At 41.3% G+C, this 121896-nt stretch overlaps 3 protein-coding genes across 5 annotated transcripts; 2 read left to right on the top strand and 1 right to left on the bottom strand.

Annotated features, from left to right (window-relative positions):
• Positions 1–2720: 2720 nt before the first annotated feature.
• On the bottom strand, positions 2721–69941 carry DMGDH (dimethylglycine dehydrogenase). Of its 2 annotated transcripts, none has more exons than XM_032404128.1 (16): positions 69760–69941; positions 68679–68853; positions 61146–61244; positions 59053–59217; positions 55554–55758; positions 47849–48097; positions 45833–46031; positions 38564–38733; positions 37685–37838; positions 35815–35980; positions 35216–35346; positions 33751–33968; positions 31653–31810; positions 29035–29094; positions 13640–13774; positions 2721–3540 (listed from the first exon to the last, which is right to left on the bottom strand). In XM_032404128.1, the coding sequence occupies exons 1-16, from the start codon at positions 69858–69860 to the stop codon at positions 3502–3504; spliced, it is 2424 nt and encodes an 807-aa protein (XP_032260019.1). In that variant the 5' UTR covers positions 69861–69941; the 3' UTR covers positions 2721–3501. The 2 variants fall into 2 exon arrangements, with proteins under 2 accessions (XP_032260019.1, XP_032260018.1); XM_032404127.1 differs by lacking the exon at positions 2721–3540 and adding an exon at positions 5542–6946.
• A 46-nt stretch (positions 69942–69987) lies between these two features.
• On the top strand, positions 69988–83995 carry BHMT2 (betaine--homocysteine S-methyltransferase 2). 2 transcript variants are annotated; one of them, XM_032404131.1, is made up of 8 exons: positions 69988–70066; positions 74424–74556; positions 76560–76651; positions 77800–77991; positions 79787–79934; positions 80162–80344; positions 80591–80819; positions 82784–83995. In XM_032404131.1, the coding sequence occupies exons 1-8, from the start codon at positions 70034–70036 to the stop codon at positions 82863–82865; spliced, it is 1092 nt and encodes a 363-aa protein (XP_032260022.1). In that variant the 5' UTR covers positions 69988–70033; the 3' UTR covers positions 82866–83995. The 2 variants fall into 2 exon arrangements, with proteins under 2 accessions (XP_032260022.1, XP_032260023.1); XM_032404132.1 differs by lacking the exon at positions 82784–83995 and adding an exon at positions 81966–82051.
• Positions 83996–103516: 19521 nt separating this feature from the next.
• Positions 103517–120573, top strand: BHMT (betaine--homocysteine S-methyltransferase). Its single transcript, XM_032404129.1, has 8 exons — positions 103517–104142; positions 105063–105195; positions 110244–110362; positions 111725–111916; positions 112286–112433; positions 115425–115607; positions 117155–117383; positions 119496–120573. Exons 1-8 carry the CDS (start codon positions 104110–104112, stop codon positions 119680–119682), a joined length of 1224 nt encoding a protein of 407 aa, XP_032260020.1. The 5' UTR covers positions 103517–104109; the 3' UTR covers positions 119683–120573.
• Positions 120574–121896: the final 1323 nt, after the last annotated feature.

The following is a 121896-nucleotide window of genomic DNA, read 5'->3' as shown; positions in this document are numbered from 1 at the left end:
GACCCCCCTTCTTGCCCATTGCTTATCACCTCCTTCCTCCTCAAAACTGACTAGAGAGAGTAGAGAGTGGAAAACAGCACCATTAGTTAAAAAAAAAAAAATTTTGGTATAGCATTTTTTGTGCATAAGACAATGCTCTAGGGGTGCTTGGCTGGTTTAGTCGGTAGAGCCTAAAACTCTTAATCTCGGGGTTGTAAGTTCAAGCCCCATATTGGGTGTAGAGATTACTTAAAAAAATTTTTTTTAATCTTTAAAAAAAATAAGATAGTCTACTAAAGTATATATAGGTCAATTAATTCTCACAAAGTGAACACACCCATGTAACCACCACCCAGATCAAGAAACAGGATGTTGGTATTGCATTTTATCTCATTTCTTCTTTCCTTTCCTTTACCTTTCACACACCCCGAGCCTTAGTCTTCACACAATATTTACTATATACAACAACTGAATTGCATTCACTTTTTCTGTACTAAATGTTTTACATTGTACACCAATTTCTTAAGCAGTTCTAGACCAATACTTTCCAACCATGCTTAAATATCTCAAACCAATGTGAACGCTTCAAAAAATAAAAATAGTCATACTATGTGACAAAAAAATAAGAACCTACTCTTACTAGATAAGAAAGTGCAATTAATGTATATCTATATTAAATTTTTAAAAAGTGAAACACATACATAGTTTTTAAAAAGTTAAGGGGCACCTGGGTGGCTCAGTCATTAAGCGTCTGCCTTTGGCTCAGGTCATGATCCCAGGGTCCTGGGATCGAGCCCCACATTGGGCTCCCTGCTCAGCGGGAAGCCTGCTTCTCCCTCTCCCACTCCCCCTGCTTGTGTTCCCTCTCTCACTGTGTCTCTCTCTGTCAAATAAATAAATAAAATCTTAAAAAAAAAAAAAAGTTAAAAGGGTGTACCGTGAAAAGTGAGTTTCAACCCTTCTCCAGGAATACTAGTGTTACCCTTCCCGAGATAGTCTAAACATAAGTACAATTTAAATATTAAAGTTTTTCCTATTAGAACCTAAATGATTGCATATTGCATATTACAATATGCCATGCCTTTTAAAACTAATAATGTAGGGGCACCTGAGTGGCTCAGTTGGTTGAGCAGCTACCTTCAGCCCAGGTCATGATCCCAGGGTCCTGGGATCGAGCCCCGCATCGGGCTCCCTGCTCAGCAGAGAGCCTGCTTCTCCCTTTCCCTCTGCCTTCCGCTCTGCCTACTTGTGCTCTCTCTCTGTCAAATAAATAAAAAATATCTTAAAAAAAATAATAATGTAAATAGCCCCTTATTTTTTAACATTTTTTAAAATAGCCCTTTTAAATGTGTTAGTCCACCCCACAACCTCCCCCCATCCTGGTAGCCATGTTTGTACCTGTTGACCTGACCCCTTTGGCCAGGCCTGCACGGACTATGTTGGTGTTGTATGCAAGTCATTGTCTATTGCTATGCGATCCATTTCATGATCTTCCCCTGCTCTGTTCTGTATACAAGCTACGTGTCCCAGGCTCCTTCACCTACTTGCTCCCACGTAGGTTCAGCCAATGGGAGGCACTGGTGGGAGATTGGAATGTGGGAGGAAGAGAGAAGCCAGGGTGTTTTTTCCCTTCTTTTGGATTTGGGTAGCATCTTCAACAGCATGGTTGAGTCTCCTCTGTGGTTCCTGCTCCTGCTGGCCGCCCCTTCCCAAATGGTCCTAGTGTTGGCTTGGCAGCCCCCATCAGGGCATTCCTTACTAGTTCTCCAGGTTAGGAGAGCACTCAAATACTGCTCTGTTGATTTCTTCCAGCACTGTAAGACCAGCACCTTTTGTTGTTTCTCCTGGCATTCTTTGAGGTTGGATTGTTTATTCTGAGTAAGTGACCATTTGCTGAGATTTGGTTATTGCATGATCAATAACCTTCTCCACAGGTTCTGTGTATTGCTCCTTTGATTAGAGTCTGATATAATATTTTATGTAAATAATTTATCCGGTAACTAATAAGATACTGAAAAATCACAACTTAGGTAACTCTAAAATTATGCCACTGATGATTATATTTTAATTATTTTTTTAGTTTTAACAACCATTTAAAAAGAGGAAATATGAATTTTAGAGATATTGTTCAAAACCAGTAAGATATTTCATGTATGAACTAAAATCTGCTCTTACTGAACACAATGTTATATCTCACAATTTGCCCTCTGTTTCATAACCAACGTCAATAGAAACTCTGAGTGATCACATAGAATGACAGAATTGAACTCAACTTCTGCTTCTTTGTATTTACAATCACTCTACTGTTTCAATGTGGGATAACTAGCTCCACAGGGACTGAAGACTCAAATTATGCTTGAAGGAAGCTTGAATGATTCCAGCAGTAAAGAATTTACCCTTGAATGCATATAGCTGAGCCTGTTAGTGGTAAGGGCCTGTGGTATAACCAGAGCTTCTCTAAATTTTTCTTAAAGATTTTTATTTATCTATTTGAAAGAGAAAGAGAGAGAGAGAGAGAGAACCAGTTGGGGGAGGGGCAGAGGGAGAAGCGGACCTCTGCAGAGCAGGGAGCCCCACGTGGGACTTGATCCCAGGACCCTGGACCCAGGACCAAGGCAGACACTTAACCGACTGAGCCACCCAGGTGCCCATCTCTAAATTAATTTCCATGTGGAACCCAATATTTAATAAGGTAAGCAATAAATGTGCTAATTTGAACTACATAGATGATCAAAACATCCACAATCGCAACAACAAATGACTTTGACTAAAAAAGTGTTTTACAGGGAGGAGGATTTGACAAAATGAAATAAAGAGAACAGAGATATTTAATGGCGTCATTGAACCTACCTCCAGACTTACTTTGTGATTTAATAAAATAAACTGCTTCAGCTGCTGTTAATAGGATATTTTCTTACTTGCAGCTGAAAGCTTCCTAACTGGTACCCTCTCTACCTGAGTAGGAAGCTGCTCCTGGATAGTGAGAGTCTGTTCCCCGCCTCCAACTCCTTACCTCCTAGTCCTTTTTCAATGTGGTCTACCTCCCGCCCTCACCGGCCCCCCAGAAAGAGCTCATGCCAATGGTGCCAATGAGACTGTGGTCTAACCTCAGAGGCACTTCTCAGCCCTTAATCTTACCTGACATCTCTTATCTTTGGACACAGTTTGCCATCCTCTCGTCAAAATGTTCTCTTCCCTTGGCTTTCATGACACCTCAGTTTGTACCGAAATATACACCTGCTTTTTTTTTTTTTGTTAAATGCTTGACCTGGTCTATAAATGCCACAAAGGCAGGGACCATGTCTGTTCATTGCTTTTCTAGTGCCTGGCCTGTCGGAAGTACTCAAAGAACACTTGTAGACTAACAAATACTTCAGTGAGGAAAGCAATTACTCAGAGAACTTTAAATACAGGAAAGGCTTGAGTAGATGATCACGTAGTCTGTTCTTGGCTGGCAGCAGGGCTGGGAAAAGCAGGTCTTCCGGCTTTCTGTCCAGTAACTGTTTTACCACCCTGTCCCTCCTATGCTTCATGGCATGCTGATACTTCCAAAGTGTACACCTGGAGAAAATATAATTAAGTAATGTGTTAGCCTTTTATAATTCATAAAGTAGCTTCTATAAACTACTGAACTATTCTGGAGACTCATTAATGGCAGACAGATAAGCAAAGGCAGGATCAGTTTGACTTATATATGATGGTTCATCAGGAGAAGAGTTTGATTTGATTTGGGGCTCTTGGCTTTTATGAGGCTTTGGCTAAAGGATGCTATTTGTACAGCTGAAACTTTCTTCCTCTCACAGATGCTTTGTTTCCTTATGTCAATCTTTCTGTGCAGTTCAAACATGCACAAAGTCCTCTCAGTAATATTCCAGAATCTGTTTGCTATTTAATGGGCCATAAAGCATACTTAAAAGTGGGTTTATCTGTCGCCTTTCCCATCAGAAAAGGAGTAAAACATAGATTAGAGGTGAACACCAGCAACCTAACAACATCCATCAATGTTTTGTTGACTAGAAAGTGTTTTTGCAGTTCTAAGAAGCTTTCCTAGCTCAAGGGAAGAAAGCACCCATCAGCCACTATCACATTCTTGAGAACACTCGTTCCTAAACCATAGACATGGGCTTCTGCACATCAGTAAAGAGTACTTTCAAGCATGCTGGTTCTTTGCTCTTCATGGCTGACCCTAATCCTGGCCCCATTCCTGTGAGGCCTCTCTCAGTGCCTGGCCCACTCTCCAGCAGCTGGAGGTTTTAGGGAGGCTCTTTTGAGTCAAGGTGTTCACCTAACAACCGGCTGATAGGCCATTGGGAACTGAAAGCTTCAGAAACTGGTCTTTCTCTCAGGGCCTCTCCCCTTGTCAGGGGTTCTTGCTACCCCAAGACTTCTCTTACATCTTTTCTTCATCTTTTCAGCTTCAGCTTTCAGGGATCATCGGCTTATGCTCCGATGTTTCACAGTTCAAATTCCCATGGGATGAAGTCTGGCTAAGTGGTCTCGTAGGTCACTGGTCAGCCTGTGCATTGGCTGATGCGAAACCTCGCACCTAGGCCAGGTCCACCGGCTGGGTGGGCACGGGATGCCAGGGTGACTTAATAGCACCCAACAAACCACAAAAGATGGAATGAGCACAACTTCTTAGGGAAATTAGGAAGCACATGTCTTTTACACTATGGGTAGTACTTTTTTAATATTCATCTAAATTCTCTAGGATTTTTATTGATCTGTTCTAGTTATATTAATTGGAGGACATGAATTCAATGTTGTACTTTCATTATTGATTACTGTACCAAAAAACCTGGAATTGTCTATGTTGCAGAAAAGGAATCCAGAGATGGTAAATAAGTATCTTAATGGTTGTAGGACTACAGAGAGGCAGAGAGTAAGAAATGGGATCTCCCAGGCAAAGGCTTTAACCAGCACCTAATAAGAGATAGTGGATATGGAGGGTTTTTTTTTAATTGAGGTATAATTGATTTATAACATTGTATTAGTAAAGATTCAATATTTATACACTGTGAAATGATCCCACCAGTCTAGTTACCAACCATCACCATATAAAGTTATATTTTTTTCTTGTGATGAGAACTCTTAAGATTTACTCTCTTAACTTTGAAATATTCTGTGCTATATTAGCTATATTCACCATGATACATATATCCCCAAGGCATATTTGTACCTGGAAGTTTGTACCTTTTTGACCCCCTTCATCCATTCTGCCCACCCACCAACGACCCTCCACTCTGGCAACCACCAATTTGTTCTCTGTATCTGAGTTTTGTAATGTTTGTTCATTTTGTTTCTTAGATTCTGCGTGTAAGTGAAATCATATGGTATTTTTCTTTCTCTAATTTCACCTAGTAGAATGCCCTCTAGTTCCACCCACATTGTCACAAATGGCAAGATTTGTGAATTCATGTTAAATACGCAGAAATGGAGTTGCTGGATCAGACAACAGTTCTATTTTTACTTTTTTGAGGAACCTCCATACTGTTTTCCATAGTGGCTGTACCAAGATAATATTCTTGACAATTAGGAAATTATCAAGATTATCAAATTTTGTTACCAAGATTTCCCTCTTTTCTCAAACAAAAAGCTATACTAAAGAGAAATGAATGGCCTATTGGAGTTCTAATATATGATTGCTTTAATCAAACATTTTAAATGTATACTTGGCACCTTTGTAAAACTTACAAGTTAAGAAATTATTTTACAATTCTGTAATTACATTTTATGTTTCACATTCAACTTTAATACTTAGGAAAGACTCAATAAATGTTCAACAAACGTGTATATAACAAATTGTAAGTGATAAGCCACCTTTTATAAAAAGATCTGATTTGTTCAGTCAACTAAATTCAATTTTGAAAAATTTAGCAGGAATTATTTCTAAATACATCTTTTTTTCTTGCTGTACACAGTGCTAAGGGCAATCCTGTCAGCTCTTAAGCTCTTGTTTGAGCTGCTTTGTCAAATGCTCTGTGAAAGGATATTCAGAGCGGCACATGTGATGTCAACTTGCATTAATTCTTTCCCAAAGAGAGGTGTTCAGTATTCAAACTGTGTTTTTACTGGCACAATCTATGTTTCAGCTTCATTTCAGAAAGCTCTATAAGCGCTGCTTCCTTTGGAAGACTATTCTTTTTTGCAATTACTCTTCTAAAACAACCTTTGAAAGGCCAATAATGATGCCCCATAATACCGCTTGCAGGGAATTCATTAAGAAAATAAGTATTTCAGAGAATTGAATAAAAATTCATGTATCAATATTAAATTTTACTATTTTCATTGTAGATATATTATAAAAAATTAAAATTATCCCTTATTCAACTACTGTTTCCCAATGAAACAAATCCATCAATAGTACTACTTTAGTTTTTATGTAAAACAATTTGTTTTCAGGTACAAGAACCATAAGCATATATTCCTAAAATTATACAATGTCCTCTAATTCAGTTATAGTAGTGATTGTATATTAGTGAACACCTAAATGTTTTGAGTTTTACAAACAATATAGGTTAATAAAAACATTCATTTCAAATGTCTTCGTTTGAAAGAACAACGTAAATCACTAATCCATTATTCTCTCTTGCTGAGGAAAGAATTGAGAAAGGTTTTATTAAGATCATAAATCTAGATTTTGAGGATTTTGAACTGAATTCTTGGTTTCTTGTATTCTCCCAAAGATCAGTTATGGTGTTTGGCAGAGTCACAGAGCTAACATAATTCAGTTGCCTGCTGAAGGTCTTTTTCAAATGTTATCCTTTCCACTTTTCTTCCGAAGCCGGTTTCTGGTTGGTTCCGTCAACACCAAGGGTTCCTGTATGACGCTTGCTGTGTAATTTTTGCCCAACAGCTCAACTTCCACCTGCTGTCCTACTTTACTTAGCTCTACAGGGACATAGGCAAATGCCAGACTCTTCTGGATGCTATAACTGTAGCTTCCAGACGTTGTGTTGCCAACCACCTGAAAAACAAGAGCCAGCAATCCTCAGCATCTTGGCCACAGTTTTGTGCTGCTTCTCTCCAGATTCAAGTAGGTTCAACTTACAACCTGAAAGTCTTAGGGATTACCGTCTGTGGGGCTAACACTAGGAAGAAAACTTTACTTTTGAGAAGAGTAGGCTTGCAAATTATGAAAAATAATTCTCAAAATACCTATCAACAGCCTCGAACCTCTCAGTTTTAAATCACACTTTTTTTTTTTTTTAAGATTTTTATTTATTTAACAGAGAGAGAGAGCACAAGTAGGCAGAGCGGCAAACAGAGGGAGAGGGAGAAGCAGGCTCTCCGCCGAGCAGGGAGCCCGATGCGGGGCTCGATCCCAGTACCCTGGGATCATGACCTGAGCCGAAGGCAGCCGCTTAACCGACTGAGCCACCCAGGCGCCCCACACCTAGTTTTTTTTAATAGCTGGCACTATTTGGCTCAGTTTCATGCCAAGAGATCTGATAGGAGGAAGACTCAAATGTTTTCATTTTAAACTTTAGAAAAGAATTCTCTGCCATCATCCAACTAGCATGGCAATAATAGATACAAGGGGAAAAAATTCTAAAAATCCAAATGTAAATGTAGTCAACTGTTCCTGTTGGGATTGAGGACATGGCTGGCCAAAAGAGTGCTGAATTAAACTACTGATACATCAATAGTCAATGTGAAGCAAACATTCTATGAATACACAGCATTTAGCAATTCCTGGCAATTGGTAGGCACTTAATGTTAACCTCACCCTCTCTAGATCTACCATGTACAAAACATTTTGCTGGACATTCTAGAGCATGAATGAGGTTTGGTTCCTACCCTCAGGAGCGTCCAGCCTGCAAGTTGAGGAATTAATAGAGATACAAGAAAACAGAACCGAGAAGCCAAGGAAGTAACCATCATCAAGCAGGATTTGTTCTCCATTTGGAAGGGGGGTGGAATTAGGTAGGTGGAAAAGGAGGATGAAACTTTCCACGATGAGCGGAGACATGGAGTCAGGCATGAGCAATCAACATCAGCGAGGATAAAATGGAATCACATGGGATGGCAAACCACAGAAAAGTACTGAGCAAAGAAACAAAACCCAGGAGATGAAAACAAAGGCTTTACGCTGCAAAAATAAATAAATAAATAAATAATCTAATCAGGCTTCTTACAAAGATAAGAGGATGAGTCAAAACCAGATCTAAAGGAAAAGATGAAAGAGAAACAGTAAAATGGAAAAAAAAAAGTGATAGAAAGTGTCAGGTTAAAACACCATATTTAAAAATTGTAAAAGGAAGAGGCGCCTGGGTGGCTCAGTCGTTGAGCGTCTGCCTTTGGCTCAGGTCATGATCCCAGGGTTCTGGGATCAAGCCCCCATCGGGCTCCCTGCTCGGCAGGAAGCATGCTTCTCCCTCTCCCACTCCCCCTGCTTGTGTTCCCTCTCTCGCTGTCTTTCTCTGTCAAATAAATAAATAAAATCTTTAAAAATAAAATAAAATAAAAATAAAAATTGTAAAAGGAAGACAACAAAAGCAAAATATGATCTATAGCCCTACTCAGAATGGCTTCTCCTGGCCACACAACATTGCACTAGTCCTTACAGCCTTACCGTTTCATACAGCAAACCACTTGTAGCTGGTGCTCAAACACATTCATGGCCGGGAATCAGCCTGCTGGTCTTTCAGTCGCCTCAGCAAAGAGCCCACTACAGTCAACAGTCTTATTACAGCATTTTTCATCTTTAAGATGCTGACACATTTATGACATTAAATACAGACTCGTGGCTCTATAACCCCAGTTTGTAATTATCTCGTGGAAACCCCAAATCAGAAGCTCTCCATATCATTTCTGAACTTATTATGGGGAGAACTGGTTGATTAAAAGAATAAAAAACATGAATGTATTCATTAGTAAAAGCTTCTTTGGCAGATTATTAACTGCCAAGGTGTTGCTGAGAGAACGCATATGCTTTAAAATGGTTTTTCCTTCTTTTTTCTTTTTTTTAAGATTTTATTTATTTGAGAGAGAGAGAGAGCACAAGCAGGGCGAGCAGAGGGAGAGAGAGAGAGAAGCAGGTTCCCCGCTGAGCAGGGAGTCCGACACTGGGCTGAGTCCGGGGATTCTGGGATCATGACCTGAACTGAACGAAGGCAGATGCTTAACCAACTGAGCCACTCCGGTGCCCCTAAAATGGTTTTTTTCCTTTAGATCATTGTTAAGTAATATAAGGCAGGGATTTAGTTCAGGAAGGTTGGAGTTTTAATCACAGCTTTTGGAAGACTTTCTTGGTAACCTTGGTTTCACTCCCTAGTCTGTAAACCTGAGGTCTGGAGAGGTAACCTGATTTGCTTGGGCAAGCATCTTAAGAAAACAAGAGGCCACAGCAAGGCTCTAGGCTAAATCCCCTAACTCACTGGGTCAAAAACCTACCATCCCTCTTGAGAGATTGTGTGAACCATTTCCCCAGGCCTTCCCATCTCTTAAAATCCCAGCAGTGATTCATCTTGCAGTTACTGCTGCATGAGTAATGTAAAGAAATAGCAAATTTACTGTCCGAGTGCTATTTTTAGTGTATTTATTGAATGTGTTGCTTTCTGCTAGATTACTTTCGTTTCTCCTTTAATTTCTCTCTAATCCAATGCTGAGTAGCCCAGAGTATTTTTAGAAGTCCAGACTTTCCTTGGTATCTTACTACTAAATTTCTAAGGAAAGGTTTTCCCTAGCAACAATTTTATATCATTCTACCTTAAAATCTTCCAGATTCAATTAAATCCATTCCTTCTTTTTTTCTGTGAATCATAAAAACAACCTGTGCCCACCCTCTGCCTAGCAGCTTTTCATATTCTTCGTTAAACACTGACTTTCCTTTTACCAATATAAGCAATCCTCGTTTATGTTTAGCCTTTTCTTGTTCCTCTCTGTGAAAATTCAAGACCCCTCTGACTTAGGGGCGCTAACAGGGTAGATGGCCTTTGAAGGAGAGGATGTAATTTAAGTTGGATGATACATTGTATTTCTTTGGCTGTCCCTCTGTGCCTTTGTTTTTAAATAATAAAAAAAGACTGCTTTCTCAACTCTCCAAACTTCATTTCTACAAAACATCTTTTTTTTTGTAATTATAAAATATTTTTAATCAAGCTTGATGAATAAAATACACATGGCCATAATCAAGATTCTGGTCAAAATTAACCTATGACTGGGGCACCTGACTGGCTCAGTGGGTAGAGCATGCAACTCTTGATCTCGGGGTTTTAAGTTCAAGCCCCATGCTGGGTATAGAGATTACGTAAAAATAAAATCTTTAAAAAAAAATTTTTTTAATTAAAAAATAACATATGACTAAGATAAGTGACAAGACTAATTCTTTTGGATGCCTTACAAATGGACTCTTCCAGCCATTTTCAGAAAAATATTTAGCAATGGCAACATAATTGGGAAGAAAAAAAACAGGATTACCTAACTTGGAAGGACAACATTCATCCTAATGCATAAAGAATCTCATTACTATACAAGTCTGCAGTTGCTGAAGAGACAATTGCTTTAACTAGTTGCTAAGATTAGTGAAACTACTTACATTAGTTGCCTACATCCTTTATACAAAACACCTTCTTTAAAACTTCCCAACAGGGGCACCTGGATGGTACAGTCGGTTAAGCATCCGACGTTTGGTTTCAGCTCAGGTCATGATCTCAGGGTCATAGGGTCAAGCTCCCCGTCAAGCTCCACGCTCAGCATGGAGTCTGCTTAAGATTCTCTCTCTCCCTCTCCCTCTGCCCCTCCTGTTCATGCTGTCTCTCTGTCTCTCTAATAAATAAATAAAATCTTTTTAAAGAAAATAAAAAAATAAAACTTCCCAACAAAGCTGCTTTTATAACAGAGCCCTTTTCATACCCACCCTTATGCCTTGATTTTAAAAAATTAAGCCTTATTTAAAATCATAATCCCTCCTGGCTTCACTGCCCATCTCTCAATCGGACTTTTCTTTTCCTCAGGGCACTCAGCACCCTCAGATGTGCCATTTAGTGAGTATGTTCACTGGCTAGCTCTCTCTCCCCTGGAATGTCAGATCCATGGAGGCAGAGAAGCTCATCTGTTTTGTTCACTGCCACGTCCCCAGTGCCAAGCGTATCTCTACCACATAGTAGACAGATTTGTTGAATAACAAATTTGTACCTTATAAATTCGTACCTTATCCCTGGCAGTGAGAATATTTGCAAGAATAGAATACCAAATACCAAAGGCAGTACAAGTCCCAACGAAGTCAGGAAATAGGAGCAAAAACTATTTCCTATCATTCCAGAGTATAAAGAGGATCCAGAAGATTCATTTGCATGGTGAGAAGATGACCCTACTGAGCATCAAAGAGCAGACAAGCAGGTATCAGGAAATTCAAGGGTTATTTTTAAAGCCAGCTACAACTGGATTAACAGCTCTGTAAGCAGATGGCATCTGGGAGGAAAGATGAAAAATATAGCAGGTAAACTCAGCGCACTGATACAGAAAAGGAAATAAAATTCAAAAATGGAACTCGAGTTTTCAGCTCAACCCTCCCAGCTTTGAGATATAGTTGACATGTAATGTTGTGTAAGTTTAAGATACAAGTTTCCAGGATTTTAAACTTGCATTTGGGTGTCAGGTTTATACTGTGTTAATCAGGGTTGGTGTGGGTTTGCATAGAGAACACGATAACATAGGGGAGCCTGGGTGGCTCAGCTGGTTAAGCGTTGGACTCTTGATTTCAACTCAGGTTGTGACTCGGGGTCTTGAGATTGAGCCCTGTGTCAGGCTCCACACTCAGCGGAAGTCTGTTTGGGGATTCTCTCTCTCCCTCTGGCCCTGCCCACTCCTTTCCCCCTGCCTCGCACACTCTCATTCTCTGTCTCTCAAAAAAAAAAAAAAAAAAAAAAAAAAACACAACAGCATCATCGGTCATTCCATGGCCAAAACAGAAAGCCAGTGCAGGGGCTGGTGTGGACCATATTAGAAAGCTGGCTGAGAACGAGTGAAAAAATGAGAAACAGAAGAAAGAGGAGGTGGGGGAAATTTGATGACTAGGGGAAAAATTAATTAGAGGTGCAAAGAACCTAAGACATGATCTCATCATTTTGTAGATGAGAAAATGGAGGCCCAGAGAGGCTAAGATCAGGTCAAGCGAAGCAGCTAGTTAATGGCAGAGGTGATTATCACTGGCAATTGTGGGCAAATATGAAGTGTGAGGAAAAACCTATTAAGAAAAGAGGTCTGAACCAGACATTTAGAACAGAAAGGAGGAGGAGACAGTGAGGTAAGAGGCTCAAAGAGAATGAACTCAGCACAATTAAGGGTAAAGTGTTTAAGAAAGAGCTCGAAATCTGAGAAGAGTCTCTTAGCTTCATACGGTCTAATAACATCCACCTGCTTCTGGGATGTAGGACAACTGTGGGTCTTTAAGTGAAGAGAATACAGTGGGACATGAGCAGAGACAGAGAGGACAGTGAACTGGAGTATTCAGCGTGGCTTAGAAGGCAGGGTAAGCAATGCCAAGTCCAACTATACCCGGGTCAGAAACTGGTTCTGTCCATCACTAGCCGAGCAACCTCAAGCAAGTTACTTCACTTCTCTGAACCCCCAAGCCTCATCTCTAAAATGGGATGACCATACCTATCTGGGAGGGGTGTTATAAAATTAAATGAGTGCATAAGAAATATCCAGCACATAGTAGAAACTGTGTAGATGTTAGTTGTACATCAAATGGATCCATGCCTCAGCGCACATGGCCATTTCTTTAGTAATCCAAAGACTGAGATTTGATGCCACTGACTTTCTCCCCCTCCGGTATTCTTTTTGTCACTGAAGAGAAGAGGGAAATGAAAACAAGGATCAAGGAGGCATGAGAAAAAACCCATGGAACCAAATCTCTGAGTCTTTGGGTATTGGCCAAGCAGACCTTGTTCAACAGGGAACAGCTGTTGCAATGAGCCTCGATGGCCATGTGCTCACCCCCTAATCTACGGGGAGAGTACCCCATCTGCCTGCTAGCCCCAGCCAAAACACAGCAAAATCATAAACCAAACTTGGTCTTACGAAGAGTTGTAAAAAGTCAAAGACATGAAGTTCTACTGGTAAGTTATCTGGTTTTACTGAATGCCGACAGACAGAATAAAACAACATTCCCAGATGGGAAGAAGGCACATTTACCCTTTCTGAAGAACTAAATGGTTTCTACCTTTCACTTTACTTTCTAAGGCTCTACCCTCTGTTGTCATGGAGATTTTCACTTGGAATTTTTTCCTGCAGGTGTGCTAAGGTTAGAATTACTTCCTTCTCCAAGATCCCTTAGAAGCTAAACTAGAATGCCAGAATTTTTTTTTATTAAAATCCATCTCTTGCATTCAAAGATCATTTGAGCCCCTAAATTATACCTTCCTCATTGTCCATTGTATTTTAAGTCCTTTATTTTCTTTAATCAAAGCATAGAGAAGTTGATGTTTTTAAAAATGAGCATTTCATTTTCCTTTCAGTTAACTGATTTCTGTTTCTTGAATGTCAGCTCAGAAATCAAAGTGTGTCACCCAACCAATAGATAAATAAATAGCAAAAACCAAACCAAAACAAAACCCTAAAAAACACAACTCTAAAAGGAAACAGACACAAGGAGGGTTTCTGGTGCAGAAAAGCTGCAGTGGCCCCTGGCCATGAGGTCCTCAGCACTCACCTTGCCATCATACCAGATGCTTTCATTTCCCTCCGGATCAACATTGTCCGTTGCCAAGGTGAGGCAGACCAGTCTCCGTTTCAGCCCCTTGGCTTTAATCTGTTTCAGTGCTTGCTTTCCTATGAAGTCTGCTGGCTGCAGGAATCCAAGATAATGATGATGAATGAATGCTCAGACACTGTGACAAGGTTAGAGATGCAAGCATTTAAATTTGTCTTTGCGATTTTCTCGCCAATTACACATCAAATAAAAATACAGATTGGATCAAACATCTAGACAAATATTTCTTAGTCCTCAAATGACAGTATCAGCCACCTTTTCCTTCAGAATAGGTTAGACTTAAGGGTAATAACTTGTGATAACAATTATACCAGAACCACCTAGGCAGAAAAACAGAAGGCATGATATTGCGATGGTGGATTATGAAAGCGACCCTCGGATCTAATGATTCTGGACAGCATTACTGGATGGTAGTAACCAAAGTACTACGCAATTTCTACCTATAGTAAGCCTCTTTCAAGAAGGAAATTCATGGTTTTGAAATGTGATGTCAAAACACCCCTGAAATATTGCACCTTTTTTTTCCTTCTTTAGAATAGTGATCCAAGAAATGTGTCAACTGTTGGATTGTACTCAGTTCATTCAGGAATGTTATTGACTGCCCTATGTGTGAGACATCATGCTAGGCCCTGTGTGGGTTACAAAGTTAGATGTACATTTTGATCAAAGAGCTTATTCTCTAACACTACGCTTTTCAACCTTGTTTTTCCTCCTTCTATCCAACACATGATGGATGACGTTCCTCTTCCTAATATGTTCCCCTGGGCACACTCAGGGTTATTCCCAATGTAACACAAGTGAGAGTGACATTGCTCTAGGGATAACCTTGAGTCCATGCTTATGTGTTTAAAAAAAAAAAAAAGTAGGAATCATGCAAACTTCAGGACTTCTATATTTATTAGTCTTCACCTACAACAAACAGGTGAGTGAGGACTCTTCAGGGGAGACACTTAGCTAATAAAGGAGGCAGAGTTCTACCTAACCAGCATGCCAAGGACACGGGGTAAGTGTGAGAAACTAGTCAGAGGCCAAGGGCAGTCAGAGTGGAAGGAGAGAAGGCTGACCCTGGAGGGGCGTGGGCTAAGGCTTCTACATAAGGGAGCCAAACAAGCATCTCTGATCTTACCGGGAAATAGGGGATCTTTGTTATACAAATCACATCTCTACAAAGGAGACTTAATTAGAGGTTACAGTGTGAGGGGGGAAATTCTCAAAAGAGTTCTCCTGAAAGAAGAAAGGCAACAACTTTAATTTCCTCATTGGCCAAAGAAGAAAGGAAACAGTATCTCATGCCAAAAATGTCCTCTGCCACCAACATTTAGGATTTATACAGCTCCTTCTGCACACAAACCATTTAGGGTTGGGTGCAGTAAGTCCCCTTAACCTCTCAGTGAAACAGTGGGAAGGGTCCTCACATACCCTCTGCCTGACACCTCCCAGTTCACTCTTCTATGGTTCAGACCTTCCATGTGAAGTATGATTTCTATAGATATTGCAACTTGAAATTGCTGACCTTCACATGAAACTGAAAGTTTTCCACTGGCCAACATTAAAATAATTGTAAAATGAAAGTCCGATTACCTTCCCCAGTGTAATCCAGATGGTGAGAACCAACTATAAAGCTTTATTATGAAGCCAAATAAAAATTCAAAGACAGCTGGATCCGATGTTATTTAAGACAGGACTGCTGGGGAAAAAACAAAACAACCAACCCACAGAAAAAGCCTGATTCATTTGAATTCCTATGTAGGATAAATTCATGATAATAGAAGTCTTAACAAACTGTCACAGCATTCCAGTGGGTCTCAAGGGTTAACTGGCTTCAAGCTTATGCACTCCTTGCTTGCCAACTTAAGTCCCTTAGTCTGTAGCCTTACGAACTACTTTTCTTGAGATCTGCAGACCACCGGCCTTGAGGAGGGAAGAGCCAGACTTTCCCAGAAGATAAGACCTGACCACATTCGTAAACAGCCACCACTGATGCCAGCAAGTCTGTTCGGGGTCATGTCAATGTACAACTAACCACCTGGGCACCCGCTTCCCTTGTCCCCACCCAGGTCCCTCACCTTGCCCTTTAAACCCTCTGCCTTTGCCAACACAGGAAGATGGGCTTTGGGATGTTAGTCCTGAATAAAGCAGGCACCTTCATTTCCCACCACCTCTCCTCTCTCTGGTATTGACTTTCCAGTGGCAAGCAGCCCAACCTGAGTTCGGAACCAGTTCTGTCTAATAACAAAACCAAAGTTCGTTATAGTTAAAACATTTCTAAATACATAAAGAACTTTAAGAATAACAAATTTTTTTTTTAAAGATTTTATTTATCCATTCATGAGAGAGACAGAGATGCAGAGGCAGAGGGAAAAGCAGGCTCCCCGCGGAGCAGGGAGCCCAATGCGGGACTCAATCCCAGGACCCTGGGATCATGACCTGAGCTGAAGGCAGACGCTTAACATACTGAGCCACCCAGGCACCCCTTTTGCTATCTTTTTAAAAGACAACGTGATATCATGGATAAATGGTGACAAGGGGTGCTCTTTAGAGTTCTTGTCTATATAGAAATCAATGTAAAATGAAAAAAAAAAATTCTGACACTTTGTGTGGAAAAGCATCTTACAACAATACTGAGCAGCCAGTGGGCTAGTTTGTGTGATTTGTGCAGTGCCAGGAGATCCTAAGTAGTTTCCTTATCTCCTGTAATGGAATCTGATCTTCCCCGTTAGAGAGTCATTTAGATCTTGAAGGTTTTGGGTCTTCCTGAGTCCCTATTAGAGAATTTTCTTTCAATTATTTACTCAATGGTTGTTATGCCCCTGCTGTGTTCAGAAACTGTGTTTGGCAGGAGGCATTCAGAGACAGAGTATGTTCTTGTGGCTTCTCGGAGGCCCCTGATGTGACTCCTTCCCTGCACATCACAACATGCCCAGTCCTGAACCACTTAGGCCAACGTCTGGTACACCTGTGACAAAAGCTGGCCACAGCCAAAGCTTTCAGAAATGGGTCCCTTCCTAGGGTGCCTGGGTGGCACAGCTGGCTGAGCGTCCAACTCTTGATTTCGGCTCGGGTCATGATCTCGGGGTCCTGAGATCGAGCCCCGTGTCGGGCTCCATCCATGCTCTTCTCAGAGTTGGCTTGGGATTCCCTTTCTCTCTCCCTCGCTCTCTGCCCCTCCCCCCACCTCTCACTTACACTCGCTTGCTTGTTCTAATAAATACATCTTAAAATTTAAAAAAAAAAAAGAAATGGATCCCTCCAGAAGAAACAAGCTTGACCATGATGCCATCATCAAGTTCCCCCTGCCCACGAGTCAGCCATGAAGAAAATAGAAGACAACACACTTGTGTTCACTGTAGATGTCTAGGACCATAAGCACCAGATCAAACAGGCTGTGAAGAAGCTCTAGGACACTGATGTGACCAAGGTCAGTGCCCTGGTCAGGCCTGATAGAAGAAGGCATATGTTCAACTGGCTCCTGACTATGATGCTTTGGATGTTGCCAACAAAACTGGGATCATCTAAACTGAGTCCAGCTGGCTAAATCTAAGTTTTTTCACCCATTAAAAAAAAAAGAAGAAAGAAAGAAAGAACTGGGTCCCTTTGGGATGCTAGACAAGAGCTACCTGAGCATGTGGGGGGGAGTGAGAGGAACCAGATGTGCTAGAGGGGGGGCCGGGGGGGGGGTGGATAACTCCACCTTTGCCAAAACCACAATTTAACCCAAGTCTAAGCAGGAGCATAAGATGTCAGCAAATCACAAGGAATAGGAAAAGTGGGGGAGGACCTCAGAAAACTTCCTTTAGAAGAGAAAAATTAATAAATTCAGGGAAAATAAATATGAAGTACTATTTACAACCTATGAGGCACTTGCTATGTGCTCGACACTCTGCTGAGGGATAAACGTTCATGACCTCCTTTAATCCTCATGACATTGCTAGAAGAGAAGTAATTCTATGCCCACTTCACGGAAGAGAAAGGCCCAACCAAGTTAAGGGTCTTTCCCGGGGCTTATGTAACCATGGAGACCAAGTCACCACCTTTAGATTTTATCTATACATTTTTTAAAGTGACTATACCTAGAGCCTATCATTGGAAGGCACAGCTTATGTAAATACAGAATGGTTCTTTTCAATTATTTCTGGGTACTCTGAGCCTGTTTTGAATGTTCACTGCACAGTATTTCTGTACTACGAAAGAGGATTTGAAAACACTCTGAAGGTTACTATTAATGAAACCTGACATCTGTATCTGCATATCCCTGAATTAGGAAGTGATCTGGCTAGCAATATTGCCCTCAGACATGAATGAAAATACACTAACAACAACAAAAACCTAATTAAAAGTTAGGAACACATACTTAAAACACCATTAAAAGGTAACAGCCGCCCCTGGAGACCATTCTCCCTTCCCAAGCTAACCTTGCGCCTGACATGGAAAGACTTAAAGTGGGGCAATGTCATTTCATTCTCCTTTACTTGGTTTTTCTTCCAAGATTGTAGATTTTACTCTGTTACATAGCTTTTAATTATGAACAAGAGAAGAAAAATATGTCTGAAGTTAAGTGCTGTGATTAAAATTGGTGCTATCGGGATGACCTGTGAACGGAAATATATTTAATGAGTCACTGTCAAATTAACTGTATAAATAGCTGTTAATATATTTGAGAAACATACATTTCTGGGGCACTGAGACTATAGCTCAAAATTAGTCTTGGCTTATGTTCTTTAATGTATTAATTTTAAAAAGCAGTAAGAGTCATTAAAATAGCCATCTGTAATATATTCTAAATATAACATCCACAAAGATGATAAATTAAGATTTTACGTGAAATATAATTACTCATCTTATTAGTTCTATTAAAAACACCTGGGTGGCTCAGTCGGTTGAGTCTCCGACTCTTGGCTTCAGCTCAGGTCGTGATCTCGGGGTCATGGGATCAAGCCCCATGTTGGGCTCCCCACTTGGTGGGGGGTCCTGCTTGGGATTCTCCCTCTCCCTTTCCCCTTACTCTTTCTCTCCCTCTCTCTAAACAAACAAATCTTGGCGGGGGGGAAGGTACTCTATTACCCCAAAGCACATGGAAATGAAATAAATTAAACCGGTATATTTTTGGTTGTGGTTGTTAGGTCCATGGAGAGTTTGCAGATGTGTAGCTAAAGCTGAATTTAACAGAAGTAGTGGTAAGAAGGTTCTGATATGGAGAGTCAGGGCAGTGGGTTCTCACAGACCAGGAGGGACATTACAAATACCTAGTTTGGGACCTTTTCTATACCATTTATTTGGAATCAAAACCTATCAGAAAATTCAAGGAAATCATCAGTTTCATTTAATTGTCCAAAATCCTTTTAACCTAATTATCAAAAGTTTCCAAAGACATAAATAAGACAATCAGTGTAACATCCTGGATCCCAGGAAAGTCCCCTTAGAAACCAGGTACAGCACCAGTGGGAGAATCGTGTTCCTGTGCTGACAGGTGTGGGGAGAGCTGGAGAGACCAGCTAGATGCCTATCACTGTAAGTGGCAGAGTGGAGATGGAAATCCAGGTGACACACTTCTGCCACTTGTCCCCCCAGTACTTTACTGAAACATTTCTTATCTTTCCTTTTTTTAAAAGATTTTAGAGAGAGAGAGAGCGCGTGCAGTGGGAGGCAGAGGAAGAGTGGAGATAGAGTCTCAAGCAGACTCCCCGCTGAGTGCAGAGCCCAACGCAGGGCTCGATCTCACAACCCTTAGGATCATGACCTGAGCCCAAATCAAGAGTCGGATGTTTAACCAATGGAGCCACCCAGGCGCCCCAAATCGTTTATTTTAAATGGGGCCCAGAGGGGCACCTGGGTGGCTCAGTCATTAAGCATCTGCCTTCTGCTCAGGTCATGATCCCAGGGTCCTGGGATCGAGCCCCACATTGGGCTCCCTGCTCGGCAGGAAGCCTGCTTCTCCTGCTCCCACTCCCCCTGCTTGTGTTCCCTCTCTCGCTGTGTCTCTCTCTTTGTCAAATAAATAAATAAAATATTTAAAAAAAAAAAAATAAATAAAATAAAATAAATGGGGCTCAGATATCATAATTTCCAAACAGGCCTGATAGGAATGCCCCTGTCAAGCATGTGGCCATTACTAAGCTGCAGGCTGTGTAAATCTTAACTTTCTTCGGTCAGTTGATGAATGTCAGGTACGTCCATGTTTGTCTCACACTCAAACTGATAAAGCCATACAGGGGTTCATTCATCTAGGGGGTGAATCAAGTGACCCACCACCCCATCCAGGCAGAGTGGACCATCATTCATTTCAACTTCACATCATTAGGATCACAGCTTTTAAGCAGGCAGGAAGCTTAAGGACCTCGCCTGGGGTGTTGAAGTGAGTTTAGCACCAAACTTTGAACCCAGGCTTCTCAACTCTCCCTTCCTTTTCCACTAACATTCCCCATATGTTTATAATGACTACAATTTCAATATCTCTTTATTAGCAAGATGTTAAATTATTAGTGTAGCAACTTAAGTCTGTTATTATTGGCTGGAAACCAATACTCCCACCTACACGGTTTTCATTCTCTGCTCTCGGCAATGCCGAGTTGTCGACAATTCACCTAACATTTTCTAACCAAAATCACTCAACAGTTAAGTATTCTTTCTCAAAAAAGTCTTTAATAAAACTAGAAAAGCGACCCTCTTAACTAAAAGAAAGCGGGGGATGAACAGAAACCTGGAGAAAATATTTAAAATATTCTTTCTAAGCCAGGCCAAGAATTAGGTTAGTTAGCATTCAAACCAGACTAGATTTTTCAAAACTAAAATAGCCTCCATTACATGTATGTTAGGACTTTTACTAGATTCAATTTTAATGAGAATATTTACTTTTCATCTTTTGAGTCTAATAATCCAAAGGAAAACCATGGACTGGAATGGACCTGTGGTTTTGGTAGATGTACTTTATGTTTAAATGCATTACCAATAATTGTGATACAGACTTTTCATAATAGTTCTCACTTCTAGACTAGAGTGAAGAACAATTGCCCATTTGGTGTTTTAAGTATAGCACTCAAGCCTAAATGCAAAGTAAATAATTATTAAAGGAGGCAGGAAAACCATAAATAAATGAGGCTTCAGGGGGTGCCTGGGTGGCTCAGTCGGTTGAGCATCCAACTCTTGGTTTCGGCTCAGGTTGTGATCTCATGGGTCATAGGATCTAGACCTGCATCAGGCTCTGCACTTGGCATGGAGTCTGCTTGGGATTCTCTCTTCCTCTCCCTCTGCCCCTCCCACTTGTGCTCATTTTCTAATAAATAAATAAATCTTTAAAAAAAAAAAAAAGAAAGAAAGAAAGAAATGAGGCTTCAGCAGGGGATCCAAGATCTTTCTTGCTGGGTTCTTCAAAAAATTCAAAGGATTTTTTTCTATTGCTGTTTTCCCTAGATACTTTTAGATTCAATTCAGTAAGATGGAAGAAACTAACATGTATTGAGGTACCAAATGTTCTGTTTCTCCTCTAATAAACTTATGAGGCAGATATTTTCATTTTACAGATGAGAATACTGAAGTGTTGATAGTTAAGCAACTTGTTTACTTCTAAACCAAGTGGCAGAGCCGTAACTCACAGCCTTCAACAAATACTTACGGAGGTCCTACTAATTACCAGACATAGTGCTAGCCCTAAGGACTCTCCACCTGTCCTCAAGGAGCTCACAGTCTACCTGAGGCAGCTAGTATTACGGGATGTGCCAAGGACCAGGACAGATCTAAGTATAAGGTGCTAGAAAAGAGGGGTTCCCAACACTCCCCTGGCTTTAATTACCACCTATATACTAATGACCCAAATCCATGCTTTCAGAGCAGAGGTCCTCAAACCTATGTGCTCAGCTGTCACTTGGCTGTCCCACAGCCCCTTAACCCCACAAGTCCTTCCAATCTCCCATTTGCACCTTTATGTTTCCCTGTTCGTTATCAGTATCCTGGATCCTCCTCTCCACTCCCTTCACATACACTCCCTCATGCGGTCTCCATCCTATCCTCCTCCTATCACTCACACCTCTTTATTCTCCATCCAATGGCCACAGGAATGGTGTACAGGAACATAAAAAGATTTTCAAAATCAAGTCATTGAGGAAATCAAATCCATGAGACCCATCTACTTAGCTCATCGAGTACCCGAAGTTAAGAAGACTGACCATGACAAGTGTTTGGTGAGGATATGGTGGAGGAACTGAAACTCTAATGGACTGCTGGTGGGAATATTAAATATAAAATGGTACACCACTTTGTGCAACAGTTCCTTAAAATGTTGACATACATCTGCCACTTTATTCAGCCATTATACTCCTAGATAATTACCCAAGAGAAAACTGCTAAGCTGTAAACAACCCCAAAGTTCATCGAGTATATAAACAAATTGTGCTAATACACACAATGGAAACCTACTTAGTATTAAAAGGAAGGAATTATTGGGGCGCCTGGGTGGCTCAGTCGTTGAGCGTCTGCCTTCGGCTTGGGTCATGGTCCCAGGGTCCTGGGATCGAGCCCCACATCGGGCTCCCTGCTCTGCGGGAAGCCTGCTTCTCCCTCTCCCACTCCCCCTGCTTGTGTTCCCTCTCTCGCTGTGTCTCTGTCGAATAAATAAATAAAATCTTTAAAAAAAAAAAAAAAAAGGAAGGAATTATTGATACATATAATACAGATGAGTCTCAAACTAATTGTGCCAGAGTGAAAGAACGAAGACCAAAACCAAAGTATGTATTGTAGGATTCCATTCATATAAGACTCTAGAAAATGCAAAATGGTGTACCGTGACAAAAAGTTCCTTGGGGAGTAGGTGGGGTGTAGGGAGGGTTGGGAGGTAGGGACTGCAAAGAGGCCTGAACCAACTTCTGGGGATGAGGGATGGGTTCACCATCCTCAATGTGGTCAGGGTTTCACACACGTATACTTGCATTAAAACTTAGCAAATGGCACACTTTCATTATGTCCATTTATTGCATGTTTAGTTAAGCTGTTAAAAAGTAATTAAAATATAATAAAAGCAATCTAAAGAATTACTTCAATTTATTCCTAGATGAGGGTTCCATAGACTTGCAAATTTTAAAGCAGGCAGCTGAACAGCACATTTAAGCTTTTAGGGTGGAAACAGAGTATTGTTTCCTATCAGAAATTGGATGTATATGAGGATACTGATTCAATGGCTGTTAGCTTGATGTACTCTTGGCAAATGTTTCATGAATGATAAACTCTCTCTCAGCCTAGTTTTTACTTCTTTTTTTCTTTCCTTTGGTTTTTCCTTTATCATTTAGCAATGGAAATGGGTAGGAGAATAAGGATGGCTTAATTAAATGTCACAATTCATATGGATACCATACCAGGGTCTTCAATACTTGGCTAGCTGGTACTTCATAGGTTTTTAGACTTATAAGGGAGCCCTCATTTTATAGACTAGCAGTCTCAGGAGCAAGATGAAATTAAATGGCTTTCCCAAGGCCACGCAGCTAGAATTTGGTGACCTTTTAAAAAAATTCATTTACTGCTCAATTAAAGAAAAAAAACAAAAAACAAAAAAATGCACGTGCACAAGAAAGAGAGCTACATAGATTTGGGGCAGAATATATTAACTGCACCCTAGCCAGAGGAGGGCACAGATTTACTTACTTCCAATTCACTACAGATTCTATAGCACCTTCCTCTGACCAATCCACCTGTCTTGCCATTCTCCTGTTTACTGACCAGAGCACAGGAGTACAGCTAAAGAACTAAGAGAGTGGTTGTCAATCTTCACTGTATAATAAAACCAAGAATACCCAGACCCTACCCCCAGAGTTCATCCAAATGGTTTGGGGTAGGTCAGTGTTCTCAAACTTGAGCGAGCATCAGAACCACCTGGAGGGCTTCTTAAAACAGGTTATTGGGCCCCATCGCCAGAGTTTCTGATTTGGGGATGGTACTCAATGACCTGCATTTCTAACCAATCCCTAGGTAACACGGGTGCTGCTAGTCTGTGAACCACACTTGAGAACCACTGGAGGTAGGGCAATTTTTAAGAAGTTCTCCATGATGGTAATATACAGCCGCTGGAAAGCACTGGTCTAACACAGTCACCCTCAACCTCCTTTAGAATTACCTAGGGAATTAAAAACAACAAAACACTGATGCCTGAATCGCTACCTCGAGAGATTTTTAAATTGATCTGTGTTGCAGCATGAACCTCAGATTTCTTAAGCATTATATGATTTAAAAGACATACTCCTGATGATTCTAACGTACAGCCAAGACTGAGAGTCACTGAAAACTTTCTGCCTCAATCCCTATTACCATAATACCTAAAATTTCCCCAGAGTTGGATACTTAACACCATGCATTAGAAATTCCTTTCTAACTTGTTTGTGAACAGTGATTTATTTCCACTTTGATGTTTTAATAATGTTAACACTTATTGAATTGTAAGAATGTAGTAAGCCTGGTGATGCTTTGCCTCTTTTTGTTGTGTTTTGCTTACCAGTTATGCTTTAAATAATTTTTCCTCAAAGAGAAACGCTGTATTTTCTATGCACACTGACTTCTACCTTGTGGTTATTGATGTAAGAAAAGATGTTAGGGTTCAAAGCCGACGGCCAGGAAAGAATTCTTGAGACGTGTTTGGTGCAAAAAGGTGGTTTTATTAAAGCACAGGGACAGAACCCGTGGTCAGAAAGAGCTGTACTGGGGTCATGAGGAGTGGCCCATTATATACTTTCAAGTTGGGAGGGGGTTAGGGATAGCATAAGTCTCTAAGGAATTTTGGAAGCAAGGTTTCCAGGCCCTTGAGGGGGCTAGCTATTGTTGAGAAAAGGTCATTTATTATGTTTAGTAAAAACTCAGTCATGAGGGGTGCCTGGGTGGCTCAGTCGGTTAGGCGTCTGCCTTCGGCTTGGGTCATGATCCCGGGGTCCTGGGATTGAGCCCCGCATCAGGCTCCTTGCTTGGTGGGGAGCCTGCTTCTCCCTCTCACTGCCGCTAACCCTGCTTGTGCTGTCAAATGGATAAATAAAATCTTAAAAAAAAAAACCTCAGTCATGAGACCCTTCAGATGTATATCAGTGGGTCATTTGCTTGGGGGATGATTGCCAACATGTATCTTGGGGGGGTAGAGATAAAGGAAGTTTCCAAAGGAATTTTTATATGTTAAAGTAGACATACAGGGTCCTGGAGGTTGGGCTAAGATTGCCTTTTGCCCTTAGCAAAGAATTAACATCGAGGCAGCTGAGTCCCTAGAGGAAGGTCACTCTGCCTATTTCAAGGACTGGTCAATGGGTTGTAGATAGTACGGAAATTCAATAATTTTTCTTTTGCCTTTGTTTCCCACATCAGTTATCACTTTATTCTGTTTCTACTGGTTAGAAGCCTATGATACATTAAGTGAGGGAAAAAAAGAAATTGGGGATGGAGGATATCTTTTAAAAATTCTCCTGATCTTCTTAAACATGTTATATTTGTACTTCAGTCTCTGAATCTTGGCTGGGTTCTCTCTAAATGAACAAAGATTCAGTATTTCCAAGAGGAAAATTCCAATACTACGTATGATTCCATCCTAAGGCAGCTGACTTTTGCTCGTGGTTAATGCACTTTATTTCTAACTAAAAAAAAAAAAAACAAAAAAACAGAACCACTAATTTTTCCGAAGAAGTAGCTTCTTTTGGAATTACAATACCCTTAATAGCGATGATATAAGTTGTTTCAGGTAAAGGGATTTTAGTCGAGGAGATTTCAAAGTATCTATTCAATTCTTTTTGCCTGTATCACAGCTCTGGTTAATGGTTCTTTTCCAGGTGCTATGCTGACTCTCCACAAGATGGCACTGTTGTGTATGGCTACACGACCCTGCTGGCGCTCACTGATCCTTCAGAATATTAACAATGTGTCCTACAGTTTTAGTTCCTGAAATACCATTCTTTTCAAGCCTCCTGAGATTGGAGAGCCATCAGGAGTTAGGTCTTCAACTGTTAGACCTGCGGCCTCGCCAGGTGTTTAATAAATAGTACTTCCTCAATGCTGACCAAGAAAGAGAATGCTCCTAGCTCACGCCACGGAAAGGCTGTAGCTCAAACAACTCTCAGAAGTGAGGCCGGCAAGTACCATGCACTGTCTTCCTTGGCCATCTAAGATTTCTCAGTACTCCTTTTTTTTTTTTTTCTTACTCTCCTACCGGTTTTGACAAGAACACAGTTCTCTCTAAAGAGGCCTAATGGCCCATCTCCTCAGCCACCCATTTTCCTTCTGAGTATGACTAAAGGGGCTACTCTGATCCTACCATAAAATACGAAATCAATTACAACAAAAACATGACTGTGGGAGGCATTAATCAATAAAATGTAATGCACGCATATTTTAGGATTATGTTGCCAGAAAAACATGGCTGGGCAATTATTCATTCAAGGCTGATCAGCCTAGACTGGGAAAGGACCTTCTTGGGGAAAGTGGTGGGTGAGAAAGCTCTATGGTGAGGTCAGAGGGCACTTCACCTCTCTGTGCTTCTGTTTCCGCTCCCTCAAACCAGGTGGTACTGAGCCGTCTCTGGGGGCCCTCCTTGCTCCCACAGAGCCTGTGTCCTATAGTAATTTTCTTCCTATTAGGGCTTATAAACACTTAAGGGCCAAGCAGGGAATTCTATACATTTGCTTCAAAGGGAATGAAAGAAAAGGATTTTAAACAATTGTAAAATGCTAGGATTTTCTTAAATTTTGTTTTTATTGGTATATTTATGGAATATCAACATTTCTCTGTCTTAGCTACTGCTTCAGTTTTCATAGACCATTAACTTTCCAAAGCAATTTGAACTCCCCTTATATATTCTTTATAATGTAGTATGAAGCCAGATTGGTAACATTTTTGTTTTTAGGCACAGAATGGAATTATTAAGTTACACAGGTTAGCTTACAATGTTAGTTTTTCAGAAGCCTGTTTCATATTATAGACTGCTACAAAACAAAGGTGAAGTTGTTGTGAAACCACCGTATTGGATCTGGACAACGTAGATTCGACCTAGTCGCCAGTCCTGGAAATTGTCTAGTGTCACTAGGATAGCCACTAACCACCCGAGTCCACATAATTGAAAGAGACTAGCTCAGTTAGGTCCATGTCCTTGGGCTACATGGACCCTCACCCAATGACAGCATGCGAAATGAACTCTGTGACACCAAGATGAGAACCAACAATTCAGAAATCATAAAAAGCATACCATAAACCAAAATCATTATCTGTTAAACAGCTTAGTTCCGAGCTGGGCTTTGGTTATTGAAATAATTTAAAGGAACTAATAAATACACAATCCACACCTGCTTATAATCATAAAGGGAGTTTCAAAAACCCAATTTCAACACAAAGAGCTCATTTATCTATGCCTTCTCCCCAAACAATACCCAAACACTGTGAAGCAAGAAAGTCAGTTATCTATTTACCTATTGGTGACCAACAACAGAACTTTAGTGCTTTCAAGAGTCAGGCCAGTTTTATCCTTATTTTAAACGGCTAAACCAAGACTTCTGTGATCAGAAGGAACAATCTGCTGCAAGGGTCTGCCCAAATTCCAAGCACCTGCTTTCTCTGGTCTGGAGGCAGATGGTACATCATAAAAATAAAAGTCATAGGGAAAACGTACAGAAAGATATTCCCTTTAAAACCCTTAAGGAGGTTCTCTTTCCTAAAACCTAATACTATAAATATACATGATTATGTTAATAGCTTAGCTTAGAATTTGGGAACTTGAGGCAGGAGCATTAAAAAGTTTCCTTCGCCTGGTTCATATGCATGTGGTCACACAGTTCCACAGAATGGGAAAACGGCCTTTACTTTCGCTTACTGGCACCTCAACAGGACAGTTTATTTCTGGAATTCTAACAAGTATCCCCCACAGCAGCAGCTGTTGTCCTCTCCAATACTTCCACTAACTGCATCGCTGTTAAGTTCTTTTCCAGTAACTAAGACACTACTCGGTGGGTGTTTGAGTCAGCTCAGGCTGCTGTAACGAAATATCACAAACTAGGCGGCTTTAACCCCGGGAAATTATTTCTCACGGTTCTGGAGGCTGGGAAGTCAAAGACCGAGGCGCTGGCCAATTCAGCTCCCCCGTGAGCGTTCTCTTTCTGGTTCGCAGCTACTTTATCGCCGTGGCCTCACCATGCGGACAGAAAGCGAGCTCCGCGTCTTCCCGCGCTTGTGAGAACACTAATTCCATCGTGGAGACCCCACCCTCATGATTTCACCTAAACCTGATTACCTCCCAAAGGCCCCACCTCCAACTAGCATCACATGGGGATTAGGACTTCAACAGAGGAATTTTCGAGGGACACAATCATTCAGTCCATAACAATAGGATCACTTCATTTAGAACTTTAGGACTTGTACAGATGACCTAGGTGGTGATAAATGTGCTTTCCCACAATAATTATGTAGGATGGTGCTTCTCAAACTAAGTGCATCAGAATCCCCTGCAGCTAATTAAAACACAGGTTTCTTGGCCTGAGTCCCAGAGATTCTGACTTAGCAGGTCTGGGGTGAGATCTGAGAATTTGCATTTCTTTTTTTTTTTTTAAGATTTTATTTATTTATTTGACAGAGAGAGACACAGCGAGAGAGGGAACACAAGCAGGGGGAGTGGGAGAGGGAGAAGCAGGCTTCCCGCCGAGCAGGGAGCCCGATGTGGGGCTAGATCCCAGGACCCTGGGATCATGACCTGAGCCGAAGGCAGATGCTTAACGACTGAGCCACCCAGGTGCTCCAGAATTTGCATTTCTCACAAGCTCCCAGGTGATGCTGATGCTCTGTCTGAGGCCCACACTTTGGGAACTACTAATGTAGGGATTCCCTTTGGACTGTTAATATCAGTTATCATATTTGCATTGGCTTCTCAGTAAATACCCATTTTCTGCTGAACACATTTGAAATGTTGCACTTACATATAAAAGTGCCTAATAAGCAGATGGATAGATCTGCTGAGGGGAGGCTGCTTTATGCTGTGAGCACCCAGGGAGAGAAAATTAATGCTGTATGTTTGATGAGCTAACGTGTGACTTCACAAATCACCAGGATTGATAAGAATGTCTACTGACATCTTCTCCTTAGTAATTTTTATCCCAGAATTTAGATTTAGTCTTTAAAGTTGCTGGATTCTGCTATCCTACATCTACAAGCACACTGCAATAGTTTGAACTGATACCTAATTTTGACAAAAGCTCAATACAAAGCACCTGAGCAATGCTTAGTATTTATGTTCAACTCATTTGTCCTATAATCACACTTGGTTAAATTTTAAAGCATGGCTCTGTCACAAAACAGCCTCATAATTTTAAGAATTACTTCAAGAACACTTTGGAATATAAACATACCTTGTTGAGCTTTATAAAATATTCCAGTCCGGCTTCCAAAGGATTTGTATCACAGTTCATCTAAAAGGGAAGCACACATTTTTTAAAAAGACTTTATTTTCAAGTAATCTCTACACCCAACATGGGGCAAGAACTCACAACCCCAAGATCCAGAGTCACGTGTTCTACTAACTGAGCCAGCCAGATGCCCCTGGACACATTTTAAATCTTAGATGAGTGAAAATCATTTCAGTAACATCACCTTCATATGTTCTTTTTTTTAGGGAAGAGAAACACTTTTGGATTTTGAACATAGATTCTGAAAGGAAAGTTCTAGACTGGTCTTTAAAGTAATTTTTAAATCTAAAATTGAAATGTAGCCCGTCAGGAAGTATTATCATTGGAACAGCATATTAGACCCTAAAATTCAGTTTGTTCCCATGGCTCTTTTACTAATAAATATCTGAGGGATACCATGACATGCTGATCCTCCCCAAAATAAGACTCTAATACGTTCTTATATAATAGTGTTACATAGTTAGGTCTTGAAAAGTTATTAGGTAATTTACTTATCTTACAATTAGCCAGGAATCAGGACAAGTGGAGGAGAAAGCAGATGGTAGGAAAATGGCTTCGACAGAGTTCAAGAAAGAGAAAAGGAAACAGAGATTGAATCTCGGCCTTTTCATATATGGTTGAGTAATTACAATATACTTTAAGTTGAAGCTAAAGCCACTCTTTGGGACTAGATCTGAAGTTACTGGATTTTGTTTGTTTTATTACTGTTCCCTTTTGCACCAAGAGAACTGGTTGAAACTCCATAAAAAGTAGCCAAACTTTTTTTAAAAAGACAACATAGCACTCATATAAACCAGATAAGTAGTATAAACTTGTTTTATATGATACAAAATTTGGTCTCTCATACTTCCTAATCAATTTGAGCAACTCTAAACTTATTTTTTTATCTGCTCAAAGTTTCAGAATTTCTCTAGGAAAAAAATGAGAACAAAGCACAGAAGATTGTTGTGACACCACTAGAGGGCGTGCCGGCACTGCTGGGAAATCAGAGGGACGTGGGAGGAAGAAGCGCTTTTCGGAGTCAGGCTTGGGGAGAGCAAGGAGGAGAAAATGGAAGGCAGGAGGGTGGAGAAATGGCTAACTCCCAAAGGCTGCATCTGCTGCTTCCTTCCTTGAGGAGTGTAAGGATAGAGCTGTCCTCTGTTTCTCTCCCTGCGGCAGCCCCATCGAAGGCCCTCGCTGTAGGCTGAGAATCCCCTAATAGAGCGCCTCTCCTACAAAAAAAATGGCAACTTGCGCCAAAGCCCTGGTTCTTTCAGGGGCTCCTGGAAGCTCCCTCTGCACCTAGAAGCCCACTTGCTTCTGCCCACAGTCTGGATGTCCCAAGGGCCTTGTCTATGCTTTCAAACCCACCTTGCCCTCCAATTAAATTCATTACATGCTAGGAATTTTATCTAATATCTCTGATAACTTTGTAGGAGAAAGAGAATCTTCATTTTAGGAGCGTCTGGGTGGCGAAGTCGGTTAAGCATCTGCCTTCGGCTCATGTCATGATCTCAGGGTCCTGGGATCATGTCCAGCATCAGGCTCCCTGCTCAGTGAGGAATCTGCTTCTCCCTCTCCCTCAGCCCCTCCTCACCCCCCACTTGTGTTCTCTTTTTCTCTCTCAAATAAAGAAATAAAATCTTTAAAAAAAAAAAAAAAGATAATCTTCATTTTATAGAAAAGTAAACAGAGGCTCTGGAGGGTTAAGTCCATGTAGCTAATATATGATGGAGGATAAATTCAAACCCAAGAGACCCCACTCTGAAGTATATCCTTTACTACTATCCTTTATGTCACTTGTCAGGCCTCAAACTCAAAGAAACAACTTCTAAGGAAATATGAAAAAATGACGGGGTCCAGAGATAGCCTGCCAATGGAGATAAAACAGAGCAGAGTTTGAACCAGAGTTTGGCCACTTCTGTGTAATCTGGACCAAGTTTACTGTTTCTCAATGCGATTGTGTATAGAACAGGGATAATTTAGATAACCCCAACTCCAAACCCCTCGCCTAAGAAGCACCAATAATAACTTCTTCAGGGAGAGCTGAAAGTAAAATAAATCATGCCTATGAAAATGGTGTGAAACTCTCCACACAGAAACCCTTAGTTCCCATTTTCAGTGGTGGAAGCAAGCTGGACCAACATATCCTAGATCACCAACTCTCTTCCTCAGAAAGACACCTTTCGGTGTGATTTCCCCGAAAGGTACATAAGAAGAAAGTGAGGGTGGGCAAGGCGACAGAGGAAGAAGAAGAATTTGAAAAGCGCCCCTCCTGTGTTGTGGGGTAAGCAGGCCCCCAGGGCCGCAGCTCCACACACAGTCAGAGATGGATGTCCAGGGCTCTCTGCCAAGCAGGAGGAATTAAAGCAGAATAAACAGTGTATCATAATTCCACCGAACTTTCAACTGGGAGGAAATGAAGGAGAAAAACATCTTCCCTTAATTAAATAAAGTTATCTAATAACACATCATTTCTGACATAACAGTCAGCCGATGTTAATGCAGTTAAAACTCGCCCTTACACAAAAGTCGGACACAATAAACAAAATTGTAATGAAGATGCTGGCATTTCAAACCTCTGACCCCCAGGCTCTGAAAGCTTTCTCCAGTCTTAATGCATTCATGGCGTATGTTCCGAAATTATCGATTCCCTCCTCCTGGCCTGCATTCATGATAATGTCATAAAGAGCTGCAGAATCTTCTCGTCTGTGGTACAGCTCCCAACCCAGCTCACCTGAAACAAACCCACAAGTACCACACTAGAGTAAGAGCAATGGTCACTTGGGCTAACGCGCATTAGCTAAAACACATAAATAAATGCAGAGAGTCCACTTATATAATATAGACATGGTTGAGTTTTAAAAGTTCACAAAAAAGTTGCAAAGGAGCTTGCCATACCACAGATGCATTCATGCCCCATCCTGTCTCCCACACACACAGCGATATCTAGGACACATCTTCTCATGACACAGAAAGATGTTAATATAGGAATTAATCTGGACCCTTGACCTCAGCTTCATGATATTAAGTGAGTAATTAGCATGGCATAGTTTATCATGATAAGGAATTTGAGGTTTAGAAACCTCAACCCCTGGGGCGCCTGAGTGGCTCAGTCGGTTAAGCGGCCAACTCTTAGTTTCAGCTCAGGTCATGATCTCCAGGTCCTGGGATTGAGCCCCGGGTCAGCGGGGAGTGGGGAGTCTGCTTGTGGATTCTCTCTCCCTCTCCCTCTGCCCCTCCCCCTGCTCCTGCTCTCTCGCTTTCTCTCTCAAATGAACAAATAAATCTTTATTTAAATTAAGAAAGAAAGAAAGAAACCTCAACCCCCAACTCCTTGCCCCAAAATCACAAGGCTTAAAAATATAGGCACTGACAATTATTCAAATGGTCTTCACTGTGGGACAGCCATTAACTCTAATGCCCCCCACACCCCTTTTCTTCCCCACTCGGTCCTTTTAGTCACCATGAGAGCTGTGGGCAAAAACCAAAGGAAATGAAACCCAACCCAAATAGTCTTGTTTATTTTTTATTCTGCTTATGTTTTATGCTAGTCACCATTTTGCGAAGGTCAGGTGAAAGAAGGATGGGAAAAGTGGACAGTGGAAGCCCAGAGAAGAACTATAGCCTTCATACTTTATGTATGTTCTCCTTGTTCGCCAATGTTGAGGGCTGATGGTGATGTGTTTTTCCAGGACACCACCAGAACATGAGTAACATGTAATTGAATGAATGCCTGGGCACCAAGTACTCTTTTTTTTTTTTTAAGATTTTATTTATTTGACAGAGAGAGACACAGCAAGAGAGGGAACACAAGCAGGGGGAGTGAGAGAGGGAGAAGCAGGCTTCCCGCCGAGCAGGGAGCCCGATGCAGGGCTCGACCCCAGGACCCTGGGATCATGACCTGAGCTAAAGGCAGACACTTAACGACTGAGCCACCCAGGCGCCCCCACCAAGTACTCTAGAATGAAAGAACACGGAGGGCTAGAGGAAGTTGGAAGTGAGCCCACAGCACCAATGGGGAACTGAAGAGCATTCATTCATTTCCATTTCAAACACATACTATGCACAAAGTTAGGTGCTATAAGAAGACTTCCCTAAAAGAGCCTTAATGGTAATACTTGAAGAGAGGTGCCTGATACATTTAAGAAGGTCTCTATGAGAGATTCTATCTATGGAAGACCATCTTTTTTTTTTTTTAAGATTTTAAAAATTTACTTATTTGACAGAGAGAGAGAGAGAGAGAGCACAAGCAGACGCTTAACCTACTGAGCCCCCCAGGCACCTCTATGGGAGACCATCTTGAATGTTCCTAGAAAGAGTCAGCTGATCTGAACATGCTGTCCTCCCTTCCAACTATTCTAACAGCTATCCTCTTCCAACTTTTTTATCTACCCTTCCAAATAATAAGAAGCCATGGGATTGGAACAACAATTGGAAATCTGGGAAATGACTCTCCCAGACTAGGAGTGAATAGACAGAATTATTGTAAGAGTTGGACAGGAGAAATCTTCCTCCATAGTTAGACTGACGAAAGTCAGTGTATTCGTGTGTATGTGTGTGTGTGTGCGTGCACACACAGGTGTACATGCATGTGCTCATGTTCATTTGGGCTAGCTTCTTTTAAATTTTAGAGACCTTCTCTTAAATTTTAGAAAATTGTTTTCCAATTCTTACCAGTATAAGATATCCTAATAGCAGTGACAGGAATGTTTGAAACCTTTAAAGACTTGGTTTGAAGAAACTTGAAAGCTTCATCACTAAGATCTTCAGTGGTCAGTTTCTGAAGAACCTTTCTTGCATGGGGCCCTGCAATACCAAGGACTCCAAGTTCATCGGTTATGTTTTTAATTTCAACATCATATCCACCGTTGACTGCCTCTTCTTCAATCCATCTGCATTGGAGTCATAAACATTGTGTTAAATCTTCCTTGAATAATGCATGTTGGTGACATATTAATTCTCTGAAGACATGCTCTGTGTCTAGAATTACCAGGAAGTCCCCAGAGTGTCATTTCGTATAATAACCTAATTTTTTAAGTTGAGGAAACTGAGTCCCAGAGATGTTAAGTGATTCTCTTTAAACCACCCACTTATAAATTTGGGGATAATTTTTCACAGTAGAGAAGGATCCTTCAATTTAAATCTGCCACATAATTCTTTTACATAGTGACAGCCCTATTGCATTTAAACTAATGATTCAATCTTTGAAAATTAATTTAAACCCAAATTTTCTCTAATACCTATACGTGGGAGGCACGTTTGTGCTGCTAAAGGTTAATAATGTGCCTGCCACCAGACACATAATTGCTTTGATGATCAAAAGGAAACAATAAAAACTCTAAAGACTAGTTTCAATTTCTAAGTCTTGATGAGTTATTGGAACCTAGTTTTAGGGTTTGTTTATAATTTATTGAGAGTCCCTGGAGCTACATAAAATGATCATCTGAGTTTACACAAAGCTAAGCTACTAAGATACATCTTGGATTGGAGGGTATAATTTGCATCATTTTACAATCATAGTGAGAATCTCAGAGTAAGACATTTATTAAACAACAGGATTCGAAATATTTTTGGAATATTAAAGACTACAGATTTGATAGTAGACTAAATCATAGACCAAAGACTCATGTGAAGGATTGACCTGGCAAGTCAACTATTTAAATCTAGCTTTGGGCCAGAGAGCACAAAGCATGAAGAAGGAGGAAGATAACCCAGGGAGGCAGCTTACTGAAGTGGACTGAACATGGGCATCAGAAACAAAAGGAGTGGCTTATGCAAGTTACTCTAACTCAAACTTCAGTTTTCTCACATGAAAATGGGAATAATATAGACCTTGCAGATATATCTATTAAGAGAATTAATTGAGATAATGTCTAAAAAGAGTTCGGACACATTGATGATGTCTAATCATTGGGAGTTAATATTTTTAGAACCAGCAAACCCTATGGATGGATTACCTTTGAGGGATGTGGGGACAGGGTCCCTCACTTCAAATAATTTCCTATAAAAGACATGAAATTTATTTGAAACAATAAGGTTTAAGATTAAAGTTGTACTTTAATTGGTAAAAGAAAAGCGCACTGCAAGATTGAGTCAGTATATAATCCATATAAAATTTTCTTATTAGGTGCATACTTACCTAAGATCGTGAAGTTCGGATCCAGAACCAGTTATTAGTAAAAACTCCCCAGGAGTTTGGTGAGAAACAGTCAACTCAGCATACACTCGACCTTTTGGTGTCAACATGTGACTTATATTTGTAAAACCCACCTACACAAAAGAATTAAAAATTACCTCAGGATGCAATTAAAATCTTATGTATCCTTTTAACACAACATGGAAATAAAAATGCAAGTGTCAACAATGAAAAACGTTTGAATCTTACCATTTATATCAGTTGTGTGAACTATCTTTAAACCTAGACCCAAGATTAATTTTGAAGTTCTTAGTTTCAATGATAATTATAACTATTTGTCATAAAAATTACACTTGAGTCAACTCTGCAGTTCCCTATTGACACAATTTAGCAAAGTCATAAGGTCCTTGGATGATAATTTGTTCAACAAAATTTAAATTAGAAAATTAGCTAGAATATTCATGGTCGGTTGAAGAGCTCCGGCATTCATAGAGAAATCATTAGGTGGACTAAAATAACATACCAATTAAAAAAAAATATGAGAGGACAGAGAATTAAGCAGACCAGAATCCTGAACCTTGTACCCATATAAGGTTATTTACCTTTGGAATGACATTTGCAAAGAGATGGTCCAACAGTCGAACAGAGTCTTGGCCTTTGATGTTAAACTTGCCAAATGGTGACAGGTCAATAACCCCTACTTTTTGCATAACCTGTTTATACTCAGATCCTACAGGCTCAAACCAGTTTGTGCGGCAAAAACTGGGCCTGAAACACAACGTTTGTCATAAAACAGCTGTCATTCATTTTCAAAAAAATTACAGAATATTTATTAAACACTGTTAATCTAGAAAATCCCATTTGGGAAAAAAAGTACAACCCAAAGTTCTGTTCTGTAAATCATACACATATGGTAGAAACTGATTCTTTAAAGGTACTCTTCTATTCCTTTGACCCATTTTGTAGTGAACGACATAGTATTAATTAACTAGAAATTAAGTTAGGACATGTGGGCTCTCAGATCTGGAAGAAAGCATAGAAGTCTACCAGTCCTGAGTTTTTTGATCTTGGTTGCATATTAGAATCACCTGGAGAGCATGTAAAAAATATCACATTTTTTTTGGACCTAATTAAATCAGAATATAATGGGGTAGAGCGATCTTGTCCAGTGCTTCTCAAACACTGATGCAATTACAAATCACTTGCACTTGTTAAAATGCAGATTCTAATGCAGCAGGTCTGGGATGAGGCCCTACACTCTGCATTCTAACAGGTGATGCTCATGCTGTTGGTCCATACCCAGAATAAGCAAGGACTTGGTCCAACATCTTCATTTTTCAGAGAAAAGGCATAAGGTGTTTTCCAAGGCTTTTGTCTTAGTAAATGACGGAGCTTGGCCAGGAACAAAAGTTTACTGACTCATTCAGGGACCTTTCTACTTGATAAAGTTGACTTCTAATGTGGTATTTTAACCACAGAACACACAACTGTCTGCTAAATGAGTTTTCAGTTGTTTAATTATTAAAATAATAGAAGAAACAGGTCAGATCCAAAGAGCAAAGGTGAAGAACAGATCGGGCATTTACCTGAGTCATTTAGGAAAAACCGAACCAGTATTTTGCCCCCAGATATTCTAGACTAACTGTCTACTGAGCCCAAATTCATTAATCAACAACTGGGCCTCTACTATCCTTTATACCATTTAGATCTGGTCTTAAAGTAGACATCAAAACCTGCTTAAATATGCAAAATGACAAGTCCAAAAAAGAGAGAGTGAGAGATAACAATTTCTACATTTGCTATTTGTTTTCTCTTGGTTTATGGATTCTTATGAGAAAAAATATATAATCACTATTAATCCCAAATGACAACAATGATGTGTAATCCAAGCACAACGATGGCAACAGCTTTAGAGGAATTCAGAGAATTGTTTAGTGGGATGCTTTATGCTTTAGCTTGATGTCAAATGCTAAGTAAATGATGTTTCCTCTTAATTTATCAATGGTACATATAATTTACATGACTCACTGCACACACACTAGAAAGCTGTCGCTATGAGCTCTTCCTTGATCAACAGAAAATCCATATTGCCATACTATTTCCATTAGATGGGATTTGACCAGGCATCCTAAACCAGGACACATCTTTAGGGGCCAACTGAAGCCAGGTGGGGATGTAGAGGGGATGGGGAAGGTTCCTCTGAGCTCCTGGAAAATGCCAAGTGGAGGCATCACCTGAGCTGGCTGTAGAACTCTGGAGGCCACAGGGGTCCTAGATGTGAGCCAATGTCACATGGGATAGACTAATGCCTCCACCACCAGAAAATAAGTTTTGTAGGAAAAGGCTCAATGCTCTTTGGAATGGGGTGAAGTGACTTGGGGCGGGGACAGCATTTCTCTTATGCCCCTCCATTCCATCTCCAAAATTTCATTCTACATTCGGAGCCACAGGCAGGTTATGTCATTCACTTACCTGTACTGAGTGTCCTGGCCCGGTTTGTAGAACCAGTGTGGCTGCTCCCAGCCTGCATGGAACCCCATGGAACACTTAGACTCCAGGGTTTTATAAAGCCCACTGACTCGCTGAGTCGGCCTCCCGGCGAATCGTTCTTCTTTAGGATAACCAACTGAAAAAGGAAAACTAGTACCTAAATAGCACATAACCAAAACTATAAACAATTTTGAAGGCACTCAAAAAATAGAAAACACAGTTCTTAACATCCCGAAGCATATATGTGTATGAAACTTATGTAAAAGATGGTAACTACACTTCTTGTGGTGACCATTTCACAATGTATACAAATGTCAAATCGCTATGTTGTATGCCTGAAACTAACATAATATCGTAGGTCAACTACACTGCAATTTAAAAAATAATGTAAAAGGGCACCTGGGTGGCTCAGTCAGCCAAGCAACTGACTCTTGGTTTTGGCTCAGGTCATGATCTCAGGGTCCTGAGATGGAGCCCCAAGTCAAACTCTGGGCTTTGCGCAGAGTCTGCTTGGGACTCTCTCTCCCTCTCCCTTTCCCCCTCCCCCTGGCTTGCTCGCTCGCTCTCTCAAATAAATAAATAAATCTTTTTAAAAATTTATGTAAAAAAAACCAAATTGTCATTTATATAACAATCCAAGGATAAAGTAAAAGTAGATTTAGAACTTAAAATCGCTGATGCACTCTACACATTAAATATACACGTTCATATAGATTCCTTGTTGTGTCTTAAAGGCATAGTGCTTATTAGAATCCCTAAGTACTCCTACCACAATGCACAGAATAGCAAGCAACTAGAATCAGAGGCACTGCAAGTCAATTCTGTACACACTTTGTAGACAATAGTAAATTTGCACTTTACCAATATTGTTGAATCCATATGACTCTCTTGCTTTGGCCTCAGTGTACTGAGTTGTTGTCCATTTGCCATAGCGATTGGGATCCAATTCTATCAGATCAAATGGAGGTTCTCCGCGCAGGATCCAGTCACTGAGATATTTCCCTACCCCGCCAGCATGGATTATGCCGTATCTTTCAAAATACAGAGATAAATACACTGTTACTAACATACGTAGTTTTCAAATAATGAAACACGTCCAACTATTTTACAGGTCCTCCAAGTTGGAGTGTTCTGTGCTATTTAGAACATTCGACAACATGATGTAGTTTTTTTCCTCAAAAAAGAAAAAATACATGTTTAGGCATCCAGATTAAAGGGACCTGACTTGATAGCTAGTTTGTTTCCATAGTTTCAAGAGATGCACACCTGCAAAATAGCCTACAGCTCTTAGCTAGGAAAGAGGCTCACTTTAGGAAAATGGAGGAAAGGAAACAAAGAGGAAGGCTTCGTTGTTATCTTCTCAGACCCCTGGAGCTAGGATTATCTTGAGTGATAGGAGGCTTGCAGGAGAAACTGTACACTGCCCAGGGGCACATGCATCTCTTCTCAGACTCAATTTAGTTCAGGCCCCCTTAGGCGATGACCTCTGTGCAGGGACCTGGACCCTTGATCTCAGAAGCATTCAGAGCAAGAGGCACTTGTGGGGAGGAGAGGGAAAGGACCACTCTCCCTTGTATTTTGCAACGAATGGGTCACTTGGTGGCAAGGGTAGGCTTGTTTTCTATTTCTATATGATGATGCTTTAAAACTAAGAACATGACTGTGGCAGATAATTGGATCTGAGATGAAGGAATCACAGTTTTACACTGGCTGCATGCAGTTCTACCCACTCACTCTAGTAATGAAGGACTTTCCTGTAGGTTTATCTGTGGTTTAGGTCAAGAGAAGCATCTGAGTAATTGGATGAGCAGAAAGTCATGGGCGGATGACCAAGAAAAGGAGCTACATGAGCAGACCTCAAAATACCAGAAATTCCAGTATCCCAAATGGATTCTAACAGCCAGAATCACTCTGAGAGCTTGGGAGAACCTTAGCAAAGACTATAAATGTTAACTAACTTTCCCCACAAGATACCAGTTTGGCTATTTTATAAAAATGAATGACTGGAGCGCCTGGGTGGCTCAGACGGTTAAGTGTCTGCCTTTGGCTCAGGTCATGATCCCGGGGTCCTGGGATCCAGCCCCACACTGGGCTCCTTACTTGATGGGCAGCCTGCTTCTCCCTCTCCACCACTTGTGCTCTCTCATGCTTTCTCTCTCTCAAATAAATAAAATCTTAAAAAAAAAAAAAAGAATGACTAAAGTTGTTATGAGGATATTTCTCAAGTAGAGTAAGACGGCAATAATTTATACTTCTCTGAATCATTTAAAAAAGTGACATGGGTCATCCAAATCACCCATAAACAATTTCACTAAGTTTCAAGAAGGCAATAAAAATGATTAAATATATGCTTAGAATTCACTCATCCAGTGGTGTTGCTTGGGGGGCATCCATACTTGCATTTTGTATTCTTCATATGTAATAATATTGTCAAAGACAAACTATTTCATTGCGTATTGTAAACACTTTTTCACAGCCCCCCCCCCCAAATTCACTCATCCAGGTCCATATATGATATACAAAAGCCGTCATTTTTGAGAGCTAGAGATGCTGTTATAAGACCTGAAATTGTGTAAAGTTTTATTGACATTTATTGAACACTTGCTCTTTGCCAGGTATTGTTTCCATCTAACATGTACTGTTAGATGCTGATTTATTCTTTAATAATTTTATTTCACCAATGGGAAAACCAGCCCCTACACAGGGGTTAAATAGGGTCACACATTAATAAAGAGCAGATTCAGGACCCAGACTCAGTCATCTGACCCCAGGGTACACTCCTTATTACTGGACTTTACTTCTTCACTGGTTCTCAATTTTTTTTTCAGCCAAGACACACGTGACAGACAGTATTCACATTCTTGACAGACTCTTTGGGCAAAGCCGGGGCTGTGCTGTGTTTCCTTTGGTCTCACTGCCACACCATTATGTTCTTTCCCTTTGAACAATGTATATGAGCTAATAAACGGGGCAGAGCGCTGTTCATTGGGGATAATCCTGAATCAAGTCTAATTTATTTTCTAAAGGTAAATCCTTTGCAAACTTCAGCTCTCTACCCATTAACAAGTTATATGTAAAATGCCACACAACTGAGTATTCTGAAACATCTATTGAGAGCCCCTGGCTTAGGAGCTAAACGTAAGCATGGAGCAAGAGAGAATTCATTGACATGGCATTAAAAAGCACAGAGCAGGCAAGCAATACATGGTGGCTGTTGGGTCCTTGTATAACCAACAATAGAGTATGCCTGTGCCCAGTTGATAAGATTTTCATAAGGAACTAACGTCTGATGGGGAAGTGGAAGGGAACTAGATGAGGAAAGGAGAGTTGCGTTCTTCTGATGCTGGCATTAATCTGCACAGCCCATTTCTTCTAAATGGCCCAGCTCCTGTGCTTTTTGAGTGTTTGTGTCTGCTTTGTATGACAGCTCTGTTACACTGTCAGATGTTACGTCTTATAGCACTCTCCCCTCCTCTAATTTGCTGTTTATAATCTGTTCTAAGCCAAGAAAACTAGATTCATTTCAATACAATCCATTCAACATTTTGGGGGCATGGTGTCAGTCACCTAGAAGCAGAAAACCTTGTTAGAATTGTGACAAAACTGGGGTGCCTGGGTGGCTCAGTTGGTTAAGCAGCTGCCTTCGGCTCAGGTCATGATCCTGGAGTCCCGGGATTGAGTCCCGCATCGGGCTCCCTGCTCAGCAGGGAGTCTGTTCTCCCTCTGACCCTCCCCCCTCTCATGCTCTCTCTCTCTATCTCATTCTCTCTCTCAAATAAATAAATAAAGTATTAAAAAAAAAAAAAAAGAATTGTGACAAAACAAAAGTAAAACAGCCTTGACTGAGGATAATCTGTGAGTAAGGTAAAAGAACACTGGCATTTATGTAGACAGTTTGCAAATTCCCCAAATTCTCTGGAATGGTTGTACCAGAATAACAGACAACATTGAAATGCAGATCCCTGGATCTGCATAAAATCTTTTGGGATCCCTGGTTTTCTGATTCAACACGACTTCATGGGTTCTCCTGACAAATAGGAATTTCACAGATAAGATGTAAAGGAGGATGAAACACATTCAAGTGACTAATCACAAGGTTGAGATTCTTTTTTAACATGTCCATAGGATGATTCTGCTGCTCAACCAGGTATGAAAACCACTGGTCTCCAGAAACAGGGAATGATCACAGATGTAAGCCAGGAGGGGCAGCCAATGTGAGCATTCCATATTACATAAAAAAAAATCTTAGCAATCTCAACTTTTAGATAACAAGAAGTCCTTTTTGGTTCAGACCAAATCTGTCAAAGAGAGGAAGGTACTTTGCCCGTCCCCGGCCTGTCATCTTCCCTATCCAACTCCCAATGTCTACAATCTGGGAAAATTACCCAGAACAATCAGAGTAAGAATGCAACATCAGCCCCATGCAATTAGATACAATTTCTAGATAATCAGTAACTGGTGTCCTAAAGAAAGCAACTTCCTAATTTCCTTGGCGAGTAGTAATAGATGCTCCATTAAAGTACAAATATAATAAGGCTAGGGATACTGTCTGCTTGTTCAGAGCATGGCTCATGGCCAATGATCAACAAATAGTTGTTGACTAAATCAAAAATTCTATGACTGAGTCAATTGCAGAATCAAAAATAATAAAGATTTAGGAATAAATTTAGCAAAAGAAGTATAAAACTTATACTCTGGAAACTATAAATCATTGTTGAAAGAAATTTTAAAAGACCTAAATAAATGGAAAAGCAACCCATGTCCATGAATTGGACTTAATATTGTTATGGCAATACTCTCCAAGTTGATCTACAGATTCAATGCAGTACCTATCAAAATCCTAGGTGGCTTCTTTGCAAAAATTGACAAACTGATCCTAAAAATTTTATGAAAATTTAAGGGACCCAAAATAGCCAAAACAATCTTGAAAAACAACAAAGATTTACACTTCCTAATTTCAGAACTTACTACAAAGCTACAGTCATCAAAACAGTGTGGTACTGGCATGAAGATAGACCTATAGATCAATGGAATAGAATTGGGAGTCCAGAAATAAACCCATACATAAATGTGAATTGACTTTTGACAAGGATGTCATGGTATAATAAAAAATAAATATTTGGTCTTTGTCCCCATTTCCTGGCACAGAACTCCTAATAACCTCTGGAATTCATAGTCTTTTGTATGCTAATGAGATGGCTCAAGGTGGGGTGAGAGGTACTTGGGGCGTTAAATAGCTTCAGGATAGGGGCTGGTCACAAGAAGTTCAATCATCAAAAAAAAGGTCAATCATCAATGGTCAATGATTTAATCAATTATTCCTATGTAATGAAACCTCCATAAAAAACCCTAAAGGACAGAGTTCAAAGAGCCTTCAGGTTGGTGAGCTTATTGATGTGCTACAAATATGGTGTGCCAGAGAAGGCATGAAAACTGCCCCTCCCCCTCATACCTCACCCCGTGTATCTCTTCCATTTGGCTGTTACTGAGTTGTATCCTTTATAACAAATGGGTAAAAGAAAGTATTTTCCTGATTTCTGTGAGTCATTCTAGTGAGTTATCAAACCTGAAAAGGGGGTTGTAGGAACTCCCACATTTATAGTCAGTCAGTCAGAAGTACAGGTGATCCCTGGAACTGGCAATTGGTGTCTGAAGTGGAGACAGTTTTGTCCTTAACCAGTGGGATCTGCACTAACTCTGGAAGTTAGCATCAGAATTGAATTGAACTGTTGGATACTCAGTTGGTGTAGGAGAATTAGAAAATTGGATGTGGGTGTCAGAAGTAGTGTCAGAAAAAAAGATTTCACAGAAGCCAATGCGATTCAATGAGGAAAGAACAGTCTTTTCAATAAATGATGCGGGGATAACTGGCTATGCACACAAGAATGCAGTTGGACCTCTACTTCACACCACATATAAAAATTAACTCAAAATTGATCAAAGATTTAAATGTAGGAGTTAAAACTATAAAACTCTTAGAAGAAAACATAGGTATGAATCTTTATGAACTTGGATTATAAAATGGTTTCTTATATATGACACCAGAACTACATGCTAAAAAAGAAAAAATACACATTCTAGACTTCATCAATATTCAAAACTTTCATGCTTCAGTGGACACCATCAAGAAAGTGAAAAGACAAACCAAAGAATGAGAAAAAATTTGCAAATCATGTATCTGATAAAGGTCTTGTATCTAGAATACATAAAGAACTCCTACAACTTAATAATAAAAAGACAAATAATTTTTTTAAAGATTTAGTTATTTATTTGAGAAAGACAGCATATGTGTGTGGGGGGTGCAAGCAGAGGGAGAGGGAGAGAGAGTCTTAAGCAGACTCCGCACTGACCACAGAGCCCCATGCAGGCTCGATCTCACGACCCTGAGATCACAACCCCCCAAAACCAAGAGCCAGATGCTTAACAGACTGTGCCATCCAGGAGCCCTGACAAATAATCATTTTTTTTGAATGGGCAAAGGATATGAATAGGCATTCCTCCAAAGAAGATATTCAAGTAATGTACACGAGAAACACTCCTACATGCACATACGTGCATGTGCACACCGCAGCTGATTACCTAAACCCTCAGTTACTTTATGCCCTCCAGCCCTGTATCTCCATCTGGTTTTCTCCCTCTAGATGTCACACACATGTAAACTTAACACTTCAAACCCAAACTCTCAAAAATGAAACTCACTATTTTTCTGGTTTTCTCTCCCTATGGCCCCAGCATCCAACCAGGGGTCAAGTTAGATAGTTTGCCATCATTTGTTATCTTTTTCTCGTCCTCAAGACCTAATGCAATCAGTCATCAAGTCTAAGTAAGTTTATCTCTTATCTTTCAGTACCCCCTGCTGCTCCCTCGGTTCAGACCACAGCTTCTCTACTGTATTGGCAGGACAGCACCCCCACCAGCCCTGTGCCTCTGGACAGACCTCACTGCCTTGTCTTCAGCTGTAGCCCAGTGCCTACCAAGAGACCTGGCACGGAGCTGGCAATCATTAAATATTAGTTGAATAAATGGCCAAATAAAATGGGGAAGAAAAATAGAATATTAGAAGCTCTGATATGATGGTAAAGTGGGCTTGACATTAATATTCATTAAATTAATGGGACAAATATTAAAGATGAAACATCAACTGGGTATGGAATCATAAATAGTAAGCAACCTGAAGAATCATAAAGAAACAAATTATGTTGGACAAACATGAATTATGGTAAAAAATGCATCAGATACGTTATTCATTTGATATTTTGAATTATGTTTGTCACATTGTGTTAGAAAAACATCCTTGTGAAATTGGGGTAAATTGACCAACCTGAACATATACAGCATGAAAAGACACATGAATAATGGAAATGGCAGGAAATATGCAAAGAGAAGTTTCCAGGAAATCATTACCCTTCTGTGTGATAAGCTTTAAAACCTATGCAAGTGATTAAACCATTAATAATCCACAGTAAGGATTTTAAAATTGAAATATTTTATTCTTCGGGGTGCTGGGTGGCTCAGTCGTTAAGCATCTGCCTTTGGCTCAGGTCACGATCTCAGGGTCTTGGGATCAAGTCCCACATTGGGCTCCCTGCTCAAAGGTGAGTCTGCTTCTCCTTCTCCCTCTGCCCTTCCCCCATTTGTGCTCTCTCTCTCTCAAATAAATAAATAAAATCTTTAAAAAAAAAAAGAAATATTTTATTCTTCACATCTCAATGGTCATGAAAGGAAGAAAACTCTCTGCCCCTCCTCTATTTTCCATCTTGGCCTGAGATTATGAGACAAGACTTATCTAAAAGACTTGACTCCAGGGGCGCCTGGGTGGCTCAGTCGGTTAAGCGACTGCCTTCAGCTCAGGTCATGATCCTGGAGTCCCTGGATCGAGTCCCGCATCGGGCTCCCTGCTCAGCAGGGAGTCTGCTTCTCCCTCTGACCCTCCCCCCTCTCATGTGCTCTCTCTCTCTCATTCTCTCTCTCTCAAATAAATAAATAAAATCTTTAAAATAAATAAATAAAATAAAATAAAATACTTGACTCCATTAAAAAAAGAAAAAAAAACTTAACTCTGTAATAAATGTTGAATTAAATGGAGATACTAAAAAAATAAATAAAAAATAAATAAATGGAGATACTCACCCAAAGCCTATAGCCACCCAGTAGTTTCTGACTCCCTGATGGGGCCCCACCATAGGCAGAATGTCAGGAGAATAGGTGATAGGGCCATTGACGATATTGATGATGTCAGCCTTTTTCAAGACTGGAACCATTTCCATGGCAGCTTCAACATGTTCCATGATTCGGTCAAGATCAGACTCAAAGAGCTCCTTTCCAAACCCTGCATAGACATACCATTGTGGTCAGGATGCTTCAGCTGCCCTGACATGTACTCTGAAGTGACTTAAATCTGAAATTTAAAGGTGGTCTGTAGGAAGGTACTTCCTTTTTTTTTTTTTTTTTTAAGTCTAAACTTCATATTCACTATCAACAGATAGGTACCCATCACATTACTGAGAACAATAATGTTATTTTTGTTGAAACAATAAAATCATGAAAGTTAACCTTTTTCATTAGTAATAAATTCAAATCTAGGTATATTAATAGTTTTCAACATTTAATTCAATCATAATTTAAAAAACAACAACAACAATTATTGGTTTGTCAAGACAGAGCTTTTATCCTTCACCATAAAAGTCTATTCTATCTTCCCAGGTAAAGGCAAATGGAAGCTTACAAAGTCATGTCAGGACACAGGGGATAAACAGAAAAGTACTCCAGGATCTAGGATAATGGATTCCAGATGGCTTTCAGCTCTCAGCAGAGAAGGAAGGGCATGGAGGCCTCCTTCTTCAAGCCTGCTCCCCCAGGTATCTGAGGGCTAGAATTTCGAGAAAAGAGTCAGGGTCTTGGAACACAATCTTTTTCTCAGTCCTCAAAGGTACTGTGACTGAAGGCAGGGCCACAGAAGAGCTTCTGAAAGAACTTCTCCTCCAGTACTGGGAGCTTTCCCACACAGCAGGCAGCCAGCTCCTGTTCTCCTGTGAACTGCGTGCTGGGTTGGTTGCATGGAGGCCCGCAGACCACTAGGCTTGGACCAGGACATGCATGCACCCAGGGCTAGCTCTCCCTTCAACTGCAATTATTTAAATATTTGTTCAACATTTATTTGGAAGAGAGGCTGCCAGCCTGAGGGAAGAGCAGAAAGGAAGGCTCTCAGGTGGCGATCAGCCCTCCCTCTGAGATCGGGAGTTATTCCACAGGCCCAAATGTGCAGAGCCCACACAACAAAACAGAAGCCCTCAGCTAGCTGGAGCTGGCCGAACTTCTGTGGAAGGCAACTGAGTGATCATCTGTTGTCACATGGGCATAGGTGTATTGAGGAGCAGGAGAGAGGTTCATTCCCTATCCCAAGGATAATTATCAAAAGTATAATTCTAGAAAGTACGATTTCCTCCATTTCTTTATATCCCTTATTTCAGTGTCCCAATGACATTTTAGCACTTTCTATAGATTGTTTTAATTGTTTACCTCCTTATGTAACCACCTATCTCTAATCTAGCTTGTGGAAATGTTTCATGAAAAACAAAAACAGATCCATCTCCCTTACAGAACTGGAAAGAGAAACCATGGTTCCTCCTGCTTTAGCGTAGGGCTCTTCTAATCCATTGACGTAGTAGGGGAAGGCCTCAGTTTGCAGGCCAACCTATCCTGCTCTGTGATGCACTCTGAGGCTTTCATACTTAGCAGCCTGGATATCCTGTCTCTGACACCTGCCCTGTTTCCAACTGTCAAAACACAATAGCAGCCATATCCAAATCTGAAAACTAGACCAAACAGGTAGGGGATTAAGGAAAAAGTGGGAGGCAGGAGGTTGGTGTGGGCAGGCAAAAATAACCTGAAGCCTTCCAAACCAGCAGAAGATACGTTTCTTCAGCTTCTCCGTCATCAACTGCCTCTTTTCTCCTTCCTTACTTCTGCTGTGATTGTTCGAAGGGACATGAGAACAGAGCTTACCTCAAACTGCTCACCTCCACAGTCCCAGGTATCCGGTAGTCTCATATTATGGTGTCATCTGAATCTACAGCCAGCCCCCAGCCACAGAAAAGACAAAACACATGTGCCTGACCTGCACACGCTTGCGTTTATGGAACCCACCTGGAGGGACTCCATTGGTGACCCATGTGTCCTGCACTTTCATTTTCTCCTGACTTTCGTATGGACCAAACAAAAGCCCATCCCTTTCCTGTCGGAGATAATAGGATCCTTCCAGGTCACGGAGCACCGGGAGTTCCCGTTTCAAAGCTTTCACTTCAGGTATAGTCGATGTAACAACATATTGATGCTGGACCGGAATGAGAGGATGTTCTAGTCCCACCATCTTACCTACTTCACGAGCCCAAAATCCTTAAAGAAAAAAAAAACATTTTAAAATGTTACCACATATGAAAACATAGCACATCTGACATTAAAATGGCAATTTATTTTAAAATAAAATATTTAGAAGACTTTAGTACTCATGGCAAAGTCAAAAGAATGTCATAACGACTTTAAATTTTTTGTCATTGCAAAACTGAGTGGGGGAAGAGAAGACTGTATTCTACCCTGCCCCAGCGTTTGAAAGATATCTATAATCTAAGGGAACTCCATTCCTGAAAAAGCATTTTGCCCATAAGCAGAAAAAGGCAGGAAAACAACAACAAAAACAAATTTACTTGAAGGGAAAAATAAACACCCCAAATACATAAAATGTACAAATGATGATAAGAAAGACAGTAATGGACTGACCCTATTCCTGAAAGACAGTTGATCAAGCAATAAGGGGCCCTGTGTGATCCACATAATAATTATGCATAAGAGAGCCCTGAAAGTCAGTCTCTCCATCCCCCAGGCCCTCCTCTCCCCAAGTTACTGATACCTAAGATTCTACAAATACAAAATTGTGCTGTTAACTTAAAATTTGAAAATGTATAGGGGCGCCTGGGTGGCTCAGTCCCTAAGCGTCTGCCTTCGGCTCAGGTCACGATCCCAGGGTCCTGGGATGGAGCCCCGCATCGGGCTCCCTGCTTTGCGGGAAGCCTGCTTCTCCCTCTCCCGCTCCCCCTGCTTGTGTTCCCTCTCTCATTGTGTCTCTCTCTGTCAAATAAATAAATAAAATCTTAAAAAAAAAAAAATTGAAAACGTATATACTTTGGGAGAGAGAGCACAGTAAGTTTTATCTGTTATTGTAAAAGTTTAGTTAGAATACATTTGTAAGATCCTTTCCTGCAAAGGGCATGAAGGAACCAGGAGTCCAGAGCAGGAGGGAAAAAGAGTCACAGCAAAGAGGAAAGGGCGCCTAAGTAGGTGGGACTTCCTGTATGAGAATGTATCTCACTTCACAGTGTGTACTGGGAACGTCTTACTGGTGGCAATGAATGTTATTTTTACCTTTGCAGAAGAAGGAGTCAAACTGTGGCTGAAAGTACACTTGATTCTCCCCCCCAGGTGACTCTTCAGTATATAGATGTGGAGCTAAAGTCCAGAGACCTTGGAATCAAGGTCTGGAACCAAGACCGGGAGACCCTGGAATCATCACTTTATTGGTTTTCTTGCTACGGAAAGACTTTATTTTAAAAATCGAAGACACCTTTACTTGCATAAAGGTAATTCAGAATCTAGAATGATTATATGGCAGGGAAGTGGTGTCACCTGACCCATCAGTGGATTATTTGGGGGGAAGAGGTTCTATTTGGTTGTTTGCTTCATAATAATTTTGAGTAATCATTCAAATGATTAGAGAATCCTATTCAAGTTATTTCTTTAGAGGTTGCGCTCTTAATTTTTAACCATTTCTGCTTCTGCTTTTTTAGGAATCTAATAAGGGGTTCTGGAGCCTCTGTCATTATGAGGTTCAGAGCTAGATACAGAATTATCAATTATGAATCAGTCTGGGAACCCAGACTATGTACTCTTATATGTCCAAATTTATTTCTATTTAACTATCTAAACATTGTCCTGTGTTCTGTTGTTTTGTTCTGGCCTAATGGCTAAACTGGCCGTACTTGTTTAATAGTCCCAGAAATGGATGTCTATTTGCAAACCAAAAATCATACCTGTGGGCATTAGAGTCTCTTATTGGTTTTTTAATAACTTACAGATTTAATTTATTTTTGTTAGTAGGAAGATGTGAATTGCCAATGTCAGGACTTTGTAGGAAAATATAGGAAAGCCATATATTCTAGTTATATGCAACTATAGCAGATTTAAAATATGAGAAAACAAAATATTTAGCCTGGCAATTCAAACCACTATAGTATCCTCAATACACTTGTTTCAATTAAAAACATAAAATGAAGAAAATAAATTCTGTCCTATTCAAACATATTTATGAATTTCTGAGTCTAATTGCTTGCTTATTAATGCACTTGATCATTAAAATACAGTGGAAACATATACATAAATATTCTAGAGCTATATGATTTCAAACTCCATAACAAGCTCTATGCTGTTTTACCCTATGGTGGTGGTGTTTGTTGGCATTTTCTTCCTCTATATGTCAAGGAAGTTAACCTAAATCTGGCAGAATTACACTTCAACTCTTGCTACGGTCACCCACCCACCAAGTTCGAAGGTAAGAGAGACAAATATGGAAAAATCACTAAAATCTACCATTATGACCTGAGAAACAAGTGAAGAGTCAGTAACAATGTTATTGGAAATGCCTTCCATTTTTTTAAAAAAAATGCAATGATTAATTAAATGGACTTAAAATGAAGAGTGAAGGTTCATGGACAAGTTTACTTGTATAAGATGGTTTATACGGTGACAAGGATGATTTATACAGTGACATTCTTCCATGCAGAGTATCAGGCAAAATTAAGCAATTCTTTTTTGGCTGAACCCTGGGCTTCATGTTGGCATGATCCAATCATATTTCTGATTTACTATGTTAGGAAAATTCTTAAGTAAAGTTTACGAAGCTTAATGAGTCAATTAGAAATGAAGTCAAGAGAAACATTCTTCACCAGGCAGAGAAAAAGCTTACATCATAATAAAGAGCTTCTGTTCATGCCACTGAGCTACACATTAGGTGGGTAGAATGAAGCAAATTTTTTAAAATTTATTTATTTATTTATTTTTAAGATTTTATTTATTTATTTGAAAGAGAGAGACACAGAGAGAGAGGGAACACAAGCAGGGGCAGAGGGAGAAGCAGGCTTCCCACTGAGCAGGGAGCCCGACGTGGGGCTCAGTCCCAGGACCCTGAGATCATGACCTGAGCCTAAGGCAGAAGCTTAATCGACTGAGCCACCAAGGTGCCCATGAAGCAAATTTTAAAAGTTTCAGGTAGCAAAGGCAAGGTAGTCTATTTCATCCCAAGATGCTAGGAGTGTCTGAAACTGGTTTTCAGCTCTGCTTGCTCAAGAATAAGGTTACTACATTCTCGCTCCTGTAGGAACATCTACGTAGTAGTGTTTCTCGAAAGATGTTTTGCAGACTATCTGGAGCAGACAACACAGCACCTGGAGTATCTATTTAAAATACAGCTCCGGGCGCCCCGGTGGCTCAGCCGTTAAGCGTCTGCCTTTGGCTCAGGTCATGATCCCAGGGTCCTGGGATCGAGCCCCACATCGGGCTCCGGGCTTGGCGGGAAGCCTGCTTCTCCCTCTCCCACCCCCCCGCTTGTGTTCCCTCTCTCACTGCGTCTCTGTTGAATAAATAAAATCTTTAAAAAAATAAAATAAAATAAAATACAGCTCAGAGACCCCAATCAGACCACTTCAGTTAGAATCTTTCTGAAGTCTGGGAAGCGGCCTATGGCGATTCTTATGCCCATTAGCTTGAGAACCAAATGTCCCAGCAGAATGGGTGCTGTATGACTACAGAGCAAGTGAAAGGAGGTGGGTAATCTTAAAGCCCGTACCAAGAGGTTATAGTAAACTGATGCTAGTCTTCCCGGGATGGGGGGCGGGGAGAGAGGGCGCAGATAAGGCTTTCAAAGAAATAATTATAATCATAATTATTACACTTAATTTTTTTAGTAATTTTTTATTACGTGGTACTGGTTCTGTTCTGTGTGCTCTACATTATTAGCTCATTTACTGATCATAACAACTTTTTGAGATAGGCACTATTATCTCATTTTACAAAGGAGTAATTTGCCCAGGTCACAGGGTTGGCAACACCTGTGGTTCCAGGCCACACAGCCCCACTGCCCTGGACTGTGCTGGAGACATATCGGCAAACACACATTTTTTCACTTTTAGACTTTCCTTTTTATGAATATCCTGAAGACTCAGCTGCCTTCTGTTACGACTTCATATAAAGAAATTCCTAGCAGGTTATGGTACAATTGAGTAGATAATAGTGGTATTTGTATCTTTTCATTGGGGTCACGTTTCCAAGTCTACATCCTGATTACTTTAATTAGATTTCAGAGCTGGTCTGAAGGCCTTGTCTGAATTTGTGAGACATCCTGGTCTCACTGAGTAGCTCTGGGATACATTCCACCAGCCACGCATTCTCAAATCATGTTAGCACAGTGCCTTCCGCTGATGGTTGCTTTATTCATAAATTTGATCTCTGTTAGCTTCAATTCTAGAAGCAGGCATGCCCATATCTTTGCCCTCAGTTACTGAGGCTTACCTTTTAGGGAGCTTTTATACTTTAAATAAACTTATTTTGAAAACAGACCTACAAATAATTAAATACACACCTCTCTACACCTACCACGGACTACAAATATGCAATCAGTTAGATTTCCTCCAGTAACTTCTACCCAGTAGAAGAGAAGAGACGGAGGAAGAAAAGAAAAAAACAAGATTATGGGCCAGAGATATGATCTGAATGAGATAAAGAATTGAACATTGAGACAGCATAGTTCTTCACATAGTTTTCAAGAAGGAGCTGCCTGGATTACCAAGAACCGATGGGAAAGGGAGTAGATGCGGCTAGGCAAAAACCTCCAGGAGCCTGCCCTAAAGGAAAAACTAACTGATAAAGTCTCCCTCAGTTTACAAATGTCTTAGGAATCTACAAGAACAAAGCATTCGATACTATCATCAATAACCTAGCTTCCAGAAGGAAATGTAGATACAGTTAAAGACTTTATAACCTGCAGCCCATCGACAGATACTTGCAGTGGGCAGAGTGTAATGTTCCTCCGGGAAGTTCCCCACTATCTTCATGTTAATGCCTTACTAGGGGGGTAACAACCTTAACCTGACAGTGGCAAGGCCTCCAGTATCCTGTGAGTCTTCTTTAGCTTATGAAAGTTCTTTCAGAAACCTCCCTTTTTCCTTACCTCCCCCAACCCCATAGTATATAATCAGCCACCGCTCACAACCCCGGGGCAGCAGCTCTTTCTGCCCACGGGTTCTGTCCCCATGCTTTAATAAACCACCATTCTGCACCAAAAAAAAAAAAGAGCTCCAGGAGCAAAGGACAAAGAAGGACATCCTGGAGAACACTCCCAGGAATTCGGTTCCATGTAGTGGTAAATGCAGGGCCACACCATCAACCTAATTCCCAGGATTTGTTTTCCCAGGCCAGCGCCATTTTCCAGGACCTCCTGCCATTGCCCTCCCCTCCTCCAATCACACCACAAGATTTCATAGCTGCAGACAACTTCATCTGGTAACTTACTGTTTAGGTGAGATCTCCTTGAGAATTATTCAGTGATTCCTTATTCCTCACAGTAAAGAAAAAATTTATTACAGCAGTAATGAATTACGTAAATCAAAGCTTACCATTTTCGGAAAATGATAAATAAATGTGTTAAATAAGTTCTTCCACATGATTTCTCTAAGTATCAGTTGGGAGTGGTTGCCTGACGCACTATGTTGAGAGAAATGGCGGAGCATGACCAAGCCCGTCAGAGATGAGTGCAGTGATCAGTTAGCGATGTCTGCCCGGGTGCTGGTATGGAGGTCAGAGTGTGTTTGTTTAGTTTGTTTAGTTTGCTATCACTCTAAAAACGGTCCAATGTATTTAGGTAATAAATCTGTGAGACCATAAAGTTGCAAGATTAGAAAGAGTCCTTACTACATGGGGAAAAAAAGATGAATGATTAATCTTAGATCTTCTAACAGAATTTAGATCAGTCGTCACTACGGATGGTAATGGGTGGGTGGTCTCAGATAGAGATTGGGGGGGTGAAGGGTGAGGCTCAAAAACAAAGCAATGTTTTATGCCTTTGCTTTTATTTTTTAGGCAAGTCCTTTTACATTATTTTGAATTTCAAATGATATTGAAGAAAGCATGAGATTTTTATGCTTTTCCAATGGGGGGCATGGATTAGAATAATTCAGAAATACTATTTTAAACTCTTAAATATTGAAGACACGACTTTTCTAGAACCACTGAGTGTTTTGTTAAAAAAAAAAAAAGATAACATCAATCAAAAGTTACAACTTAGAGGAAAGAACTTAAGGGTCCCTGTTTCTGACCTGTCCTCAGGGCATATCATTTGACTTGATAAATAATGATTGTTTTCATTTTATAATTTGAGCAATGACTCAAAGAGCAGACCACAAGAAAATCAGCTACTGCCTCCTGCTTACTTTAGGTTTTAAATTAACCACTATGAACCACAGGTAAATACAAATTATTAGCCCAGTTTAGACTGCATAAGCATTTTCATTTGCACAAGAACTCACTTTTGTATGTGTGACAGTTGAAAATGACTTCACAGGTAAATGACCTGTTAGAAAGTGTATTAACTCAGGAGTCAAAAGACCCAGGTCCAAGTCCTGGTTCCAACATAACTGTGTCGCTTTGCCAAGTAACATGACCTTTCCGGACCTTGGTCTCCACAGTGGAAAATGAGTGGCTTGTTAGATTATCTCAAATATCCCTTTTGACTTCACTACTCTGAGTCTAAGTTGTAACAGAGCAACATTAAAAAAAAAAAAGGTTATGAAATATATTTAATAATGTTCTGAAAGGAAAAGGATTAAACATATTTTTTTTTTAAGATCTTATTTATTTGAGAGAAAGAGCACGTGCACGCAAGAGAGCATGAGCAGGGGGAGGGGCAGAGGGAGAAGCAGACTTCCTATTGAGCAGGGACCCCGATGAGGGGCTTGATCCCAGGACCCTGGGATCATGACCTGAGCCGAAGGCAGACGCTTAACCAACTGAGCCAGCCAGGCACCCCAGGGTTAAACATTTTTTGACTGGAGTCAACCAATTAGAAATGGATGAGAGAGAACACAAATGATTAGATCTTCCCCCAAAAGCAAACTGAGAACAAAAAGGATGCTCACAAATTTGCACATTAGACTTTATGAGTATAAAGAAAGAGTGAACGTAGAAGGGAAAAAGCAGCATCATGAACAAAACATGATCTGGAGTAGAAGAAAACAGGATGGAGAAGAACACCAACTTTCTGTGTGTGTAAACAAGGGCAGAGTGGCATCACACGCCAAAAGCAAAGTGATGGAGTTTAGAAACAGACAAAATGTTCATCTTGGGAACATTACAGTGTTTCCCAACAATGTGCCTAGTATAAAACATTACTCTATGGCCACATGTCTTATATCTTTGCCACTTGAAAAAACCCACTAATTTATTTATTTATTTATTTAAAAGATTTTATTTATTTATTTGACAGAGACAAAGACAGTGAGAGCAGGAGCACAAGCAGTGGGAGTGGGAGAGGGAGAAGCAGGCTTCCCACGGGGCAGGGAGCCCGATGTGGGACTCGATCCCAGGACCCTGGGGTCATGACCTGAGCTGAAGGCAGACGCTTAACTACTGAGCCACCCAGGCGCCCCGAAAAAACCCACTAATTTAAATGAATGTATATATATATATATATATATATATATATATATATATATATACACACACACATCATATTTGTATATATGATGCTTACCTGCAGTATTCACAATTCTTTTCGCTCTCATAGATCCCTCTGGCGTTTCAACATCCCATGTTCCATCTGACCTGGGTTTCAGAGAGGTCACCGGGGTGGGATATTTTAAAAGGGCACCATATTTCCTAGCCCCAGCAGCTAGGGCCATAGTTAGAGAGTAAGGATCAATGTGACCGTCTCCAGGATTATATAGTCCAGCTAAAATCTAAATTAATCATAAAAGAGTCAATATTTAAACAAAACATACCCATTATTCAGTGTAACTATATCCTGCCAGGAAATGTTTAGTAAAACTGGACTTTAAAAGTGCATCACGGCATCGGATTGATCAGTCTGTACTTCTTTTTCCTTGATCAAAGCTCAGGCAGAGGCAGGACTCACACTGAGTGTTAAGTAGACACCCTATTTGACAGACGCTTGCAATTGTCTCCAACATCCATTCTCTCCCCTGCCCCCCATAGCAATGGAAACTGAATGTTTATTTAGACATATAGCCACTAGGAACAATTTCCAATAGTTGGCAGTTATTAGTTCCAACTGGTAGGTAGAAGTATTACTAAGTTTTGGTCAGTGAAATACAAATGAAAGTGTCATGTGGCAGCTTTCATGAATAGTTTTTTAAAAACAATTGGCATGGGGCACCTGGGTGGTTTAGTCAGTTAAGTGTCTGACTCTTGATCTCAGCTGAGGTCTTGATCTCAGGGTCTTGAGTTCAAGCCCCAGGTTGGACTCCACACTGGGCGTGAAGCCTACTTAAAAAACAAAAGAAAACAAAACCACTGGCATGTGCCCATTGTCCCTTCTTTGTCCTTCCTCCCTCCTATTGTCTGGAATGCAGACATGATGGCCAGCCAGAGCTCTAGCTGCTGCCGTCTTGGAATAAGGACAGAGGAGTCACACCCTAGGAATGACAGAGCAATGATCTAGAAGGCAACTGGGTTCCTGAAATCTTCATGGAAAATAGCCACCATTCAAATCCTGGACTGCCTAAAGGAAAGAGAAACTTCTATCGTGTTTAAGCATTATCATTTTGGTTTCTGACATTTGCAGTCAGTCTAATACTAATTGATCAATTATTTATATTTCATTGTTCAGTACTATTAACAACTTCACATGTTAAGTGTATACAGGTGTCAGGAAAATGTATGCTTGACTTAGTCATTCAACAACTAATGCTTGAATACCTATGTTGCACTAGGACTTCAGGCTAGGTACCGTGGGGAAACAAAGAAGAATGACAGTCTGATGAACCAAGTTGATAGAGGGAACACTGTGCAGTATTATAGTTAGGTCTCATTTATTCAATAGAAATCTACTGAGCACCCAATACGAACAAGGAGCTTTTGTCAAATGTCTTTTCTGCATCTATTGAAATGATCATGTGTTTTTGTCCTTTATTCATTCTATTAATGTGGCACATTAAACTGATTGATTTTCAGATGTTATTTTTTTAAGATTTTATTTATTTATTTGTCAGAGAGAGAGAGAGAGAGAGAGACAGAAAGAGCACAAGCAGAGGGAGAAGCAGACTCTGCTGAGCAGGGAGCCAGACTCGGGGCTCGATCCCAGCACCCCGGGATCATGACCTGAGCCGAAAGCAGATGCTTAACTGAGTAAGCCACCCAGGCGCCCCAGATTTTCAGATGTTAAATCAACCCTGCATCCCTGGCATAAATTCCACTTGGTCATACTGCATTATCCTTTTTATATGTTGCTAAATTCAGTTTGCTAGTTAAGGATTTTTGCACCAATATTCACAAGGGATACCTGTCTCTCTTTTCTTGTGATGTCTTCGTCTGGTTTTGGTATCAGGGCAATACTGGCCTCATAGAATGAGTTGGGAAGTGTTCTCTTCTATTTTTGGAAAAGTTTGTGAAGGATTAGTATTAATTCTTCTTTAAATGTCTGGTAGAATTTACCAGTGAAGCCACCTGGGCCCAGTCTTTTCTTTGTGGGCAGCTTTTGATTACTAATCCAATCTCTTGTTATAGTTTTAGTGCAAGAGACTTGTTTTGATTTTTTTTTTTTTTTAGATTTTTTAAATTTATTTCTTTGATAGAGAGAGATAGCCAGAGCAGAAACACAAGCAGGGGAAGTGGGAGAGGGAGAAACAGGCTTCCCGCGGGGCAGGGAGCCCGATGCAGGGCTCGATCCCAGGACCCTGGGATCATGACCTGAGCCGAAGGCAGACGCTTAACGACTGAGCCACCCAGGCGCCCCGAGACTTGTTTTGATTTTAATGGAATTCATATTACTGTAGACTTCCAAATGTCATGTTGGTATTTTATAATGGATATGTCCTCATTGCAGTAATCCAGTATCTATTTGATTTGGCACCCTGCCCCCAGATCCAGAGACTACTCTTTCCACATATTTCCATTGCCTAATACCTTTGAGAAAACTCTGATGGTGAGAACTTCCAGCAAAGCATTCCAAGAGTGACATATAAACAGATAATAAGCATAACCTTACAGTGATGGAATTTCAGTGCAGACAATGCAACTCAAGTCTGCAACCACACTCACACAAAACTACAGAGAAGAGAAGGCCAGCAGCCTATAGACTCACGAGGGCAAACAACCCCAGCACCCAGATCAATGATACAAGGTGCCTCCCCAGTTCAGTTCAGGTCCTGCTGTGGTCACTAGGGAGGAACGTAAGCCCCTGCTTCTCTCACCAGCGCCATCTGGTGGTATACTTGAGTAGTGTGCACAATGGAGTCAGAGAGCCTGGCTTCAAGTCTCTGCTCCATCTCTTTCTAGCCGGATGAGCCTGAGTCCGTTATGTAAACTATCTAACCTGTAATTTTCTGTGTAGCAATAATATATATTGTATAATATTATTGTGAAAATTAAATAGAATTATGTATATAAAGGGCCTAGCATAGAACCTGGTACGTAAATCTACGCTGTAGTGTCGTATAGTGTTAGTCATGCTTATTATCCGAATGGGATTATTGCCTAGCCAAAAAGAAAAAAAAAAAGACACTAAATTCCCAAGTGGATTTTCTCAACCAAATTTGGTTAAAACTAGATCAATACCTGACATAGAGCCTGTTGGAAGTACAGACAAGAGCTAAATGGTATTTGTGGAGCAACATAGAGTGGCCCTTCTAAATTTGATTTTGTAAAAAGTTTTAATAAGACAGCCTTTCTATATGCATATTTATCATACTAGGTAATTATTTTATCTGCAGTTCTCAAACAGAAATTTATGTATGGAAACCCCTAGATCTGGGGACACAGTAATAGAAAGGTGTTGAAAATGCCTCCTCAGTTGTCACAGGTGGAAAACTAAACTTTTTTCATTATGCTTTTATATTTCATTTAGCATACATAATAGTACACCTTGTTACATGCCCAGATTCCAGCATTAATCATCTGATTTTGCCATTCCAAATGTGTGCGCAGTTTTTCTACCTTTAATAAACTTCTTAAAGTAACTTTTTCTAATCCTAATTCAAGTCCACAAATGGTGAAAATACCCTGAAGATAAATACCTTATTCATGTTGAGTAAAGGGAACATCTCTTGAATTTTTTCAGGCCCAATAATGTACTGTTCTGTCGCATGCCAGCCGGTTCGAGTCATCTGATATTTAAATTCATCGACCCTCACAGGAGTTGTGGCAATTCTGATACTACCAGGCTGATGGAATCCCACCACCTGTGACAATCATGCCAATAAAAACACATAAATAAATCATTATTTGGCATTCAAACACGGTTCTTCTTCAGCACAATGAAAATGCGAGTGTACAGAAGAGAGATTTACTCAGCAGTGCAAGAGATAACTATATAAAATCTTTGCATCTTACACAAAGACATTCACTCAGCAAATACTCACCGGCTCCTCTGTGTCCAACACTCTGTAAGCCCCAGAGATGCTGTTATAAACAAGAAGCAAAGAGTCTGGGGGCGCCTGGGTGGCTCAGTTGGTTAAGCGACTGCCTTCGGCTCAGGTCATGATCCTGGAGTCCCTGGATCGAGTCCCGCATCGGGCTCCCTGCTCGGCGGGGAGCCTGCTTCTCCCTATGACCCTCACCCCTCTCATGTGCTCTCTCTCTCTCTCTCATTCTCTCTGTCTCAAATAAATAAATAAAATCTTTAAAAAAAAAAAAAAAAATCTTAAAAAAAAAAAAAAAGAAGCAAAGAGTCTGCCTGCATGGCACTTACAGTGTATGGGTGAAGGCAGACAGCTGAGAGCATAATTACAACAACATGGGACAGTGTTCATGTGAGAGGAAAAGAAAACCATGTGAAAACAAGAAAGACCAAGGATTTGAGGAAGGAATATAAAGAATCAGAATGTTGCAGTGATGAGCTGAAGCGTGAATGGAAATACACATTTATTTGACATTTATTGAAGTCCTTCAGTTGGCCAAGCACTCAGTTAGGCGCTGGGTCACAGAGATAAAAGATGGATTCCTTGCCCTCAAGTTTCTCATAGTCCCTAGGAAGACCAACCAGTAAAGCAACTACCACAACAGAGAGAGAGAGAGAGAGATTTGTGTTATAAGAATGTTATATGTTGTGGCGCCTGGTGGTTCAGCCGGTTAAGCGTCTGCCTTCAGCTCAGGTCACGATCCCAGGGTCTTGGGATCGAGTCCCGCATCGGGCTCCCTGCTCAGCGGGGAGTCTGCTTCTCCCTCTCCCTCTGCCTGCCACTCCCCCTGCTTGTGTGTTCACACTTTCTCTCTCTCTCTGTGTCAAATAAATAAATAAAATCTTAATAAAAAAAAAAAGAATGTTATATGTTGTTAGAACCAAGAGACGTGCCCTCAGCCGGCCTGACTGGTGGATGGGGAAAGTCAAAGACAGCTTCTCAAAGGGGGTGACCTCAGGGAAGGGTGGAGGGTGAATACTGAGATGGGGTCTGAGAAGATGCTGTTTCAGGCAGAGAGCCCAGCACATTCCAGAAATATATGTAATTAAGAATAGTTGAAGCATATGAGCATGGCAAAGAGTGGCAAGAGAAAATGTTGGAAAGCAGGCAGGGCTCAGCTAAGGAAGACTCTCCTCCTTTGGCCTTTGGCCTACAAACTGTGGGGAGCCATTTGATAGTTTTAGGCAAGGAAAATAGCATGAAAAATTTAAGTAAACTCCCATCTTAGCCTATGGATAGTTTTTACCTGCCACTTTATTTTGAGAGCACTTATAAGTATGAAAAGAGATAAAAATAAAAATGAGGGGCTTTTAGTGAAGTACTTTTCAAAACTGTGTGACAAGCTGGCAGCCATGGCCCTCAGATCCTTTGTAATCCAGTTGCTGAAAGTCTCTGATTTCTTGGTTTCTAGATATAGTAACTGACTGAAGATATTTTTGAAAGCTGCTTTTGTATCCTTTCCTTATTTAAAAAAAATCAAGAGTGGTTAATTACATGGGAAATGTGCTCCAAGAAATTAAATGGCTCGTAAAGCAAACTTGGGATTCTTACCTTAAATCGCCATCAGATTTCTCTACCACGAGAAACATTCCCCATGTCATTAATGTCACCAGACACAGCTTTAACGATGACCTATCAAAATTCTTCAGAAATCCTACATATTTCTGAGAAATTGACCTAAAAGACAATTTCAAGTTAAATGCATTTACCTGTCCAGTTTCTTCTTCCAACTTCTCATAAAGTTTGATGCTAGCATAATGTATCTTCTTCAAGTTTATTCCAGGATGAAAGTAAGTTGTTAAACCTGCCTTAAAAGCGGGAAGGAAAGAAAATACTAAATAAAAAAATAAGAACAATAACATTCTCCAAAATTTTTTCTTATTTGAGTAGAGTTGACACACAATGTTACATTAGTTTCAGGTGTACAACATAGGGATTCAACAACTCTACATTATGCTATGCTATGCTCATCACAAGTGTATCTACCATCGGTCACCATATAACACATTACAATACCATTGACTATATTCCCTGTGCTGTATCTTTTATCCCCATCTCTTATTCCATTATCTGGAAGCTTGTATCTCTCACTCTCTTTTCCCCTTTTTGCCTATCCCCCCACCCGCTCCCCTCCTCTCTGGCAACCACCAGTTTGTTCTGTGTATTTATGGATCTGTTTCTACTTTGTTCATTCATTTGTTTTGTTTTCTAGATTCCACATATAAATGAAACCATACATTATCTGTCTTTCTCCATCTGACTTACTTCACTTAGTATAATACCCTCCAGGTCCATCATGTTGTCACAAATGGCAAGATCTCATCCCTTTTTGTGGCTGCTTAAAATTCCATTGTCTAAATATACCACTCTTCTTTATCCATTTATCTGGGTTGCTTCCACATCTTGGCTATTGCAAATAATGCTGCGATAAACACAGGGATACATATATCTTTCCAAATTAGTGGGTTTTTTCCCTTTGGATAAATACCCAGGAGTGGAATTATTGGATCATATAATATTTCCATTTTTAATATTTTGAGGACCCTCCATACTGTTTTCTATAGTGGCTGCCCCAACTTACATTCCCTCCAACAGTGCACAAGGGTTCCTTTTCATCCACATCCTCGTCAACAACATTCTCTAAGTTTTAGTAGTTTATCTGTTAAGCAGTAATTTATTACTGGCAAGAAACTGAGAAGCACCAGCCATTCTTTTGGGATGAGAACACATCAGCTGCAGTTTGAGCACAGCTGGGCATAAGACTCATGGCAGAGTTATGAGAAGCAATTTGAACCATGTAGGTAATGTGAAGTCAGCCAATGAACGTATACTTTAAGTCCCTAAAAGTCACTAAGGAAAGAGTGTTTGTAGGTTCATAAATGGGATGATTAAGATGAGAGGTTTAGGAATGTATGCTGTTAGGAAGAATACGGGGGTGGGGGTGGCATACAACATGGACCCAAACCAGCAAATCACGTGTTCCCATAAGGACAAGGAGCATGGACCAGCAAAATTTTCCTTGACCCAATCCCCACCATTCTCTTAAATGGAACAGCCCTCCTGTTCTCTTTCCTGAAATTCCCAAAATTCAAGAATTGGAAAATTCCTGAGAACTGGAGCCTGGCTAATTGGTGAACAGACTTTTGTTGAAGCTTAACCTGTCTGATGAATACATAGATTGTAACCCACAAATATGTGCTGAATAAACACTTATTACTCTCACAAAAAAAAAATATCTAAATAGTAGCATGCCAAAACCCCTTTTACTAACTCTGGCAGATGCAACGTAGTATCCAAAAAAAGAATTCTAAGCAATTATATGAAGCAGCTTCTCTAAATTAAGTATCTGGGGCCCCATTTTGCAGCTACTTTATTCTGGAAAGCTCATCAGAACACAATCTGTTCAAAATAAAATCTGTTTGGGAGGATTTATAAGGTTCTTCTATGATAGTGGTAGGTATTCAGTTCTCCTGAACTCAAAAGCACCCCATTTGAAGTTCATCAGTCATCCTTTATGGACCAGAACCCTAGGGCTTCTATCAAGTACTTGTTCAAGCATTTGGACACATGCACAGCCTTTTTTATGAAAAATCCTGGCAGGTCTTAGAGATGCTCTCAGAGCGAAGCCCCATTCTAATGGAAGTGCCAGTCAGGCTCTTTCACTTTCAAATATCCCACTTTCCTCTACAAGCTTAGTATCTAGTGTGCAGATGAGCTCTTCTAGATCAATAATGGAGAATCCCTAGCCTTCAGGTGTCTGTGTGATATGCCTTCCATATATCTCCTGTCAGTTGAAAAAAAAATAACATTCACAAGCCCTGGTAGGGTTCCATTCACCATTTACTCAAGATCCTCTGAGCTTAACCTGGGGTAAATCAGACCACCAGAAAATTGTATATCTACACTATATCAATCCTCTTCCCTTCCCCAGAAAGCTATTTTCATAGAATTATGAATAATCTTTCATATGAAAAAGTCACATGGGCTCATTTTTGTAAAATTGTTATTCAAGACATTTAGCCCAATGAACTTGGTTTAGGGAACACTGTGTTTCTATTCTGGGCTTCAGCAAGGATATATTAAATGGGAATTTTGAAGGAGAAAACATTGTTCTTTTTTTTTTTTAAGATTTTATTTATTTATTTGAGAGAGAGAGAGCAAGCACAAGTGGGGGAGTGGCAGAGGGAGAGGGACAAGCAGACACCCTGCTGAGCCAGGAGCCAATGCAGGACTCGATCCCAGGACCTTGAGATCATGACCTGAGCTGAAGTCAGATGCTTAAACTGACTAAGCCACTCAGGTGCCCTGAAAACATTGTTCTTATCCTTTAAGATTTTGTAGCCTGACTGAAGTTATGAAACTTTCACATATGAAACAGTGAAATCAAGAGCATATGATTCAGTGCCAAAGCATTTAGAGAAAAACATAAGAACTAAGAGAAAAAGCTCCTGGATGGCTCAGTCAGTTAAGCCTCCAACTCTTAATTTCAGCTCAGGTCATGATCTCAGGATCATGGGATCAAGCCCCAAGTCAGGCTCCACACTCAGCGTGGAATCTTCTTTCTCTCTCGCTCTCTCGCTCTCTCTCCCCCTCTGCGCCTTCCCCCGTCTAAAATAAGTAAATAAATCTTTTTAAAAAAATATGAACTAAGGGGTGCCTGGGTGGCTCAGTCGTTAAGTGTCTGCCTGGGGCTCAGGTCATGATCCCAGGGTCCTGGGATCAAGCCCCACATCGGGCTCCCTGCTCCGCGGGAAGCCTGCTTCTCCCTCTCCCACTCCCCCTGCTTGTGTTACCTCTCTCACTGTCTCTCTGTCAAAAAATAAATAAAAATCTTAAAAAAAAAAAGAACTAAGAGAAGATGCTAGAATGATCACAAGTCTATAAGGAGGACAGGAAGGGGCCTAACTTTGATTTGAGGACAGAAAATTGTTATAGTCAGAAGAAAAATAAAAGAGAAAAGATGAAACAGAGACAAGATAATCATTGAGAACTATAACTCTCTGAATAAAATTAGAATTATGAATCCTTGTTGATTAAAAAAATAAATAAATAAATAAATACACAAACAGGGAGAAGAAAAAGCTCTTCCTTACAGTAAGCTAACAATGAATGAGCAGGGATGATGGCATTAGAGAAATCATCAATTGTCACTAAAGCTAGTGATGCTCTATCTCTTTAATAATCCTGCCCTCTCTTTCATGAGCCTCTACAACCTCAAAAAGCCCAGTGACTGACCTCAAGCCATCATATAACCCAGGCGCTCCATGCACTGGCATCCAATAAAAAAATTTAAGCATACCCACTAAAATATGTGGATTTCTTTGTTCTCACACGATATAAGAATATGTATTACTGTAGTAACAGAGATCATAAAACATACAAAAACAACTTGAAATGAATTAAATATTTAAAAAATTTTTGTTTATTGTGTAGAAAAGCTTTTGAATTTTTAAAATTTACTTATGTAAAAAAGCTTTTGAGCTTTTAAAGTTTATTATATGGAAAAGCTTTCGAATAGTCGACTGATTTGTTAATATTTTAGCAAAGCTATGTAAGTAACATGCTTTATTACTGAAATATGTATAGGATTAGCCTTGGTAAAACAGCAACTTGAAGGCCTAATCCCAGGTTTGTTTTATTTTGAGACTGGTTCGAATGGCTATGCTAGCTGGGGAAGCTAGTTGTCAATGATACAAAGGTCTGAGTGGGAGAAGGGCACTTTCTTGGCTGTACTCTGTGCGTCGTGACCCCACTTCCTCCCACCCGATCATCGCCTACACAAACATTTCTGTTGAAACTTGACTATTCATGTTTCATGTTCCCTTGTCCAGCAGTTGTTGTTATAAGCTAACTGGAAGTTACTGCGTTTTTATATTTTAAATAAATGGGTACAAATCGCACTGACACTCATCATTTGGAAAAATTTCAGATGGGTTAAAAAGTTTATCTCCTGTGTATATATATATATGAGTTTTTCTAGATGATACATATCATTTTGGCCAGAAAATCTAATAATGATGCCAACATTTCCAAACTTCCCTTTTCAAAATGCTCTCTTCCCAACAGGACTATTCTGCAAAAAGCAGTTATTTCTCACTTGTAATATCATCTTTACTTTGAAAGGATAGATTGCATTCATTTTTTTTTTATGTGTATCTGCCATGTGGAAATGACTGGCAGCCATTTGCATCACTACAAAGATCACTAAATTTAGGACACCTGTCTTTTTGTAAAAGAAAAATTTTGTTTCACAACCCTTTAAATTATTGTATGAGATGTTGAATGAACTTGAGATTTTCAAGTTCATTCCCTCTCCCTTTCATCACAAATTGTATTATTTAAAGCCCTGTTTCTATAAAATTCATCACGACAATGACACTCTATAGCATGTGATCTGCATTATGTCATGGTAGACTAAAGAAAAAGAAAGGATGGGGCTGCTTCCTTTGTGGTGTGCCAACCTTTCTTTTAGTCAACCTTGGAATCATACCCAGTATGTCACCCACATCACGAGTGAAGGCTATTTATAAGGACCAGTAAAGTTTAATTTCTTTGTTACATTTTTAGATGAAAATGAACAGAAAGTTCTAATATTGTTTTCCTACACCCCAAATGGATCATTGTGCATCTTTAGCTCTTTAGTCCTCAGTTCTCCAGAACATTCACTTTGGCACCATCCCCAGGGGCTGCGTCTCCTGGGGGCCCCATGCTCCAAAGCTGCTTCTCACTCCATCCTCTTCCCTTTCCCTCCATCCTACATGAAATGGTCTAAATCAGTATAGTGGCACCTGCTGACAAAGCAGTCTTGTTAAAATATAGCAAAGCCTCAGGATTTGGGGATTTGTGACTCCATTTTTAATATTCATTTTGCAAGCTGTGCCTTCCTCCTTAAGTACTTGATTCCTGCACTTTACAGATATGTTTAACCTTGAGCACATGTTCTAGTTCAGTGAGACTGCCTGGATTTTTGTAGTCTGCCCCTTTAGCTGGCTCCCCAGCCTTCCACATTTTCAAATCTGCTCCAAATACTTCTCTGCATTAAAAATTCCGAATATATGGAACTTCTTCAGGTTGTTTTTTCCTTTATTCCCAGGGAGTCAAATAATCTGGCTCCTGATGCCCGAGTCCATCTTGAGCTCACACTGCCTGGGTCTCTTTTTGTAAACTGTATAGCATAATACCTTGTGCACAATGCAGGAGCATGCCTTTCCCACTCACTCTGGAATCTCTCTGGTTAAGGGGAAATTATTTTGCATGGTTAACATTTAACAAGAAGCTATCATCTTAAGAACTTTGCCCACTTTTCTTGAAAAAACTTAGGTTAAGAGTATGTTGCTTTTCTGTTTTTTCATTCATGGGATGTCTAAGAAGTAATAATGCAGGGAATTCAGTAATCTATTCTAAAACGTAGGCCACATCAAATCAATCAAATATAAATGAGCAAATCCGTAATTAAAATACTAAAACGCATGCCCTCCTCAACAATCGGGAAGTATTAAAAGGGTGTAAGCCTCCCTCTCATGATATCTCCACTTGCCTAAACTTCCCCCTGCCTACATGCCCTTACCTGGACAGCCTCACCACACCCTCGCTCACTTCTTCCTGGTCTCTGCTGAGGCATCATCTCCTCAAAGTAGCTTCCTGACTCCTCCGTCCCATCGTTCTCCATCCCCTTACCCCACCTTACTCTTCTTCCCAGCACTGATTACTCTCAAGCATTGCTTGTGTGTTCTCTGTCTGCCACACCAGAATGTGGCTCTGTGAGGGCAGGCACTTAGTTTTTCCCTGTTGTGTCCCCACCTCTTAGAACAGGGCTGGCCTGACCCAATGTAGGCTCTCAGTGAATACTGTTGAAAGGGTGAGCGAATGTCCACTAAGGAGAAGTTACAGGAGGGCTACAGGAGAAATGCAGGCTTCCTTCCATGTGATAACATGAAGCCTACCTAGAAAGTCTAGTTCAGGGAGGGGAGAAGAGCCAGGAGCGTTGGCGGCTTCTCAGACCCCTCTCTCCAGGTAGGAGGAAGCGAGTTGAAGGACAACTGTGGAAACGAGAGTCAGTTGCCTGTAAGGGCTCTGAAAAGACCCTGAGGGAGGACCAGGTGCCCGCACCTCCCGCTCAGACTGAGGGACGAGGGGATTGGAGGGAAAGGAGACAGGGGAGAGGAGCTGGGCTTGGTGTGACTTTTCGAGAAGCCTCCATCCAGTCAGTGGGTGGGGTCTGACTATGAGACTACCAGAACACTGGGCCCAACTGGGCTTAAATGTGGGCTGCGCTCTCCCCCAGTCTCAACAGGAAACAGGCAGCCCTTTCAGTGCTTGGCACCCCCCAAACCTAGAGCGGGTTCGAGATTCAGAAGTCCCTAAAAAGCAGGGTTCCCTCTTGTGTCAGCAGAGGAAAACTAGAGACAGAAAGGAATGACGAGCAGCGGCTAACACTGCCCAACTCTTTCTCCAAAAGAAATTTGTGCCAACAGTCACAAAAACTTCCTCTCCCATCCTTAGCTGACTTCAGAGATCACTGGGATGGCATACTGGTATGAGAGCAGTGCCAACCCCTTCATTTACCTGAGCAACTTTCCATTTCAGCCCAATTACTGTGTAGCACGGGAACAATTATGTGTATCATTAAATACGTCCAATTGACTCGGCTGCGTGTCTATTTAGCACAACACGAAAGCAGGGTCCCATGTTCCCAGCCCTCGTGGTCCTCAGCCTCACGAAGCCAACCTGTCGACTCACAGTGAGGAATTAAAATCATACATAAAAACAAAAGGACCACGAAACCCAGGTGAGGGGAGTTTAGGGAAAGGTCTCCGGCTATGTTTGAGATCAGCCAGCCAGGATCCTTCCACAAAAAAAGCTAACATTTGCTAAACATTTACCATGTGTTTAATAACTTTACACATATTAACTCAACCTTCGTCACAACCCTACTGGGTAGGTGCTGTTGATATTCCCGTTTGCACAGCAGGAATGGAAACTTAAGTAATTGGCCGCAAGTCGGCTGGGTAGAAAATGGCAGAGCCAGGGCTGAATCCAGAAGCCACACGTCCAAGATAAAGACATTATAAATGTTGATCCTGTCCTGGAAGTACACCAACTAAATTGTAATTGCACCTTCCACCACTATTGAAAGGAAACTCGCTCTAAAGAGCTCGAAGTGGGGAGTTGTAAGGGGAAGAAAAGTGATTGCACTGGTGCACAGTTCAGTGTGTGGGATGGTTTCGAGGTGCTTTTCTTACTGCGTGCCAGGTAGATCCAGCAGTGAGCTCGGATTTTTCCAGGAGGACCACATCTTTCATCCCCGCTTTGGCGAGGTGATAAGCCAGACTCACACCAACGCAGCCGCCTCCAATGATCACAGTTTCTGCTCTGTCTTTCCATCTTGTTTCTGCAGATAAGGGTGGGTTTTCTTCTCTGGAAGACAATTTTTGTTAACGGTAGTTTTACTAAGCTGTGGTAGCTATAGTTTTTCTGACTAATGTGTTTCTCCTGGTTTCTCTAATATCTTAACAGTGCCTGGGAGGTTGGCATAGTGCTGCTTTAATCATTTGGGGCATCTAAACCCTGACTGATGCAACCTGGTTAGGGAAGGGAGGAGGAGGCATGTGAGCCCCATTCCATATAATTCTGGTCCATTGTAGATAACTAATAGAACTAAAGAATTGAACATGACTTCTTTTTTTTTTTTTAATTTCCAAAGGATCTAGAGAATAATTTTTCTCAGTCTACTTAAAGAACACACTTATAATCATTTTATCCCATGGAAAACCATAATCATCGTGAAGTTTAGCTTCTATAAACCTTGGATCATCCCCTCCATCCAACGCGTCCCAGGCTGAAGAGAGCCAGATGGAGTAAAATGCATTTCCTCACTTAATTTCCTCACCGCATAGTCTTCTCTCATTTTATAATTATTGCTCAGTGGTTTAATATATTTATTTGCATGACTTTCTTCCTAGCTGGGTCGTGAGCTTCTCCAGGATGCATCGTAAAAAGCAAGATGTAAGTAAGGCAAAGAGGAACATACATACACCCCTGTTTGCTTACACACCATCTCGGGGAAAAATACAGAAGACAACTGTTAACACTTGACTGGGGAAAAATACGGGGGTAGGAATGGCTTCGCACTGGGAACCCTCTGACACTATTTCACTTTGTACGTGCGTGCATGTGAAAAAACACACAGAAATCTAGAAGAAATCCAAATGCCCATTTCTCGGAGGCCGAAGTGCCCCTGACCCGGCACACCGCCTCAGGCCCTGGCTCCCGCCCCGGCAGCCGCCCAGCCGCAAGCCTCTGCGCGGGCCGGACCCCACTTACCCTTGGCGGCCGCAGGCTGAGCGCAGGCGGCCCCGGGAGCCCCGCAGCGGGAGGCTCGGCAGCGGAAGGCCCCGCAGCCGCTGTGCGCCGGAGCGGAGCATGGCCAGGCCTGGGAGGCCGAGGGCGCGGGCGCGGGCACCTGCTCCGGGCCAGCCCACACCCTGGGGCGGCGGGGCAGGGGGCTCCGCGGAGCGGGGGACCCTCCCCCGGGCGAGGGGCGGGCTCGAGGGCTGGCGCGCTCTCCCGGACCCGGCGCCCACACGGTCGCGGCGCGATGGCACAGGCCGGAGGCCCCGGGGCCAAAAAGGTGAGTTTCCGGGCGTCCGCGAGGTATTTAGCCCCGCTGGCCGCGGGACTCCCAGGGCCTGGAGTTCAAACCCCACTTCAGCCCTTGGCCGAGCTCTGCGGCCTCGGCCGGGCACCCGGACGGCTCTGCGCCTCGGTTTCCGCGGCCGCCAGGGGCCCGGGATGACAATACCACCTTGGCCACAGGATTAGATAACAATCTCGGGTAACATTTACGGAGCCCTGACCCAGTGCCCCGAGCTGCGCAGACTGCTTTACGCAAATTATCTCATTTTCATGATGATTCCCACTTTTCAGGTGAGGAAACTGAGGCCCAGAGAGTCAGGCAACTAGCTCAAGGTCATCCATTCTAGTCCACAGTGAAGCGGGGATTTGAAGTCTAGCTCCGGATTCCGGGGCCATGCTCACATTTCTACCCTTAACCCACAGACACCGTCAGGTCTTCGGCTCAACTGGCCCCAGAGCTCGGTTCCCTCAGGTTTTGGGAAGGGGGGCAGCCTGGCCCTGCAAGCGGTGGGCTGGCCTGAAACCAGTGCTGGGTGCAGACCCTCCCCGACCCGAGGCTGTGGAGAAGGGGTGGGTAGGGGAGTGCGCAGGTCTGGGGGGTGCGCAGGGTGGGGTGGAGGGGCTCAGCCTCCTCTCATCAGTCAGACAGGTCTCCCTGGCTCCTTCTCTAAGCTTCGTTCCCCATCTACTCACCAACTGTGAGCCTTGTCACCCCCCTCCCCCGCCCCGTTTCTCTGCTGTGAGGAGAAGGGGTGACAAAACAAAATTAGGAAAGGCATGAACTTGGTCGCAGGACATCTCCAGGATCCCTCAAAGCAACCCACCTGTGCCCCGAAATTCAGAGAGGGTGGGGAAGGGAGACGCTATATAGACATGGAAATGTGCACCACTGATCTATTTATACTAAAAAGTTAGGAACAACCAAGATGCCCAACGATGGTGGGCTCCTTAAATAAAGGTGCGCCCACTTAATAAGTTATTAGGCACCGATTAAGAAGCTAAGTATGGGACAAGCAAACTGCTTTGGCAATGTTACCTTATAAAAGGAGTTATACTATGTCATGGACAGATCTCAGCTATGTAAAAATATTTATATATGCAGTGTAAGGAAGGAAATAATAACGGTAATAATTACGTAAGATGTACAATATGGATTTAACAACAAAAAAATCTTTGGATATGTCTTTCTGATTATAAGAGTAAAATATGGGCATTGAAGAAAGTGAGCTTAATAAAAACATAAAGCCATTGTGCTGATTTCTTCCTCTAAACTTTCTGTAATACTGTGTTCACCGTTAGCTCATTTTTAAAAAGGTTTTTAAAATATGCTGTCCCTGTCCAGTTTCTTCCCAGCAGCCTCTGTTCTTGCAACACCAAGATTATCATATGATAACCCATGCTAATGTGTACCTGAGAGTTAAAAATGTTAGTGGGAAACAGCTAATCTCACATCTCCTGTCAGCTAACAGGTACATCTTAAGAATTCATTTAATTGCCACAGGGGACAACTCCAGTAGCCTCATAAACCCACAAGAGCAGTCCTGGTGGCAGCTTCAGGCAGAATGGATGTCTGGCAGACTCCGGCCAGAGGGTGAAGTTGGTCTGCTCCTCTGTGTATGAATAGAGGCGCCCGGAAGCCAGACCTTAAATCCAGAAGTCTAGATAGTGAGATCTGCAAAAAGGAAGCATAAATGCCTCTCGGAGCTCACTACCAGCTCCTAGGCAGATTCACTGCCAAACTGAAAGGGAGAATGGAATGAAAATATAAATGTACTGCAAATTAATTTACAGTGATCTGTATTTTCCAGTTCTCTCTCATACTAGAGCTGTCTTTAGATCATCCTGGTGTAGTAATTAATTGAGGTGGTAAGTAAAGCAGTGAAGGAGGGGCTGATAAATGCTCTGAATTCAAATCTTGATGATGGAGTTATTTTGCTAAGGGCTGTTTAGAAAACTGGCAAAATTTAAAATTTTGGACAAACATCTAGGTAACAGATCAAAATGTCTTAACTTTACTTGTTATCATGAAGATACAATCAAAATAAGCCCTATAATTTTCTTAAAACCCTAGCTAAAGAGTGTCATTTGTCACCTGAGCCTCAAGCACTGTAAAGCCAAACAGAGGAGACAAGCAGGTAACCAGATACCGCAGTACAGGTGACAGATGCAGGAATGGACGGTGTTTGGCCTTAGGCAGAACACAAAGGAGGATGTAATCCCAAACAAGAGTAGGTCAGGCAAGACTTCAATGGAAGATATGCCAGGGTGGGCTGGGGCGAACTGGAGGCCATTTCAACAATCCAGGGGCAGTGAGGAAGGGAGGGGGGACATTCCTGAGAAGTGTTAAAAGACACACTTGTCATAACCCTGGGACAGATTGGATGTAGGAGGTGAGATACTATCCTATAACACCCCGACTGTATGCCAGTGTTTTTCCCCTCTAAAACTAAATTTGATTCTTAACATGGTTGACTTAATTGAAGTGCTAGATTTTCAAGATGACATTTTATGCAAATGACTATACCTCTGATTCTCTCTTCTATAGTCCTCTGCAGCATTTATTTATCACATGTGTTGTGATGACTTGTTGACCCACTGGACTTCTCCAAGGTGGCCAGACTTTGGGTTTCTTGAGGGCAGGGACCTCGTCTTATTCCGATGTTTATCCCTCTTGCCTAGAACTGTACCTGGCAGGTGGAAAGGTCTCGTGAGAGTTTAAAGTTGAAGTCCTTTTTATGTTTCAAAAGTACAAAATTAAAAGGGCAAATTGCATTGTATGGAGGGAATAGAGGAAAAGGTGAGAATCATAATAAATATTAACATTTCTTCCACATTCAGCTAAAATTCATTTTTAGATATAAAGTACGGAAAAATAACCAGAGTCGGGAGCCCTCTCGGTCAAAACAGTGTCTACAGCTAACCCAGCTAACACAGCTGGTCTCCATTCCACTTCCAAATACCAGAGACGTTGTAGATACGGTGGCCTCTAGTACAAGCCCTTCTAATGTACCTTCCTGGACTGCAGACTGGTTAGAAGGAGCAACTAGACGCTCTTCTCCCCCACTCATGCATTGCTCTGTGTCCAGCTGTGGACAGCGCTGAAATGAACTGGCCTTGATTTTCAATAAAAGGTTATGTCTTTAACTAAGGCCGTCTATACAAGAGGAATGGGGATTGCCATGGGAGTGTTTGCAGTTTCTTTATAGGATGGTCAGCAAAGCTCTCCGTGAAAAGATGACCCTTGACCAAAGTCCTGAAGGAAGTGAGAGGGTGACCCAAGCAAGTATGCAGGGGTAGGCATGTTTTAGACAATGGAAACCGTAAGTCCTTGGAGAACGGCTCTGGATACAACCTTTTATTCAAGTATGGCTGGGCTGAATAGAGAAGTGGGACTAGAAGGAGACTAGATTAGGAATTTGGAAGATCTGAAGTCTGCTTGTTTACTTACTTAGCTCTGTGATGTTGGACAAGTCACTTAGCCTCTCTGAACGTCCGTTTCCTCATTTATAAGATGGGAATAAAAACCGTCCACCCTGCCTAGCTTACAGAGTTGTCCGGAGTACCAAATGAGAACATGCATGTGAATATGTGAACGTGAACATCTGGAAAATGTAGGGCATCATTATGAAACTGTGTGTCCTTTAGGATTGTGTATAGTGGTTTACACAAAGAAGAGGCTATTTTTTTTTTTTCACTTAACATGAGGTCTTGCAATCCATGGCTGCTGCAGCTACTCAAAGTTGTTATTAAAACACACACACACACACACACACACACACACACACACACACACACACCCCGCTGCTAGTTACACCAGCTGTTAGTCAGCTTTCAGTCCTGATTGCTATACCTCCAGGACTTATGGTGACATTCCAGAGAGGAAGGAGAAAAAAAATGCCCAGATGGAAGGGAGTGCCCATCTATATCAGGAAAGCAGAACTTTTCCGGAAATCTTTAACTGACTTCCACCTATGTCTCATTGGCCAGTACCGTGTCATATGGCCACCCCCAGGAGCAAGGGAGCCCAAGGATTTGTTTTAACTTGGGGACATTGTCTCCCCAAATGAAATACATTAACAACTATCATGGAATCAGCACTTTCACTATAATTTGACTCAGATTAAATGTTATTTGAGAAAAAATATTCACAGCACTTTGCACAAAACGAATATCTGTAGTGTCCAAGAAGTAGAATATACTCAATCTTTATGAAATATTATTAGACTTTGAGGATTTTAACAGAACTGGAGCTATAAGAACATAATACCACCTTTCCTAAAATTGGAAACTGCTTTTAGAAAAAAAAGAAAAAGAGGTATATAACCTAGGTGATTTTTCTTTCTCTCCTTCAGGGTATTTTGGAACGTCTGGATAGTGGAGAGGTTGTGGTTGGAGATGGCAGCTTTCTCATAACTCTGGAGAAGAGGGGCTACGTGAAGGCTGGGCTCTGGACTCCGGAAGCAGTGGTAGACCATCCCGATGCAGGTCAGTGGCAGCATCCCCCGAGACTGTTTAGTTTAGAGGGTGACAGTTTGCTCGAATCTGACTGAGAGAAGATAAATAAATAATTCTGAGCATTGTGTAAGGACTGTTTCACTTGCCAGAGTCGCCAAGATGTAGAAACAGTGACAGTACATAGGCTGAAGCATGTAGAAGAAAATGGCCTCTCCCTCCCCAACTGCCCCCCCTCCACACACACACACTTGCATCTTCAGGTACAGGGAGTGCTAAAATACACATCTTAATATCTGTTCCATGAATATCCACCCTGTGGATATTCAAGAGTTTCCTTAACATAGTAAAACTGTTACTGCTTCACTTTAATCCTTCTGGCTAATTTGCCTATTATACTATAACAGCGTGTTTGGTAAAGAGGATTAATGATAACCGCCAGATTAACACAGCATAGATGGTAGACATTTGGGTTTTGTTGGGCACAAGGGGTGTGAAGAAATCAACACAGTTTTACCTCATCCCCTGCACTAGAAAAAAAAACAATAAAAGTTGGAGGTAAAAACTGTGATGGGATTGGCAAGTAACATCAAACTGGACCTTTAATTCTATTTTTACTCTTTTTTGAGAGTAGTCTCCTAAATTAAAGTGGAAAATAGGGGCGCCTGGGTGGCTCAGTCGTTAAGCATCTGCCTTCGGCTCAGGTCGTGATCCCAGGGTCCTGGGATCGAGCCCTGCATCGGGCTTCCTGCTCCGTGGGAAGCCTGCTTCTCCTTCTCCCACTCCCCCTGCTTGTGTTCCTGCTCTCGCTATCTCTCTCTCTCTGTCAAATAAATAAACAAAATCTTTAAAAAAAAAAAAAAAGAAAGAAAGCGAAAGAATGAAAGGATACAAGCTAGGGATGGAACTTTGGATTTGCTCTGATTGTATTCATATATGCACCGGGTATCTGAGAAACCTGGGACCCTGTCTTGATTCTTCCACCCACCAGCTGTGTGACTTTGCACAAGTCATTTGACTTTCCCGAGGATCAGTTTCTTTTTTTTTTTTTAAGATTTATTTATTTTTGAGCATGAGTGTGAGTGGGGGGAGGAGCAGAGAGAGAAGGACAAGCAGACTCCGCGCTGAGTGTGGAGCCCAACGCGGGACTCGATCTCACAACCTTGAGATCATGACCTGAGCCAAAACCAAGAGTCGGTTGCTCAACCGATGGAGCCACCCAGGCGCCCCAGGCTCAGGTTCTTGACCCATGTCACAGGAGGGTATGACATGGGCTAGTTGTGAGGACTCGTGAGTTAACCCACATGAAAATCCCAACACATCATACCCACTGGCCAATTTTATTGCTTCATCAGACACTCAGACTTATATGGAAGCACCAAGTTTTGTTTCTCTGGTGCTTAGCACCAAGTTTTCATCTGGCCCACAGAGAACTTGTCCTTGTCTTTAATTTTAGAAGATCTTTTTGCTAAGCCAGAAAGAAAGTGTTGAAATAGCAAGGATGAGGATTGGGGTTGGGGAGAGATGAAGAGAGAGGAGGGAAGGATGTCCTGATAGGCCCACGGATGCTCCCTGACTGCGTCCCCCCAGCTACCTGCTGTTGAATCGGTTTGGTGGGGGCACCACCCACAGACACCTTGTCCACTGTGAGAATTTCCTCATGTAAGGATTTCCTGACTGTAAGTAGACCAGCTACATCCTCCACAACACAGGCAAATGAATAAACCTTCTCTAGACCAAAAGACCAAGGGGCAAGTGGTCAGCGAGACCTTAGTGTCTGCCTGTGACTGCACCAGACCATTGAGGCCCATGGACAGGACAATATGAGGACACTCGAAACAGTCCCAATTTAGTATTGACTCTGCCATGTCCTGTCCTGGAACTCTACTGACCTTAATCTGCAATTTTTTATAAGAACTAGGTTTGAAGTTGTGTCTGATTGAAAGAGATTGTGAGTGGGTAAGCTGCTTTTGCTGCAAATGATAGCTCCTATGATTTTTATCTTTTTAATTTTGATTTAAAAAACTACTTTGTAGTTCGTCAACTTCACATAGAATTCTTGAGAGCAGGATCAAATGTCATGCAGACTTTCACCTTTGCTGCCAGTGAGGACAATATGGAAAGCAAGGTAAACTGTCATTTTGGTGGGGGTGGGGGTGGAGGGAGGGCAGGGGGAGTGTCAGGGATCATCTATAATAAAAATAACCTCTTGAAGGGAAGGTATGGAATTGACCTGATATGTTACTATACTTTGTTACAAACCCCACATAAAATGTGTATTAAGGAATTAATTATTATGTAAACAAATATATACTACATAAATGAGCTTGCTTCTGCCTCCTGAGCTGGGGTAGAGGGGAAGAGAGGACTGGGAAGGAATAGGCCATTGGAAGGACATGGTCATCCTGTGCTATTTTTTTATAGAGAAAGAACACTTTCTAGATGCCCTTTTCACCTTATCTCACCACCTTCTCTTCTAACTTGTCCATCTGGAGATAGGGTGGTCCTTGGGAACACATCACTGGCCTGGGAATGAGAAGAATTGGGTTGGATGCCAACTTTGCCACCTGTTGGGTGTGTGACTTTGTGCAAGACACTTGGCTGCACGGAGCGCTGGTTTTCTTTGAGCAAAATGGAGCTCATTTATGCTTAAATGCGTAGGGCTGTTGAGAAAAGTAGAGAAGGGGAAGAATATGGAAGTACTGTGCAATATTGTGTACATGTAAAGTGTTCATACTTGTCAATGTTCATGCCCATTTATTCAGTCAACCAACCAACATTTATTGAGTACCTGTTAGAGTCCAATCTCTATGCTCAAAACAGAGGTGAAAGAGCCACAGAGCCTGTTCTGAAGTGGTTCACAGTCCAGTGAGGGAGGCAAACACAAACATTTACTAAAATGCCGTGTGGTGAGTACAATAATGGAAATACAAGCTCACTGGTAGTAAAGGAGAAGTCCCCAGTGCTGCTGGTCTTCTCAAATTGCAGGGTTTTTTTTTTTAATTTTATTTTATTTCAATTCAATGAATTAACGTAGAGTATATTATTAGTTTCAGAGGTAGAGGTCAGTGATCCATCAGTTGCATATGACACCCAGTGCCCATCCCATCATGTGTCCTCCTTCATGTCCATCACCCAGTTATCCCCAGCCCCCCTCAAACTGCAGTTTAAACCATGACTGGGACTCATCTTACTTGATCATTGCCCTTGTTATCTGTTATATTTTACCGCGAAAATGCCGGGCTCACCGTCTGAACTCTTGCTCTCTGACCTCAGTGGGAAGCTGTGAACGCTGCTGCCTGTGACCTTGCCAGGGAAGTGGCTGGCAAGGGTGATGCTCTGGTAGCTGGGGGCATCTGCCGGACATCAGTGTACAAACACCACAAGGATGAAGCCACAGTTAAAAAACTCTTTCAACTCCAGCTAGAGGTTTTTACAAAGAAAAATGTGGACTTCTTGATCGCAGAGGTAAGCCTAGTATTTTAGGGGAGGGAGTCATTCTCTTTGGACAAATCCCACTACATAATCTTCAGCTTTCACGAGGGTATTTGGGATTGCTTTGTGCCCTGATTTTCTCAGGGTACAGGGTCAGAGGTTTATGTACCCGCGCTGCCGTCAAGGCAAACAATGCTCTCACTTGCATGCTGGGTTTTAGTGAAGCCAAAGGGCAGAGCCAGGAGTGGCCTGACCGTAGCCTTGGTTGTCTTTGGGTGGTTGTAGCAGCTGACTCACAGGGGACCCTACAATGCTGGGTGAGAAGGGGACGGTGCTTCAGGGAGCAACCTCTCCTATGGGAGGGGCAGGGCTGGAAGGAGCTGTGCGGGGGCTGGAGGCTGTGAGTGAGCAAAGCTTAGGAGGTAGGTGGCTGCTCAGGCTCATGCAGGCCCCGCTAGTAATACTCAGTAACAAGAAGTTTCCTTGCCCTCTGCTGTCCATGCTCTGCTCACTCCCAACCCCCTGCTTTCACTCAAGCTATAAAAGGTAAGTGATATTTTGAAGAAAGAGTAAGAATTGGTCGTTGATTGGACACAAAGGCCCAGAACATTCTCTTCCTTCCACTTCCAAAAATTTAAAAGCCCTCATTCCCCATTTCCCACCTTTGCTACCACCTGGAGTCAAGCTCTCAGCCCAAGTCTCTACACCCAACGAGGACAATAGCCTCCCCGCTGCTGTTTCCCTTATCACTCTCTGAATCTATTGAAAAGCTTGCTTCATCAACCTTCCCAAGGCTCAGGGCCACCCAAGCCTGGCAGACACACTTAGCAACAATCATCTGCAGAGATGGGCACAGACTCTACCCGACAGGCTCTCCAGACAGATGGAACACAAGTTTGTTTTGTAAGAACCTCTCTGTGGACTCTCTCTGCCATTCCTCACACACTGCTTCTGCAGAATCTAAGTCAAGAAGGAAAAACACAGGGAGATTTTTGCTGGCTTTTCTTCATTTACTTAAGGTCAGCTTTTCAACTGTAGCCCTTAAGGGGGTTCCTGGGAAGACCACTGCAAATGAAAGAAACTGAGTAGCTATTCCCTGCCCCAGCTCTGTGCCGCAGCGGTCTCATTGGGGGAAACCATCATATTTCTCCTACTTCATGGAGCACTTCTGAACATCTAACGAGAAGTGAATATAAAATCACTTTGAAGTAGAAAGTATAATAAACTATTCATTATTTTTCAGAGATTACCCCAGCTCCATAAAAGATGAGCCTAAAATTTATTAGTAAGGGGTGCCTGGGTGGCTCAGTCGGTTAAGTGTCCAATTCAGTTTCCACTCGGGTTGTGATCTCAGAGTCGTGAGATCCAGCCCCACATCGGGTTACACTCTCAGTGGGGAGTGTGCTTGGGATTCTCTCTCTCTCTTGCCCTTTATCCCTCCCCCTACTCACGTGTGCTCTATATCTCTCTCAAATAAATAAATCTTTAAAAAAAATAAAATTTATTAGTAAAACTTTCATTCCTGGGGCACCTAGGTGGCTCAGTAGGTTAAACGTCTGCCTTCAGCTCAGGTCATGATCCCAGAGTCCTGGGATCAAACAGTCGTCATCTTGCTGAATCGATTTCTGAATGAAAATCTATATATTATTGTTAAAGGAATTAAAATGTTTACTCAAAAAAGTATTCTTTAGTTTGCTAAAGACCTGTTCCTCAGCAAGTTTTACCACATATACTTGGTCATTTTTATAACTGTTCTGCAACATTTGCATTCCACCTTTCAAAATCTGCTTTACATTTGGACCAATAGAAAAAATGAAATCTCTCTTAGTATTTTGAGCATGCCGAAGAAGCCATATGGGCTGTGGAAGTCTTAAAAGAATCGGGTAAACCCGTGGCAGCTACCATGTGCATAGGCCCGGATGGAGACATGTGTGGTGTGACACCTGGAGAATGTGCTGTTAAGCTGGTGAAGGCAGGTAATTGGGACCCATAATGTGATCAGCGGTTCGGCTATTGTTTATGAAATTTAACAAAGGTTGCTTAATCTTGTGAGGGCAGTTCAGAAATAGAAGAATTAACTGGCATTGGTTTTCCTCTTGGTAAAACTTGGGAGGTGGAGAAGGATAACTAATCTCTAAGGCAATTTCCAACTATTAAAAAATAAAATAAGCAAAATGTAAAAGTTCTTTATTTCTTTGCCCAGGGGCTGCAATCGTGGGTGTGAACTGCCGCTTTGGGCCCAGCACCAGCTTGAAGACAATGAGGCTCATGAAGGAGGGCCTACAGGCCGCGGGGTTGAAGGCGCACCTGATGGTGCAGTCCCTGGGCTTCCACACCCCTGACTGTGGCAAAGGCGGCTTTGTGGACCTCCCAGAATATCCCTTTGGTAAGCTCAGGGTGTAGGAGCAGGCTTCGCGTTTTCTTAGGCTGACAACATGGAAACGGCTGTAATGAACAGCTATGGTACGGTCTTAGAAAAGGAGACTGCGTAAGACAAAACCAGTCAATGTTAATGAAAAAATGAGCATAATCTAAAGTTCATCATGTTTTAATTTTAAAAAGTGCTCCATCGGAGCACCTATGATTTGAATGTAGGGACGGTAACAGAAATGCTGTGATTATTGTGTTGCAGGACTGGAGCCCAGAGTTGCAACCAGATGGGATATTCAAAAATATGCCAGAGAGGCCTACAATCTGGGGATCAGGTACATTGGCGGGTGCTGTGGATTTGAGCCCTACCACATTAGGGCAATTGCAGAGGAGCTGGCCCCCGAAAGGGGCTTTTTGCCCCCAGCTTCGGACAAACATGGTAGTTGGGGAAGTAGCCTTAATATGCACACCAAACCGTGGATTCGAGCCAGGTAGGAACTGTTTAATTAACATTACTATTTTTCTCTAATCTCATTTTATTTATTGTTAGAAACACTATGCATGCAATAAAAATTCAAAAAGTATAGAGTATGTAAGATTAAAACCAAAAGCTGCCCCTCTCCTGAGGGGCATTACCCAGAGCTAATGACCTGTTTGCTGCTTGTGTTTTGAAGTCTTATACCTAATGTCTGGTTTTATCAATTTTAAGCTGTAATGACTGCTAACCCTTTACAAAGGCTGAGGCGTTTAAATCATGTAACATTCCCCTTTTCTCCCTGTTCTCCTTTTCCCAATTTTGATTTATTACATTTTTATTTCTTCTGTTGGTTATCTTTATAAGTTGGAATTTTCTATTTAACTGCCTATTTCTTTATCCATTGATGTAAAGCAGTATCTCTTACTTCCACTCTGTAAAATAAGAATTAACTCTTTCTGCTCCCCTCTACTCTTCCTCCCTCATCTACCTCTTGGCTTCTTTAAGTTATACCATTACTTTTACATGATCAAGGTTTAGAACCATTGTGTTCTGCTCTGTAATTATAATTAAGTCTTTCAAGCTTTGTAGATTTATTATAAAAATGTAAAGCTAGTAAATAACATTTGCAATATTATTATAATTGTCATTTTAAACAAACAGGATTCATGAAATATAATAATCAGAATGCAACTTTATTTTTGTCTCCCTCTGTCTCTTTAAACCTGCTCATTGGGTGAAGTCTATCCTCTCTCCCTATTTGAAAATACTGACATGCCCCAGGACTTCGCTGGGTCGTCTTAGGGAATAGAAAGCTCCATGACCACTTTGTTGAGCAAACACAATCTTAACTCAGGAATTAAAAGTGTTCAGTTCCAGAGACACCTGTGTGGCTCAGTCAGTTAAGTGTCCGATTCTTGATCTCAGCTCAGGTCTTGATCTCAGGGTTTGGAGTTCAAGCCCTGCATTGGGCTCCAACACTGGGCATGGAGCCTGATTTAAAAAAAAAAAAAAAAAAAAAAGGTGTTAAGTTCCATGTAAAATCAAAATCTGGAACACATGAAACTTATATTTTCTCTGGTTTTCCAGCAGTTGCCTTCAATAGGCAGGCAACGAGGGAAGGCCAGGCTAATCCTTCTCTTTCTCTGTCTTATGCTTCCAGCCCTCCCTTCCTATTTTGCTAACCAGGACTTCTGACCTCTTCAGATTCAAAGGGAGAGAAGAGAGGATGGCAAGGGGAGCCAACTGTTTGTACTTGGCTGGCAGCGTAACAGGAAGACCGCAGTTCTGGGCCTGGCAGATCTTCACAAGTGCTGCCATGGTTCCTTACTGGCTTCCTCTGGGAACTTTTGGTCTGTACTTCTCATGCCACAGGCATCGCATTCTTCTCTGTCTGCTACTTCCCCTTCAGATCCTGGCTTTTTCAGCAGGTCACTCCAGATATCCCCTATTTGGGGGGCTCTTGTTGTCCTTCCTGGTGATTCTAAATACCTCCAGATTTCAAACACGTCTTTTTCTGAAACGTGGTATGAAACCCAATGATTGCTTTTATTTTTTTAAGATTTTATTTATTTATTTGACACAGAGAGAGGGGGCGGGGAGGGGGAGAGAGAGAGAGAGACCACAAGCAGGGGGAGTGGCAGGCAGAGGGAGAGAGAGAAGCAGACTCCCCGCAGAGCAAGGAGTCCCGTGTGGGGCTGGATCCCAGGCCCCTGGGATCATGACCTGAGCCAAAGGCAGACGCTTAACCGACTGAGCCACCCAGGAGCCCCCAATGATTGCTTTTGATAGAAATGTGAGAAAGGCATTAATGGACATAGTTTTTCAGTCTGTATGTTGAAACTGAAGTTCTACTTTAGCCTGATCATGCACCACAGCTGTGTGTATTTGGCAACTACACACACACACAAATATGTATAAAGCATATTGGACTTATAAAATAGGTATACATTTTTTAATTAATAATTTTTTCAAACACAGGGCTAGAAGGGAGTATTGGGAAAATCTGCTGCCAGCTTCGGGCAGACCTTTCTGTCCTTCACTGTCACAGCCAGACGCCTAAGGAGCGGTGAAAGAAAACACTGAAATGACAGAACAGAAAGAAATCTGGAACTCTTCCTCGCCTTTACCCTCCACCCACCCTGCTAGCTCCAGCTGAACAGCTCATGTGCTCCTGGCCCTTCAGTTCAGGGCAGCATATGCATCTTGCACTCCCGCTGTGGATGAGCACCCAGCTGGGTGCTGCAGGGGATGCAAAGACGATGAGAAAGGCCCCTGGTCCCCCAGTTACTTGCTGTCCAGTAATGCTGTGCTACATTCTTGGGAAGGTCATCAAGAAGAGCAAAACTTGTCTTTTAGGGTGAATTTGAGATTTTAAAGTAACCAGAAGTCACTGAACACCAAATCTATTGATTAATTCAGGCAACTAAGCTAGGTGCTTGAGGAAGATGGAGGAGCAAGGAGTCTGCTTTTCTTACATGACTTGTATAATGACTCCAAGGGCAATCCCAAAGGAATAGATGCAAAAAATGCTTTGAGTAATGGCAGGGTTATTGAAGTAAGTGTATAACCTTCCAAAGTGATTACTTTCAAAGATGAGTTTACTTAAAGGTGTTAGGTCCTAGAATTTTTAAAATGTGTCTTTATGAGGGGCACCTGGGTGGCTCAGTCAGCTAAACATCTGACTCTTGATTTCCACTCAGGTCATGATCTCAGGCTTGTGAGATCGAGGCCTGAGTCCAGCCCAGCATTGAGCCCTGCATCTGCACTTGGCATGGAGCCTGCTTGGCATTCTCTCTCTCTCTCTCCCTCTGCCCCTCCTCCCCCAATAAAAAACATAAATTAAAAAACTGTGTCTTTATCATCACAAATAACTAGATTATAAACTACTTAAGGACAAGGACAATGTGATGTTCTTATATTTTTCCTTAAAGTATTTAGCACTGTGCTGGGCCTAATAATAGATGCTCTGGATGCTCAATGAAATACTTATTTTTGATTGTTAAAATAAGTAAAAATAGATCAACAGTTTTAGAAGACCTTTTTAAAAGTCAGAGTTCTAATCTACCATGGTCTAATATTTTCTTTACTTAGGCTTGTGCTATTTGCCATGTGCCAGTATCACTCTGTTTTTTTCCAAAACAATGTATCAATTTGTGACAATTTGTAAAATTAAAGATGATTTACCTGTTACAGTGTTTGAATATTTAAAATATCATGGATATTCTTTGGAAAATAACAGCAAACTTTTATTACTTATTATGTTCCAGGCTATTGCTTCTCTCCTGTTCTCACACTCTATCCTTTCATCCATCCATCCATCCATTCATCCATCCATCTATCTATCTATTCACACTCATTCGTCCCTTACAGGGATTAAAATATGAGAGTGTTTTTAACACAGTAGTTTAAATGTGAGGAACCTAAGGCTAAGTTAACTTGCCTGAGGTCCACAGTTAGTAAATGGTAGAACTGGGATTTGAACCCACATGGTCTGGCTCCAGAATCCATGTTCACAACCACTACACTGCACAACCTCTCTCATATACACAGCTGCTGCTTTTATCAGACTCAGTCCAAATTTTTCTGTTGTGGAGTTTCATGGATTTTTATTAGCTTTGCTTAATATGAATCAGCCCTTCAATCCTGTTTCTGTGAAGTAGATAACCTGGAACTCATTAAATGTTACCACTTTACCCATAATACATAATCCCACCATGCTGGAAATTAAAGGGTAAATCATTTACCATCATCCCAAGGCCTTGGGGGTCCTTGAGGATGACTAATACAAATCACTAAGCCTGAGTATCTTTGCCAGCATCCTCAACCAGGGCCATCCAGCCTCTGTTTGGACTTTTCCAGTAGCAACTCACTACCTTGCAAGATCACATATTCTTTTCTAAGATATATTTCATTCTTTGAAAGTTATTGCATACATTAACCAGGAATCTACTTATCAACAACTTTTGCCTATTTGTCCACATATTAGTCTCTGGGCACCCATAGAAAAAATGTATAGTTTCTTCCATATGATAGCTCTTCAAAAATTTAAAGGTAGATGTCATGCTTCCCTATATTTCCTCTTCCTCATTTCCCCCAACCAAAGACAGAGACTTTTAAGATGTGCCTTGCCATACTAGCACCGTGAATTGGACAATTAACTTTTCCATCTTAATTTTCTCATCTCTTAAATGAGGATAACAATAGAACCATCTTCATTGGATTACTATGAGGATTAAGTGAAACAACCAGATACTTAGGCAGAGTGTCTGGCATATAGTAGACACGCAGTGTACAGAAGATAGTGTAACAGAATTAAGTGCCTTGGTTCCCAATCACCTCATCCTCGTGATGACTCTCCTCTGGCCACACTCCAGCATCAAAGTCTCTGCTTAAGTTTAGTACCTGGTCTTGAACCTCACACTCCAGAAGTGGATGCTCGCACAACAGCTTGATAGATGAAATAAATAAATGAATAAATCTTTAAAAAAATCTTTATATATTAAAGTCATTGTTTTCTACATATACTTTACAAGTATTCTGAAAGTATAGTGGAAGTAAAGATCTCTTTTGCATTTTCAGCAAAATGATTAAGTATCTATGGAAAAAATTGACAAGAAATGTACAAGAGCTGTTCAAGAGAATTTGAGGATGCTACTATAGGATACAGAATAAGACGAATAAATCTACGTGTGCTTATAAAGAGAAAGACACAATCTTGTAAGATGCTAAGTTATTCTAAATTGATTAATAAATGTAATATAATCCCAGTGAAAAATATCATGAGGATGGAGGGGAAATAGACATGCAACTCTTTGGTTCATATCAGGAGAAAAACCATAATGGTTATGGGAAAATTAGAAAAAGAGAGGTAGTCAGGAGGATGTAGCCTTGCCCAAAAATCACTATATGTAACATAGCTGGAGTGATTAAAGCCACCGAATATGTGCATTAAAAAAAAAAAAGAAGGATCAATAGAAGTTAATGTATGATAAAGGGGGCATTTCAGGTCAGTGAGGAAAAGCTGGATTGTTTAATAATGATGGACATTTGGTCAATCATATGGAAAGAAAAAGTTAGATCTCTTAGAACGAGTTCAAGGTTGATCAAAGTTTTAAACATAAACGCATAAAAGAAAAGCCATAAGAGAAAAAACACAAATTTTACCATACAAAAAATTTAAATGTCTGCACAAAACTCAAAAGATTCTAAACAAAGGTAAAGTCAAATGGGACTAATGTGTAACAGGGTTAGTAACTGCTGTTCCAGGAGGGGCGTCTTGAGCTGTCTTAGTTCTACTCTCTTCCCATCTATGCAGATGTTATGAGGGTGGGGCTCACCTATGAGACTGGCAATCAGAACTCCATTCCACCGCATTCTCTTGGGCTTCCAAGTGTTCTGGGAGGGAGCTGAATGCAGCTGGGGACCAAGCAAAGCCTTGGAGTCGGCACTGGCAGCGCCAGCACTCTTCGACAATCACTATTCCACTGTAAGCTGTGATGCTGGGAGTCAGAGGCGCCGGGAAGCGCAGTGCCCCTGGTAGAGATGATGTGAGCTTCCAGGCACTGACGGAGACGTCAGGCAGCTTCTGGGCGTTGACACATTATCCCTTAATGTGGTACCTGCCAGGCCCAACTTGACTCTTCTCCTCCCAGGGAAACAGATCGTTTCCCTTCTTGGGCAACTTCTGGGGATCAGTTCCCAGCTCCTGCACCCCGCACATACACATCATATTGCCTTCTCCCCATTTCCCTCAATGCCCACAACCTTTTAAGGTTTTCCCAGAAAAACCCTCTTTTCCTGTTGCTCTATGGGTTATAATAGAACTTTAGACCAAAATCAATAGAAAAATGAGGCCCACTTTCCTAAAAGGCATGTTTATTGGAGGTGGGGGAAATATTTGCCTTAGAGCTTTGCAGTGTAGGGAAAAGGGGGGGATAAAAGATTTATGGATTAAAGCAATCTGAATGCTCATATCCTGTCACAAATACTGCATACATTTGAGAAACTAAGAGAGGCTTTCCTTACCCTATAGATTAGGAAATCTATTTCCTTAACCTATGAAGGGTAAGAAAAGATATGCAACACATTCAAAATTACGTAAGTACATGTCAAAATTAGGTAAGTACAACGAAATCTCTTTTTTCACCTATCACTGATAAAAACCAAAAAATTGGTAATACCTTATGGTAATAAGGATCTAGGGGAAAAGACGCTATCACACATAGGCTTTATGTAGAAGTATAAACTGGTACTATTTGAAAAGAAATTAGGCCATGGCTATCAAAATTTAGAATTCACATGCTCTTAAACTAGCAGTGTCATTTCTAGGAAGGTAACCTATATTTATCTTCATATTTGTGCAAAAGTACATATCTGGAAATTACAAAAATATCCATAATGAAACATTAGTTAAGTGAATTAAGGAACATCTACAGGATGATAAACCATGGAGCAATTAAGAAGAATACATTAGGTCAACATGTACCAAAATGGAAGGACCTCCTAGATATGCTGTTAAATGAAACTGTGCTCCTACTGTGTTTGTGTAGAATATTTCCAGGAGGAATGCCTCCTTCCTATGAAAAGAAGACTAGTGACTAAAACTGTTGCCGGGTGAACTCGGGAGACCCCAGGCCCCGAGGCCTTGACTCAACCCATCCCAAAGAAGTCACCGAAGATTCTTGGTCTCATCACAAGAAAGAATTCAAGGACAGACACACAACACAAGCAGGAAAGTTTATGAAAGCAAAAGTACATTCTCTGAGGGAATATGAGAGCCAGTGAACTCAAGAGAGACAGAGCTGCTGACCTGGGGTTTGGGTTTCTATCTTTTATTGAAAATCTTTAACTAGGGGTTGCAATATTCATTACTTGGAGCAGGGATTTCTTGGAAGCAGGTTTTTCATGCCTTTTCTTCCTTACCTGGTCAGGGGTTTCCTGTCACGGCACCTGCCATCTTGGGCCTGTCTGGTTTGATCTGGCTTCTTGTGGAGTGCTACTATGACAGGCCTCTGACTTTCCCAATAGCTGCCCATGACTTCCTCTATGCTGGCCTGTGGGTATCCTGTTAGAACCTAATTAACTGCCTACCTTAACAAAACTATGGTACAGTAGGAAGACTTCTTTTTCTCTGATACCCTTTTTAGTGTCTTAATGTGGGTAGCTATTATTTTTTCAATAAAATTAGTTTTAAAACTTATACCAAGAGTGCTAATTGCAAGAGGAGAAATCATCAGATCATGAGTTCCTTGTTGTGACACAGTATTAGAAACACTGCATCATCAATGATATATACCAGCCAAAAGTACCTGAGTGGAATATAATCCAATTTAGAGGAAACACAAGTGATATTGGAATAAGGAAAACAATACCACAAGGAAGGAATCGGGAGAATCATATATTCTATAGGAAAGCTGCTCTGGTCTATTCCACAAGTCAGTACCTTGGGACTGCTCATCTATATATAAGAAACCAATGCGGGGCACCTGGGTGGCTCAGTTGGTTGAGCCTCTGACTCCTGGTTTTGGCTCAGGTTGTGATCTTGTGATCTCGGGTCCTGAGATGGAGCCCTGTCTCCAGCCCCACCAGATGTGGCGGGCTCCACGCTCAGTGGGGAGTCTTCTTGTCCCTCTCCCTCCCCCTACTTGCTCTCTCTCTCTCTCTCAAATAAATAAATAAAATCATAAAAAAAAAAAAAAAGAAAGAAACCAATGCAATACATAGTCCTGAATTGGATCCTAGTTTTGACAAACCTGCCATAAAAGACCTTTTGGGTACAAACTGGGAACATTTGGATACAGACTGGGTATTAAGGAATCAAAATTAATTTTGACCACATAGGAAAATGTCCTCGCTCTTTAGAGATGCATATGAATTTTTTAATGCATACTAAAATGTTAAATTACTGTTTAAAATTTCCTTTAAATATTTCAACATATAAAAATGAGGGTTTTCTTAAAAAGCAAAATTTCTACAGGTTCTGATTTGGCAGGGGGAATTAAGAACAGGGTAATCCTCAAAAGTTAAGACTGCTCAGTGAAACTAAGAACAACTGGCTCAAACCAGCTCTTTCCAGTTTCACAGCAGATGTTTACTGTACTAGGGAGTTACCTAGAAGAGCAGATGGCCCCCTGATAAACCCTGCTGTGCTGTGTGTAGAATCAACAGTGCACACCAGCAAATAGCTGTAAGGGATGGAAGAGATGTGCGGAATCTAAGGGGCGAAGTTCAGCTGGAAAAACAATTCCCTTCACAATGAGCACAGACAGGATCTGATTCCCTTCTGCAAAACCGTAAGCAGAGTTAAGCAACTCATTTTGGCTGTACAGTCAGCTGCCTTGAAGACCAGCACACACTTTGTTTAATCAATAATGAAAATGCTGAAAAGAATTTCAGAAGGCTACAATTTTGCCTGCCATCAGAGTTATGTTACTCAAGAGTCCTGAGCAAAGGAGATGGGGCATGCTAAATGGTATTGCTGGTGCTCTGCAGCCACCTGTCCTTTCATTCTGTTATTCAGTCAGAGCAGGAAAGAGAGAAGGGGAAAGAGAAGTTGTACTCTTCATGATCTAGATCCAGATGAGCTGGACTCTTCAAAGCAGAAAAATGGAAGAAGCGTCTTTCCAGTTGATGGTATGACCTACCCTGAGGGTTCTGTGCTCTCATAACAATTATATCCACTCTCAAGGGCACATGATATGATGAGCATTGGGTGTTATACTCAACTAATGAGTCATTGAACATTATATCAAAAACTAATGATGTTCTGTACCCTGGCTAATTGAATTTATATAAAAAAAATTATATCCACTCTCAATCACTGGCTCATCCATTCATTACTCAAGTAACATGTACTTAGTGCTTGACCTATGATAGTCATGGCACCCTTCCTATATGCTTGATAGTATCCAATATTTATCATAAATAAGTACAATATAGTGTCAGTACTCCCTGGATCATTCCTATTTACTTCCCTGTCCCTACTTGAGGGGACAGAGGAAATATCTTGTTAATTGTTATATTCCCAGGGCCTGGCATGGTGTAGGACTCAAAAAGATTTTGAATGAATGAATGAATGAATGTACAAACCAAGGGATACAAAGATGAATACACCACTGTCTTATGCTGCCTTGTTGAATTCTCTTGCCAAAAATATTTGGAAGAACAAGTACATGATATATGACAGACCAGCATTAGATTGTGCTGATTCAAAGGAGCTGAAGTTGGGGAGACTGGTGGGAGGAAAGAAGGAGCATCAGTAAGTGGAATGGTAGGCTCTGCGAGCAGAACAACTAAGGGAGCAAGCTCAGGCAGGTCCAGGCTACAAGAGCTGAGGGAAGCATTAGGATAGAGGAGAGGATTGGGACTCAGGATCATTAGTAACGGAAAAAAGTGCACATTTAAAAACGTGCCAATGCCATTTAAAATATGGAAACCATTTTAAAGTCTAAAAACAGTAAAGTCAACACAGCCATTTTATTTTTCTCTAAAAAATGAGTTTGGGACACTGTGTTCCAAACCACTTTCAGCAGCAGCAAAATGGTAAATTATACTTTTCTGATTAGGAGATTAAGAAATACTGGTCCCCCCGTTCATGAAAGTTGGGCTTCTTTCCATGCTGAAGAAGCCTATAAGTTGCTATGATGAACATAGCTATATCTATATATTCTGATTTTACGGGCAATACGTACCCCCCTACACTCCCACTAAAAATACTTCTTTCCTTTACCTACGTGCTCATTCATTTATTCATTCATTCCTTGTATTCAACAATATCTATGAAGACTCTTATGAGCCAGGCTCTGTTCTAGGTGCTGGGACTGTACAGGGTCAACAACTGGCCTGGTTTGTCCAGGATAAACCCAGTTTAACACCGAAAGTCCTGTGTGCTGGGAAAGCCCTCTCTCCTGGACCAATGTTGGTCATCCCAGAGCCCAGAGAGTTGAGATTTTAGTTAGAGAGGGCCCTAGGAAGCCCTTGCTAAAGGTTATTTTCAAGAAAAGCCCTGGAGCAGATAACAACAATGGTCACATAGATTTCTTGGAGAAAAGCAGTCCAGAAAGGTCAGAGCCCAAAGCGCCTCACTGGCCCCATGTGCACAAGGAGCAGCCAAGAAGCTAGGGATGCTGAGGACACAGTGAGAGGAGAGACACAGGAGATGAGATCTGAGGAAAAGGGGAGTTGGATTATGAGAGGACATGTCAGTACTAGCAAGGATTTCGGCTTTCCCTGAGTGATAGGAGAGGGCACGGGAGGGTTTTGACCCAGGAAGGGACAGGATCATTTTGGCTGCTGTGTTAAGAATAAGCCACAAAAAGGAAACAACAGGATGGGGAGGTATAGTGTTTAAATTGTCTTTTTATTATTATTATTTTTAGTAATCTCTACACTCAAAGCGGGGCTTGAACTCACAACCCTGAGATCAAGAGTTGGCTCTTCTGACTGAGCCAGCCAGGTGCCCCTTAAATTATCTTTTTGAAAGTTCTAGTCCCTCTCAGCTGTGCCCAAGGAAACTGATGGAAAGATTATGCTCCTTTTGGGGGCTCAGTTTTATATCTCTCTCTTTTTTTCTTTTAGTTTTATTTATTCGAGAATGAGAGAGCGAGAGCATGAGCAGGGGGGAGGGGCAGAGGGAGAAGGACAAGCAGACTCCCTGCTGAGCAGGAAGCCCGATGTGGGGCTCAATCCCAGGACCCCAAGATCATGACCTGAGCTGAAGTCAGATGCTTAACCAATTGAGCCACCCAGGTGCCCCCAGTTTTATCTTTAAAAAAAGGGAGGAGTCTACTCTTTCATGGTTCAATTATGACTATTGATTCTTAATTTTATAATGAAAGAGAAACAGTTTCAAGCATGAAGACTATAAATGGTGTCATCTAAATCACAACTCTCACATGACATGAACATACTGCCGTAGAGTGGTATTAAGGATGTGCAATCTCGAGGGGAACCTGAGCGGCTCAGTTGGTTAAGCATGCAACTCCTGATTTCGGCTCTGGTCATGATCTCAGGGTCATGGGATCAGAGCCCTACGTCGGGCTCCATGGTAGGCGGGGAATCTGGGGGAGGTTCTCTCTCTCTCTGCCCCTCCCTCTTGTGCTCTTTCTCTTTCTCTCTCTCAAATAAATAAATAAATCTTAAAAAAAAAAAAAAGGATGTGCAGTCTGGGCCCAGACCACCTGAGTCTGAGTCTCAGCTCTGCAGCTTAGTAGCTATGTGGCTTTGAACAAGTGACTTAGCTTGAGGACGATAGGTGTACCTACTCTCAGAGTTGTTAGGACAGTTCAGTGAGTTAACACACGTGCCTGGAGCAGGGTAAATATTCATTAATGTTAAATATTATTATAATTATTAAGCTATCCAAGGATAGATGCTCAGCTTTAAAACAGAGGTGAGGGGCGCCTGGGTGGCTCAGTCATTAAGCATCTGCCTTCGGCTCAGGTCACGATCCCAGGGTGCTGGGATCGAGCCCCGCATCGGGCTCCTCGCTCTGCGGGAGGCCTGCTTCTCCCTCTCCCTCTCCCCCTGCTTGTGTTCCCTCTCTCGCTGTGTCTCTCTCTGTCAAATAAATAAATAAAATCTTTACAATAAATAAATAAATTAATTAATTAATTAATTAAATAAAACAGAGGTGAGCTTCCAGAGACAGGGCTTGTGTCTTTACTAATCATCATATCCTTTTCAGCTCTGAGCATAAGATTTGTTGAATGAATAAATAATTGTTATTAAAGCATCAGTCATATTATTTTATTGACTAAAAATACTGAGTTTAAGAACAGATAATTTGAAGATTATTTTTTGTCTTGGAAAGTAAATACAGATCTTGGACACATAAGGACCCTTTTGGAAATAAACAGTCAATGTTTGTGTTTGCCAGCAACAAAACCCATTCTATCAAGTTTAAGCAGGAAAAGCACTTATTAAAAGTTATTCAGAAGTTCTCAGAACCTTCAAGAGGGCCAGAGTCAGGCTGATCTGAAGGAACAAAACCCAAACCAGTCCATGGGTGACCCTACTGATAACACTAGATGCAAGGACCCCCCTCCATAACTGCTGCTTGGGCCACAACACAGGCCAGAAAAGAGATTCCCCTTGATGCCTGTCCCATCATACCGCTTGCTTCTCACTCAGACTCTCAAGTTCCTGTGTCCGATTAGCAGGGCCTAAGTCACAGGCCTGCTCCATCCTTGCTGCTAGAAAAGCTGGGAAAGTCAGTGTTGGGGCTTCTGCCTTGGGGAGGCAAGACTCCTAAAATGGGAAATTACCCCAAAACATAGGAAGGATGTTCAAAGATTGGTAGGCAGTCAGACAACATGACCACATTAACAAACAGAAATCAAGTATTTGTATTGACCAGGAATACCTCTATGATGCTATCACATTGAAATATAATCATGTGCATGAGATAGGTATCATATTTAATGCATAATTGAAGTTATAAGCTGAGATATATAAGTTAAAGATAATGGTTGAAATAAAAACTTAAAAGCAGGCAAAAATATCTGTTTAAGTTTTCCAGAAACTTTAATGACAGTTAGGATCCGATTTGAAATATGTACATTTAACTCTCAGTCCTGCTCAAGTTATTTTTCCAGACTTTTCCTGCACATTGAATACTAAACTAGAAATATAACATCTTAGAGCCCAAGGAAAGTAACTCTCCTAGTTCAACTCCATGATTGCTGCTGAGAGGACACAGAGGCCCAGGAAAGTTTAGTGATTTACTCAAGGAGTCTCTGTTGAAAAGAAATCATGTTGAGGGGTGCCTGGGTGGCTCAGTTGGTTAAGCAACTGCCTTCGGCTCAGGTCATGATCCTGGAGTCCCGGGATCGAGTCCCGCATCGGACTCCCTGCTCAGTGGGGAGTCTGCTTCTCCCTCTGATCCTCCCCCTTTCATGCTCTCTGTCTCCCATTCTCTCTCTCAGATAAATAAATAAAAAATCTTTAAAAAAAAAAAAAAAAAAGAAATCATGTTGAAAGTCCAAATAGTTTCCTCATTTTTTTCAAGAATCTCTTTTCAGAGTCTCCCACGATACAGCGGGGAAGCAGGATGCTTTGCTCACAAGGACCCACTATTAGGCTCCCAGCAACATCCAGCCAGAGAGGCTACTCCAGCTTGCTGTGTTCTTCTGCAGATTTATTCCTGCCCCCTCCCGAGTATGCTGTGTCCCAAAGCCTCAGACATGAAGAATGAGACAAATAAAACCAATTTCCACAGAGGCCAAATGTGGAAAATATTGCTTCTTTTCCCCTGCTAAATCAAACAATTGAGCCCGCTTCCCCTATAAATCCTCCCCCCTCATTGTGGCATCGTGGCATTCATTTGACAAATGTTTATTGGAGACCTACTTTGTGTCAGGCACTCTACTCAGCAGTGGCCTGCATTTATTAGCATCTATGCTTTAGGATTAATTTGGAATGGATGGAAACTTGCTCCATCTAATAAAAGTCTCTTCTTTAAAATGTGGTAGAAAAACCCATCAGCTATCTTCTTTGTAAAACACCATGTAATTGTTAAAGTAAAAAAAAAAAAAAGAAAGAAATAGTCTTTGGAAAACATGTCCTGATTCCTAAAAACATTTTAAGGAGCAGAAAAGAACATTTTAAGGTGGATATGATGAAGAAAATAAATCTAATTAATTAATTAGCTAATCAACATAACTAAAGTCACCCAGGTGCATTCTGTATCTCTATAAGCATCAGCACTGGATGATGGGAGAGGAGGACTGATTGGGGAGAGCAGCAAGAGCCTAGGTCATACAAAGGACCAATTAAAATTTTATTACTTGGTACTTCGCCTATACAGGACAAACTACTTTTTATGTTGATGTGACCAAATGTTAGGGACTGGGGTGAGACAGTGAAAAAAGGAGACTAAGTAAAGAGTAGGAGACCCGGGTTCAAGTCCCAGTGGCTCCAATATGATATCTGTGATCTTTACAAGTCACTAAATCACTCTAAGCCCCAACATCTTAAAAACAAACAAAAGAGTCAGTGAAAAAGGTAAACAATGGAATGGGAGAAAATATTTGTAAACTGCGTATCTGATTAAGGGTTAATATCCAGAATATATAAAGAACTCCTACAGAGTTTAAAGAACTCAAAAACAACAACAAAAAACAACCGGATTAAAAAATGAACAAAGGACTTGATTAGACATTTCTCCATAGAATATATATAAATGGCCAACAAGCATATGGAAAGATGCTCAATATCACTAATTATTAGGGAAATACAAATCAAAACCACAATGACATATCAACTCACACCCATTAGAAATAACAAGTATTGACAAGGATGTGGTGAAATCGAAACACTTGAGCACTCTTGGTGGGAATGTAAAATGGCATAGCCACTGTGGAAAACAGTATAGTTGTTCCTCGGGATGCCGGGGTGGCTCAGTCAGTTAAGCGTCTGCCTTCAGCTCAGGTCATGACCCCAGAGTCCTGGGATTGAGTCCCGCATCGGGCTCCTTGCTCAGCAGGGAGCCTGCTTCTCCCTCTGCCTGCCATTCCCCCTGCTGTGCTCTCTCTCTCTGACAAATAAATAAATAAAATCTTTTTTAAAAAAAGGAAAACAGTATATTGGTTCCTTACAAAATTAAAAATAGAATTATCAAATGATTCCACTTCAGGGTATATACCTAAGAAAAGCAAAAACAGGGACTCAAACAGGTATTGGTGTACCCATGTTCATAGCAGCATTATTCACAATATCCAAAAAGCAGAAGTAATCCAAATAAAAATCAACAGGTGGGTAGATAAACAAAATGTGGTATATACATACAATGGAATACTATTCAGCCTTAAAAAGGAAGGGAATTCTGACAAATGCTACAACATGAATGAACCTTGAAGACATGCTACATGAAATAAGCCAGTTGGAAAAGGACAAATACTGTATGATTCCACTTATATGGGGTACCCATATGTAGTAGTCAAATTCAGAGAGACAGAAAGAATGGTGGTTGACAGGAAATGGGGGAAGGGCAGAATGGGGAGTTATTGTTTAACAGGTGTTGAATTTCAGTTTGGGAAGATTAAAAAAATTCTAGAAATGGATGGTGGTGATGGTTACATAATAATTTGAGTGTACTTAATGCCACTGAACTGTACACATGGAAATGGGTAAAATGGCACATTTTAGATATATTTTATGCTATATATATCTTACCACAATTAAAAAAAAAAGACTCAGGAGAATATCTGCCTGGAGCATCTCAAGAGGTGTTATGCAATCAAATTTGGGGACTTGTACAATAAATTAATAGTAATAAGCACCCAGAATTAGTTCCCCTATTTGACACTTTAAGGAGCCCCAGGCCAGAATTTCAAGCCACAGCTGTGCACCAATAGCACCCTTCTCTGGTGCCACCTGAGTCATCCTGCTTGTGGTCCAAGGCGCTCACCTGGGCAGATGTGACCTCTGTTCCCACAGGCAAGTGACCAAAAATGTAAGAGAGGTAACATCCTCAAAGCAACCCTCAGTTGCTTGGGGAACAGATCCAGTGGATTACTGCTCCAGCATCCTGTTCTTCCAAGTAGACAATTCCAACAGATATTCTGGATGATTCTCAGGAGGCCCTACAGAAGAGGCAATGCAACCCCATTGCTTACAGCTAGCAACCTTTATAGGACACCACATATGGACCTTACCCCTTGACTGTCTTACTCTTCCCACTTCTTCATTCAGGCTGCCTCAAGTCATGTCCCAGATAATCTTCCTGAAACCAAAACCATATCTCAAAAGCCTAATTAAAAACATTATGATCTTAATTTTACATTAATTTTTTAAATATTTTATAGCTTACCAGTTTTTTAAAGATATAAGCAATTCATAGTTGTGTTCTAAAGTATGTTTACAAATTTATAAATATTTTAAGACTTTGAACATATTTTCCTACTTCAGAATGTGATTGGGCTCCCAAACCGGCACAAAGTTCCTACTCTGGGAGAAGTGGGAAGGAGTGGTTGGAGAAGGATTTACTAGGGAAAACTTTGACCTGAATCTTAAAGAATAACCAACAATTCAAGGACAAGAAGCCCATTGCAGGTGGAAGAACAACAGATCACAGTTTCAGCTTTCACCCCAAATCTATAGGGCCTAATACAAGGACCAGCTATTTAGAGAGAGAGAGCTGGGGGCGGGGGGAGGGGTGCAGGGGAAGAGAGAGAAAGAGAATCTTAAGCAGATTCGAGGACCAGCACACAGCCCAATACAGGGCTCTCACAACCCTGAGATCATAACCTGAGCCAAAATCAAAAGTCAGTGGTTTAACTAACTGAGCCAGCCAGGCACCTGAGCACCCAGCTCTTTAAAACCTAACTACGGGGATTTCTGAAAGCAGACTTGGTAAGACGGAAAAGAATAACTTCCCTCTGCCATCCCTAGAGGAAGACTGTTGGACATGCAAAGCAAAGAAGCAAGATCAGATTCATTTTATTTCATAAGGAAATAAGACTAGATGGGTGGGCTGTTTCTAGATTTAACTTCTTTAGGGTTTTTTGCTTTCTGTGGCAATAACAAACCAACCCCAGAACCATCTGACCCAACATAGGATGAAGGTGAAGGGATTATCCCTAGAAAGCAGCAATTTGAAGGAAAAAGAGAAGAAGAGGGGGAAATTCCAAGTGACGGCCATGAGAGGAGTAGAGGAGGAGCTCTGGAAGCCAAGGTCACCGGGTGAGAGGGGCCATTCCTCTGTCAATCACTTGCTGCCTAATTTCTTCTGGCTGGTTCAACAAGTATTTATTGAGAGCCAGGCACTACGCTTTCATACTTAGTTACACCTAGAAATAAATAATAGACTTTCCATTAATAATTGTTGAAAAATAAGCAAAAATAATAGCAAGTGCAAAAGTATCATGTATTTAGAACTTGTATATCCCTGCACCATATATAAATTATCTAATTCAGTGAGTAAACTGAACTGCCCCTTCTCCCATCTACAGCCAAAATCTTCTCCAGGTAACATGCAATGGGAACGACATAAAGCCCTAGCCCAGCCTGGAAGGGCAACAATGAAATGATTTCAGGTAGTCTATTGCTACATCCATACGTATACTCACATCCCTACAGAACTGGCTCAGGGCTCCCCAGCTCGGAAGTTTAGAAACAGAAGCCAGACGTTTCTCATTGCCTCCTCTGTGGCTGCACTGGTTCTAGCCTCCATACTCTACCTGATATATTGTTTTTGCCCTTGTCCTATTGACAATCTAGTGTCAACCAGGAGCCTGAGTAGGCCTTCTAAAATGTATGTCAGTTGAGTGTGGGCTATACTTAGTGACTGGCTTCCAAAGAATAAAGAATAGAAAGGGGAAAATAGTAAGAGTGGAAAAACCTGGCAGACCCACCTGAACCAAATGACCAGGTTAGCATCACCTGCTCAGGGGGATATCAGGCGGCCCTGATACAATGGAAGGAGAAAGGCCCTTCACTTCTTTAGTATCCTTTCCCCAGATCCATTGCCCCACTCTAATCATAAGAAAAATATCAGACAAATCTAGACCGAGGGACAGTCTACAAAATACCTGATTGGTACTCCCCAAAATTGTCAAGGTCATGAAAAGCCAGGAAATATTGAGAAACAGTCACGGCCGAGTGGACCTGAAGGAGACATTAAGAACTAAATGCCATGCGGTATCCTGGATCGGATTCTGGGACAGAGAAAGGACATTAATGGAAAAACTGGTGAAAACTTTTTAAAGCCTGGAGTTGAGTTAATAGGAGTATACCAATGTTGGTTTCTCAGTTTTGAGAAAAGCACCATAGTAAGGTAATATCTTCAGGGGAAACAAACAGGGTGAAGCAGCCTGCTTTTAGAAATCCTCGTAGCGGGGCGCCTGGGTGGCTCAGTCATTAAGCGTCTGCTTTCAGCTCAGGTCATGATCCCAGGGTCCTGGGATCGAGCCCTGCATTGGGCTCCCTACTCAGCGGGAAGCCTGCTTCTCCCTCTCCCACTCCCCCTGCTTGTGTTCCCTCTCTCACTGTGTCTCTCTCTGTCAAATAAATAAAAATTCTAAAAAGAAAGAAAGAAAGAAATCCTTGTAGCTAAGTTCGCAAGAGCTGTGTGCTCAGGACACCTGGGCAGCTCAGTTGGTTGAGCGTCTGCCTTCAGCTCAGGTCGTGATCCCAGAGTCCTGGGATCAAGTCCCCCATCGGGCTCCCTGCTCAGTGGGGAGTCTGCTTCTCCCTCTCCCTCTGCCTGATGCTCCCCCTGCTTGTGCTCTCTCTCTGACAAATAAATAAATAAAATCTTAAAAAAAAAAAAGCTGTGTGCTCCTATTAGGACCTCTATGTTGAGGAGGAGAAGATGAACTATCTGTGCAACTTTTCTATAAACCTAAAGCTATTTCAAAATAAAAACCATTATTTTTCAAAAAGAAAGAAAAAACATAATGGTAGGAAAAATCCTCCCACGGCCCCCAGCTCCTGCAGGGTAACTGCCAAGACCTTACAGTGGCCTGTTAGCCCTGTCGAAAGATGCGACACCCTTCCTGGAATGACCTACTCCCCATCCCTGCTTTGTTTTTCTCCAGGGCATTATTTAACCTTTCCTGACATATATATAACTTAGCCATTTTGTGTGTTGTCTTTCTCCTCTCCCTACCCACACTCAGCCACACACACACACACACACACACACACACACACCAGAATGTAAACAACAGGGCAGCAAGAAATGTTGTCTCTTTCGTTCACCGGGGAGAATAAAGAAGGACTTGATAATTATTTGTTGAAGAAATTAATGAGTGCATGGGTCAATCAATCTCTTCTCCCTGAAAACCCTTATGACTTAGAACTCTAGAACACACTTGATTGTTTTAAGTTCAAAACTAAAATGATTACATGGAGAGAGCAAATGAATATTGATGGTCCAAAGTTAACTAGTCTTCTAGATTTCCTAGATAGATATTTATTCAAATGTATGAAATAATGTAGGTAGAAAGCTGTTCATTTCCGTTTTATTTGAAGTGGCAAAGCCTGGAAATAATGTTACTACCCATCAACAGGGACAGGCTAAATAAATCCTGCTACATTATACAATAAAATATTAAGCCATTTAAAAAAAAGAGGAAGCTCCTTGCCTATTAATGTGAAATGATTGAGAAGATACGTTAAGGGGGAAAAAAAGCAAGCAAAATAAAGACCAGGGTCTATGGTGCACTACTGGTTGGTTAAGTGGGGGGGCAAAAATGTTCATACATATTTGTTGTATGTGCATAAAATATTTCTGAATGGTCACAAAAGAACTGGAACATTGGTGGACTGGAGTTGGGTGCCACGAGGGACAGGATGCCCTTTTTTAATTTCTGAATTTTGGACCAAGTGAACATCTTACCTATTTTAATTAACTCGTTAATTAAAATGAAATTAACTTTTAAAAAAATGGATCTTCTACACATTATGCAATGCTGATCTAACAGCCATTTAAAAATAAAATGAAACTGACACCCTGAAATAGCGTTTTAATTTTTTCTTTTTACTGTTTATTCTAGATCATGCTGGTATAGTTAATCTCATTAACAATTCATGACCTTTTGAATTTTGGGTACTGTTTGTATATATTAAGTACTGAATTTATTTTTCAAAATGGATTACTTTTATAATAAGAAAACAATTAGAGTTAATTCTGTCTGCCTGAGTCATTCCCCACCACCAGTAAAATGACCGTATTCAAAATCTGGACTGGCTTATTTTAGATTTTTTTAGTTTATTTAGTTCATTGGACTTTTTGTGGGATACACAAAAGTCCAAGAAGCTGTTTTATGTCATTTTTATTTTTGTTGTTAATTTTTTATTCGAGTATAAGATACATACAAAAAACAGTACATATGTTGTAAGTGTACAGCTTAGTGAATATTCATAAGCTGAACACAAGCACATAGCGCTAAGGTAAAAAAATAGACTATTATCAGCATCCCAAAAGTACCCCATTCCCTCCTCATCACTCTGCCCTCCCCCTCGGGTAATCAATAATGTGACTTCTAAGAGGATAGCTTAGTTTTGCCTGTTTTTGTACATCATGTAACTATAATCTTACAGGATTGCCCTTTTGTGTCTGGCTTCTCTAACTCAACACTGTTTGTGAGCTTCATCCATATCGTCGCATGTGGTTATAAGTGAACTATTTCGCATTGGGTACAGTACTCCCTTGTGTAACTATGTCACAATTCATCGATCTATTCTATCGCTGATGGGCGTTTGAGTACTTTTCAGTTTGGGCCATTTATGAACAGTCCTGTAAATGTCTTTTGAGGAATGCTCACACATGTTTCCACCAGGAGTAGAACTGCTTGACAGAGATACGTGCAGCTCTAAAAGACACTGGCCAAACATTGTTTTCTAAACAGTTGTGCCAATTTATGCTCCCACCAGCAGCAATGAGAGTTCCAATCACTCCTCATCCTCCCCAACATCTCATATTTTCCATTTCAGCTATTCTGGTGCATGTGTACTGGTATCATTGGAAGCAGGTTTCTGAAAGTACCAGATTTTTTCCAAAATTCTTTAAGCTGGGTAAGTTATAAAAAAGTTGAAGTGGAGAAGTGGAATTTAGAGAGAACCTTATTTTTTTTATGGATGCCCTTTTTTACTCTTTGGGGTTCTTTTTATATGCCTATGTTAAGTTGAAAAATATATATGTTCCTATATTCTTGAGGTTCAGAAGCTGGTGGGTGATGCCAATTTTGCTATTTAGAAATATGTTATTATTTTTCTATATCAACTGAGGGCTGTGTACTGGTAAGAATCTTAAAATAGACTAAAGTCAAGTACCAGTTGACTCCAAAGAAGGTGTTTGAAACACTGTATGAATGAAACATTTAAAGGTTTATCGAATGAATAAATGGGGTTTTAAGTAGAGCAAAGCACCGGCAGAAAACAGAATGACAACCTCTGTTTGAAGGTTATAAAACTGAAGATTCAGGGTGGATCTCCAGCTCTAACCCTCCTTCTTCTCTTCAGGATTTACTTAACCCCAAACAGCTTTGTAAGAGGCCAAAGCCTTCAGTGTTATGACCTCGGTCATCTCATTGCTCTAGCAGAGAACAGAGAACATGGGCAGCCTCCCAAGAACAGCTATTACAGAATTCACTCCCCAGGTGGTATGCAAGTGAACTTAGTCCTTTGGGAATGGGGCAAAGGAAGTTTAGAAGTCACACTGATAACTGCTCTAGCTTTCTGACCTCATAGTTCTTGAGTGCAAAGTGGGGGTGCCTACCTCACAGAGTTGTGAGGGGTAAACAATACTGTGTATGTAAAAGGCCTAATATAGTGCCTCGCACATAGTAAACAGTGAACTGTGGATATTATTATCTATTGTGGAACTACTAGGTGACTGAATTCTGTTTAATGGCCCTAACTGGGATGGGGTGGGGAGGTATGATAGCAAACTGAAAAGCTGTGGAAAAAACAAAAATATTTCAACTGCCCATAAATTATTTTGGAAAACTTGGAGGTGGACAAGTGTTTAAATAACTAAAACTTCCTATATTTAAATACAAATCCTTATCCATACATGTATACACTTAGGTATGCATAGAGTTCCTCTGGAAGACTAGGGAATAATGGTTACCTCCCGGGAGGACTTGTACTGGGAGGAGCAGCTGGGGAAAGACTTTTTAAAATTTTGCCATGTGTCTATATTATCTACTAAAAATTCACAATTCATTTTTAAATTAAATGCTAATGCTTTAAAATCTCTCTTAAGTTTTGCTAAATTTGGAACGCTGAAATTGAGAACGTCTGCGTTCAGCTTTTACTGTCAGAGCCCTGATACCGCCCCCTAGCGCCTGGTACTCACCACTACATCTACTCCCAGCCGCCACAGCTCCGAAGCTGTTCTTTTCTCCAATACTCATTAGGGTACAACTATAAGTACTCAGTGCATTAACTAAACTATTAGCTACTCATGCAGTCCATGCTTTAATGGTCGAAAAAGCATTGGGAAGGATGACATTACCTCATTCCTCATTCTTGCTGGGCAACTGAAACATTACATTATTTAAATTACAATATATGCATCCATCATTCTTACATTTTTTTTTCCATTTTCAACTTGACAGTTATCACAACCAAAAGGACTTTTCTACTTTCTCAGTTGTATCTCGAGTGCACATCATCTTAAAAACTAAATTTCGATTAATTCATCATTTGCTACAGTAATTTCCTTCTTTGCATATGTTGAAATGGAAACTATTGTTGCACATACAAAATTTCCTTGTGTGCTTTTGTTTGGGTAAAAGGTTCTGAACTCTGTTTCAAGATTTCTAGTTGTCCTCTAGGATACTTACTGTCATGTTGTAGATTTTTTAAAGTAATGTTTTTTATTATTTTAAAATCTATGTGTTCTCATTGTAAACATATTTTGGAAAATACAGTAAAATATAATGAATGAAGGAAGAGCAAACCCGAATTCCACCATCGTCAGATAACTACTATTAACATTTCCAACTATTTCCTTCCAGTTTTTCTGATGCCTATAGGTTTTTACACACAGTTTTTGAACTGAATTTTGAAGTGTCTAAGGTGTATTTCCACTATGATATATAGATGTTAGAAGTCTGTCCTGGTTAAATATCGCAAAGCTATTCTTACAAGAAACTACTGTGTTATTAGAAACTGCACCGCATTTTTGGGTATAAGGGCAGGTGGCCATTTTGAACATATCCACTAATTCAGAGTTCCTATCAGACCCTTCTGTAAATGCTACATTTGTATTTCGTTGCGTAACTACTGGATGTATTTCACCGAGATCACACTTCAGACTGAAGTTCTTTCAGGGCATCGCGTCCTCATTCAATAACCTTGTATCCTGGCCTTTGACAAATATTTGTGCATGAATGGAATTCTTAGGGGCCTCCTCTGGTGTCTTAAGTGGGTAATGGTGCATGATTCCAGACAAGAGAGAGGTAAATCAGGGTCGGGACCCCTTTATGCGGTGGGGGGCTGAGGGGGAGGTGCCGTGCATAGGTAAGGTAGAAACCTGAGCGAGTGGCAACCTCATTATTATTTTTTCTTATTTTACTTGTCTTGTGTGTTCACCGATTTGAGAGAACAGTCTCAATCATCTCCGCAGGGCAATTTCCCAACTAGCCGCCAGGCCTCAATAAAAAACGCTGGGGAGGCGTGTTCCCACGCAAGGCCCGTGTTGGACGGGCTAAGGCTGGAGAAACCCACCCCGCGCTCAGCACACAGTATAAAGAGCCTGGTCGCCGCGGTGGGGCAGCTCCCGGATTCGCGCGGGGTAACGCTCCCTTCGTCGTTCCGCTTCCGTGCCTAGCATCCGTCTGGACACCTCGAAGATGGCACCCGTTGGGGGCAAAAAGACCAAGAGGGTGAGTCTGCGGGGGAACCCGAGGGCGTTCTCCATCTCAGCGGGGGCTCTGAGTCTCGGCCCACCGGCCCCATACCCCAGCCTCAGGAAGTGCAGAGGGGTCCTCGCAGGCCGGCTGTGACCAGAGGTGCTCTCATAACTTCTCGGCAGGACTCCAAGGTGCCTCTGAGCTCCCCCCAACACCCCTGCCCATAGCCCGAGCGCGCCCTAGATCTACGTGACCCCGGACTCGAGGACACCCCCAGAACTCCAAGACTCCCAACATCTTCTGAGTCCCGCACTCCCAGAGAAGTGCGGCTCCTAGACCCAAATGCACGACGTTTCTCCCCCACAGCGGTGGGACTAGGGGCCTCCTTAGGGCGCGCCCCAGCCACCCCGCGTCTGTGCCTGCGCTGCCATGCGCGCCCCTTTGCGCCCTCCGCGGGCCGGCCAGGGAGGCGCGCGGCCCGGGCTCCGACCGTTTCCCGCCCCCGCCCCGACGGGTGCCGCGGAATCCCGGGGCCGCCTTCCTGCCCGGTTCTTGCGTGCAAGCTTCCCGGTCCCGGGAAGTATTCATTTGAAGCTTTACAATAAAACCTTTTCTTTAGTATTAAGTATTCAGTTGAAGCTTTACAATAAAACCTTTTCTTTCTCTAAATAGATAAATTAAAAAATCTTTTTTAAAAATTAAAAAATAAATTTTTAAATTCTTTAATGTGTTCTGAAAGACCCTCACCCCCAGCACATGTATACACACATTTTCATTATGTGAAATGAAAATTGAAATTCTGATTGTTTGCCTTATAGTCATGAATTTATAAATACATGTACTTTCTGAGAATTCTAAAGAAATCATATGTCTCAAGAATATGATAGCAAAAGTACTAAAAATAGAAAATTGTCTTAGTAACTCCTTTCCTTCCCCCTCATCTATAATTTTAGGGCATCCTAGAACGTTTAAACTCTGGAGAAGTTGTGATTGGAGATGGAGGGTTTGTCTTTGCACTCGAGAAGAGGGGCTACGTGAAGGCAGGCCCCTGGACCCCAGAAGCTGCTGTGGAACATCCAGAAGCAGGTTGGTGCATAGCTCTATTCTAAGTTCTCATGAAAGAGCACTGCAGTGATGGTCTAGGAGCATACCATCAAACAGATACATTTATGGTACATTTCCCAACATCTATTATTGCCTGCTGGGCACTGTGCTAGGTATGTAAGGACAGATTCACATGTTGGATGATCACAGTGGCCCTCCCTGTTGCTGTCACCCATATTTACCTCTTGGTTCCTGCCCTTCATTGTAGGTGAGTCTAGAAGTTGGCTCACTGCCTTCCTCTCTGCCCTTCCCTCCCTCACCTCTCTAGAGGACCTCGATATCTGTGCCAGATGGTCTATCCAGGACTCTTCTGGTCAGTGCCTTGATCTCCTCCTCATCTCCAAGTGAACTTTTCCTCCATCCTCCACCTCAGCAACCCACTCCTAGACCTTGCCATCACCACTGTCTACTTCTGAAATCTTGATTACAAGGACCCTACTCTCTGACCACCACCTTCTATCTTTTCTGCTCACTCTAATTCTCCCGCTCCTCAACCTCATCAAGATTTTCAGTCCTTCATCCCTTCCATGTTAGCATTTCTTATCCATTCTCTCCCCATATGGTCATCGTCCGTCCTTACCTACAGTGTGAATCACTGTCTTGTAGATAAGCCCTCCTCCATTGTCCATTTGCCAACTAGTTAAATCCATTGTATACTCATCCATCCTATTTAAATTCAACTGTCTACCTACCTTGCACCTGTACCCACACACCATATTCTCACTTTACTTTTTTGACCACAAATCTTTTATAGTGAAGTGCCAAGAGGGGTTGTTGGGATGGCACATGAGGGAGATAATGCTGTCTTACAAGGCTTCTGTATCAGCCTAAACCAAGTAGGAAGCATTAATCTTTAAAAGGGAGAAATGGGCCACTTCTGCAGGCCCAGAGAGTTCAAGGGGGATCCAGGTTTTTGAGGTTCATGAGTGACTCCACCCATATGCCTTCATCCCAATCTCAAGGACCCAATTCTTCCTAATCAGGCCCTGACTTTGGCAATAAAAGGCTTGCCTGGTTGAGATTTCAACCTCTCTGACTCTCTGCTCCCTGTATAATTTAGTCCAGGGCCAGATCCTCAGCTTTTTCTGCTCTCTAGCTACAAGAGGTGAGTTTCTTTATATGCCACCCAGGAGACCATCAGACTTTCATACTTTGCCTTAAATTGGTGATGAATCACCCTTAACCTTTCATTGTCTTTCTCTAGTACGTTGGTTGTACCAAATAATAGTCATCTGATTCTAAAGTCCTTATAATTACTACTGCCTCTGAACCTCTCAAACATCTGAGATACTGCACCAGCTAGTACATTCCTGTCTAAGGGCATCTCATTCCAGTTCACCACAGATGAAAGTTTTCAAACAATTGTACCCCTAGAGCATGCTGGGAGCTCTATCACCCACCATGAGGTAGTTGCTCATTACCAGCCAGCCAGAAGTGGAGATTTGTGCTCAGGAGTTTTAATGGGGAGTGCATTTATGAAATAGCACCTCGAAGGGAGTAGGGGAAGCAGGATTGGGCAGAGGGAGGAATTACACTGTGATGCAGTTGTTATAGACGACTTGGCCAGTTCCTCAGGAAGCTCTGGAGTTGGACAGGCCCTTCAGAGTAGTCCGAAATCAAGGCAAGGGAGCTGGATCTTTGCTCTCTTCCTACCAAGAGATCAAGCATTGCATGCAAACTATCAACTCTCCCCTCTCCCAGGAGAGGGCTTAGCCCTTTGCAAGGAAGCTCCCTTTGGCCTAGGGCACTTCCTAGAGAAGGTCTCAGCCCACAGCCATTGGTGGCCAACACTGTGAAAAAAGCTGACTCTTTCAGAGGAAACTGGAGGAAGTTCTTGGGAATATTATACAAGTTGAACAGTTGTCTTTAATGTTTATTAAAGAGCATATTTCAGTGAACTCAGTGATAAAGGCCAGAAACTAACAAAGCACATAAATTGACAGTACAGGTTTAAGATTAAGCAAACAGATTCTGAATCCAGACTAATTGAATCAAATTCTGACAGCCACTAGGCTGTGTGGCCCTGGGGAAATTACTCAGCTTCTCTGGGACTCAGTTTCCTCTTCTATAAAACTGAGATAATATTGACATCTACCTTGTAGGATTGTTATGAGATTTAAGTAAGTTATATGTAAAATCATTAAAATAGTGCCTGATGCATGTACACTACAAGTATTAACTGTTATTAAATTCATTGTTTCTTCTCTTGATAGTATCTTGGTTGTATTCATCCATTTCTGCTAGAGAAGTACAGAAATTTTGTGTTCAAATCACACTATCCCTCAATCATATTCAAAGTAAAAGAACTATAGTCACACATGAAGCCTGGCAAATATACACAACTTTTATATTTCCAAATAAAAGAAATAATACTGTGTTCTGCCCTAAAAGAAGGAAAGAAAGAGAGAAAGGGAGGGAAGGAGGAAGGGAGGAAGGGAGGAAAGAAAGAAGGAAGGAAGGAAGGAAGGAAGGGAGGAAGGAAGGAAGGAAGGAAGGAAGGGGAAAAGAGAGAATTCAGTAGGCTTTGGAAGCTAAAAGAGCACTAGTCTTCAAATTTTCATTGCACCAGCAGTTTGTTAAAAATTATAGATTCCCAGCCTTCGCTTAGAGATTTGGATTCATTAGGTCTGTGAGTGGGTCGAGGAACCCACATATTTATAACTGTCCCCAGGTGATAGCAAGGTGAACCACACTCTGAGAAGCATTGCATTAAAGGGCTTTAAGGAATGCAATAGAATAATTAAGATCCAAGAATGAGGATTTAAAATGTATCTGCAATTTGTTTCTTAAGGTCTGCTTGCTGGGTTAAACTCAGTGAAATTTTTCTTGGGTGAAACTGGTATTAACAATAAGCTACCTTGGTGGAAACTCTGCCATGTAAATAAAATAAGACTGTTATTTAAACACAAGCTTCAATTTTACAAGTCACATTTTTTTAAAGTTATACATTGGAGGAGCTCAAGAGAAACTGCTCTGATATTGATTTTGACTTTCTTAATACAGAAACAGCACATTTATCTCCTGGCCATCTGTTTCTTGAGAATTTGGGGCTTATTTGAGTGCACTAATTCTCCTACTAAAGTCAATGCCAGAAGTTGTGGTTCTTGCACCCAGTGGAATCAGCATAGAATTCAGCAAAGAATTAAGGTTGCTGGATCTGGGAGGGGGGATTTGGGGGAATCTGAATTCATATTCATTGCCCCCAGGTGAGTCTAAGTTGGGTCACACTTGAGAAGCACTGCAGCTTTAAGAAGCATGGTAGAATAATCAAATCGATTAAGATCAAGGAGTTGGGCCACTACCCTCTAGGAAAATCTAACAAAAGAGTGTAAAATGCCATGTAAAACGTACATATGTACAATTTGCACACCATTCCAGGGTTTTTTAACAGTCTCTGGAAATCCACCCAAGGACCAGCTGGGTGACCTTCCTGTTTAGAAACCATTTCCTCCTAGTGTACGGGGATCTCATCGATAGGCCCTTCATACTGCTCCAACCACCGAAGCTCTGTGTTTGATCGATGAACAGAGGCTCCAAATAAAATGTCTTTAATTGGTTCTGTTGCTAATTAAAACAAGTCTGAAGCTTCCTCATTAGGCATGCTTTTAAGTTCCCTCTCAGAACTAGAGATTCCATGCTTAGAAACCCATTTTCTGGGGCGCCTGGGCGGCTCAGTTGTTAAGCGTCTGCCTTCGGCTCAGGTCATGATCCCAGGGTCCTGGGATCGAGCCCCGCTTCGGGCTCCCTGCTCTGCGGGAGGCCTGTTTCTCCCTCTCCCCTTCCCCCTGCTTGTGTTCCCTCTCTCGCTGTCAAATAAATAAATAAAATCTTAAAAAAAAAAAAAAAAGAAACCCATGTTCTGAAATTCAGATGAATCCTGGCCTCACTGATTTGTTCATTTAAAAACCACACCGAGCTTCCTATGTTCTCTGCACTGTACTAGGCCCCCAGGATGCAAAGGTACCAGACGAAAGGGCTAGGAACTCCAGTGTCCTAAAAATTTCCAAGCCTCTAATGTAGTCACTCCTAGATCTTTGGCTTTGAAAGGCCACTAAAATTTCAAAATAGATTTCAGGGGCTGATACGGGATTGCTGATTTCTTACTTTGTGCAGTTAATTCTCCTGACAAAAATGAACACCTGCTAAGTCTCCCTAGCATTTTATAAAAAGAGCATTTTCCCCAGTCACTCGGAATGGTGGTTCTCAGCAAAATGGAAGATAAAAATCAGCTTCCAACTAAATTAGAATATCTGTGGACTTGACCCCAGCATCCATTATTTTTAAAAAGCTTACAGGGTGTCTAATGGGCAACCAGAGTTTAGGACCACTATTTTAGAGCAAAGGATAATCCCTTAAATTGAATATAATTGGTTATATGGGGGGGAAATGCCCCATCATATTTTCTTTAGCCTGTGAAAACTTTGCTATTTGACACTCATCCATGGACCTATGCTTAGGAGGAGCCTTGTTCTAGTTCTTATTCCACTCTACTACCAAAATTATCTTTCAAATACACAGAGCTAATCACATCATTTAATTGTTTACGAAATGCTGCTGTTTACCCATACCTGTGGTCTGAAGCCTAGACTCCTTGAGATGATGTGCTAGGGCCACTTGCACTCTGCAGCCCAGCCTCCTCTCCAACTGCATCTCCTACTACTTCTCTGATACATCCTCAACTCCACCTGCGGCACCCCCAAATGCCAAGCCTATTCCTGCCTCCTCCTTTTTGTTCAAACCCTTCCCTCAGTAGGGAATGCTTTTCCCCACCTTCTCTGCCCAGCAAAAATGTTGAATGATTCCTCCCCTGTGGACCTCCCCCTTCCCTTCACCCCACATCCACGGTAGAAATAATCTCTTCTTCATAGCAAGAGCCCCCAGATCTACCTCTCATTCGCTCTCAGGATGCGCGAGTGCCAAGCAAAGAATGCAAGCAGATATTTTCATATCTGTTTATCTGGTAGCCTTTTGAAAGCATCAAGGGTTATAAACTGATAGTAATTAATACCTTTCCTCATTCAATCTCCCAGTTCGCCAGCTTCATCGAGAGTTCCTCAGAGCTGGATCCAATGTCATGCAAACCTTCACCTTTTATGCAAGTGAAGACAAGCTGGAGAACAGGGGAAACTATGTTGCAGAGAAAATATCTGTGAGTAAAGCCATACCTGGCATTCTTAGAAGGGCACAGTAGACACACATGTCATCACCAAAGCTCTCATAGAGAAAAATGTTGAGTTTTTAGATACTACAGAAATGAGATATGTGTGATACGGGATTGCTGATTTCTTATGTTGTGCAGTTAATTCTCCTGACAAAAACGAACACCTGCTAAATCTCACTAGCGTTTTATAAAAAGAACCTTTTCCCAGTCACTCAGAATGTAGTTTTTAGATAATATAGAAATATGTGTGAATAACTCTTTTATTTTATTTTATTATGTTATGTTAATCACCATACATTACTGTGTGAATAACTCTTTGAGGTTTTAGCTGGAGTCCCCAAAATTGACAGAAAGGCATTTAATGAAGCATATCAAAGAAGGCGTAGTTAATGATTAATGATTCTCCCAGTCTCCTAAGTTGCTGAGTGGGTATCCTTACGAATTCTTACATCCTTACAGTTTTTTAATGTGGGACAATGTAGGAGAAAGGTCAAAGGCACAAGGAAGGGCACAGTGACCCTGGAAACTTCCTGACTCAGCTATCAACTGTGTCATGTTGGGCAAACCATTTACCTACGCCATCAAAGTGACAATTTCTCAATCCCTATAATGAAAAAGAAGTTTTGTTTTGTTTTGTTTTTTTTAAGTGGGCTCCACGCGTAGCATGGAACCCAACGCAGGGCTTGAGTTCACAACCATGAGATCGAGACCTGAGCTGAGATCAGGAGTCAGATGCTTAACTGACTGAGCCACCCAGGCACCACAAAACAAGAAGTTCTAAAATTCCCTAAGTCTGTGTGAGCTACAGCACTGGGGTTTATTGAAGACAAGTGTCAATTTTTAATGTCTAAGTAATTAGAAAATACCGTGCGATACATTTATCCTTTAAGAAAATACATAATGACAGTGCTCACTTCGGCAGCACATATACTAAGAAAATACATAATGACAAAAATTCATGAATTCTGTAGTCATTTTAATTACATTTTATTCTTGTTGATCTTAAGAGCAAATCATCATCATCACCACCACTATTTGCTAGGTATTCTTCTAAGTGCAGCTTAGGCACTGGAAGGTACCAGATCCTTTTATGTAAAGATTTTTATCCTCTCACAGAGCTTTGGTATGTAATATCCTAGATACCATCATTAGATTTAGTGTTTTCATTACTATTATTGGTGGTGGTGTTACTGCAAATTGCTCAGCTTGGTAAATTGAACTATTCTATCACTGTCATCTTCTAGAATAATCTCTCTATGGTAACATCCAACTGAAATGTGGACATTTGAATAATAATTTGGTTTCAATTCTGCGTGAAAATGTAGATATATCCTATTTCACCCATTTTAGGGGCAGAAAGTCAATGAAGCTGCTTGTGACATTGCCCGGCAAGTGGCTGATGAGGGAGACGCTTTGGTGGCAGGAGGCGTGAGTCAAACACCTTCATACCTTAGTTGCAAGAGTGAAACTGAAGTTAAAAAAGTATTTCAGCAACAGTTAGAGGTCTTTATGAAGAAGAACGTGGACTTCTTGATTGCCGAGGTAAACAAAGATATGACCAAAGATGAGACATATGCACTTAGTACATTTTCTCTACCTTGTGCTTTCATGAGGAGGATGTGAAATTAGTTGCCAATCATGGCTAGTAAATATTTAGTTTTAAAATCTTTTTTCCAATTTAGGGCTTCTACTGAATTTGATTCAGTTAATCTAATGAAGTGTTCTTCAAACCTTTTCACTGCAGTTCACAGTAATCACCCTTCTATTCCATTAAAAAAAAAATGCTAATGGGTCACAACTCAAAGTTTGAAGACCACTCATCTAGTGATCATTTTTAAGCACTAAAATAAGTTTTCTAATCGTCTGGGGAGAAACAAGATAAAAAAGTATCTTAACCTGATCTCATTTCAGTATTTCGAGCATGTTGAAGAGGCTGTGTGGGCAGTGGAAGCCTTGAAAACATCTGGGAAACCTGTGGCAGCAACCATGTGCATCGGCCCAGAGGGAGATTTGCATGGCGTGAGCCCCGGCGAGTGTGCAGTGCGCCTGGTTAAAGCAGGTGATAATGGATTTTGACCAGTTTGCCGTTAGTGAGTCTTTTAAAACTACGTACAAATGTAGGTCCACCTATGAATCATTATATACTACTTTTGTTAAAGGGAAAACCATTAATGTGCTTTCCTAGGAGTGTTGATAATATCATTATTGACTCCTAAAGAGAAAAAAGTAAAATAAAGAAAAAAAAAATATACACACACATATACCAGCCTTTTGAAAGGGGCAACTGGACCTATGCTGAAGGTGTAACACCTAGAAATGGGAAGAATTTCGGTAAATCAAAAGGAGCATGAGGAAAAAGTGTGTTTTATTTTAGCCTTAGGTTGAGGTCTTTAGACAATAACTTTTAAGTCAGTTGCCTTCTTTGCCAAAGTTTTTCCCTTTTCATAAATTCCTGATATGCTTTGCTTTTTGTAACTGGTATAATAAATTTAAATTTTTTTTCGGTATGAAATAGGGGCCATGTAATTTGTCTTTTTAAATAATTTCCATTCCTAACATTGGGTTTCATTTCAATTAGGGAAAACTCACAGACTGTTTTCAAAGCTGCCTCATTTTTAATTCAAAGAGCTGCTCAGTGTCAGTGGAAGAGTCCAACTCATTCTGTGGAACAGGGAGATTTTGATTGGCTATGTTTAATTTCTGATTGTTAGCCAACCCCTGATATTTCATGAAAGTCACTTAATATTTGTCCTTAACAATAACAATTAGATTTAGGAATGAAACTAAATAATCCTAACTTTTTACTGGAAGTATAAAAATGGGGGGAGGGAAGAAGCAAGTTAACTTGTTTCAGGAAGATCAGAGGAGGCTTTCATCACCCCATTGTTAACCAGCAGAGATTCTTGCCTGCATCGAGTTCTTCCCTGACCATTCCATTCAAGGTAGGTGGCCACAGTGTTTGACATCACTGCACGCTATTTATATTCTTTGTAGCGCTTGCCGCTTGTCTCATTTGTTTATCTCTTTAATGTCTGACTCACCAGACTGTAAGATCAAAGAGGGCAGAGACTATGTTTGTTTGGCTCAACTTTGAGCGCCCTGTGCCCTAGCGCAGCACTTGGCACAAAATAGGTCCTCAATAAATATCCGCCTAATAAATCCCGTCCATCTTCCAATGTCAGCTCAAATCCTACCTCCACGTCCCCTTACATGATCCTCCCTACCCCAAGTGAACACGCCTTCCTCTCAGCAAATGTAAGATTTTCTACTTATACCACTCATTTGGATTATCCTCAGGCGACATTTTCTAATCTGTGAGAATGTTAGTAGAATGTTCCGTAGTGAAATACATTTAGAAAATTCTGTGTTAGGGGCCCCTGGGTGGCACAGTCCCGTAGGCATCCGACTGTTGGTTTTGGCTCAGGGTCATGAGATGGAGCCCCACATCAGGCTGAGATTCTCTCTCCTTCTCCCTTTGTTCCTCCTGCTCATGTGCGCTCTCTCTCAAATAAATAAATAAATCTTAAAAAAAAAAGAAAGAAAGAAAATGCTGTATTAAACCAAGTTAAGCAGGTCTCTTTACAACAGAATTTCTCAGAGCCTTAGTGCTCACTTAGGCTGCACATATACTAAAATTGGAACAATACACAGAATTTCTCAGGCCTGACAGGTTTGTATATATTGACAGTCTCCAAGAAAGGGACAAAGTAAATACCTACTTCCTAACTTAATTGATCATAGAGCCTTACTTTCATGGAGCAAACCTAGGGAAGCCCTGTGCTAAATTATGAAGTCCTTGGTGTCAGGGACTATGTCCTATATTTTTATTTTTCTATAGCCCCTTAGAAGGACCCTTATACCTAATAGACATCCAGTAAGTAGCCAACCTATAATTAATTCATTATTGTAATGAAGTCAAGCAAGGAAAGAGAAACGCTGGCAGCAGAACATCCAAAAAACAAAAAAAAAAAAAAGGGAAGGAGAAGAAGAAAGAAAAAGGTAGTCAAGATCCAAATGAAGATGTTAACTGAGCTGTTGAATGTACAAGTCTGGGACCCAAAGGAAAGGTCCGGGTTAGAGAGAGAAGTCTGGAGAGTTCTTGATATAGTTCATACTGAGAGCCCTGAGACTGGAAAGGAAGTAGAAGTGAAGAAGAGAAGATGGCTCACGGGAATCCTGTGACACTGCAGGATTGAAAGGTTCAGTCGCGAGTGGGGGCTCAGCACCTAACATCCAAAAAAAGCAGCCAGCAAGGTGGGAGCAACACTCAGAGAGCATGAGAAGCCAAGAGAAGGGGAGTGTTGATGAAGGAAGGGATGGTCCAGCAGATTGAATGCTGCCGAGACATGGAGTAAGATGAGAACAGAGAATCAGCTACTGGCTTTGGCAAGATTGAGGTCATTGGTGCTCTTGACCAAAAAAAAAACAAAACAAAACAAAACAAAAAAAAAAACCAACAACAACAAGAAAAAACCTGATTCAGAAGAATAACAGGAGGCAGGATTGGAACAAGAACAAAGGAGTAAACTGTACACCCAGCCCAGTGAGGACCACTGAGATGCTTGCCACTGAACACTGGATGCCATGACCTGTGGCAACGGCTTATCTGCTCCTGGAATCTGGATTAGTGATATTATTAAATGGGCCTGCTAAAAGGAAACATTGTTCCTCAAATGAGTGGTATGATAACCACAGGTGCAATCGAGCAGCTGGGAGTGCTGAAAAATTAGTATGAAAGACTGAAAAATTGACTTCTAAAATATGGAGTTAAAAACTCTAATAATGAGTTTCTGGAAAAAAGAGGGACAGCCATGTGTGCATAAATGACACAAACATTGTAACAGATTTTTCAAAACACCTTTCACAGAAAGCCCTTGCTGCCTATTAGCAATCACTCCCACCCAAAGGTAAGATAGGTTTGCAAGGAAGCAAGAACCAAAGGTTGTATTCACAATTCACTGTTCCAAATAAAAGCTCCCTGATTAAGGGAGGAGAACTGAGCCTACCTATCTGATGAATCCCTAAAGCTAAACTGTTCTTCCACTTGCAGGAGCTTCCATCGTTGGCGTGAACTGCCATTTTGATCCCAAAATTAGTTTACAAACAGTGAAGCTCATGAAAGGAGGCTTGGAGGCTGCCCGACTGAAAGCCCACCTGATGAGTCAGCCATTGGCCTACCACACTCCTGACTGCAACAAACAGGGATTTATCGATCTACCGGAATTCCCCTTTGGTAAGACAGACATTTTATAAATCATCTCAATGTCTTGATGTTTGACAAATTTCCAAATATATAGCCATAGAGCTTTCTCATAGTAAAGAAATGGCAGCATGTCTCATCTCTTGCCCCCAGCTTCCCTCCCTACAGCCAAAAACTCCTTGATATTGGACCACAGTAGAAGGAAAAGATAGAACCAGCAAGCAAAAAAGACCTCTGAACCTTTTACCTGTAGTTTGGTAAAAAGGATGCCCTTCCAGGTGAGATCAGCAAAGGTAGTGGCCCTGGTTCCAGCTCTGTTGCCAAATCATAAACCTTTAGTTCTTCTAGATCTTAATTTTCTCATCAGAAAAATTAAAAGGATAGACCAATTTATGTCCAAGACACTTTTCTCCTATTCTGAATGTTGCTCAGATACCGTAGAGTTCTGGGGGGAAGGGAAGATGCCATCACTGGGTCACTGCATAATAAAGCTGGATGAAGAGATCAAGCAGATGAAGTGAGGGTGGACTTGCAGTCAGGGAAAAGTGAGAAAGCACGTTTGGGAAGTGGGGGTGAGTCTACCTGAAAATCAAGCCAGAGAGGGCCACAGCCTGGCCAGCCTCCTATTCCATTCTAAGGTCCTTAGATCATGTACTATATTTTATAGGGACCCTCAGATATTATAAGAACCCTGGAGGAATGGCAAGGCATTGGGTTTTTCCCCATATAACAAATTTTTGCAAAATTTAGGACTTTTAAACAATAAACAGTTATTATATCTCAGAGTTGCTGTGGGTCATGAATTTGGGAGCAGCCTAGCTGGATAGTTTTTGCTCAGGGTCCCTTACAAGGTTGCGGTCCAGATATTGGTCAGGTCTGTAGTCATCTGAAGGCCTGATGAGAGCTAGGGAGTCTACTTCCAATCTCCCTTTGTTGGCTATTGGGCATAGATGTTTGTTTCTTGCTGTCTGTTGACTGGAGGCCTCAGTCCCTTCGCTTATGGGCCTTCCCACTGTGATGCTTGAGTATTCTTACACCAGGGCTGCTGTTCTAAGAATAAGAGAGACTGAGGCAGAAACCATAATGGCTTGTATAACCCAGCCTCAGAAGTCACTAATGATCCCTGCTGACATACTCTATTGGTTTCGCAGACCAACCTGATATGAGAGGGGACGGGATCATTGGGAACTATCTTGAAGGTTGGCTACCACAGCATTTAATACTGGAAATATAAACACAAATTACCTAATAGTTTTTAATAAGAATTAGATATTGACAACTTATTTAATTCCATTACTGAAAATTACATACCTATTATGGCTATTTATTTTGAATATTTATTTGTTTATTTATATTTTATTTATTTATTTGACAGAGAGAGACACAGTGAGAGAGGGAACACAAGCGGGCGAGTGGGAGAGGGAGAAGCAGGCTTCCCGTGGAGCAGGGAGCCCGATGCAGGGCTCGATCCCAGGACCCTGGGATCATGACCTGAGCCGAAGGCAGACGCTTAACGACTGAGCCAGCCAGGCGTCCCTTGAATATTTTTTTAAATAAAGAATTCACTCCATTTATTATAGGACTGGAGCCCAGAGTTGCAACCAGATGGGATATTCAAAAATATGCCAGAGAGGCCTACAATCTGGGGATCAGGTACATTGGCGGATGCTGTGGATTTGAGCCCTACCACATCAGGGCAATTGCAGAGGAGCTGGCCCCCGAAAGGGGCTTTTTGCCCCCAGCTTCGGAAAAGCATGGCAGCTGGGGAAGTGGTTTGGACATGCACACCAAACCATGGATTAGAGCAAGGTAAGAACTTTTCAACTATATTTGCCAAACCAAATCATTTCAATTGTGAATATGTCCAAGTGATGTTATAACAAAGAATATAGCTAATTTGCTGTGTGATGATACTCAGTTATCCCCCTTAAATTCTTTCACAGAAAAAAAAAATTCTTTCACAGAGGTATTTACAGAATAACCTTAGGTAGTGATTTCTGGAGAAGGCTTTAAGATTTAGCATATAAATAATGCAAGTTGCAATGAAATGTGATTTCATGCTCTGGGATAGTACCATGTGGTGGACCCTCAACAACATTGAATTAACTGGTTGTTAAGATTTAAGTATAAGCTAAATAAAACAAATATTAACTAAGTGCCTGTTCCGTGCCAAGCACAATTCTTGGAGCTGGGAAGACAGTGGTGAATAAGATAGGTCTTTGCCCTCAGAGCTTACACTCCAGTGGGGAAGATGAACAATAAACAAACTGATTTTACATCAGGCAATGTGCAGAGCACTGGGAAAATAAATGAAGAGCTGTCCAGAGAATCGCAGAGTCTACTGGGGAAAATGGATAAGAAAGTCAATGGATTACACTGTAGTAACTGCTTTGGTAGAGGCACAGATTTAAAAAGTAACAAGAGAATGGCTATCTCTGCCTAACAGAAAGATATTTTTTTTTATTTATTTGAGAGAGAGAACATGAGAGAGGGGAGGGTCAGAGGGAGAAGCAGACTCCCCGCAGAGCAGGGAGCCCGACGCGGGGCTCGATCCCAGGACTCCGGGACCATGACCCGAGCTGAAGGCAGACGCTCAGCCAACTGAGCCACCCAGGCATCCCCAGAAAGACGTTTTAGAAGAAGGGATTTGGGGGGCTGTATTTTGAAGGGCTAACTAGCCACGAGATAAAGCAGGGGGTGAATGAAGGATGAACACCCAAGCAGGGGGAGCAGTTGCCCTCTGTTGAGCACGTTGACTCTGCACAACTCTATCAGACACCGTTGCGGATGCTGAGGTAGCAAGAACAAGGCACAGCCCTGGCCCCAAGGAGTTAACGGTCTAGTAGGCAGAGAGATAAACAGGTAAGTTCAAACTGGTATAGTAAGTTCAAGTATGAAGACATGCACAGGTGCTGTGGGGCCTGAGCTAATGCCCACGGGGGCAAAAGGCAGAGGAGGGTTAAGGAAGAATTTCTAAGAGAGCGGATACCTGGGCTGAATTTTGAAGGACGAGTTACCTACCAGACAAGGGAAGAGCCTACATGAAAGCTCTGAGAGGCGGAAAGAGAATGGTGTGCTGAGAAGCCAGAAGTGTGGGACGCTCAGAGACAGAATTTGATAGCAAACACACCTCAGGACTAGGAGGCAGACTCTTCTGTGTTCTCCTGAGTTATGTCTGACCTTATCACCCTGGAGGATCTCAAGCGGTCCAAGGTTAGGTTTGCAAGTTTGAATAGCCTTGAGACGGGGAAACCTGTGAGGAAGCCTTTGCGAGAATTGTATCGGATGTGATGAGGCCTGAACTGGGAGACAGTGAAACAGAAAGGAGGAGGAGGCTGGATCTGCAGGGTGAGACATGCAGAAGTGATGCTGGGTTTGAGGAGCTCAGCTGGCTCGTGAGGTAGAGTGCCAGAAAGTTAGGATGGGGGAGTAGGGTAAAGTCGACAGAGAATGTCCCTATCCTGAATTCTTAGCTTTTGATCCCTATGCAGATATTTTAAAAAATAATTTCGGGAACGCCTGCGTGGCACAGTCGGTTAAGCATCCAACTCTTGGTTTCAGCTCAGATCGTGATCTCAGGGTGGTGAGATCTAGGCCCACATCAGGCTCTGTGCTCAGCATGGAGTCTGCTTGAGATTCTCTCTCCCTCTCCCTCTGCCCCTCCCGCTCATGCTCTCTCTCTCTATCTCTCTCTAAAATAAATACATAAATAATTAAAAATAAAAATTAAATTAAAGAAAATAATTTCAAAGTAATTTTAGACTGATAGATCCTGAAAAAAAGTTTTTCCAGATTAATAAATGTGTTTTAATGGACATACTCTCAAGAGTCCAGACAGCTCTGTAGAGGTATTCTAGCCCAGTGACACACAGACACTGATACTCAGGAAGGAGTCTAATGTTGTGTGTTTTGTTCACCCAGGGCCAGGAAGGAATACTGGGAGAATCTTCGGATAGCCTCGGGCAGGCCATACAACCCTTCAATGTCAAAGCCCGACGCCTGGGGAGTGACCAAAGGAACAGCTGCGCTGATGCAGCAGAAAGAAGCCACAACTGAGCAGCAGCTGAAAGAGCTCTTTGAAAAACAGAAATTTAAATCTGCACAGTAGCCTCAAAGGAACCCATTTTTAGTGACTTCTATGTTTGGGCCACAGTTCCCAAAAATAAGGAAAAGATGGTTTAAAAGTAATGCTTATGTTAATGCCAGGCTACATATAAAATTGGTAGTAGCTAAACAAAACAGAACTACAAATAGCACTTGACAATTTTAAAAGTATATTTTAGAAATTTACTTAGAAGCAAAATAAGTAAGAAATAAATCTTAAACAGGTTCCCTATACCACACATAAGGTATTAGGGAAATCACTGCGGCCAATGAGAAGTAATTCAGATATTCATTCCCACTTTAATTAGTTTGCAGGTTAGCAAGGAGGATGAGATGTGAGCTGACATGACTGAGACAGATAAAGTGCTATAGGGAAGTGACTTCCAAGTTCTATTGAACATGACCCTTAGTAAGAAACAAAAGTCATGTAATAACCCAGTAAAACACATACCATATAACCACTGAAATAAAATGTGAGCCATTTTGGTATTTTCTATTCCATTCCTTTCCATCCTATCTCACTGATAAAACATGCCTGCTGAGACCCTTCAAATTGATTTTATGACCCAACAGTTTGAAAAACACTATCATGGAACACTTCAGATATGGGGACTTTGCTATTTCTTTAAGTTTGTTCTTAGAAAGTCAATCATATGAGACATCATCAGTAAGTATCAAAAGACCAGAGTCATCTCAGAGTTCAAGAGTTGTTCTCTCTTACCTGACCCATTACTATCACTAAGAAACATACAGACCAGTGGGGAGGGGAAAGAAGACATCAGTATCTAGGCTTTCTCCATCCCGCCCAAAACTGGATCCACCTAAAAGCTTTCAGTCAGTAAGGCCAAGGAACAATGAGCTTGTGTTACCTTGGTAGCTTAAAAAAAAAAAAAAAGTATAATAAAGAAAAAAATAGGGATTCTCCAAACTCTATCCAAGTTTCCTAGATTGAGAACTATGATATTTTTACCTGATAACATCTACTCTCCAATGAGAGCTCAAGCCCCAAGATGATATTAACATAAACATGGCTACTCTATTAAGAGTTCATGATGCTGGGGCGCCTGGGTGGCTCAGTCGTTAAGCTTCTGCCTTTGGCTCCGGTCATGATCACGGGATCCTGGGACCAAGCCCCGCATCGGGCTCCCTGCTCGCGGGAAGCCTGCTTCTCCCTCTCCCACTCCCCCTGCTTATGTTGCCTCTCTCGCTGTGTCTCTCTCTGTCAAATAAATAAAATCTTAAAAAAAAAAAGTTCATGATGCTTTCTACTCATTCTTTGTTTAGCTGTTTCAAAACTAATTTATTCAGCTATTTGTATTTGATTCTTATTTCCATTCTGTAATTTACTTAAGTTTTACGTGAAATTTCTGTGCCTCAGTTTATTCATCTCAACCTTCCTACTTCGCAAGTATTTGAGTTTTAAAGGAGAAGGCAGCAGTATTTAAGGGGAAAGATATTTCTAGAATTTTCTTACCAAGATAATTAGTAATCCACCCCTCATCCTCCAGTGCACAGAAATAGAGCCAAAGCAGCATGGCTTTCAGAGGCTGCATGTGGCTGAGGAGCAATAAAAGGAGAGTAAATGCTATTTTTTTTTTTTTTTTTTTTTACAAAGTTGCTACCTACCATTTCTCTCAAATCAGGTTCAATATTTCATATTTCATTCATAGATGATAGAAACTTTTATTCAACTTACTGTTCTATTACTATGTAAGATGGATGCCCCTTTAATACTCTTTTCAGAACTTTATTGCCACACAAAACATGATATCTTTCTACCATTCTCACATCCTTTGATTTAATCATTCTTATATCCTTCTATTTAAAAAATATTTCCCTCAAGGGGCACCTGGGTGGCTCAGTTGTTAAGCGTCTGCCTTCGGCTCAGGTCATGATCCCAGGGTCCTGGGATCGAGCCTCGCTTCGGGCTCCCGGCTCAGTGGGAAGCCTGCTTCTCCCTCTCCCACTCCCCCTGCTTGTGTTCTCTCTCTCACTGTCTCTCTCTGTCAAATAAATAAATAAAATCTTTAAAAAAAAAAAATTCCCTCAAAAGACCTATATTGGATATGCTTTACTAAAACTGTATGACAACACTGCCTCCTAGCGGCAGATTTTCTATTTTGAAAATTTTTTTGAAATTCAACCATTCCACCAAGTGCCTTTGTTTTATTTCCCGACATCTTGTTCGATAAAAGACTTTTTTTAATACCTAGGAGTT

Source organism: Phoca vitulina, unplaced genomic scaffold (assembly GCF_004348235.1).
Source record: "Phoca vitulina isolate PV1807 unplaced genomic scaffold, GSC_HSeal_1.0 scaffold6, whole genome shotgun sequence".
Classification (NCBI taxonomy): domain Eukaryota; kingdom Metazoa; phylum Chordata; class Mammalia; order Carnivora; family Phocidae; genus Phoca; species Phoca vitulina.
This window is presented reverse-complemented; position numbering and strand designations above follow the sequence as displayed.

Excerpts from the sequence above, each read along its gene's own strand:
- DMGDH (XM_032404127.1), bottom strand. The coding sequence starts at position 69,860 with ATGCTCCGCTCCGGCGCACAGCGGCTGCGGGGCCTTCCGCTGCCGAGC. Across the intron at positions 59,218-61,145 it reads TGGAAGAAGAAACTGGACAG|GTGGTGGGATTCCATCAGCC; the intron begins GTAAATGCATTT and ends TGATTGTCACAG. Across the intron at positions 38,734-45,832 it reads TGGGTGGCTATAGGCTTTGG|ATACGGCATAATCCATGCTG; the intron begins GTGAGTATCTCC and ends GTATTTTGAAAG.
- BHMT2 (XM_032404131.1), top strand. The coding sequence starts at position 70,034 with ATGGCACAGGCCGGAGGCCCCGGGGCCAAAAAG. Across the intron at positions 76,652-77,799 it reads AGGACAATATGGAAAGCAAG|TGGGAAGCTGTGAACGCTGC; the intron begins GTAAACTGTCAT and ends CTCTGACCTCAG. Across the intron at positions 80,345-80,590 it reads CCTCCCAGAATATCCCTTTG|GACTGGAGCCCAGAGTTGCA; the intron begins GTAAGCTCAGGG and ends ATTGTGTTGCAG.
- BHMT (XM_032404129.1), top strand. The coding sequence starts at position 104,110 with ATGGCACCCGTTGGGGGCAAAAAGACCAAGAGG. Across the intron at positions 112,434-115,424 it reads AGTGCGCCTGGTTAAAGCAG|GAGCTTCCATCGTTGGCGTG; the intron begins GTGATAATGGAT and ends TTCCACTTGCAG. Across the intron at positions 115,608-117,154 it reads TCTACCGGAATTCCCCTTTG|GACTGGAGCCCAGAGTTGCA; the intron begins GTAAGACAGACA and ends CATTTATTATAG.